The 144,179-nt window shown below is 36.9% G+C and overlaps 1 protein-coding gene and 2 long non-coding RNA genes across 5 annotated transcripts; 2 read left to right on the top strand and 1 right to left on the bottom strand.

The window, feature by feature from the left end:
* Positions 1-40,920: 40,920 nt before the first annotated feature.
* LOC134732730 (uncharacterized) lies at positions 40,921-49,241 on the top strand. The gene is made up of 3 exons (XR_010116213.1): positions 40,921-41,186; positions 41,857-41,939; positions 49,035-49,241. It is a non-coding gene; the product is annotated as an uncharacterized lncRNA (long non-coding RNA).
* Positions 49,242-64,278: 15,037 nt separating this feature from the next.
* Positions 64,279-114,157, top strand: LOC134732733 (uncharacterized). Its single transcript, XR_010116216.1, has 3 exons — positions 64,279-64,440; positions 110,971-111,131; positions 113,993-114,157. It is a non-coding gene; the product is annotated as an uncharacterized lncRNA (long non-coding RNA).
* DTHD1 (death domain containing 1) lies at positions 75,809-143,963 on the bottom strand. Of its 3 annotated transcripts, XM_055246076.2 has the most exons (10): positions 143,550-143,963; positions 140,992-141,607; positions 133,876-134,206; positions 130,867-131,046; positions 129,547-129,791; positions 119,411-119,575; positions 117,268-117,557; positions 108,995-109,239; positions 85,681-85,738; positions 75,809-81,335 (listed from the first exon to the last, which is right to left on the bottom strand). In XM_055246076.2, exons 1-10 carry the CDS (start codon positions 143,818-143,820, stop codon positions 81,013-81,015), a joined length of 2,724 nt encoding a protein of 907 aa, XP_055102051.1. In that variant the 5' UTR covers positions 143,821-143,963; the 3' UTR covers positions 75,809-81,012. The 3 variants fall into 3 exon arrangements, with proteins under 3 accessions (XP_055102051.1, XP_055102052.1, XP_055102053.1); XM_055246077.2 differs by lacking the exon at positions 140,992-141,607; XM_055246078.2 differs by lacking the exons at positions 85,681-85,738; positions 140,992-141,607 and having other exon boundaries at positions 130,867-130,983.
* Between the last annotated feature and the right edge of the window lie 216 nt (positions 143,964-144,179).

Raw genomic sequence — 144,179 nt, 5'->3', positions numbered from 1 at the left:
ATCCAGGAGACAACTCCAGCTATTCCTGTGAACCTCTAGAGGATCTGCATCTGCTTTTCAAGCAACAAGCAAGAGGAAAGTAACTAGAGTCATAGATCCCAATGGCCCTCCCTTGTCATATTTTTCTTTTTACTGTTCTCTTACCCCCTTTCACACTCACTGCACCCCCTCCATGCCATTGTACTACCAGTAGCTCCCCTTACGAAGAGCTTCTATGGAGAATGCAGCTTCCAGGAAATAATGATGCCCCATCATATGGAATTTTTCTAAAGGAAACCCCACTTTCACCAGCCACACCAATACGCCCCTGCACTTCAGGCCATACATTTCAATCCCTGTATCTTTAACCTCCTTGTTAAGTTTGTCTCTTCCAGAATCAAAGGTGTAAAACTACAAATCCTTCCTCAAATGGAGCCCCAGATGCAATCCATGACTAAGGTCTACTGCAGACCCCTGGAGTGGCCTGCTAGCCCATGCTCCAATGTTGATGACATTGAAGGCACCCCTCCAGAGGAAATCTCAACTGCACAAACCCTACTATGCCCCAATTCAGCAGGAATCAGTTACAGCAATCATCAGCCAACCTCCCCAACTGCACTTGGGTTTTTTTTTTTCAGAGGGGACACTGAGAAAGGACTAGCTGGATTTCCTAGGCCAACTAATAATTCCTAAGCCTAGCTGGAGAGGGTGACGGCATCTACCTTTAAACACAGGGCTTGTAACTCAGCTCAAACCTGACCAATCAGGTAGTAAAGAGGGCTCACTAAAATACAAATTAGGCTAAAAGTAGGAAGTAAAGAAATAGTCAAATCATATATCACCTGAGAGCACGGGGGAGCAACAATGATTGAAATATAAACCCAGGCATTCAAGCAGGGAGTGGCAACCCCCTTTGGGTCACCTCCCCTTGTATGGGAGCTCTGTTTTCACTCTATTAAATCTTGCAACTGCAAAAAAAAAAAAAAAAAAAAAAAAAAAAAAAAAAATTAACTGTTTTAAAGACAGAATTTTTTTTTCTTAAAAAAGCATCTACTTTGACTAACAGCCATTAATAAAATTGAAATGCCTCATAGGAACGCATCACCTGAAAAAGGTAAATTAAATTAATACTGAAAACACCCTTACTTTATGAAACATTTTGAACATACGGATATTTTCAAAGTCACAAATAAAAAGAAAGCAAAGAGATGTGCTATACAACATTGTGCTTAATTAAAAATGCTCCATTTTACACTTAAAACTTTGTTAGGTCACCAACATCAAAGAACAAAGGTAGATAAAACCACAGAGATGGGGAGAAACCAGAGCAGAAAAGCTGAAAATTCCAAAAAACAGAATGCTTCTTCTCTTCCAAAGGATCACAGCTCCTCGCCAGGAAGGGAACAAAATTGGATGGAGAATGAGTTTGATGAGTTGACAGAAGTAGGCGTAAGAAAGTTGGTAATAACAAACTTCTCTGAGCAAAAGGAGCATGTTCTCACCCATCGCAAGGAAGCTAAAAACCTTGAAAAAGGTTAGACGAATGGCTAACTAGAATAAACAGTGTAGAGAAGACCTTAAATGACCTGATAGAGCTGAAAACCATGGCACAAGAACTTTGTGATACATGCACAAGCTTCAATGGCCAATTTGATCAAGTAGAAGAAAGGATATCTGTGATTGAAGATCAAATTAATGAAATAAAGTGAGAAGACAAGATTAGAGAAAAAGGAGTGAAAAGAAATGAACAAAGCCTCCAAGAAATGTGGGACTATGCGAAAAGATGAAATATATGTTTGATTGCTGTCTGGAGAGTGATAGGGAGACTGGAACCATGTTAGAAAACACTCTTCACAATATTATCCAGGAGAACTTCCCCAATCTAGCAAGGCAGGCCAACATGCAAATTCAGGAAATACAGAGAACACCACAAAGATACTCCTTGAGAAGAGCATCCCCAAGACACACAATTGTGAGATTCACAAAGGTTGAAATGAAGGAAAAAATATTAAGGGCAGCCAGAGATAAGGTCGGGTTACCCACAAAGGGAAGCCCATCAGACTAACAGTGGATCTCTCAGCAGAAACCCTACAAGACAGAAGAGAGTGGGGGCCAATATTCAACATTCTTAAAGAAAAGAATTTTCAACCCAGAATCTCATATCCAGCCAAACTCAGCTTAATAAGTGAAGGAGAAATAAAATCCTTTACAGACAAGCAAATGCTGAGAGATTTTGTTACCACCAGGTGACACCACTGCCTTACAAGTGCTCTCGAAGGAAGCACTAAACATGGAAAGGAACAACTGGTACCAGCCACTGCAAAAACATGCCAAATGGTAATGACCATCGACGCTATGAAGAAACTGGATTATTAACAGGCAAAATAAACAGCTAAAATTATAATGACAGGATCAAATTCAAACATAATGATATTAACCTTAAATGTAAATGGGTGAAATGCCCCAATTAAAAGACACTGACTGACAAATTGGATAAAGAGTCAAGACCCATCGGTGTGTTGTATTCAGGAGACCCATCTCACATGCAACGATGCACATAGGCTGAAAATAAAGGGATGGAGGAAGATCTAGCAAGGAAATGGAAAGCAAAAAAAAAAAAAAAAAGCAGAGATTGTAATCCTAGTCTCTGATAAAACAGACATTAAACCAATGAAGATCAAAAGAGACAAAGAAGATCACTACATAAGGGTAAAGGGATCAATTCAATAAGAAGAGCTAACTATCCTAAATATATATTCATCCTATACAGGAGCACACAGATTCATAAAGCAAGTCCTTAAAGACCTACAAAGAGACTTAGACTCTCACACAATAATAATGGGAAAATTTAGCACCCCACTGTCAATATTAGACAGATCAATGAGACAGAAGATTAGCAAGGATATCCAGGAGTTGGACTCAGCTCTGCACCAAGCAGACCTAAAAGACATCTACAGAACTCTACACCCCAAATCAACAGAATATACATTCTTCTCAGCACCACATTGCACTTATTCTAAAATTGACCACATAATTGGTAGTAAAACACTCTTTGGCAAATGTAAAAGAAAAGAAATCACAAGAAACTGTCTCTCAGACCACAGTGGAATCAAACTAAAACTCAGGATTAAGAAACTCCTTCAAAACCACACAACTACATGGAAACTGAACAATCTGCTCCGGAATGACTACTGGGTAAACAGCTAAATGAAGGCAGAAATAAAGATGTTCTTTGAAACCAATGGGAACAAAGACACAATGTACCAGAATCTCTGGACACATTTAAAGCAGTGTGTAGAGGGAAATTTATAGCACTAAATGCCCACAAGAGAAAGCAGGAAAGAGCTAAAATTGACACCCTGACATCACAATTAAAAGAACTAGAGAAGAAGGAGCAAACAAATTCAAAAGCTAGCAGAAGGCAAAAAATAACTAAGATCAGAGCAGAACTGAAGGAGATAAGACACAAAAAACCCTTCAAAAAAATCAGTGAATCCAGGAGCTGGTTTTTCAAAAGAGATCAACAAAAGCAAGACTAATAAAGAAAAGAGAGAACAATCAAATAGACTCCATAAAAAATGGTAAAGGGGATATCACCACCAATCCCACAGAAATACAAACGACCATCAGGGAATACTATAAACACCTCTATGCAAATAAACTAGAAAATCTAGAAGAAATGGATAAATTCCTGGACACATATACCCTCCCAAGACTAAACTAGGAAGAAGTTGAGTCTTTAGATAGACTAATAACAGGTTCTGAAATAGAGACAATAATTAATAGCCTACCAACCAAAAAAGCCCAGGACCAGATGGACTCACAGCCAAATTCAACCAGAGGTACAAAGAGGAGCTGGTACCATTCCTTCTGAAACTATTTCAATCAATAGAAAAAGAGGGAATCCTCCCTAACTCATTTTATGAGGCCAGCATCATCCTGTTACCAAAGCCTGGTAGAGTCACAACGAAAAAAGAGAATTTTAGGCCAATATCCCTGATGAACATCAATATGAAAATCCTCAATAAAATACTGGCAAACCAAATCCAGCAGCATATCAAAAAGCTTATCCACCACAATCAAGTTGGCTTCCTCCCTGGAATGCAAGGCTGGTTCAACATACACAAATCAATAAACATAATCCATCACATAAACAGAACCAATGACAAAAACCACATGATTATCTCAATAGATGCAGAAAAGGCCTTTGGCAAAATTCAACACCCCTTCATGCTAAAAGCTCTCAATAAACTAGGTATTGATGGAACATACCTCAAAATAATAAGAGCTATTTATGACAAACCCACAGCCAATATCATACTGAATGGGCAAAAACTAGAAGCATTCCCTTTGAAAATTGGCACAAGACAAGGATGCCCTCTCTCACCACTCCTATTCAAGACAGTGTTGGAAGTTCTGGCTAAGACAATCAGTCAAGAGAAAGAAATAAAGTGTATTCAATTAGGAAAAGAGGAAGTCAAATTATCTCTGTTTGCAGATGACATGATTGTATATTTAGAAAACCCCATCGTCTCAGTCCAAAATCTCCTTAAGCTGATAAGCAACTTCAGCAAAGTCTCAGGATACAAAATCAACGTGCAGAAATCACAAGAATTCCTATACACCAATAATAGACAAACAGAGAGCCAAATCATGAGTGAATTCCCATTCACAATTACTGCAAAGAGAATAAAATACCTAGGAATCCAACTTACAAGGGATATGAAGGACCTCTTCAAGGAGAACTACAAACCACTGCTCAATGAGATAAAAGAGGACACAAACAAATGGAAGAACATTCCATGCTCATGGATAGGAAGAACCAATATCATGAAAATGGCCATACTACCCAAAGTAATTTATAGATTGAATGCTATCCCCATCAGGCTACCACTGACTTTCTTCACAGAATTGGAAAAAAACTACTTTAAAGTTCATATGGAACCAAAAAAGAGCCCGCATAGCCAAGACAATCCTAAGCAAAAAGAACATGAGGCCTCATGCTCCCTGACTTCAAACTCTACTACAAGCCTGCAGTAACCAAAACAGCATGGTACTGATACCAAAACAGATATATAGACCAATGGAACAGAACAGAGGCCTCAGAAATAACACCAGACATCTACAACCATCTGATCTTTGACAAAACTGACAAGAAGAAGCAATGGGGAAAGGATTCCCTATTTAATAAATGGTGCTGGGAAAACTGGCTAGCCATATGTAGAAAGCTGAAACTGGATCACTTCCTTATATACCATATACAAAAATTAACTCAAGATACATTAAAGACTTAAATGTAAGACCTAACACCATAAAAACCCCAGAAGAAAACCCAGGCAATACCATTCAGGACATAGGCATGGGCAAAGACTTCATGACTAAAACACCATAGGCAATGGCAACAAAAGCCAAAATAGACAAATGGGATCTAATTAAAGTAAAGAGCCTCTGCACAGCTAAAGAAACTATCATCAGAGTGAACAGGCAACCCACAGAATGGGAGAAAATATTTACAATCTACCCATCTGACAAAGCGCTAATATCCAGAATCTACAAAGAAGTTAAACAAATTTACAAGAAAAAAAACAAACAATCCTATCAAGAAGTGGTCATAGGGTATGAACAGGCACTTCTCAAAAGAAGACATTTATGCAACCAACAGACATGAAAAAATGCTCCTCCTCGCTGGTCGTCAGAGAAATGCAAACCAAAACCGCAATGAGATACCATCTCACACCAGTTAGAATGGTGATCATTAAAAATTCTGAAACAACAGATGCTGGAGAGGATGTGGAGAAATAGGAATGCTTTTACACTGTTGGTGGGAATGTAAATTAGTTCAACCATTGTGGAAGACAGTGTGGTGATTCCTCAAGGATCTAGAACTAGAAGTAGCATTTGACCCAGCGATTCTATTACTGGGTATATACCCAAAGGATTATAAATCATGCTACTGTAAAGACACATGCACAGGTATGTTTACTGCGGCACTATTCACAATAGCAAAGACTTGAAACCAACCCAAATGTCCATCAATGATATACTTGATTAAGAAAATGTCACACATGTACACCATGGAATACTATGTGGCCATAAAAAAGGATGATTTCATGTCCTTTGCAGGGACATGGATGAAGCTGGAAACTATCATTCTAAGCAAATTACCACAAGGACAGAAAACCAAACACCTCACGTTCTCACTCATAAGTGGGAGTTGAGCAACGAGAACACATGGACACAGGGTGGGGAACATCACACACTGGGGCCTGTCGGGGTGGGTGGCTGGGGGATGGATAGCATTAGGAGAAATACCTAATGTAAATGACGAGTTGATGGGTGCAGCAAACCAACATGGCACACGTATACCTATGTAACAAACCTGCACGTTGTGCACATGTACCCTAGAACTTAGAGTATAATAAAAAATTAAACTTTGTTAAAAGGTAGATCTCATTTTGTTTTTTAACACAATAAAAAAGTAAGTTTTAAATTCAAAGTCAAGATGAGAAATTTTCTCACAGTCTTTTTGACACAACAATTCCACATTGACCTCTCCCTTACAGAATGTATTTACCATCCCTCTAATGCAGCATAATAGGCATGTAGTCTATGTTGTATTGCAGCCCATGTACTGGAAGAACGTTTAAATTCAGCCAAACATTGGCATAATAATCAATGAATACTAATCAGTTGCCTAAAAAATAAAATTCAAGCTTCGCGAAATCTGCCACCAGTTCCTCTCTCTTTACATGTCAATCCTCTTCACCAAGAATATTCTGCTTCAGCCAAAATTCAGCATCTAACTCCCTACCACATATGTCACATCCTTTCTTAATTACTCACACCATTCTGTTTGCATCTTCAAGAACAGAGATGGTGCCCAAAAAACCAGGCTTCGGAAAAAGACAAACCTGGCCCTGGCTCCCATCTTGAATTCATTACTCGCTATTTATCTCTGGACAGTCTTTCTTCAACTTTTCTGATCATCAAATTTCTTCACTTTCAAGTCAAAGATACTGATTACTTCTTTGTCTTAAGTAAAACTACTCATTTTAAGAACAATGAGCAGCGCCTGAACTACAGGAAGAACTCTGTGAGTCTTCATTTCATTTCCAGTTTGTCTTGCCAATGACAGGAATGTCTGCTGAATGGTGTTGACTCTTGCACTTCAAAGTACAGATGACGAGAAATTTTCTCACAGCCTTTTTGATGGAACAATTCCACAGCAATCTCTCTTTTATAGAACTTATTTACCATGATGGTTAATATTGAGTGTCAACTTGATTGGATTGAAGGATGCAAAGTATTGTTCCTAAGTAAATCTGTTAAGGTGTTGCTGAAATTAACATTTGAGTCAGTGGACTGGAAGAGGCAGACCCATTCTCAGTCTGGGTGGGCACTATCTAATCAGCTGCCAGTGCAGCTAAGATAAATGCAGGCAGGGGAACGTGGAAAGACTAGACTGGCTGAGTCTTCTGGCCTCCATCTTTCTCCCATGCTGGATGCTTCCTGCCCTCAAACATTAGACTCCAAGTTCTTCAGCTTTAAGACGCTTCTGATTTGCCAGGAGCTCTCTGGCCTTCAGCCACAGATTGAAGGCTGTACTGTCGGCGTCCCTACTTTTGAAGTTTTGGGACTCAGACTGGCTTCCTGGCTCCTCGGCTTACAGACAGCCAATTCTTGTCATCGTGTGAGTCAATTCTCCTAATAAACTCTTCATGTATTCATCTATCCTATTAGTTCTGTCCTTTTAGAGAACCCTGACTAATACACTTACCGTCTCCCTAATACAGCATCATGGGCATGTAGCCCATGTTATGCTGTGTATGACTTTTTCGGTATGTCCTATTACAGAGTATACTCTTTTTGCAAGTGGTTATTATTCATCCTCTTGGTATCTCTATTATTTTGCACAAATAATTTAAATATTTTTTACAAATGTGTTTGGTTGTAGAGACAGATCTCATAGTTCTAAATACAGACATACCTCATTTTATGGCACTTTGTTTCATTACACCTCACAGATACTCTGTTTTTTACAAACTGAAGGTCTGTGGCAAAGCTGCTTCTACCAAGCCTGTTGGTCCCATTTTTCTAACAGCATATTCTCACTTTGTGTCTGCATGTCACATGTCGGTAATTCTCACACTTCAAACTTTATTATTATTATTATTATTATTATATCTGTCATAGAGAGGTTTAATCAGTGATCTTTGATTTTCCTATTGTAATTTTGAGGGGACACCATGAAAGATGCCTGCAGCAAACTTAATTGATGCATGCTGTGTGTTTTCTGACTGCTCCATGAACCAGCCATTTCCCAATCTATCTCTTTGTTCTCAGGCTTCCCTATTCCTGAGACACAACAATATTAAAATTAGGCCAATTAATAATCCTACAATGGCAGAGAAAGTGAGAAAGAGTTGCACGTCTCTCACTTTAAATCAAAAGCTAGAAGGACATGTCAAATTTGAGATAAGCCAAAAGCTAGGCCTCTGGCTTTTGTCTTTGCTATTGTGAATAGTACTGCAAGGAACATATGCGTGCATGTATCTTTTTGGTGGAATAATTTATATTCCTCTGGGTATATACTCAATAATGTGGTTGCTAGGTAGAATGGTATTTGTTTCGAGTTCTTTGAGGAATTGCCATACTGCTTTCCACAATGTTTGAACTAATTCACATTCTCACAAGCAGTGTATAAATGTTCCCTTTTCTTTGTAAGGTTGACACCATCTGTTACTTTTTGACTTTAGTATAGCCTTTCTGACTGATGTGAGATAGCATCTCATGGTGGTTTTGATTTGCATTTCCTTAATGACTATGATGCTGAGCGTTTTTTCATATGCTTGTTGGCCACATATATGTCTTCTTTTGGAAAGAGTATGTTCAAGCCCTTTGCCCACTATTTAAAGGGGTTGTTTGTGTTTTGCTTGTAAATTTGTTTCTTTATAAATTCTGGTTATTGAACCTTTGTCAGATTGCAGTATTTGCAATTTGAAAATATTTCCCCCATTCTGTAGGCTGCCTGTTTATTCTGTTGATAGTTTATTCTGCTGTGAAACAGCTCTTAAGCTTAATTAGATCCCATTTGTCAATTTTTGTTGTTGTTGTTGTTGTTTCAATTGCTTTTGGAGTCTTTGTCATGAAATCTTTACCAAGTCTTGTGTCCAGCATGTTATTTCCTAGGTTATCTTTCAAGGTTTTTATATTTACACATTTTACATTTAAGTCTTTAATCTATCTTGAATTGATTTTTGTAAGGAAGGGGTTCAGGATTAACCTTCCATGTGGGTAGCCAGTTATCCCAGCACCACTTATTGACTTATTGAATAAGGAATTATTTATTTCTTCATTGCTTGTTTTTTGTTTGTTTGTTTGTTTTCTGAGACAGTCTCACTCTGTCACCCAGGCTGGAGTGCAGTGGTGCTATATCTGCAATCTCCACCTCCCAGGTTCAAGCGATTCTCTTGCCTCAGCCTCCCGAGTAGCTGGGACCACAGGCGCGCATCACCACACCCAGCTGATTTTTTATATTTTTAGTAGAGATGGGGTTTCTTCTTGTTAGCCAGGAAGGTCTCGATCTCCTGATCTCATGATCCACCTGCCTCTGCCTCCCAAAGTGCTGGGATTACACATGTAAGCCACCGCGCCCGGCCCCCCTTGCTTGTTTTTGTCAGCTTTGTCAAAGATCAGATGGTTGTAGGTGTGCAGTATAATTTCTGGACTCTATTATGTTCCATTGGTGCATATGTTTGTTTTGGTACTAGTATCATGCTGTTTGGGTTACTGTAGCTTTGTAGTAGTAGGGTTTGAAGTTGTGTAATGGGTTGCCTCCAGCTTTGTTCTTTTTTCTCTGGATTGCCTTGGCTATTCAAGCTCTTTTTTGGTTCCATATGAATTTGAAAATAGTTTTTCTAGTTCTATGAAAAACATAATTGGTAGTTTGATAGGAATGGCATTTTATGCATAAATTGCTTTGGGCAGTATGGCCATGTTAACGACATTTATTCTTCCTATCCATGATCATGGAATGTTTTTCCATTTGTGTGAACATCTCTAATTTCTTTGAGCAGTGTTTTGTAATTCTCATTGCAGAGAATTCATACCTTCCTGGTTAGCTGTACTCTTAGGTATTTTATTCTTTCTGTGGCAATTGTGAATGCGATTGCATTCCTGATTTGTCCCTCAGCTTGGATGTTGTTTGTGAATAGGAATTCTACTAATTCTCATACATTGATTTTGTATCCAGAAACTTTGCTGAAGTTGCTTCTTAGCTCACAGAGCTTTTGGACAGAGACTATGGGGTTTTCTAGATACAGAATCATACTGTCTGCAAACAGGGATAGCTTGACTTCCTCTCTTCCTATCTGGATGCCTTTTATTTCTTTCTCTTGACTGATTGCTCTGGCCAGGACTTCCAATACTATATTGAATAGGAGTGGCGAGAGAGGACATCCTTGTTTTGTGCCTGGTTTCAAGAGGAATTCTTGAAGATTTTGCCTGTTCAGTATGATACTGGCTGTGAGTTTGTCATTGGTGGCTTTTATTATTTTGATGTATGTTCATTCCCTAGTTTTTAACATGAAGGAATGTTAAATTTTATCAAAAGCCTTTTCTGCATCTGTCGAGATGCTCATGTGTTTTTTGATTTTAGTTATGTTTATGTGATGAATCACACTTATTGATTAGTGTATGTTGTGCCTCAACCTTGCATCCCAGGGATAATGCCTACTAGAGTGTGGTAGATTAGCTTTTTGAAGTGCTGCTGGATTTGGTTTACTAGTATTTTGTGGAGGATTTTTGTAGCTATGTTCACCAAGGATATTGGCCTTAAGTTTTTTTTGTTGTTGTTGTTGTTATTGTTTTTGTGTGTCTGCCAGGTTGTTATATCAGGGTGATGCTGGCACCTTAGAATGAGCTGAGGAGAGAGGAGTCCCTCCTTCTCAAACTTTTGGAATAATTTCAGTAGGAATGATACGATCTCCTCTTCTTATATCTGGTAGAATTCAACTGTGAATGTGTCTAATCCTGGACTTTTTTTTGTTGGTGGTGGTAGGCTTTTTATTACTGATTCAATTTTGGAACTCGTTATTGGTCTGTTCAGGGACTCAATTTTTTCCTGGTTCAATCTTGGGAGGTTGTATGTGTCCAGAAATTTACCCATTTCTTATAGGTTTTATAGTTTGTGTGGATAGAGCTTTTCATAGTGGTCTCTGGCAGTTTTTTGTATTTCTATGAAGTCAGTGGTAACATCTCCTTTATCATTTCTAATTGTGTTTATTTGGATCTTCTCTGTTTTTTACCTTATTAGTCTAGCCAGAAGTCTATCTCCCTTATGAATTTTTTCAAAGAACCAGCTCCTGGATTTGTTGATCTGTTGTATGGTTTCTGTATCTCAATTTCCTTCAGTTCAGCTCTGATGTTGATTATTTCTTGTCTTTCAATAGATTGAAGTTGATTTGCTCTGGCTACTCTAGTTTTTCTAGTTGTGATGTTAGGTTGTTCATTTGAGATCTTTTTGATGTGCGTGTTTAGTGCTATAAGCTTCCCTCCTAACATGGCATTAGGTGTGTCCCAGAGATTTTGGTATGTTGTATCTTTATTCTCATCACTTTTGAAGATTTCTTGATTTCTGCCTTAATTTCATTGTTTACCCCAAAGGTCATTCAGGAGCAGGTTGTTTAATTTTTATATAATTATATGATTTTGAATGACTTTCTAGTATTGATTTCTATTTTTATTGTACTATGTTCCCAGAGTGTGGTTAGTTGATTTCAGTTTTTTTGAAATTGCCAAGGATTGTGTTATATGTGGTTGATTTTGGAGTATGTACCATGTGGTGATGAGAAGAATGTACATTCCATTGTTTTGGGGTGGAGCATTCTGTAGATGTCTATTAGCTCCATTTGATCAAGTATAGCATTCAGGTCCTGAATACCTTTGTTAATTTTCTGCCTCAATGATCTGTCTAGTACTGTCAGTGAAGTGTTGAAGTCTCCCACTATTATTATGTGAGAGTCCAAGTCTCTTTGAAAGTTTCTAATAACTTGCTTTATAAATTTGGGTGCTCCTGTGTTGGATGCATGTATATTTGGGCTACAAGAGGCTAGGGGTGAGTGGAGTTACCCACCCTGTCACCTTGGGGCAGAAGTAGGCCCCTGGGCTGGAAGCTCTAGCAGGCATGGCTCACTTGGCTACCAGTGAAGGGGGTGGTGGGATCACTTGCTCTGCCATCCGGGTGTTTCCTGGGAAAACAAGAAGCTGCATCCTCTCGATGAGTTTACATAGAAGTGGACCGCTGGACCAGAAACCTTAACAGGCCATTGTTCAGCTGGCTAGCAGTGGCAGAGATGAGTGGGGTCACCTGATCTGTTGTCCTGTTGTTTTCCAAGACAACAAGTGACTGTGCCCTCCAACTGAGTTCTCACAGAAGCTGGACCAGTGGGCCACAAGCTCTTGCAAGCATTGCCTATCAGCTACATTGGTGGGGGTGGGTGGGGTTGCCTGCCCTGCTGTCTAGGTGCCTGCAGGGACATTAGGAGGCTGTACCCTCTGGCTGAGCTCACACAGAAGTGGAGCCACTGGGCAGGAAGCTCTAGCAGACGTTGCCCACAAAGTTTTCAGTGGCAGGGTGGGTGAGGTCACAGGCCCCACCATCTGGGTGTTTTCCAGGACAACAGGAGGCTGCGCCCTCTGGCTGAGTTCACACAGAAGCAGGGCTGCTGGGCAAGAAGCTCAAGTAAGCATTGCCTGCCTGGCTACCCATGGCAGGGGTGGGTGAGGTCATGTGCTGTCCTGTACAGGTGTTTCCCAGGTCAACAGGAAGCTGTGCCCTCCAGCTGAATTCACACAGAAGCAGGACCCCTGGGCCAGAAGCTCTAGCAAGCGTTGTCCTCTGGGCAATCAGTGGCAGGGGTGGGTGAGTCTACAGGCCCTGCCATCTAGGTGTTTCCCAGGATATCTGGAGGCTGTGCCCTCCAGATGAGCTCACAAAAAAGTGGAACCGCTGGGCCGGAAGCTCAAGCAAGCATTGCCCACCCAGTTACCAGTGGTGGGAGTGAGTGGACTGGATGGTTGAGTTCAGGCCAAAGCGAACTCCTGGACTGAAAGCTGGTGCCAAGCTCTGTCCAGCAAACGGGGGTGGAGCAATCTTACTGCTCCCAGACACCACAACTATGGCTTCTATTGGGGCTAAGGTGATGATGCACTGGCATATTGGTCTGCTCTGGGGCCCAAGGATTGTAGAGGTCCCCTTTGACTGGAGAGTTGCTCCTGCGAAGTGTCTAGGTAGCTCTCTGCCTCAGTCTAGAAGCGTGGTGGAGAGATGTGGGGTGGAGGCATGAGTCTCCCATTCCCAGTCTTGCTCAGATCGCTGTGAAGATCCTGAATCCCCCCAGGGGCTCTCACTCATTCACCCTTTCTCATGTTGGAGAGATTTTCCTGGCTCTATGCTGAGCTCAGACAGGCTAGTGTCCAGCTTCACTCTTCTCTGCTCTCCATGGTCCCTTGCTGCCTTGTGGATCTTGATGTGGTTTCTCAGATGGTCGGCCCTCAGGGGCAGTGTTCACTAACCCTTTTGTTTCCTCTCCATGAGGGCAGTGCACATGATGTGCTTACAGTCCAACATCTTGGTCTAAACTGCTCAGGATATTCATTTTGTTTTTGTGTCTGCTAACACAACGTCTATTCTGCAGCCCACAGATCAAGGAGTATTTTTCCACTTTCAAGCCTTATTATTTAGTAACTACACTGCATAAGGCTATGGCTTCTAGAGATAGTGATTCCTCTGATGGGTCTGGGCAAAGTAAGTTGAAAATTCTTCTGCAAAGTTTTCACCATTCCATACGAAATTAGGGAACATTTGTAATTTATGGGAGGAGGTCAAATTATCACAATTACCAGGAATTTGGAAGAAGCGGAGTCCAACACTCTTAGATAACTTTGAGGTATTAAAGACTTCAGTGGAGAAAATAACTGAAGATGTGGTAGAAATGGCAAAAGAATTAGAATAAGGGGCCTGAGGATGTGACTGAACTGCTGCAATCTCATGATAAAAGTTTAAGGGATGAGAAGTTGTTTCTTATGGATGAGCAAAGAAAGTGGTTTCTTAAAATGGAATCTACTCCTTGTGAAGATGCTGTGAACATTGTTGAAATGACACCAAAGAACTTGGAATATTACATAAACTTAGCTGATAAAGCAGCAATAGGGTTTGAGAGGGCTGACTCCCATTTAGAAAGAAGCTCTACTCTGGGTCAACTGCTGTCAAACAGCGTTGTGTGCTACAGAGAAATATTTTGTGAAAGTGTCCATCGATGTCGTAAGCTTCACTGTTATTTTACTTTAAGAAATTGCTACAGCCACATCAACCTTCAGCAACCACCACCATGATCAGTCAGCAGCCATCAACACTGAGGCAAGATTGTGCATCAGCAGAAAGATTACTACTTACTGAAGGCTCGCATGATCATTAGCAATTTATAGCAACACAGTATTTTTAACTAAGCTGTGTGCATTTTTAGACATGATGCTATTGCACACTTAATAAGACTATAGTGTATAAATTAACTTGTATATACACTGGGAAACTGACAAAAAATTGTGTGACTTCCTTTTTATTGTGATATTCCCTTGTTTTGTGTTGGTCTGAAACTAAGCCTGAAATATCTTCAAGGTATGCCTGTTTATCAAAGTCACCTACCTATCTGCTTGAAATAGAGAAGATATTTCAATTGAAACAACATATTAAAAGCCAAGTGCATCCCTAAATCTCAGGAGAAAACTACAGCCTGTTTGTAAATTGGATAACCTGTTTTTCTCCTGCATTAATAAATCCGTGTCTCTGTCATGAAACCTTTGTATAATAAGGTTTCAACCTGAACTCTTTTTTGAAGAATTGTCACCTAGAAACAAATTTTAAATTATTTGCAAATGGAAAATCTCCCAAAAAGGACTTACAATTTTGAATTTCATACATCTTCAAACACATAATCTCAAAAGAGGATTCTTTCACTGACATGGCAAAAATTAATTGGATGAAGTGATACTTAAGTTTTTCATTTTTCTGAAAAATGCTCACAGAAAGCACTAATAAAAGAGTTTTTTTAATTAACTAATTTTCTACAAAATTTTCTCATTACTTGTGTCAATTCCAATGTCATTTGAAGATGGAATTTTTACAGCCCAATTGGCAAAATTAGCAACATTTTAGGAATGTGGCAAGATTATCATGTCTTTTGACATGTAATATAATGGCCATTATTTCTTTAGGAAAGAATTTAGCAAAAGTCAAACAAAGCATAAGAACACAATTCTTTCCAAAATTAAGCAGCATAATTCTAAAAGGAAGTAAGGGGAAAAACAATAAAAAGAAAAATTATTGAGATTGCATGTCACGTATAAAATATACAGGAAATTAATATTGAACTAGAAACTAATGTGTACTAATGCCTACTTATGCAATATATACTTCGTATGCTTGTATAGAATCAGTTAGGTCCTACTATTATTAGTTTGTGAAAGCTGATAACATTTTCCCTGATGATTTTGTCAACTGGTATTTTTCTTCACTCTACTGGATGACTGTCTTAAGTTATTCATCACTTAGCATTTTTCAAAAGTATTAAATAACAATGATATTAATACTAATAGTACTATTTAAAAAGGTCATCATTATCTCTGCTGTTTTTTACTTTTTTTAAAGTGGGTATCATCTAAAACAGTGGAAGCCCATATCCAGGCATGCATTCTAGAACAGGTTCCATTTGTGAGGACATGAGTAAACTGAATGACCAATCTAGATATGATTTTTAACAGTAAAATGATTAATTGACAATTATTGCAATCACACTACAGAATAAACCACATTCAGTTTAGGAAATAAAGTTGATAAAACCCATAGCCATGAGTAACTAAGCAATTGTTTCTGTTCTGGGTCTATGCACTTTCTTGTTATCATCTTTCTTTCGTGCATGTGTTTGTTCTCTGTTTGTCTTCAGTTCTAATGATTGTCCCTGTGTCAGGCTCATACAGCTTGGTCTCCTATAATTTCTTCTGTTGGTAAAATAAAGTGCATATTTTCATCAAATACTTCTTTTTAACCTTTAACTATTTCTATTTCTATTTGCTGTTTGCACAATCTGTGTGAATGCTGGAAGTGTAGCTCTTTTCTAAATTCTTAAAAGTTCTGGGAATGTCTGCCTCTGAAATGCCTTCTTCACTGTGGGGATGGATGTTTCAAGAATTCTTGTGTTTCAGAGGGGAAAGGAAATTGTTGAGTGTATTCCCACTGTTCCTTTTCTGTAATCCACTATGATTTCAACTAAATTAATTTCTTCTCTCACCAAATATTTACTGAACATTCCTGTATATGAGACACTGCATCCAATTCTAAAAATATAGCAATAAGTTATACATAAATCTTTGCCTTCATGAAGCTTTACTTCTAGTGGTAAAGATAGACAATAATAGTAATTAAATAAGTAAAATATGTAGGACAGCAGAGAATGATGAGTGCTATAGGAAAAGGTAGAGAAAGTCATTGAGTAGGGTCAGGGTGGAAATTGTTGCAAATATTAACCAGGTGGTAAGGGCAATGCCCCGATCTTGCAGAAGCAGACAAGTTTGTTTGTTTGTTTTTGTTGCCAATTACTGCCCTGAATGTTTTCTCCATATGCTTTATGTATTAAGCAATAAGCAATATGTTCCTCCCTGACTTGAGGGAGGGAAAACAGACAAAAAGGGCTCTTAGCTCCTTTTATATCCTAATATATTCTATATTTAGAGTATGTTTAGTACAGTGAACAATTGCTCAAATTGAATCTACCTGCATCAAAATCATCTGGGATATTTGTTCAAATTCATTATGTGTATCTCAGCTGCATTCCAAACCTATAAATCAGGGTCTCTGGGAGGTGGCCTCATGGTGTCCACATAATGAAGCACCTTACCAGGTGATTCTCATGCATGCTCTTTAAAATGAGGTAAATGGCTTCAATAGAATACTGGGAAGAAGCAAGAAAGGCCCTGCCCTGGCCCTGCACTTTCAGATGCCTTGCCCTGCTGGGTAAGGCAGCTGAGTTCTCTGGGAAACAATCTCTGAGACAGAGCTTAGTGTGCAGAAGGTTTATTAGGGAGAGCCCTTATGATAAATAACTGTGTAAGAAAGGGAAGGAAAGCAAGTTTGGATAGAAGGGAATTCAGGTTCCATCACGGCCTTGGCCCACTGCAAAGGAAGCACTGGAGCTTAAATCAGTGTTACTCCACATAGGGACAAAATAAGCAAGACTTTACATGTCCACCTATATCAGTCATTGGATGTGGGCTGCCAAGGAAGAATGAAATCTTGGGCTAGGTGGCTCTCTCTCGCTGAGGCAATTCCTGCAAGTGCTCAAGACCACACTCCAGGTACCCAAGACCCTGGAATTCCCTGCTTAAATAACTCTCAAACCCACATGCAAGGCCTATGTTGGCCTCTTCCCTAGAGCTAACAGCACCACCAGTGGATGCATTCCAAGCCCAGAGGAGTTGTCAAGGTGCAGCTGTTTGTAGATATAGACAGAGCTCACAAGTGCAACCTAACATTGCTACATGCTTATGTTCAAGGCCACTCACACAGCTGAAGTGGGATGGAAAGACCATTGAACGGGCTGCCAGCCCAGGAGTCCACAACTTCTCTATTCAGATATGGACTTTCAGGTTGTCATGTAGAGTTAAATAACAAGGAAGCATGCCAGAATATATTTTATTGGACAGTTTACTAACTTGACTTATAGTTTTGATTATTCACACATAGCTTATGGCTTCCACTTGTACTTGTTTCTAGGCCATGCAAATATTTTCAGTGCTGTGCAATAGCATTTCCTATGATGAGAGGAAAATAAAATATTGGGAATTCTTTCTTTTATTTGCACCCTTTAAGTTATTGCTGTTCAGGAAAGTAAGGAACTATAGTAATGGATTATTTAATTTGAAGGAGTAATTTATTAAGTGGAACCGTGATAGTAGACTTCTGGCTTTGCCTACTAAAGCAAAGAGATGTTTGTCTTCTCAATATTAATTATGATGATTTAATTTACATTATGAGCTTTACTGTCTGGTAGATTGGAGAATTGAGAGAATCCTATTAGTACATATTTCCAGGTACTTTCTAAGTAATTGTCCACAGAAGCTCCCCTAAAATGTGGGCTTAGTATAATATTGCAGGGGTCACATTTATGTTGAAATGAGAAGAGTTGAAACAGCAAGCATATATTTCCCGGTCAATGCCCAAGATTTGGGGTTGTAAAGACAATGCTGCCTCTGCAGTGGGATGCTCTCTTGAAGAAGGGTGACCTCTTTTTATTTCTTAATGATGATGATTTGAAGTTTGTTTACTTAAACCTCAATTTTTAGGATAAACCTTGTCACTTTTTGGACATTTAAAAACACTACATCAACCAAATACAGAAAAGGATAAAAAAAAAATTTAAATTCCCTAAAACCAATTCTATTGCCCAGTCTATTCACAATTAATATTTTAGTGACTGCTCTTACAAACAAGAATACACAAGTAAAAATATAAAAATATATTCATTTTAGAAAAGTAAGATGGTACTATATATATTCTTGTGATCTTTTCTTTGCTCAAAATGTTATAGATATCTTTTCATGCAGACATGTATAAACATACATTATTATTTTTAACCACCACTTAGTATTCCATTATGTAGCTATAGCTGTAGCTGGTCTTGATCATTTTCCAAATACTTTAGAAAATATATTTTGTCTGATCCCAAGTAACATTTTTTTATCAATTTCAAGTTAACTGCAAAGAAGGGAATAAAACAGCTAAAATTTGGTTTTCAACATGTCTTAATTGGTAAGATGCTAGATATTTTTAACATATTTTATTTACTTGTACATGCTTTAATATGAGAATTCAGAAATTGATTTTTATTTATAGGCTGGTAGTTTTTATATTCATTTTTAGAATTACTCTACTGACTTGAAAATGTGAATCTTTTTTTTTTTTTAAGAGCCAAACTTACTTCTGAGCATAAATCTTAGGCTAAAAGGCATTGCTGCTAACTCATCATATTGAATTCTAAAATGAAGAAGCCACTTAAACTTGAATAAACTGAGTAATTTTTTAGTGCACAGACACTTAGCCGAGCTAAGGAGTATAAAGTCCTGTATCAGTATTACAAATTATCATAATGTAATGTTACTATGGAATATGCAAGGAAAAATTTTAATATGATAGATAAAAATAGAACAAAGCAACAGAAAAATCAATTGAAAAAGAGAAAACGAGAAAATACTAACCAGGGAGAATAAAATAACAAAAAATTAAAAAAAGGAAAACAAAGAAACTATACATACTATTCCTATCCTGAGAGAAATAAGAGGTGTTACATCCATGAAAAGAACAAAGTAAAGTAAAAAGAATAGATACAGAGAACAAAAGAAGTCTTGAATGCCGAAAATACAATGGTACACAAGAAAGATTCAATAAGAGATTGAAGGATAAAGTTGGGGAAAACTGTCAGAAAGTAGAACCAAAGATGATAGAAAAGAAAAGGGAAGATCATTAGAGAAAAAATTGAGAAAATCTCTCATGGGGTTACCAGAAATAAAGAACAGAAAAAAGAGAGAGCATGAATCATCAAAAAAGTTTCAGGATTATTTCTGAGGACCGAAGAATATGAATTTTCTGTTTTAAAGCACTCATAAAATCACTATAAAAATGGAAGACAAGCAGACTTAACCCAAGCCACTTGTAAAAACATAAGAAAAATGAGAGTCAAGAGGAGATTCCATAAACTTGGATAGAGAGAGCAGAAAGTATCAGATGAAAAGGGGAAGAAACAGAAGCTACAGGGAGACCTTAAGCATCTCAGGACAAATTAAAGGAGTTTTTCAGACATGCAAGTCCAGAAAAGTCAACCTCCCATGCACCCTCGTGTGGGAAGCTTTGTTTGAGGAAACCAAACAAAAACAAAGGAGGAAATAAAGTAAGTGGAAGACATGAGATTTGGAAAAGAGGGGATACATCAGAGAAGCAAAGAAAATGTTCAGGATGGTGATAAATGTGACATCCCATGTTGAAATTGTACTTCTAGCATCGAGGCTCCCAGTCTAGATTCAGACAAGTCAATAAATAGTCTCCAAGAGTGATTTCTAAACTATATAAAATCTAAAGAATACTTGACACATCTAAATGTATTTAAAATGTTTTGGTGAACTACAGAGAATTTCTAATGAATCAGGATAATAGTCCTTGTGTTCAAGTGTTTGCTACTGGTAGGGAAGTAGAAAAGTTAGATTAAAAATAAAAATGATTTTAATATATAGCATTATATTGAAATATGATGAAAAGAAATAATAAAAACAAATAAAAGAAAAATAACCTGAGAAGAGAAAAAAATGTTACAAAGAATAAGAAATTAAAGAATTCATAAATTCTGTTTGCCATATTTGGCTCTGAAGGAATATGATGCCTTTTAAAAATTAAATTTATTCTCAGAGATCTTTCATGTCAAATTTTCCAAAACAATTTCCTCTAGTTTTTAATAAATTTTAAGAGTGTTAGGCATGCTTTGAATAGTATGAGCATTATTGGAATAAATATATAGAAGACTGTTCCAATGAAGAAAAAGCATCTGGATAAATTAGAAGAAGTATGTTTGTTTAAGAAATTGTCTTACTAATTCATAGTAAGTAATAGAAAAATTATGGAATCCCCAAATTTTTGAGTCAGTATTTAATAGATTAATTTTCTCATTTTGTTGAAGGTGAACATGTTTCCACAACTTTTGTAATTCATTCAACACTCTGAAGAATGTACATGTAAGATGCTAAATTAAGATACAATCTCTCTCATTTCTTCTGTTTTCCTACCTCCACATTTAAGAGCAAGGAGGGATGAAGTGGGACTATATCTTAGAAAAAATAAAAGGTTTATATGTTACATTTAAAAGATTACCTTTTACAATTAAAAGGACAGAACAGATTACTAAGTTGTACAAATCACAGTAGGTATTTCTGCAAGTAATTAGACATCAATTATTCAGTAACAATTTAATACAACTGATATTTACCGAATCAGAGATGTAGCAGAATAATGACTAAGACATAGTCTGCCTCTAGAACTGATGATATGATCATGAAGATTTTTTGTATCAGTAAGGTAAGTGATAATAATTTTTTTGCTCCATATTATGGCTAGAAATGAGTACATAAATACATTTAATGAAAGCAACTATTGATGATATGTTTCCTTTTATAGAGACAGCCCATAATTGTGCCAGTCTAAGGATAGTGTTCCTTCCATCTAAGTTGAAATTCAAGTTAGAGAATTCTTCGTATTTGCCCAAGAAAACACTCAAACTTCTCATATTTTCCTCAAGAGGTATCTACTAACTAAAACATTTTAGATCATGTGGGAAATTCAAGTGCTTATATGAATATTAGCTCTTAGCTGCCCTTCTAGATTTGCTAAGTAATTGAAGAATAAATGGAAAAGAAAAAAAAAACTGAACTCGGGCCAAATTTCTTCTTTGTACAATATTTCTTGAGCTAGCAGAAGAAAAATAGAAAGGGAGAGACTATGTGTTTTCAAAAGATAGCATTTCTGCCCCCTAACAATAAGAAAAAAATGTGCTAGTTATTTGTCTTTCTTTCTCCAAAAATATTTTTTTAAATACTGGGGATTAATACATACATCCACAATCATTTCATTCCCAAATAAAAAATTAAGATTTGAGCAATTACAGAGAACTGTTTCTGAGTTTACAAGTGCCCCCGTGTGGAAATGAGTAATTATTACTCTTTCACAATTTCATTCTATTAGCTTACTATCACGCCTACTACCTTGAGATTTATGAAGATTTCTGATGAAAGTCGTTGAATTAATAATTCCAACAAGGTAATTGTGAATTTTTTAGCCACTCAGATATATTTGATGGCACCATTGATAAATGCAAGCCAAAGATACAAACAAGCATCATTTTATTTCTCGTATCTCTAATGCTTATTATAGTTCCTGGCACAAAACAGAAGAGAAAGACATATTTTTTGAACTAATAAAATTATGATTGTGCAGTCACATAAGCAAGAAATCTAAAGGCACATTCATTCTTCTTCATACCCAGACAGATGGTGAGTATGAAGTAACCAAGTTGCATTGATGTACTTCTGAAATTTTGCTCTAATTCAGACCTACTCCATTTTGCTTATCCAAGTTTAAGTCCAAAAAGTTTCTTCTCTGATCATTGGTAAAGCCCAGTTTGACCCAACATTCACTACTAGCAGAGGTATTCTACAATAGAAAACTGATTAACTGTCCTTCTGGCCTTTAAGAAAACTGAAGTAGAACTTCTAGTTTGTTTGAGTGAAAAGATTGGCACATTTCATCCTAAAAAAAAAAAAAAAATAGCTGTAAAACTGAATAAAATATTTAAAAAGAAACTTTTTCAAAGCCCTAGAAATTGATGCATGGTAAGAAGCAGAAATAATGTCTTTTCTGTAGTGGTCAATATTTAATGCTCTAGTTATCCATATGGATAATCATCCTTTGAATTCATTAAAAGAATAATGCATGATCGAATTAAAATTAAAATTTCAGGTTCCAATTCACATTTCTAAAAAGCTTGCTAATCTCAATATATTTGCCCATGTTTTCATTAGATATTTTGATTTTTTTAAAGATATAAATACTTTGTTGGGTTTTTTTAATATTCAAGATCCAAATTATCAACAATGCATTTAAGTTAATAAAATTGTTTGGTAGTAGAATAATTCTAATAATAAAATAACGTTAGATTTTTTACTAAACTAATACTTTTATGTACCTTTGTGTAGCCCATTGTAATTAAAACAAACAAAAGCAAGAATAATTTTGAGCTAAAATTCTATTAGAATTAATCATATTTATTCAGATTTTATTCATGAAGAAAAGAAGGAGGCATAGGTATTTGACACTGAGAATTCAGAGTGCATTATCTTATAAGAGATTCTTTTTAAACTTCTCATTTTATTAAAATTATGAATAATTAGTTTTAAATATGAGTCGTGAGGATTGACAATTGAGTAAAGAGGAATAAAACTTGGATCATTGCAATAATATAAAAAATTATTTTACTTATCTCTTGTCTGATCCCTCTTTCTCAGTTAATTTATAATTATTATACAAAGGTTGAAATAAAATGATTTCCAGCATATTAGGGCCATGGTCTATGCTGTCATTAATATGACATTTAGCAAAAATTAGTTCGAAGGGTTTTCATATGAATATGCCAGTGCTGCATTACAGATATGCATGCTGTGCAGTGGCAGCATGCTGCTAGCTGGCGGGTTTTTTTTTTCTCCCCATTTCAATAGAATTCCAAAAATTAACTCAATTCTAAGTGGACTTTTTACCTTTTGAATATAGGAATAATTTTCTTTTTTTTTTAATGATTAAACAATATATATTTAAATTTGCTAGCCAATGTCATTCTTTTTTTTATACATTAAGTTTTAGGTACATGTGCACAACGTGCAGGTTACATATGTATACATGTGCCATGTTGGTGTGCTGCACCCATTAACTCGTCATTTAACATTAGGTATATCTCCTAATGCTATCCCTCCCCCCTCCCCCCACCCCACAACAGGCCCCAGTGTGTGTGATGTTCCCCTTCCTATGTCTATGTGTTCTCATTGTTCAGTTCCCACCTATGAGTGAGAACATGCGGTGTTTGGTTTTTTGTCCTTGCGATAGTTTGCTGAGAATGATGGTTTCCAGCTTCATCCATGTCCCTGCAAAGGACATGAACTCGTCATTTTTTATGGCTGCATAGTATTCCATGGTGTATATGTGCCACATTTTCTTAATCCAGTCTATCATTGTTGGACATTTGCCTTGGTTCCAAGTCTTTGCTATTGTGAATAGTGCCACAATAAACATACGTGTGCATGTGTCTTTATAGCAGCATGATTTATAATTCTTTGGGTATATACCCAGTAATGGGATTGCTGGGTCAAATGGTATTTCTAGTTCTAGATCCCTGAGGAATCGCCACACTGACTTCCACAATGGTTGAACTAGTTTACAGTCCCACCAACAGTGTAAAAGTGTTCCTATTTCTCTATATCCTCTCCAGCACCTGTTGTTTCCTGACTTTTTAATGATCGCCATTCTAACTGGTGTGAGATGGCATTTCACTGTGGTTTTGATTTGCATATCTCTGATGGCCAGTGATGATGAGCATTTTTTCATGTGTCTTTTGGCTGCATAAATGTCTTCTTTTGAGAAGTGTCTGTTCATATCCTTCGCCCACTTTTTGATGGGGTTGTTTAGTTGTTTCGTGTTTTCTCAGGAAAAAACATGTTGATGTAGTCCCAGCTACGCGGGAGGCTGAGACAGGAGAATGGCGTGAACCCCAGGGGGCGGAGCCTGCAGTGAGCCCAGATCGCCCACTGCACTCCAGTCTGGGCGACAGCGAGACTCCATCTCAAAAAAAAAAAAAAAAAAAATGTTGATAATTCAGAACTTTTCACTCTAAGTAAATGTTTACTACATATGTTTATAATGTACATTTCATAAAATCCTAATTGTATCAATCAATACAGAAATCTAATTCCTTGTCTTATATCCTCCAAAATATTGATATAAATAAGAACCACGTATGTTGAAATCTTAAAATTACTAAGTGTTACAACTCCAATCAAAGAGGTAACTTCAGTGAAAATACATTTTATAAACCTCATGACACACATTATTTTACAATGATCCCATTTTTTGTAAGGCTCTAACCCTCATTCTGATGCCCAAATCATCTTTTCTTGTTTCCCCAACATGTCCTTGGATACTACAAATGTGATTATGTCATTGCTCTGTTTAAATCCCATCAGGGGTTCTCTGTGGACTGCAGAGAATAGTCAGAGCTCTTTGTTTACCTTCATAATCGCACTTCTGTTTCTCTCTAGCCAGATTAATCTATTATTCCTTTCGCTCAATTATTATATCAGTAGTAATTGATTCTTTCTAGTTACCCAACCAAATCATGATGCTTCATGTCTCTTCCCATTTACTCAAGCTGTTCTCTCTCCCAAGAATTCCCTCCTTTAAATATCATTAGACTTTCTCCACCTTCTTTCTGCCAAACTTGTCGGATTATTATTTATCAGTCCCTAGATTCTCACCCCCAAGAGAAGGTTAATCATATCTACACTGTGCTGCTTGCATTTCTTGCCCATGATTCTATGTTGGTATTTGTAACTAATGCAATTTGCTCATTTCTCTATCTCATCAAACAGGCTGTGTGCATCTCAAAATCGAGTACTACACTGCCAACATTTAATAATGTTGAATCTACACAGTGCATTCCAAATAAATGTTTGCTCAAAGTGTAAAAGAGCAAAACTGGGGAACCAGAGAACCACACAGGAGCTTGAGCACAAGAACCAAGCAGGAACTCTGTTCTTGTGGAAACAGAATCTATGATCAGAGATTGAACCAATGAGAATGACTTACTGTTAGGGGAGGTGCACATCTCTGAGCACCACAGCCTTGGAAGCCATGCTACCAGTCATTTAATATCAACTATTTCATTTTTGTGTTTTCCAGACTTCAGTCAACAGCGTATTCTTTAATGCCTTTTGCTGTTTTTGCCTAACTTGTATACATAATGTTTACTTAATATCTTTGTTTAAATTGACTCACATTTTACTCACTAAATTTATTTTAATGAAAATGTTGCATCGTCACTATAAATAGAAAATTCAGTTTTATGCTCCAAATTCACAAATTACACTTAAAAATAAATGTAAAAGGAATTTGGCTTTGGCTAATGGCACAGTAGGTAATTAGGACAAATCCTCCCACTAAAAACAACTAAAAAAGCTAAACAAGATATTTTTTAAAGTTTGTTTCAATGTACTGGAGGTCGACCAAGGCAAGGAAGAATTTCTTTAGAATATAAAAGCAAGATCTGGGAGAATATAGGAAACCAGAGGGTGGAGTTTCACACTTTAGAGTCACCTTTTTTCCTACAGGTACTTGTTCTGTGATTCTTAGGAATCAATCAGAGCTTTCAAAATATTTGCATGTCTAAAGAGGAAAAAATATTAATTTCAGGGCTCAAAAAAGAGGGAGGCTAGTAAAACTGCAGGCTTTTATAACTGAAATCTCTGCCCCTAGAGAAATGGCACAGTTCTGATCATTTTAAAGCATAAAATGTTGTCTGGCCGTGGTACTTTCTTCTCTTGCCTGTATTTGTTCATCCTCATCTAAGCCTCGTCCACCCCAGAAAAGACTCCCACTTTCCATTTTTCTCACAGTATACCCGCAGTGCCTGTGTCTAACTTGTTAAGTGGCAGTCCTTCACTAAAGATAGTTTAGCATTGCAGTGGTCATGTTAGGGAAGTTTTGATTCTAACAAAGTTTTTTCATGGCTCTGCAGAGCTCTAGGACAAAAGCGAAACAATGATCTATAGTACAATGATCAGCCTTTTGAGTTGTTATGAAATCCGTCATGATGTGCGCACTCTGGAAATATCTCACCTAGATAAATAGATCCCAAGGAGACTCAGCTGTGTTTTGTGAGACAGCTAACTGAGGGGAGTCCACTGAGGTTTCCTTAGGTAAAAGAGGGCTAACCTTCTCAGGCAGGGATATAAGTATTGTTTTTCTGGCACAGAAGACTTGGTAGAACTTAAACAGTTCAGTATCCCCAGCTATAACAGAAACTGTCTAAACATCCTATTTCAATTTTTAGGATCCCATTTTCTCCCAATCATTGCCCTGACTTTAATAGAAGGCAACCGGAGAGGTCAATTCAATTTGTCTTGTAATTAAGCCACTTGCAGGATGGAACTCTGGATTTAGTTTTCAGAAATCTTGGCTCTATAACTGTAGTAAACAATGAATTTCTTTCAGGGAAGATATAGAAACTTTCTAATAGCTTATGCAGAACTTAACTTGGGGATTTCAAGCCCTGAGTTCATCAATTTATTTCTCCATTTTTTCCAGCACAGTTAGAAGCAACCAGCCAATTCCATTGAATTACTTAGTTCGACTAAAATGTTGTAAGGTAGCAAATACATAGTCACCCAGAACCTCGCCTGCTATAGATATTTGACTAGGAGAATCCAATAGCAATCAATACTTTCCTTATCTCAGCCAGGCGCGGTGGCTGACGCCTGTAATCCCAGCACTTTGGGAGGCCGAGGCAGGTGGATCACGAGGTCAGGAGATCGAGACCATCCTGGCTAACACAGTGAAATTCCGTCTCTACTAAAAATACAAAAAAAAAAAAAAAAAACTAGGCATGATGGCGGGCGCCTGTAGTCCCAGCTACTCCAGAGGCTGAGGCAGGAGAATGTCATGAACCCGGGAGGCGGAACTTGCAGTGAGCCGAGATCGCGCCACTGCACTCCAGCCCGGGCGACGGAGGGAGACTCCGTCTCAAAAAACAAACAAACAAAATACTTTCCTTATCTCTATTGCCACATCATGCCATGAACTATCAGCGCTACTGAAAACAGAGCCTTAAGTGCCTTTAAATCTAATCAGATTTGGTCTACTCAATTCCAGAAAACCCAGAGTCAATTCATAACGCTCATCCTTCAGCTTCTGTTCCTCTAATATACCAAAATTTGTATCAGTCAGAGTTCAACCAAAGAAGCAGAACCAGTGGAAATTATATAAGAAAAGATTTATTGTAAAGAATTGGCTTTTGAGATTTTTGGGGCTGGCTAGGCAAGTCTCAAAAACCATAGGACATTCAGTCAGAAAGGGACAACTGGAATTCTTGGGCACATGCTGAAGTTGCTGTCCATAGGTGGAATTTCTTCTTCAAGGAAGCCTCAGTTCTGATTTTAAAGACCTTTTGACAGATTGAATTGGGCTCACTCATATTATCTAGAATACTCTATCTTACTAAAAATCAATTGGTTATAACTTTAATCACTTATATAAAATACCATCAGAGCAATACCTAGATTCCTATTTGATGAGTAATGGAATTGTAGCCTAGCCAAGCTGACATATTAAAAGATGATCACACCAGGCGTGGTGTCTCATGCCTGTAATCCCAGCACTTTGGGAGGCCAAGGCGGGTGGATCACCTGAAGTTGGGAGTTTGAGACCAGCCTGACCATCATGGAGAAACCCCATCTCTACTAAGAATACAAAATTAGCCTGGCATGGTGGCACATGCTTGTAATCCCTGCTACTCGGGAGGCTGAGGCAAGAGAATCGCTTGAACCCAGGAGGCGGAGGTTGCAGTGAGCAGAGAATGTGCCATTGCACTCCAGCCTTGGCAACAAGAGTGAAACTCCATCTCAAAAAAAAAAAAAAAAAAAAAAAAAGATGATCACTTGCTTCTATATGTTGTTTAATATTTAACAGGAATTATTTCTGAAATTTAAAAATAATAAAATACATGATTGAAAGTTTTTTCAGTGAAATGGAAGGGGATGTGTTTTGAAGGTTGTTTTCTTCTTTGTACTTCACTTAGGCAACCACATCCTTGGGATCCATTTCCCTTCCCTCACTGACCTTCCTTCAGTCTTGGCCCACACTCCCTGTGTTTGAACTATCAAAGACTGGTGACATGGCACATATGATAGTTCTTGGGTGGTAGTCCAAATGAATACAGCTTCCAGATAGCTTTCTTTCCTTGAAATGATAGGTTACATCCTAAGAGAATTTTACTTTTAAGTCCCAGGAGCTCTATCATCTCTTATTACATCAAAGCTACCAGTTATTCTTTATAACAGACTAAATTCTGAACTTCAGACGAATAAAAATGCACAATGACTATTAATCAATTTTAAAAGTCACATTAACTTGAAAAAATAAAGAGGAGACACTTTGCCATAGTGTCTATAACAGCACAAGGAGAATCCAACCCCACAGAGTTTGATATTCAGGCTCTTGGCTGACATGGGCTATTTTCACAGCAGATTTAATTATGTTAAAGACAAAATATGACATTCTTTTAACACATTTTATATCGATTCATTTTGTTCTGTAATCTAGTTTGGTCTCTGTCATGTTCTGAACAGTTCAGCAGAAAGATGTTACAAACCACTATCCCCATTTACACTGATTCATTTTCCGGGAAATCTCCATGCTGTCTCTTTTCATTAGAAAAGAAATGACTAACCATGCAACCAGCAATTTTTAGTGCCCTTGGCAACAAAACAGGGTGACTTCTTTTTAATAAAGTCCTGTGGAAAAGTCATCTGTGTTCTGAAAACATTTATCTCAATTTTTTTTAAGAAATAAAAAAAAAGTCATCTCCTAATTAAAACACACTAGACAGAAACCTGTTAAACTATGATGAGAACAAAATCACATTTATAAGTGATTTAAAAATAGAAGAAAGATGCTGCATAGAAAGTAACATAGAGGACCCACTTATTTGTTAGTCATGAATTATTAAACAGATGACATTTTTCTCCTTATCTCAACTTTTCAGAGTAATCCTCTAATTTGTTCTTTATCATCTTCATCAAGAACGGAATGAGAGAAAACCAAAAAAAAGGAAGAAGAACTGAATGAGAAAGTTGTCCCTAAATAGCGTTAGTTCCAAAGAATTACTGGTTTATAAGGAAAGTGTTTCATACATGTGACCTCTAAGCAGTTGTGGAATAAAATTGTTTATATTCAGTTGAAGTATTTGTCTTTTCAGTTTGAAAGACTTCGGTGGCCTTTCCCACCCAAGAAATAGACTGATGATATCTGAGCTGGTGTCAGTAAAGAGATACTGTATTTGTCTCTCTGAAACAGAAGATTCCCAGGTTGGGTGGGGTGAACCAGGATGTTTATGTAATTCTTTACCATTAAGACATCTTTTCTTTAAATTGTCTTAATCATTTAATCTTCACAATTATCTCATAAACTAGGAGCTATTGCCTCTGTTTTTAAAAAGAGTAACTTGAGTCTGAAAGATTGAGTTCCTTTCCCAACTTCACAAAGCATTTAGCTGACTGAATCCCATTGATCTTTCTATTAGAATACCCTTCTATCTCAGAGGATGTATCTTAGGCTACGCTTCCTTCCAGAGCAATAAGAATCTGTATGTTTCATATAGGCTCAAAGATCTTAACAGTATGAAGGAAATTAATTTTATAGAAAAATAGAGTCCCAGAAGGATAAATTAACATATTAATAAAAGCTACCAAATAATGGTAGAATTAGGACCGGAACTTCATCTTCTGATTTTCACAGCAGTGCTCTTACCACTGACAAAACAACTTTACGTCTTATGATTTTATTGTTCATAGACAGTCCTGCTATGGTACCTACAAGGCAGAAGGTAGAGTCAAAGTTATCAATTTGGAAGGGACTTCCAAGAAAACCAGTGAAATTGATCCAACTTGTAAAATAGTCTGAGCCAAAATGGCCCCTCAAAATTACTGGCTTCATTTTAGTATCATAGCAGCCAATCTTCACAGGCAAGTGAGCATTGACTCTCTTCTAGACACCTACTGCCAGGTATCAAAGCAATCATTAGAGTGAATTCCATACACATACAAATGTTTATAACAAACAGGAGTTAAGCAAGTCATGCAACCTGTTCCCTAAGCTCAGTGAAATCCCAGCTCTCTGTCATTTAAAATGATTTGATCATGCTCTGCACAAAATCTTTCCTAGACACAAATGTGACAATATGCTAAAGACAGAAATCTGCTTATCTACTTGTAAGCTACAGACAACCAGATTCTTCCAAATTAGTGACTGAGTGTCAGACTCCTTGGGAGTAAAAACCCAGGAACCACCGGAAACATAGATTGCAGGGCTTAGGGTTCCTGTAACGAACAGTGTCTCTACAGTATTTCTAGTCAAGTCACAATCTTGTTTACTACTCATTTTATCAATAGAGTTCTTTTTGCAACATGAGTTATCCTAGTTAAATATCCTCTAATGTTGATAAGAGATAAATAAAACTGAAGCCCTGTTGTAGTCATTTCTGATGTATGAGCAGGGTCTTCCAAATGGTATCTAGGTCGCCTGTAGAGTATGTTACTTGTGATGGTAATTAACCATATCTCCTGAGAGAGAATTAACACATACATCACAATGTCTCTAATGAAATATTTTACAGTAAACTACATAGCAAAGGGATAAAACATTATTCTAGGTGGAAACATACATACTCTGATTTGTGAAATCCAATACGTTGCCCCCCATCTGAGTCGTTCTGTATTGCTTTTCCTCACCCTCCTAAAAATTATTCTCAGAAAGTTCTACAGTCTAAATTTTCAGACATGCAAAAATCTGTTCAAAATGTGTTTAAAATTATTTTTAAAGATTTATTTAGTCATACAGCATTCATTTATTATCATTCTAATAAAAACTTACGTGGGAGTCTAAACTATGATGGTAATCCATGTGGCAATATATCATTTGTTATAAAAAGACTGCTTATGTTAAATAGTTATCACTTTATTCACCATTATCATTAGACTTTATAGAAGAAGGCAGTACTGATGAGGCTAGGTTATTTTTAACATCACAGACACAGTGTAAAAATCAGCAGCTGGGAACTTGGGAGGCAGGTTGGATCCCAGAGCTACTTATAATCAGGATTCCTTAGATGAGGGCCATGAATTCATATATTTATGTAGCTGATTTCAATATGTAGCCCAAGTATGGAGACTACTATTAAAAATATTTCTGCTTCTTGGATAATTTTCCCTAGATGCCAGTATCTTAAATACAAGTATAAGAAGAAAGCTGTTCAATACACACTGATAATACTTTCAGTGCCCCTTTATTATGTTTTATTTCAGAATGGAAACATTTTTACACCAACAGAAGGAAACAATTGATAATAAATAAATGCACCATGTAAAATGAATTATATAGATTTAACCAAAGAGTTAGGAAGAGGTCCTAACTGGTTGTATTCTGAACACATGAGTGTTTTATTTGAACTACAGAGTGTTTTGTCTTAGTTTTTAAGTTAAAATAGTTGCAAACATTTCAGGGTAACACACAAAGTATGTACTTCCATTTTCCTTTGAACAGAACTTGACATAATTCCACCAGGTCCACTATCTCACATGGCAACAGCAGATATGTCTGAGCTGCAGCTGTCCCACTGAGAATGGCATATTCATGCTATATTCCAAGAGTTTCTAGTCCTTCCCAAGTCTATGTTCAGTGCTGCCCATGGGGGTTTGATTTTATCACCTATGAGTTCGTGAATCACAGACATACAATCAGTTAGCTAATTCATAATATGAAGCTATTAGGGCTATGCATAGCAACATATTAAAGTCTCAGAAGCATAATCATCAGAGAAAAACAAAACTACCTGCAAATGAGTATATAATGATAGCATTTATGCAAATTTTAGAACAAAAAAAGCAATATTTTACTTTTTAAAAATATGTAACAGTTGTATTGTTTGTAGATATAGGCATAAGTAATAAAAAAATTTAAAAAGTGGAAAAAACACACACTAGTGGCAGGATCATAAATACTTCTAGTTAGAGAGAAAGAGGATACAGAAGAGTGACCGCATTCTATTGCTATCTGTTTATTTTCTTTAAAAGATAGAGACAGAAAGGGAGAGAATCAAACAAATGCAATAAAATGCTATCATTTGATAAATCTAGGAGAGAGTATTTTTCATTACATTTTCTGTAATGTTCTGTATATTTGAGATATTTAATAGTTACAATTAAGGTATGTAGAGTTATAATTCTAGAATAAATTCATTCTTCTTCACACACAAAAAAAGTAAAATCCATTTCCAGTGGTGAGTAAACAAGTGTCAAGATCCCTTCTGTTTCCAAGTGGGTACTGTGCCATCACAGATTCTGTCTGTGGTCTGTGTCCCTGTCATTTGTGACCCAAGCTAAGTTGTGCTGAAAGATGTATTTTTTTTCCTATTCTAGAGTTATTTTGTGAAGTTTTCATTTGGAAACTCAAATTAAAAGTGCATGCTCCAGAGAAGACATCAACTCATAAGCCTCATCTATTTTTAGCTTTTATCAACACCAGAATTTTGGTCGATTAACATAATGGATATTAGAAATGACTAGCTGTAGTGGGTTGTTCTGTTTCTGGAAGGAATAATGAGCTTGTGGATTTTAGGTTGCTGATGAACTAAGATGTTATATGTTTTACTAAATAATAATAAATTACAACTTTTAGTTGTTAGTCTGGCATGTAAGGAACTTAGAGGTCACCACTCTGTCATAACAGCAAGTAAAAAAGCTGAAAAATCTGAAAAATCATACATTCTTCTTAAATCCATAAGAGAAGTGAGGTCACAGGGAAAATCACTATCCCCAAAATAAGAGAGACACAAAGGCAAATACAGAGACTCACAAGCTATTGGAGCAGAAACCTGAGTGGGAACCAGTACTGAAGTAGGAAAACTTAAAATGTAATCGACTGATGGGAAGCTAAGAATGGGTAAGACTGGGAGTAAATACTCCAGCAGGGTCCCATCATAGGGGACAGTACTAGGCCATTTTCACACTGCTGATAAAGACATACCCAAGACTGGGCAATTTACAAAAAAAAAAAAAAAAAAAAAGAGGTTTATTGGACTCACAGTTCCACGTGTGTGGAGAGGCCTCACAATCATGGCAGAAGGTGAAAGGCACATCTCACATGGTGGCAGACAAGGGAAGAGAGCTTGTGCAGGGGAACTCCCCTTTTTTAAAACCATCAGATCTTGTGAGACTTATTTGCTATCATGAGAACAGCATGGGAAACACCTGCCCCTATGATTCAATTACCTCCCACTGGGTCTCTCCCACAACATGTGGGAATTCCAGATGAGATTTGGGTGAGGACACAGCCAAACCATATGAGGTACCCCCACACTTTTGTGGCTTTATCTACAGGAGATGAAGTAGATTCTCACAGTAAACATTAGAGATAAGTCTCCAGCTTCCAGCAGAAGAAGGATTCTGATTTTAACAAAGCCTGCCCCTGAGAGAAACTATTTTATCAGATCCTGATCTGAAGGGGTTTTATAGGAGCCTAACATACCTGGGAAAGGGAAAACCCAACCCTAACCCTCTCTAGTTTTTCATATGGGGGATGAAAAATACTTGACTCCATCACCCGGTAGCCATCCTGTACTGGTGGATAAAACTGAGAGACACCTGTGAAGTTCGCAGTCCAGGGACATAAGCTCACTAAAAGACTGAGACATAATCATAGGACTCTACAATGCTAGCTAACCCCCCACACCTTACCAGCACATCACTAAAGGCCTATTTACTAGAGTTCCTTTTACTCACTACATCATGTCCAGCTTTCAACAAGAAATTACAAGGCATACTCATTAAAAAGCATGAAATCCTTTGCAGCAACATGGACGCAGCTAGAGGCCATTATGCCAAGCAAATTAATGCAAGAATAGAAAACCAAATACCACGTCTTCTCACTTATAAGTGGGAGCTAAACACTGAGTACACAGAGAAAAATAGACATCAGGGAATATTTGAGTGTGGAGGGTAGGAGAAGAATGAGGGTCAGAAAACTACCTACCAAGTGCTATGCTTACCACATGACTGATAAAATCATTTGTACACCAAACCTCAGTGACACGCAGCTTACCCATGTAACAAGCTTGCACATGTACCCTGTGGACCTAAAATAAAAAGGTGATGAAAAGGAAAGTAAAATTGCTCTACTGCTAAAAAAAAATAATAATAATTACAAGGCATACTAAAAGGCAAAAAAACACAGTATAAACAAGGAAGTCATCAGAATCACTCTCAGACATGGCAGAGACATTGGAATCATAACACTGGGAATTTAAAATGATAGTGATTAATGCGCTAAGGTGTCTAATGGACAAAGTACACAACATGTAAGAAAAGATAGGTCAGGTAAACAGAAAGATGGAAATACTAAGAAAGAATCAAAAGGAAATGCTAGAGATCAAGAATACTTTAACAGAATGAAGAATTCTTTGATGGGTTCATTAGAAGACTGGACATGGCTGAGGAAAGAATCTCTGAGCATGAGAATAAGTCAACAGAAAATTATAAAACCAAAATGTGAAGAGAAAAATGATTGAATAAATGGAACAGAGTAGCTAATGAGGCAATGACAAAAGATGTAACACACGTGTAATAAGAATGCTAGAAAGAAAAGAGTCATGAACAGAAGAAACATTTGAAGTAATAACAACTGATAATTTCCCTCAAATTAATGTCAGCCACCAAACCACAGATACAGGAAGCACAGAGAAAACCAAGCAGGATAAATACCCAATAATTTGCACCTAGCCTGAAAATAAAAGGTAAAGAAAAATCTTGAAATGAGTCAGAGGGAAAAAAAAACAACTTACCTATGGAGAAGCAAGATAAAAATGATATCTGACATCTCAAAAATCATGCGGCCAAGAAGAGAGTGGAGGGAAATATTTAAAGTGTTGGAAGAAAAAAGATATCAACATAGAATTCACTATCCTGCAAAGTTACCTTTGAAAGCCAAGGAGAAACGAAGTCTTTCTCAGACAAACAAAATTGAGGGAATTTGTTAACAGTAGATCAGCCTTACAATAAGTTATTTAGAGAGAAAAAACGTGATACAGCTCAGGAACTCAGATCTGCGTGAAAAACGGAAGAGGATTAAAGAAGGAATAAGGGAAGATAACAAAATTTTCATTTTTCTTATTCTCAATTGATCTAACAGATAACGATTTGTTTAAAATAGTAATAGCAGCGATGTATTTCATGATTATAGCTTACGCATTAGTGAAATAAATGACATCAATGATACAAGGGATGGGAGGGAGGAATTAGGAATATTTTGTTATTATAAAATACTTGCACCACACACAAAGTAAAATAATTTTATTTGAAAATAATAATGAATTACTCTTACCACTCTTGTTCAACCTCTTCCCTCTGCTCAGAATGTCCTCCCAGCCTCTGGTCTAAATAGAAAACATCTCCTCTTCCCTTAAAACCCTAAGAAACATTACCTCTTCTATAAAATCTTTCCTGGTCTTCCTTCCCAGCCATCTATTATGTGGAAATACTTTGATTTCTTTCTTTCCATTGACTTTTCCACATTGTATGTAGATGTCTACATTAGTGCATATTTCTCTGTGTTGCGTTTTTCTGTTAGGAATAAGGTCTACATATTACTAATATTTATACCCCAAGACTTTAGAAAACTGTAAAGTCACATACATATAGAAGTTATTACTCATATACTGCTAAGACTGCACTAGGGTTTCTTGAGTGTATCTCTTTGGGACAGCCCCCACTTACATTTTCCTATGAAATGCTAGACACAAAAAAGAATCTCAAAGTCCAATTGCCTGAATTAAGAAAAGTGCTGCGATGATGACTTTTGTCACCAGAGGGCATCACTGGCTCAGCAGCTGCTTCTCTAATGCTAAGACAGTTTAAAACTTTGTATTTAAGTTTCCTTGACTAAGTCAAAAAAGTATTTATTGAACACATACCTTGTGCCAAGCAATGTTCTAGGTCTTGGGAAATACAGCAATAAATAATAGTGACAAGGTTTCTCTCTTTGACCTTGTTTAGATTTCACTCAAAACTGATGGTTGGAAACAGCCTAAATTCTGTCAGCCTTAAGAATCTAAACTTGTCTAGATTTTGTTTCCAGTGTGGGAAACCGGGTTAGTTTTGAGTTCTCCTTCGGTCACTCAGTCAATAAATACTTACTAAAAGCCTACTATGTGCTATATTTGGATTGAGTATTCAACAGACAAGACAAGGTGGCCTTGGCTTTCATGGAAGTTACGATATAGTAGAGAACACAAAAATTAATTTTAAAATGTCCAATTGTGGCCAGTGATAAAAATGTAAATAAATTACAAGGTGACTTCACAGTATACGAGAGGGTAAGCCAATTGTTTTTTAGAGTTTAGGGAAAGCTTTTTTGAGGAAAGAGAACGTAACTCCACCACCATCACCACGATGAAGGATGAGTAGAAATAACTTGGTGAAGAAATTCTATGAGGATGTTCTAGAGAGAAGTAACTAGAAAGACTCTAATAAAACATGGCATGATGCCAGAATGAGGGAAGAACTGTCTAGTCACAAAGAGAGTTTGGCATAGCATAGTAGCTACATAGGAAGCTGTACTAACTTTTCTTTGTGATGATCTGGGATATGTCTGCTAATCTGGCGCTTTACCTAATGTAATCTCAGCCGTACAACAGCCTCACGATACATCTAGGGCCGTAAGAGTTTGGGACAAGACTGAGAGTGTCGCTGAATGAAATACAGTAAATCTCATTGAGTTTAAATAGAAGACTAGCTTCTATAGTAACAAGATATGGAATAAACAGCCAATAAAATAAAGAATATACAAAAAATTTACAACAAAAAATGCATTATAGCACCAGATAATTCAAACTAGTTCCACTTTAAGTAAGAATGGTCATTAATCATCTCAAAAAGTACTGGAAATTGAGGATAAGGCCCACAAGAAACCAAAGTACTCTCATGTATATGAAGAATGAGACATGACATTTTAGGTATATTTAGCTAGCTTCAAGAATGAAAAAAATAAATTTGCTACATTTTGTGTGAAGTATTCTTACCCTACTTCCAAGTGAAAATAATTCTTACTTATACAGAATATATTACAATCTATTCTTGTTATATACATTTAAAAAAATCTTGAATTTCAAACATGAAAATGTTTTTAAAGATAAATTCATAATTTCTGCATTAATAGGCCATTGAATCCTGATATTTTGCATCGTTCATTAAGCAAATCTAAAATAGTTCAAAAATATAAAAAAGCAAAGCAAGTTTATGAGATATTAGACTACGAGACTTCTGGGATTACACAAACACCACATGGCTTATGTCGGATTCTGAGGTCATGAATTTCTCATGCAGATAAAAATACATGTAGGAAATGAGGTGGATTAGTGAGTGAGCGTAGAGAAAGAGTCTAATTTAAAACCCATTATAAAATTTACCTACTAACAATGTAGGATGCTACACATGCAGTTATAAATGTATCTTAACAGGCTACAAAATGAAACAGAATTTTTGAAGTGTTTAGCTCCAAGCATAAAGCTGCTGGAGTTGACAAGTTCATTTTTAATATTTGATTTGAAAATCTTGGGCACAGCAGTAACAACTTAAGATGCAAATTACATTTTTCAGGAAACAGGAGAGACAGACATTTTAATTGCATTTCCCACGAATAAAATGTTATAAAGTCCCCCATTGGAAGGGAAGCAGCTTTGTTTCACAGTCTAAATTTCACTTTGGATGGTTTGGGAGGAACTCTTAATGTTACTCTATTTTTTTTCTTATTTTCTTCTCCAGTTCGTACTAAGAATCCTCCTATACCCTGATGTCTTAGGATGTTGTCAGAAGAACTATCAGGATACAAGCTTTATTTTAAAAGGAGTTAGTTACAAATGAGACCAAGTGAATGGGCTACATGTGACCTAGGATTAGAAGTGAATGCCTTGGAAAGGCAGTTCCCTCCAGGTCTACCTGCCCAGCTAACAATGAACTTGGGTTTGCATTTCAACACAACCTGCAATGTTTTTGCTTTCAGAGATATCAGTGAGCCTAAACTAAAAATTAAGTCCCTTGTTCGTTGACCAACCAAGGGTAACCTGCCTTTTCTCCAGATGTACATGTAGCTTGTCACAGCTTCATGTTCAACTCTTAAGACTAATGATATGGTCTGAGGGTGGAGTCCACACGAATGAGATTATTGTCCTTATGAAAGAGGGCCTTGAGAGGTCCCTTGCCCCTTCCAACATGTGAGGTTACAGTGAGAATATGGCCATCTATAAACCAGAAAGTGGGCCCTCTTTAGACGCTGAATCTGCTGGCACCTAGATCTTAGACTTTCCAGGCTCTAGAACTGTGAGAAATAAATTTCTGTCGTTTATATCTAGTCTATTTTGTTATAGCAGCCTGAACAGATAAATAAAGGTTAAAAAATGTTATTACTAACTCTATTAGTGCTGTAATGAATTACTCTATTATCTCCCTATAGATAATACTCTATCGATTCAGAGGCTCACACGTGGGAGACTGCCATTTGATGTTCAATGCTTTCCCCATAACACAATAAACATGGAGATACATAAGGGCTTACAAAGAAAAGAGCAGTAGAAGAAAAAAAATAACCTTAGGAATTACATTTTCAAAGGCAGTAAATTGTCATGTTCCTGTATTGACTGACAGTGATCAGATTGCAGACTTCAGGACCCAAAGCAATATCAACAGAGGAAGTTACAGGATCAGAGGTGAGAGCATGTGGCTTTAGCTCAGGGCCTGGGACTGTCATGTGACACTTTTGTAAAGTCAGTTCAAGCCCATGCTGAGCTGGTCATCACAGTGGCAGCTGGGATAAGAGACAGGTGAGGCTGAGAGGCTCTGACATGGTGCATAAGAGGTGTCTAATATACAGGGATTGATTGAAAATTTAGTTCCAAATTTGGATACAACCACTGACCAGTGCAGAGAGTTTACACATGCATTTTGTGTATTAGCTCCATTTCTTTTGGACATTTCCAAAACTTATTCAAATATTTTTGTCTTGAAGCAAACAAGACTCTGCAATGTTAACCAAATGTATAACCAAAAGGAAAAGGCGCTATTGATAATACTGCACTATATAAAATATACAAAGGGAAGGCAAGATTCAATGTCACATATGATAGAGAAAATTTTATATTTTGATATGTTTGGGATAGTTGGAACCTTACCAATACAAATCTGGTTTCAGGGGCTTCTTTTCCCTCTCATGATCAAAGACATTTAGTATATTGAAAATATCTTTCAGCTTTATTTTTATATCTATTTGATACAATTGTAACTCAATGATTACTTCACAATTTTTTAAATGTTCATAATGAAGTTTTTATTGTGTATTTATAACTGTATGTAGAGTATATATGTACATATCTATAATTTATGTATATAGATAACATATATATGCAGATATATATGCACATGTATGTTATGTTTATGTATGTTATCTATATACATAAATTATAGACATATACTATGTAATGCATATATGTGTTATTTATATACATAAGTTATAGATATATACAGATATATATACACACAGAGAAAGAGAGGGAAAAAGAGCAAAAAGAGTATGTAAACTTTATAATTTGCTACTCTGGGGAAATCATGAAGCTGATGTTTGTATCATTTATTCTAATTGGTCTAATGCATATCTTTACATATTATATTCAACAGAAAGTCAATTGCACTTCACTAATGACACTGTCCTCATTAACAATGATCCAAAGAAGAAATTATACTTCAATTTAGTTTACAGCTATTCTTGGGAAATGTAAACTATTACTCTGGAATTTTTGCATATTTAAATATTTATGATTGGTTTATACATATTTATACTTTAATAATTCCGTATATTAAAAGTAAATGAAAACTGCTCTCAATGTGTAGTGGAATTGAGTAAACAGATGACAGATGGTAGGTGCCAGGTATGACTGGCGTCTAAAAAAAGGGAAATTTGAACACAGACACAAACACAGTAAGAACACCATGTGAGCCTGAAGGTAGAAATAGAGATGACACATCTACAAACCCAAGAACTTCAAAGGTTGCCAGCAAACTACCAGAAGCTAGGAGGAAGACATGAAACAGATTCTCCTCACTGACCTCAGAAGGAACCAACCCTGCCAGTGCTTGATCTTGGACTTCTAGCCTCCAGAACTATGAGACAATACATTGTTGTTTAAGCCACTCAGCTTATGGTACTTTGTTATGTCAGCCCTAGCAAACTAATACAGTGACTTGGTTCCAAAGAGTGCAGAATGGAAAGAGAGAGAGAAAAATAATAACTTTAAAGTAGAGAAAATTTACAGTTATCTCAGCTGGATGATCAAGGTAACATCAACATTGATGAGTCATAATGATAGGAACCTTTGGCATGATGTGATGACAAAGGCACTTTACCTCTGTGGTCTTCCTTGCAAAACCCCTGGCCCGAGTCTGGTCATGAGAGAAAGTATCAGGCAAATCCCAACTAAGCAAGATTCTACAAAATGCTGACCAATGCTCCCCCAAACTGTCAAGGTCATCTAAATCAAGGAAAGTCTAAGGAACTGTCACAGCCAAGAGGAGAAAAGGAGACATGATGACTAAATAGAATGTGGAATTTTGAAAGGGATTAAGGAATAGAACATTGTCTTAAAAGGAAGAAAATCTAAAAAACATTATGAACTTGAATTAATAATAATTTGTCAATATTGGTAAGTTAATCATAACAGATGTATAATATTAACATAAGTTACTAATAATAGGGAAAATGAGTATGGAATATATGGAAATTCTCTGTACTATCTAGTACATTTTTATGTAAATCTAAAACTTAGTTCTAAAATGAAAAGCTAATTAAAAAATAAATGAAAATTTGATCAGTTGTGTGTTTTGTGATGTATTTAGAGTACATAAGACAAACAACGGTGAAATAGAGATACATTTAACATAAAATACAGTTTGCAGTAACCCCCATGTGCTCATAAAAGTTAATGTACACATTAAATAAAATATAGTATGATCATAAGTTATTTATATAAATAATGTAGTTCAGTGAGGCAGAATACAAATTTCAAACATGATCTACAACACTTTTTTAACCTTTTAAAAGTATAATTAATAAATTATTTTCCCCTATCAGGTTGCTAGGAATCATAATACTTTTTGACATATTATCCTTAGACAGTTACATAAACAACATGTGGTTCATTTATTTTTAGTGAAACAATAATTTTTGGTTCTACAATAATGACTTAAAAGAAAGTAAGGGAACAGATTGAAAGATTTATCGGTAGATTTTATCTTCTGTATTATGTGCAAAATCAAATGTGTCTGGGGATTCCTACAGAATTGTTCTGTTGTTCTTAGCCTTGTCAATTTCAGGCCACTGCTTCTTAACATCAACACAAGACAAGATAGACCATTTACAGAGATATCTGAGGCACTAAGATACCAACTCATGTATGGTATATTAACTTTCCCAATAGAATAACACTTCTTAAGAAGACATTAGAATGTTATTACTGAGAATTCTGTATCTGGGAATAATTAACGAATGTCTTGCTTTCTATTTGACTAATGATTAGCATTTATCATTTCTTCAGGAATCAACATAGTTTTATCTGGTGAAGAACTGTGAGTCTGAGAGTCTTCATATCAGGGATTATTATAGAAAATAGACCTTACACAATTGTAGGAAACACAGTTCCAGATGAGGGATTGAATCAGAGATTGAGTCACCAAGCAGTCAGTTAGAGAAGCCATGTCCTTCCAGCTAGAGATATGAAGGGGAGTTTGTGGAGAAACCTATGAAAAGCTATTGCTTCTGAGTAGCTACTGCCTCAATTGGTCAGTAGGACCAGGCATAGGAAGAATGACTGAACACAGAAGAGGCATCTCCGTGAACGTCTGTCACTGCATAGAGTTGGGAAAAGACCTTTGGAGAATCATGGCCACTGCCTTATTTCTGCCTTCAAAGTTCACAGAAGTACTTTTTAACAACTCTAATTTGAAAACATACAGGGAAATGTAGCTCTTAGTATAATCAATTTAACCACAGTGGGTGTCATATGTACACTCTGTCCTTCTAAAAATCAGATAAAGCTATGAAATGTGTCTGTGCTTGAAATACTTTAGTCTACACTTATGCAGGACTTTATTAGAACACTGCTTTGGCCGTTTGATTACCAGAGTATACCCCTTATATATATTAGACAACTTAATAGACTTAGATAATGACCTTTTAGTGAGGATCCCATAAGTTGGGGTTTCACAATGATGCTGCTGGTAAATGCTTTCTTGAGAAATGTAAGAAAGAAAATAAGAGATACTAATGGTACAGCTGTGATTACATCTATGTCTGGATACAGTCACCAAATATATTATACCTAGAGACCAAATCTATTTTGGAGTGAACTTCTGCTGCAAGAGACGGGGAGACAAAGCCAAACTGGTAGCTTGGGGTTAGTGGGAGAGGGTCAAAGAATTCACAGAACAAAAGGCGTGCAATAGGAGACAGCACAAATAGTATTTGAAAGCAAGCATTAGGCCATTAAACTTCTGAGTCAGACTCAGACAAGCCTGGGTCTGAGGCTCAGCTCCCTCACTTACTAGTCACTGGACCCTGACCAGTGATTCACTCCCTCTAAGCCTCACTCTTCTCATTCTATGCTTGTATAATCCTTGCCAAAAGAGAATCTGCTTCAAAATTTTATCATGAAGAATAACAGTAATAACTACCTATGAAAACTCAGCTGTACATAGTGCTTGACACATGTAGGTACTCCATAAATAGTTCCAGGAAGGCAGAGATTTTATCTATTTTGTTATCACTAGATCATCAGCTCTTGGCACTGCTTACTAGCCTCTCAGATAAATTAATTAATTGAGTAACTAATGGCAGCTGTTTCTATTGCTATTCTTGCATTTGTTGGTGTCATATACTGAAGTGTACAGTATTCATAAGGAGATATATTGTGATTGGTTTTTTTGTCTATCTCGACACCACATAAGCATGTGCTGCTTTCAAAATGTTTAAAGAAGAGAGATTTGCCATTGGGTTTCCAGTATACCAGGAGTCTGTACGTTCTGAGTGTAGCCATGATAATCAGTCTTTTCTAACATCACCATTGCTCAACAGCATTTTTCCACATAAAATTCTTCACATGAATGCTTTTTTAAAAGCTGGTGGTGATCCCTTTTGATTTTTACTTCTGGCCTCAGGCACTGTAGCGTATTTTTGCTGAACAAAATGCTGTTATTTCCCAGAACTACTTTCTAGCATTTGAAGTCATATGTCATGCTGTCTCTCTTTTTTTCTTCTTAGCTCCTAGGAGTAGCAAATGCCATTGTTGTTTCATGTAATCTTTGCAGTGTCCTGCATATAAAGTGGGGAACAAAATGTGCCATTTTAAAGGCTACAGCCATTTCTAAACTTCAGGGTAAATGCCAACGTTTTCTCTTTGTACCTACTGGGGACATTTGGGTGACTCTATTAACCACGCAAATGTAAGGCAGTGTAGAAATGAAAATGAATGTGCTTCAAACCAAGCTTTTGAGAATTCTGTTTAATCATTTAATCATGTAAAAGGCTGTGTTTACTTTGAGTTCACTTAGTCTTTGCAGATATAATTATGTTGTTAGGATATATAAGTTTCCTCTGGCTGGGTCAGGTAGGCAGAGTGAATAAAAAGCTGAGAAAGGATGAATTTGTCCCCAGTAAGAGAATTTGATTATATTCCAATAATATGTATATAATTTTTATTATACTATTGGAATATAATTATTTTCAATAATATGGAAATAAGCCAGCAGCTTAGAAGACATGTCCATGTCCAGAGAACTTGAATCAAAGAGAATATCCCAAAATAGAGAAAGTTATGAGATAGTCAGTTTTAACGTTTTCATTTTTACATTGTAATTCCTTTCCCTTTAAGAGAATACACTATACAGCCAGACTGCGTGGGCTTAAATCCTGAGTTAATCGCATATTAGAAACATGTCCTTGGGAAATTTATATGCCCTCTCAGTGCTTTAGACTTTTATCTATAAAATTGAGAAAATTATACTTCTATCCTAGGATTGGTAGGATAATTAAATGAATATATAAGTATACATAGTAGAAATGATATTGTTAAAGCAGTGTGGAGTTCATAGAAAGTACTGAATAGGTGATTGTTATTTTACCAACCATATTATTGTCCCCAAAGGTAAGTAAAATCTTGATCTTGAGAACATTGCAATAGCTGTGTTTAGGAACTTATGGCCATGCTTTGGGACGTTCAGGAATAAGATATGGTCATGAGACAGCTGGAGATAACCTGTAAGGGCAGAAAACAGGTAATGTGGAAAACAGGATGGATTTCTAGGACTTGCTAGGAGTGATCACAGAAATCCTTGGGAAGAGAACTAGACTTCCAGCAATTATCCAGTAGGGGGCTTAGATTATTGGAGCGTGTACATTAAAAATACAGCTTGAGTATCCCTTATCTGAAATGCTTGAGACCACAAGTGTTTTGGAGTTTTGATTTTTTGGGATTTTAAAATATTTATATATACATAATGAGAGATCTTGGAAATGAAACCCAAGTCTGAACATAAAAATTCATTTATGTTTTATATAGTCATCTATGTATCTTTATATATATATATATTTACACATAGACTGAAGGTAATTTTATACAACATTTTAAATAATTTTGAGCATGAAACAAAGTTTGTGTATATTGAGCCATTAGAAATTGTCACTGCTTATTGTAATACCCCCTGGAAATTCTTTACTCATTGGCTTCCAGGATGCTACATTCTCCTAGTGTGGCTCCTGTTTTTCTGGACAATTCTCAGTCCCTCAGTGGCTCCTCATCTCAATCGCTGCTGGTTGGCATATACTGGCCTTCATCTCTATCCTACCTATACTTCCTAGATGATTTTCTCTGGTCTCGTGGCTTTAAATATCATCTATATTAAAAAGTCCCTCAAATGTATATCTTCATCTTGTACATCTACACTAAATTTCAGATCCACATATACAGCTATCTGGTGACACCACAGATGTCTAAGAGCTATCTGAGTTTACCATGTTGAAAACATAGCTCCTGGTGTTCATTTCTCACCACCTCGCCCTGCCAAAGAAACAGCCTCACTCTTTTAGCAGCAGCTTCATTAGTCCAATTATACAACAAAACCTTGAGGTCATTTTGACTCATTTCCTCTTCTTTCATCCTAGATCTAATTTATTGGCAAGCCTGGTTGATTCCAACATTAAAGTATGATAGAACTACTTAATATTATTTCCACTGCTAATACCCCAGAAAACCATCATATTTGGCTTGGATGGGTGCAATTGGCTCCTAATTGGTTTCTCCATTTTTACTTCTATTTCCCTAAATGTATTCTACATGTAGCAGCCACTAGTGCTACTTAAAAAAAAATAAACCTATCATCTTCCAGCCTCCGGAACTGTGAGAAAACTTTTCATCACATTTCTCTTGAAACTGTTCAATGGTTTCTCTTTGCAGTTGAAATGAAAGACAAATCTTTCTCTGTAATTTATCGGGCCCTGCTACCTTTTTGACATTATTTTCAAATACTTGCTTCTCATTCACTTTGTATCAACCACATTGCCCCCCTAGCTGTTTCTCAAATAGTGCTCTGGACTCGTTCTTCCCATTTCCTGGACAATTCTTCATCTAGACATTCACAAGGCTACTTCACTAATGCCCAACAGGCTATCAGCCAGGACACAGAAACTACATTAGGTATTTCAGTGGAGAAGATTGGATGTGGAATTGCTTAAGCAGGTACTGAAGGACAGGAGCAGCCAAAGGCAACATTAAGGCTAACACGACATAGTAAATGCAGGCAGCAGCTACCACTGCTCCAACTGGGACAAACAAAGTGGAGGGTTTTAGGTTATCAGAGCCTTGTCACTCAGAGGAGTGTCCATGGAGTTGTGACTCAGATATCTATCTGATACTGGACTGGCCATCTGGCATTGGGAGCTTGGGAAATCAAAGGAGGAGTTCCATGAGATTTGGTCTCATACCTCAGAGGAAAAAAATGGAATGGTGTCCCTCCTCCCACCCCGAATCTATATATTGCAGCCTTAAACCTCAATGTGACTGTATGTGGAGGTAGGATCTTTAAAGAGCCAGTCAAGGCTAAATATGATTATAAGAGTTGGGGGCCCTAATGCAATATGGCTGATGTCCTTACAAGAAGAGGAAGAGGCACCAGGGATGCGTGCACACAGGGGAAAGCCGTGTAAAGACACACAGCCAGAAGGCAGCTGTCTGCAAGCCAAGTAGAGAGTCCTCAGGAGAAACTTTGATCTTGGAATTTCTGCCTCAAGAACTGTGAGAAAAAAATGCCACAGACCCAGCCTGCAGTATTTTATTATGGCAGCCAGAGCAAACTGATACAGACCACTACCTGTGTGTACTGATGCTCAGGGGATCGAATGGGGAGTGAGGATTCTGAGTCAGGGACTCTAAGGAGTCAGAATGTGACTAGTTCAGAAAGTGCCTGAAAACTAGGATCATCTGTTTCTTCCAGGGTGAAAGGATCATTTCTAGAGTGATGCTGTCAGGAACAGAATAGGAAGGAAGAAATCCTTTCTTCCTTCTGCACTCCAGTCTTCCTCTAGCGAATTCTATTGGAAAAACTTACGAAATCATCTGACAATGGAGAAACAATTTGCAGAGTCGCAACCACCAGCAAGCAGAATACAGCATCAGAATCACATGATCTCTGGCTCTATTCATAGGGAGAAAATATGGTCCCATAACTCTCAAGTGAGCACTGAAAATCTGCGTTTTTAAGGTGTCCAGTTGATTTTGAAGTTCAGCTTCATTTGAAAACTCCTGACCTAAAACAAACCTCTCATTTTTGTGGTGAGGAAACTAAACAAAGGGCAGTGAGGTGTCTTACGGTCTGTAACTCTGAGGTTCTGGCTACATGTAAGGAAAAAATTAACTCTGAACATCCTAAGCATTTGCCATTAACAACCACTGCCTGCTTAGCTTGGTTGATTTGTTTTTGCATAATTGGTTTATTCATCCACTGGGTGTAAATGGTGTGTTTTGCATTAGCTTGAATTAAAAGAGAATCCCATATATTAGATTATAATAATGTATTTTTTCTAAATAGTTAGGAGATCACCAGTAGGGTACCATAAAACACAGCACTTAGTCCAGTGATGTCTAACAAATTGTTAGACATTTAGAAAAGAAATATAATAGCAAATCAGTAAAACGTATAGGATGGTGGATAAGAGTATAAATGATATAGCTGACAATAAAGATGAAAACGGACTTAGTAGATCTGCAGGTGTTTTTGTTTATATAGAAAGAACAAAGTGGGAATTCATATGACAAAATTCTCATATCAATGTAGCATGAAATGAAAAAATATTCTAGTAAGGCATGAGCAGTGTTAGACTAGAGTGTAGCTATCCTTTTTGTGTAAGTGGAGAAACAACTCTTTTTGTCTTTAATAAGCAGATTTGGTGGTGAAAAATGTCATTTCCTCAGTCTAGGGCACTGAATCATAAATCTTTATAATTTAGTTTTTTTTAAAAAAATCCAGATCATTTATCAAAGGAACAAAATCAACATCAGTGGAAGGCACTGTAAAATGTATCCTGTCCTCCATACATTTTAAAACGGCACTATTATTAAACAGTACAATGCAAGAATCCAATGAAGAATAATTATAGGATTTTATGTTTAAGATTAAAATACTAACCTGGCAATATCTGATTACTTGGCTTGTCTTTTCCTAATTGTATGAAAATATAAAATGATTTTTATTAAACTTGCTGCTTCTCAAAGACAAAGGAGATAGTTCTTGGTGTTAGAATCCTGTGAGAATTTTTTTCCCTGAATTTCGTACACTGTTCTTCCACTGACAACAATAAGCAGAGAAACACATGTACAGGACTTTGCATGACATCTACTGGTTAAGTGTGTACATGATACAAAAGCTCATTTTCCTTTGTTCCAAATATATCAGTGGATAACCTCCCCAAGGCTCCCCGTGGAAGGACAATGTCCACAGGGCTGAAAGACTTCCTTTCCCCCAAAGGGTTCCATAGATCCATTCTGTAACCCATGGGATTTCATTTTACACAAATAAACACGAATAAATTAGAGAATAAAAGATAATCTAGTTGCAACATCTGGGCTTCCTCATCTATATCTGATTATTTCCTTAAACTCTAGAGTTTTCCCCCTGAAATACATTAACTTGATAAATCAGCAAATGGAACTGGCTTAGAAGTTTGTGAATGACTGAAAGCAGCAGCATGTTCTAGTAACACAGCAAGCGTGTGGTAGGGTTGGTAACTTGTCACACATTGGTAGTGATCTGAGGGTCAGGCGGAAGTCTTCAGCATCCAAAAATACTTTTTTAACATCACCTTAAATTTCACTATTAGAAGGTTAGATATTTAAACCACAAACAGGTATATCCCTTTATTAACATGCAAATAATGCAGTGTGTCCATTTGCAACTTAATCTATTTTTGTGCTGACAACTCCCCACTGTATTTGCCTCCTATCCAGATCCTTCCTCTGACCTTCTCTATGCCCCAGGTGTCGACCACAGCGGACTGAACCGCCCAGGTTCCCTTCTTGGCTGGCTTCTAGTTGAGATGGCTAATGAAAAGCACTAGCAGGAGATCAAAAGGCAGAAGGAGTGAGATCCTGTGTTGTGGTGTTTTTCTCTCACTTCCTCATCGCTTTGGTGCTGTGTCTCTTGCAAGAGCTGTGACTCTCCATGAACGTAGTTCCTGTATATGGCCCTTCCTTCAGAGTACAGGAACTTAGTATTGTCAATTTCTAAGTGCCTCACCGCCCTCCATATCCTGTGTTTGTTTCGTAGCTCTGCCTATGACTCTTTAAAAGTAGTGACTTCAATAGAGACTCTATCTGAACCTTCTTATTTGCCAGAAACTTTAACAATGCCTTTCTAGATAAGACTCAGTTTACATAAAAGGGTACATAAAAGGGAAGAAATGGAAGAAGGAGAGGAGTAGCATGCGAAGAAAGAAGAGCAATGAAAGGCCAGGAGGCTAAAAAAAGGGACCTGAAACTCTCTTATTTGGCTAAGGACTTTTCCAAAGTGACACACGTATTTATATGAAAGTGTCTACCTCCCCATCCCCAAATTGACATTCTGTGCCTAGGGGTAATTTTGTGTTTTGTTCCATCAGAACTTAAGCTCGATGAGAGAATGGTAGTTTTGGGGTTTTGTTGTTGCTTTCTGCCTGCATCTATGGATAACCAAGTATCTAGAATTGATTAAACTTCCTTGTTATTGCAAAGATTAAAAACATGTTTATATATTAATTACAACGAATATTTTTATAAAGACAATTGAATATTCTGTCCTTTGGAGAAGTTATTTAACCTTTTCATGCTTGCACTTTCTCATCTATTTAATAGGATACAGCGTAATATAATGGTTAAGAACAGTGATGTACTGGTGTTTACCAACTGTCTCTCCAGGAAAAAAAAAAAAAAAAATATATATATATAACATTTGCTAATCTCTTTGGAGTAAATACTCCCACTAAACTCCTTAGTTTTCTATTGCTGCCATAACAATTTCCTTCTCATGCTGCATCTCTCTGACCCTACTTCTGTTTTCACATCGTTTTCTCTGACCACAGGTGGGACAGGATCTTTACTTCTAAGGAGTCATGTGATTATATTGAGTCCACCTGGGTAATCCAGGTTTCCCATCTTAAGGTCCTTAACCTTAACCACATCTACAAAGTTTCTTCTGCCATGTAAAGTAATGTCTTCACAAGTTCCAGGGATTCAAACATGCATAACTTTGTTCATGGGGACCATCATTCTGACTACCACACCCACCATGGACAATTTCAAGCAACCAATGTAACATCTGTTGGCTCACAAGGTAACATCCAATGTAACATCAACTGGCTCACGAAATCCCTGATAATCAGTTCTGTGAGCCAGATGAAATCACTCCTCCTACCAGAATTCAGAGTATACGTTTCAGAATTAAAAAGTCTGAGTTTGAATTTTGATTTGCAATGTGACTTTGACAAAGTTGCTTCTTTCCTATATCTCAATCCTTATCTGTTTAATGGTGATAAAAATAGTACAATTTCACTGGGTTTTTAATGAGAATTGATAACAGATAATACATGTAATTAGAAAATGTGAGTATTCAATATACATTAAGAATTACTTTTGGCCAGGCGCGGTGGCTCATGCTTGTAATCCCAGCACTTTGGGAGGCCGAGGCGGGCAGATCACGAGGTCAGGAGATCGAGACCACGGTGAAACCCCGTCTCTACTAAAAATACAAAAAAAAAAAAATTAGCCAGGCGTGGTGGCGGGTGCCTGTAGTCCCAGCTACTCAGAGAGGCTGAGGCAGGAGAATGGCGTGAACCCGGGAGGCAGAGCTTGCAGTGAGCCGAGATTGCGCCACTGCACTCCAGCCTGGGTGACAGAGCGAGACTCCGTCTCAAGAAAAAAAAAAAAAAAAGAATTACTTTTATGTTTCCATCATCTTTTCAAACATTTTTATGTCTGATAGTAGGAGTACAAATGTTTCTTATCCCAGTAAGCTGAAATATTAAATATGAATGTATACAGTGATTACGTAATTAGAAAGCTCAGAGCACTTCTTTTCTTCCTAAGGCACAGGTAATTTATGTTTTCACATAATATTTAGAATATTGATTCTGAATATTAGAATAAAATTTAGAATAATGATTATTCTAAATGGATCGAGAGGCTCAAGGGCCTTCTGAAACTTCAAAGAAAGACACAGTCAATTTGGCAGTATTAGTGTTACTTCAATTTTGAACTAGCCAAATTCTTAGTTGCTGTTATTAAAATTTTCAAGCAACTACAATATCAAGGCTTAAGAACAAAGCACCCTAAGCTAGGTAGGATTAAAGCTGGAGTAAAATGGCCTTGCAGTATAGTCTTGGAAGAAAAAACATTGTTGTGAATATACTTTTCTCAGTAAAGATATGAATGAAACAGGAGCATGGGGCTGAAGGAGGCGGGAAGACTGACGACGTTATCTTGAGTGAAGTCTAGGTTACACCATCTCATGCATTTGATACATGGGGTTGGAGATGTCACCTTACATCCCTCTTAAGACTTCTGACCAAATAAGTGTTCTTTCATGATTTTTCTCATCTCAAGTATCTAAAATATTCTATAACTTTGGAGCCACAACAAGACTGCCAGATGGGACACAATTTACTTGTTCATGTTTTTAATAGCTAAATATTTATTGTGAAGATTCAGAAATTATTCATGAAAGAAAAAAAAGTGGACAAAAGATATGTGAGGTTCAGACGTGATCTGCAGGTTTGCTTATGGCTCCAGCCACTTGTTCCAAATATAGAGAGTAGTTTCTGAGTTACCTCGGGTCATGAAGTATTTCAGGTATTGATTCTCTGTCTAGTTCATTTAAATAATATAGAAATATGTGAGGGGAATATCCCTGATCTCAAAAACTTTAAGATTGAAGTAAGGAAAAAATGAGATTATGTGTACCAGCAAGCGCTAAGTAATAAATGAATAGTCAAAAGAAACAAACAAACAAACAAACAAAAAAACCATAAGAAGCATATGGCTAAACAGAAAAGGGTAATAGGGGTGAGGTGTACAATGAGTTCAGAGATCACTGTGAGTTGGAAGAGCCACGAAGAAGAGAAGACTAGAGAACCACATCAATTGATTAGAGGCTTGAAGAGAAGAGTATATTCCAGGTAGAAAAAATTAGCATGTGCAACAGGCCAGTTCTGTATGTGACATGTTTGTGGGACAGTGAGGAGAGTGATTGCACTGACTGCTCCACTTATTTAGAATTTTCTCCTTCATATCCCAAATAATGAATTTGTATTTCAGCCATCTCACACCAAACTTTCTAGCTTTTCTTATGAAAAACAAACCGGAAAAGCTATAAAAGCAACCTCAGTTTTGTGTAATTTTTTTTCTTCATTTTTCTCATGCAACTTTTTTGGCATGGCCTCTACTTAAAACTATTCATCTGTTTATTTTTTTAAAATCTCTAGCCTCTACTAGCAGGTGTAAGATCAAAGAAACCTGAATGCTAACCACCTGGTCAGATTTTTAGGGATGTCAAATGTCAGAGGACAAGATAGCCTGATGGAGAGAAGGTTGCATATCAAAAACCACAGCCGTGACACTCTCCTATTCTCTTTCAGGCTCTTGTTCCATTTCATGTCATTTCCATGTGAAAATCAAAGTATCTTGAAAACAATATACTGATAAAAGAATACTAAATAAAATCAAGGAAGAATAATTATTACTGTTTCTCTAAGTTTTTCATCAGTTTTTTATCTATAATCATACTTCCCAAAATTTATTTTGCATTGACCCTAATCCATGTTTCAGCACAATACACTGATATGACAAATATATATCAGATTAAACAGTTTATTTCACAACCTTTATTTCCAAGGCAAAGATTAAGTGTGACTCCTCCCCCATGAGGTAAATAGAAGAATCTCCCTTCTCTTTCTTTCCCTGATTCTACAGCTAGAAGAGGGTACTCTACTGGAACTACTTAGTCTGCAACCCCAATCTCAGGCCACAGAGAACCTAGTAAATTTTATCAGAATTCTGTGAATAATTAAAATGAAAACTCGAAAAGAATGAGAGCAGAAACTTAGCCATGCCTGGTTTTGTTTACTGTTATGTCCTCAGAAACTATCAGAGTATATGGCACATAGACATTCAGATAGCATATGCTGAATGAAAGAATTGGTGAATGAAAGCTTCTTAAAGAAAGAAACTTTTACAAGTCCTTGAAGTCACAATTCTAGCATTGTATCTGACCCTAAGTTTGATGGTATTCAATAATTTGTGTTTAATGAAAAAACTGTTATAAATAATTAAATAAAAGAATAAAATCATCTCCACTGAAAAAAATGCACATCTTTTCAAAAGGGATGGCCTCTACCTCACATTTTCTTCTGATGTTTTCTTTAATCATGAAGATACACAAAATTTTAACTTACCTGCTGACTCTACCATCTTGTCATCTTAAATAACAGAGAGAGGCTCTTTAATGGAAAAGGTATTTATTTGGAAATAAGAGCATTGAAATGGGAATAAGCATGTATAAACTGTATGCGTATTCCCATTGCAAAGCCCAGTTCCCAAATAAGCAACTTTTCCATTAGAGAGCTTCTCTCTGTTTGTTATTTAGATTTAAACATATGGTGACAGAACTGAGATCTGAAAAGTGTCACTTGGAAAGAATCAGTGATGCTTGGAACCTGTGTGCGGTACCCATCCGAGCCCTTTGAGCTCTCCACTTCAATGGCCAGGCTTTTCCACCCTGGTGAATCTTCTCTCAGGTTGAGCCTCCCTCCTTTTGTCAGTGGCTTTAAATGGATCTGGTTTGGAAAAAGCCACCTCCATAAAGGACCATACATTCCTCCCGGGATAATAAAAGCTTTTCTGTCTTTTCTTGTAAGTCCTTTCTGATATAAACACAAGTATCTTTTTGGATTGAGTACTTATGATTTCTATGGAATGTACATTCTGTCTGTGAAGCGTATCTTATCAGATTTGATCACCAAGTTTAATATTTTATCTGAACTGTATGCCTATGTTAATATCTTGTGAACATTTTTATCTTGGTTTCTTTTGATTTGGTTTGATCTCCTTGCTTGTTTATGAAAACCTGAGCACAGTGGCTCACGCCTGTAATCCCAGCACTTTGGGAGGCCGAGGCAGGCGGATCACGAGGTCAGGAGATCGAGACCATCCTGGCCAACACGGTGAAACCCCGTCTCTACTAAAAATACAAAAAAATTAGCTGGGCATGGTGGTGGCGGGCGCCTGTAGTCCCAGCTACTCGGGAGGCTGAGGGAGGAGAATGGCATGAACCTGGGAGGCAGAGCTTGCAGTGAGTAGAGATCGCACCACTGCACTCCAGGCTGGGTGACAGAGGGAGACTCCATTTCAAAAATAAACAAACAAACAAACATTCAAGGGGATGGGTGTAAGATGGCTAACTAAAAGCCACTATGGTGGTTGCAGCCATCTAAAACATGAGTTTAAACTCCTGACATTTCCCGATTGCATTTAGAGGATTTTCTTTGCTCCTGGGAGATTATTAAGGAATGGAATGGGATTCTCAAATACTGACATGCCAGGTTTTCTGGGAGTCTAGCCAGCTACATATTAGGGTCTGTTCTTGTGTACATGTTAAACTGATAGACAAATTACATCAAGGAAAATTCAGAACTCAAATCGTCATTAGTGGAGAAAACTACAACTGTAGAGTTAATATGCAGAGTCTTCTAATTTCTGTCTCTATATATTTTTTTCTGCTTTTTTTCAATCTGTTGACTTTTCTACTGGTGTTAAGATAAAAGTCACTGCTTGTAGCGTTCCAGCTAAGATATGACTATAAATAGATATTCCAGATAGATAGATAATAGATGATGGAGATGTCTTAAAGGGCTTTCAAATTAATGACTTTGCGAACTAAAATACCTCCCTGGTTTCCAAAAACCTAGACACCTTTTAGAAAAATAAGTTTAGGTGTGCTTGACTAGCAATTGCCTATGGTGGTATAAAATTCATTGAAAAATTAATAATCCAAAAAAAGAATTAGATAAGTGTTTATAAGTTAGGCTCTCAGATCAAACAGGTCAAAATCTTGAGCTCAAGGTAATATATGATGTATGTCCAGCATAAAAATTATGCTTTTCCTTTCACACAGAGGGCAAGAAGAAAAAGCCAAAAACCAAAAATTTAACACTTGCTAAAATTCTTTCCCATCTGCATTTTGCTAATCAAACACATCTTACTAAAAAACAAAAGACAGATTTTTTATGAGTTCAAGGCTACTTGAAGACTTTGATTTTCTTCTGCAATTCATCCAGTCCTAGCGAAAATGTAAACATTGAAAATTTAACCCTAAAGTTATTTGAAAAGGAAAACAAAATGGTAAAAGGGGCTTTAAAAAAACCATATTGCCATACAAACTGCCTTACCCAAATTTTGATCCACAGCATTTATTAGATTATCTATCAGGGAAAATGAAGTTTAGCCATATGAACAGATTCTAATTTTGTCAGAAATATCGTCTTATACAGACTAGTGAGTTGGTATTACTACCTCAGTACTAAAATTCTAAAATGAAAGTTGTAAGATATTGTGTGTGTGTGTACGTGTGTTTAGATTTGTTTACCTGTATGTACATCTATTATGTGTTTTATCTACATGGTATAATGTAGCATAGTTGACCAGAAACCCCTTAAAGTTAAATGAGTCCTCACATAAAATATAAAATTATTAATTAAACCAAATGTCTCCTAGTTCACATGAGTTAAATAAATCTTTAATAAATATGGTGGTTCTAAAAATATGAGTAAAATAGAAATTGAAAAGTCTTAAAATAGTCAGCATATATTCTTGCCTGGGTTTACTGGTTAGATAGTTTTTATATTTGCCTTTACCAAATACTTTAAAGTGTCAGGTTTTGACATGAAGGTTATAAAACTATAAACCCAGCCTAAAACGGGGAGATCTTTGTGTAATTTTTGATAAGTAAGACTAATTTAATATTGTTAGTTTAATGAAACAGCTGTATCTTCTGAGTTATCAGAAAAATATCCATACATTTAAATTTTAGGGTCTTTCTTAGGCGATCATATAATATTCACAGCCTATAAATATAGTTAACAAAGAAATAACTTGAAAGCATGACTAGCTTTGTCTGATATCTCAGTTCTCATAAATAATGTAGGTGAACTGTTAAAAAATTAAGTAAGTCTTTTCATGTAATTTGAAAACTTAAAGTCAGTTAAGTTAAATAATAGATACTTATTCAATGTCAGAGTCATTTCCAAGTAAGATTAAAAAATTATGTTATAAGGAAAACATGTTTCTAAAAATTATAAGATAATTATTAATAAAACACTGATGTGTTACAGTTAATTCAAAATTTTGCCTTCTAGTTTAGTTTTCACTAAAATTTAAGGCTACTGAGTTAAAACTGTTAACTAATATATAGTTCTGTCTACAAAGTGTGCCCTAAAATATATAAGATGTGCTTTTAATTAAAAAATAGTATAAAAATTATTAAAATATTCTTTATTAAGAGAAATAATAATTTTGCTTAATTTGGAGGTCATTTCAAGATTGCTTCAAAATATGAATTAAAAATAGAAATGAGATAGAAAGAAACCAATAAGTAGAAGAGAGATGTGAAGAGAGTCATGAATATGAAGAGGTATTTTAGGTAAGCAAAGATAAAAAGAAAAGAAAGTAATTCTGTATGAGAAAAAATCTCATATGGTGAATTTTTGTCCTGAAGTAAAATGACTGATTATTTAAGAAATATAGGACAAAGTAGAAAGTACAAGCTTGTCATCAATTATCTGAGTAAAGCTGTGATAAGATTCATGAAAAGAGAATTTATGAAAGGAATTTTGCGTGTGATTGACTAAAATTAAAGAGGAATTATTTGTGATAGTCTTTCTAAAGATTCAAATTTGATATTAAAAATACACAAATACAACACTAAAAAATTGTGGTCTTCTATTTTAGAGGGAGATTTTTCTTACAACATGGATTTACTCATTCTACTTGCAAGAGGTTTTGATTTTTGATTCTGAAACCTGCTTGTCTTTGAAACACTCAGATTTAGATCTCAGGAGTTCAAGTTTTGCTTACCTCAGTGCATATGATTTGCAGGTCATCCATCATTGCCTTCTGGTTTTTCTCCCTTTGAAAAAGCATATCTTTTTACTTAGGTAGGGTGACAACTCTTTCCTTCAACCTTTTTATCAAATTTGATATGTTTTTTTTTTTAATTCTGTATGTTGTAATGACCTGACACTGAAATGTTTATATGAATATCTAGAAAAATAATATTTTCCTTCAATATAACTTGATTCTATACTCTTGGCTTTTGTTGATATGTCTGAGTTGTTCCATGTAACCAAGTAACTTCTCATACCATTCCTAAGAGCCATGTATCCCCCTGCTGAAGGTACTAGTTTTCTTGTTTATGTTTCTCTATAATGTAGTGTACACTTACAATCTCAGATACACTCTTCCTATATTTGATTAAATTCAAGAACCTTTTATCAGGTTTGACTTCCAGTTTATCAAAATGGGCTTCCCATAAAGAGGAGCAATCACACTACAGGGGTTTTTCTTTATCTTTTAGGTAACTAGACATGGAAAATGATTTTGTTTTCTCAAAATAATTTCTGGATTGTCTTTATTAGATTTTTTATTGGAAAACTGAGCTTTCAAAGGGTTAAAGTTTTTACATCCGTATATATTTCTGTATCACTTTTGAAGTATTTTCATTATTACTCTGGTTAAATAAATAATTATTATTTAGCAATGACCTGTAATTCTGTTTTGATCAAGTGTTTTGAACCTTTTGATATTTTTGGCAGCTTTCTCCAAGATCAAAATACCAAATTAAGTCTTTCTGACCTAAAATTAACTTTATGGTTTTACAGTTGTATTCCTGGAGAGAGATATGTATATTAAATTAGATAATTATGTAATATCTCTAATTATAAATAATTATATTTAATATATAATAATATTTAATATTTATATAGATATTAAATAATTAGACTTATTTAGCAAATTGTATGAAAGGCATTTGGAAATAATAAATGATACTAGATCTTTTTTCGGTTACATGTATGGTATGTTATTGATATAAATTATCTAAAATGAAAATAAATTTATAAAAATCTAATGTTATCAATCACAATTTTGATTATATTAAATCTTTTCAATGGTTATATTTTTATGTTACTAATGTGAGTACTCTAAAGATTATATGAAATTTATAAAGTTCGATGGTATTAATGCGACACTGTCAGTAATGATTCTGGTTGTTACGTGCTGCATGTAATAGAAATAATTAAATTTCCTTGTCAATTGGGAACGTTCATCAGATTTTAACCATGGCTATCTTAAGTTTTTGTTATCCACAATTGTTAAGTTCTTCTTTAAAAGAATTTGCAATCAGCTACAGTCCAAAATTGCTTTTCATGGGAAAACTCTAACAAACACTTTTGAACACAAATTTTCTATAAGATTAAGATGAATAGGCTAAATATAAATTTCCAAAACTCTAGTAAAGAAACCAATGGGTTTATAAAACTGTTAATTAAGATAAAGCAAACAAATATTAATTGCATAAAATTAAATAATTAATAAAGATTATTTTTATGACTTTTATTTAAAACAGTGTTAGTCCTTTACTTAAATGTTTTGTTTTCTAGATTTAAGAAAATTTTCTCTCATAAGCTATCTATAGTTTTACAACAATTTGGTCAAATATACTTTCATGAGTGAGGTGTGGGTTGGTTGCCCTCTCTGCTTAGGCTGGGAACTCTCCAGGGCAAAGCCCAGAGACTCCAGGGTCATCAGTTCTCACCCTACCCTGAAAGTGATCCTCATTGGGTCAGAAGCCAAAGTCAGTCCCCTTTTTCTGTGTGCTTTGGGAATACTGGACCTAGGGAAGAACAGAAATTAATCATCCCTGAATTTTTGCTTAATCCTCATTTCAGTCCTTCAAGGTGCTTACTATTTTCTCCTTTGGTCGACTGAAAAAGCCACATGAAGGGCCAGGAATCCAATGTGCAACGGTCTTTTTAAAAAACCTGTGTCCATTATTTCTACATTGAGATACCTCCTTCCAAGGCTTATAGAGGAAGCTTCAGGGAAGGAAACACTCTACCAAGGCTCCCCACACCTGTGACTGTTTTCACTATTACCAACATTCTACTCCTCTCAAACTAGTTGGCTCTCAAACCCAGTCCTACAAATGCCTCTCACCTTCACCCCCTTGATTTCATGTATTCTCTCAGCAAACATTGAACAGGCTTTCTGCTTAATGCTGAAAATACAGCAATGGACAAGACAGGCAGGGCCCTGTTGTCTTGGAGTTTACAATCTGGTAGGAAAAAGAACAAAATAAATAGGCCTTTGTCATTTTGCCTTTACCCTATCACTTAATGATAGACTTTTAATTCACCACTCAATTCTCAGCTCTGCCCCTTCAACTGCCAAATGATCTTTTAAAAATACCATACTGACTGTGGGCTATTCTTGCTTAAATCCTTTACTGATCATTCAGACCTAAAAGACTCTATGGTAAGTTCCTTATGCGTAACAGTCAAGGTTCTCCAGAAGCTGCCCTTATCCTTCAGCCATTACCTGCTATTTCTCCCCCATCATAAACAGCCCAGTTCAATTGGATGACTCCTTATCCTCCCAATATACCACCTCCAATATTTCCAAATGGTTTGACTTACTTGCCAACATTTTTTTTAAATGAGAGATCTCTATGTGAACAGAAATCTGTATCTCTGCCTCATCTGTCAACACTGTCCACATTTCACTGTGGCAACAATTGGCTAAAGTCAAGGAGTGACTGCCTACTCTAGATTGGGTGTGGATTTTCTGAAGTGCCAGGTTCCTCCTGATCTGGGTCCTTTCATCGTTTATGTTGTCTGCCACATAGGCATTTGTGCCAGTGATCCCTATACTGCACTACCTTTTAAGTAGAACAAGAATGAGAGAGCATGTGTTGTATAATGTTAACAACATAGATATGTGTCAAAACCACCAGATTTTGAATCATGGAGAGGTTTCCTCGGGCAAAAACTTTCCCATGAGGATTATCTTTGGCAGACCAAAGACCAATAACCCAGAGACTACTGAGTTTGAAGTAAGCTTTAATATGACACGACTGTGCTTTACACCCCCATCCAGAAAATAGTGTAATAGGTCAAGGGGCTCATTAAAAAGAGACAAGTTTTTAAAGTATACTTTTATGAACAAAAGTAGAGACATTTTCTTTTTATCCCTACATGATTCCTTCAAAATTCGGAAATTATTTATAAGTATTCTTATTTTTATTTATATAAGCTCAGTAGAAATCTGCCTTATAAGCAAGATACAATTGGAAATATTGTTTATATGACCAAGGCTTTGACTGAAAGTCAAAGAATGCACATTCTTAACTATGGTTAAGAATGTGCATAAAATTCCTGGCTTCAAAAGATCCTAGACATACAATGAATGAATAAAAATTGTCACTTCCTAGCAGGTCCCAGAACTTAAGACAATTGAAGTAGATCTTGAATTCTCTTGATTTCCTCTAATATTTGGCTACAGCTCTCCAATTCAAAACAAAATCTGCCCTGTTTCTAAAGCCCCATGAGCTGAAATTAATAGATTGTAAAGAATAAACCTCATGAATGATATATGGACCACATAAAAAGTTTATAAAGCTGCCTGATGTCATGACCTCAGACATTAAAATTACAAACCAACAGTTAATGTTTTCATGTTGTAGACAGCTTTCCCAAGATGATGGAACAAGACTTTATATTATAATGAGACTTTTACCTCCCTTAATGCTACCTTTTTACTTGCAGAATAATGGTGTAATTGAAACTTCACACTTAATAGCTTCTTCTGGTAATTTAAACTTTAAAAAAAATCCTTTAGTATCCATTACTTATATAAGAAAATGGTCATGCTATTGCTAATACCACTTGCTACACTTGAATAATTTCCTAGGGAATGTTGAGACCCAGAAACACAAAATAAGTAAACAGGCCACATGGTTGCAATAGATCTCACCTAATTCCTTTCGGTCATTGGAATAATTCAATTGTTTGTCTTTAAGCCTAGGTTCGTGGCTCAAAGCCATTGTGTAAACTGGAATTGTCATATTACTGTTAATTTTACTTTATATTTTTCCTTTTAAAACTTTGTGTCTATCACTTGTTAAGGTTTTGCAGATGCACAAGTCCTAAAAAAATAATGCTGGACCAGCATTTTAAGATGATAACTAAAGACACTGAAACAGACAAAATTGAACTTAATATGTACTCCAGTCACTTCCTTCAAACTTCCTTTGTCGCTCAAATGTGACTGAAAAGGTTTTGACACTGATTCCTAATCATCAGTCACTCCCTGTGTTATGGGACAAGACCAGCAGCTGAATCCATCCCAACATGAGGGCACATCAAAACCTATCTACAGGATTATTCATCAGTGATGCTTTTGGAGAAAGATCTTGGTCAAAATGGGGAACTGTGAAAGTTGGCAAAATCAAGATGGCGTCAATAATATTAAGAAAACTCTGGGCCGGGCACAGTGGCTCACGCCTATAATCCCAGCACTTTGGGAGGCCAAGGCGGGAGGATCAGGAGGGCAGGTGATCGAGACCCTCTTGGCTAACACGGTGAAACCCCATCTCTACTAAAAATACAAAAAAAATTAGCCAGGTGTGGTGTCTGGTGCCTGTAGTCCCAGCTACTCAGGAGGGAGGCTAAGGCAGGAGAATGGCGTGAACCCAGGAGGCAGAGCTTGCAGTGAGCCAAGATTGCGCCACTGCATTCCAGCCTAGGCAACAGAGCGAGACTCTGTCTCAAAAAAAAAAAAACAAAACAAAACAAAAAAAAACCCTGAAAAATAGAATTAAGGGAGGCCATGAAGAGAGGGTTCTCACATCTGTATGCCTGATAATGAAAAAGACTCCACAAAACCACAACCTTGCACAAACGCCATCTCAACCTCACATAAAGAAAATACTTCTGCAAGTGTATCTCTTCAGTAACTACACGTCTAACCTTGAACTGGCGTCACTCACCCTTGTTATTGATTTTTGCAGCCAAAGATAATTATTTAAAAACAATTATCTAATTCTTCTTATTATTTTCTTTTAAAAATTTTTGTCTTCCTTTACCTCCTTGGATATGCACATAGTGTACTACAGCATGCATATCCATATTTTAATACTCTATTGCCAAATGAACATCTTTCTCTTGGAAAACCTCTCTCTGTTATTTAGGTTGACAGCCCTAATATAGCCAAATAAATACATTCCCAGTTTGGCTAGCAAACAGAGCACTATGGAAGCCCCAGGCTTCAAACTGATGAATAGAGACTTTCCCACTGATGCTTCCAAATGGTTGCATGGAAGGTTTAAATTTTCATCTGTTACTGTCACTCATGATACAAATGTCACTGCAGGTAGACTTCTGACTTTTCACCTGCCAAGGAAAGTATCTTTGCAGAGTCCAGGAAGAGATGGATGTGTTTTCAAGCAAGTCTCCTGTGTTCAATTGTCAGATTAATGAACAAAGCAGATATTTCAACTAACAAAAGAGTAGGCATCCTTCTCTGAAGCAAGGACCACAATCCATCAGTCTAATGCTTCTGCCAGGGCTCAGGGACAGGCTTCCTCCTGTTCTTATTTACTTGGCTTCAGCATCTATCCAGGTGCTTTCTATTGGATAGAAATAATTCAATTGTAATGCTCTTTAGAGTCAGCCTTAAGTTCCCTGTACTTTAACTCCCAATTTGTATGAAAAGCTTATCCGGAGATGACATTTCTTATAAAAGCATTAACATTTAGTTTTTCTGCTCTTCAAAATTTTTTTTCTTGAAACCTTGGCAGACACTAATTGCACTTCTGATCTATTTTCAGAAAACTGAAATAGAGAGAGAGCTATGCTCTTATTTGATGCCCATGCTTTGTAGAGGCCCTTCTCTACCTTTTCTGCCTGGTAGACTTATGATGCTTGACTCACATTCATTCCATGTACGTGATCTACTTGATGCAAAAAGCAACACTATCTTCATTTTTACCCACAGCACACCTTGTACCTATCTCTGTCCTAGCACTTGACACTTGGAGCATATAATTCTCCTACACGAGTATGATCTTCTTGAGAACAAAAACTACTTATTTATCTCTGTATGCTTGATAACAGTAGATGCTCAATAAAATGTTTGCTGATTAGTGTGATGAATGGATAAAGAGATAAATGGGCAGAAGGAAGGAAACTGCATGTATCAGAGTCAAATCGCTCTCAGCATGAAGACAGAGGATAAGAATTCTGATTTATTTGCCCCAGGCCCCAGAGAAGCAAAATTAATTAAACATTTATCTAATTCTCAACGTAGCTGATTAGCGATGAAATGCAGGGGTACCTACTAATTAGTCTTCTAGAAACACTCCTTATAAGTAGAAATTCTGAAAACCTTCTGACTAGTTGTAACTGGTTGATAATCACAGTACCATCTTTCTCAGCCAGGAATAATCAGGGTGGCACATAAGGTGAGATGGGGAGGTAATTGACTGACTTTCTTCCCACTCGGTCTGAGTTGGAGTAAACTCAGTTGGGGAGACTTATATTGGCATATATGAGAAGTCAAAAGTGATTCAGAGATTTCCCAGAAATCAGGATAACTAGGAAGCCTTTTTGAAAATTTGAGGGATTGCCTTTTGGCCTCTCTGCTTCCAATAAATTCTAAGCTATAAAATGAAACTTTTTACTTCTCTATGTTATCTGAATTTATTTTCTTTTTTCCTTATAAATGACAATAATGATTTTTTACTCATAATTTTTACCTAAAAACTGAGTTTCAGCTAGTCTCAAAAAGGGTTTTGCTGAAAATATATGAAAAACTACCCAAAAGAGCAACCTCACAAATAGGAAATTTGACGAACCTTCTTATGGTTGGAACTGAGAGAGGCCAGGAAGGTCCCATGCCCACCTCACCACCTATCACATGTCAAAATGTTTACATTTGCACATGGAAGTGTATACATTTCCATATTACATTTTTCAAGCTTTTGGAGGCCCTTCATGGGAGTGATAACACTTGCTAGTGTCAAATAGTCTTCAAATTGAGTTTGCCAGGTATGTGACACATGGGCTGTCATGCCACCTTCATTCTCCCTCTTTCTCCTACAAGCTGGTCTTGGCATTCAAAGCCTCAGATTCCTCAGGACAGATTTCCAGGCAGCTGTCACCAAGGGATTGAAATTGGCCTGCAAAATGATACCTATTTGCTCTCCCAGCTCTAAGGAGACTTACTGACAGCTGGCAAATATCAAGAAATTCACCTGTCTTGATCTCAATATAAGGTGATGTAAGTGATCATGGAAAAAGTCCCCGTGGTAATTCTGTGATTATCAGTAATCAAAATGTTAGAATGACTCTAAAGGAAAAGATAATAATCTGGATGGCTCAACACTTGAGGGAAATGAGTGACATAAGGTTTTTTTTTAAATGTACAAGGAAGACTCCATATTCATCCTAATTGACTTTGTGTATAATTACTCCATATCCATTTTGAATATTGTCAAGCAGGACCCCAAGAGAAAGAAAGAAAGAAAGGCATTTGGTTTTCCCTCAGGAAGTGTTCAATCTGAGGGTGAGTTATGTTGTTGAGCTATGAAAGCATACAGAATCATCAAGGAATTGAGTGAGAGTATAAACCCAGGACACAGAAATCACAATTTTGTCTGTCAGATAAGCTTGGAAATAGCATGGTATAGTATAGTCACTTAACTGTTTTAATTCGGTGTTTCCCAAATCTCACTTATTCTCAAACCATCTTTACAATTTTTTAGCCATTTCCACATACTACTGGTATAATTATTTAAATGATATTTAAAAATCAACTTGTTGACTTTTAAATAATCTTTTTATTTTAGAGTATTTTTAGTCTTAAAGAAAAATTGTGAAGATAGTACAGAGAGTTCCCACATATCTCACACTCAGTTTTTCTTATTATTAACATCTGGTGTCAGGAGAGTGCCTTTACCATGATTAATGACTCAAGACTGATACATTATTATTAACTAAAGGCCATAGTTTACTTATAATTCCTTAGTTTTTTATTAAACTAATAAAAACATTACTTTTGCCATTACTTTTAATGGCAAAAACCACAATTACTTTTGCACCAACTAGTATTTTATATCCTTTTTATCTTCTAGGATCCCATCCAGAATACACATTACATTTAGTCATCATGTCTGCCTAAGATCCTCTTAGCTATGACTAAATCTTTCTTTGTTTTTGATGACCTTGACAGTTTGGGAGAGTATGGGCCAGGTATTTTGTGGAGTGTTTCTTAACTGGAATTTGTCTAATGTTTTTCTCATGATTAGACGGGGTTATAGGTTTCGTGAGGAAGACCACCGAGGTAAAGTTCCCTTCTCGTCACAGCCTATCAGGATTACACACTGTCCAGATGAGTTATCTCTGTTGATGTTAGCTTATTTATTTTTCACTTCAGCCTCACTTCAGAAGTCAGGATCAGATGACAGTTTAGATGTGCTGTTTGTATTTTCTAATACATTTTTCACAGTCTTTTATCTTTGTGTTTCAGTTTAGGCAATTTCTGTCAACCAATCTTGAAGTTCACTGATTCTTTTCTCAGCTGTGTCAAGTCCACTGATGAGTTCACAGAAGCTATCATCTCTGTTCTCTACTTTTATTTCCAGTATTTTCATTTGACATCTTCCTGTAGTTTCCGTCTCTCCACTGAATTATCCATCTGTTCATCCATATTGTCCAACTTTTCCACTAGAGCTTTTAACATATCAGTCATGGTCATGTGAAACTGTGGTCAGATAGCTCCAATATCTGGGTCATATCTGAGTATATCTTTATTTATTGCTTTGCCCATTGACAGTGTAACATATGTTGCTTACTTCTGTGTGTGTTTCGTAATTGTACTGAAAGTTTAACGTTGTGTGTAGGACAGCAGAGACTGAAGTAAATAGCATTCCTGCCTGGAAATGGGGATAGCTCTTCAGCTAGGCTTTTAGTGTATGGGAATGCAGGGAAAGAGTGGAGTCAATATAGATAAGAGTTGAGCTGCATTTGAGTTTAGCTGTTGTGGTGATACCTTCAGTGCTCACTGGCTTCCATTTCCTCTACTGTCACCTTGTGCTTAGGGGTTGGTTCTCTGGAAGGCTTCTCACCATGTTCCTGCTCTACTCTCAGCTCTAGGTTTTCCCTGTACTCTTGCCCTTCAAAGAGGCTTTCTCTGCAAGGTTTTGGCCCTCCCCAGTCAAAGACAGCTATTGCTTGTTAGGTGGTGCTTGCTAGCCTGCTGATGGTGGGCAGCAGGATTTTCTGTTGCCCTGATTCAGCCTCGTATCACTGCATCTCAGGGCTCTCACAATGATCCTTCTCCCTCAGTGGCAGAAAATCTCTGTGGTCTGGCCCAGTAGGTTTTGTGCCCCTACCAAGGTGTACAGAACATTTTCCTTTCACAAGCTACAGTGGGTCCTGACCTGTGACCTGGGCGTGGTAGGGTTTGCTGTTCTTCTTCTCAGTGACATAGGCATTTTTTCCCAGAGGGAGAAGCATCCAAATGGAACGTTCTTTCTTTCTCCCAGGTTGTGATCTCTCCCTTTCTCCAGGCCTGAACCACAAGCGAAACTTTCTCTCTTTTCCCACCTGCCCCCAGTCTGTCTTGTGAACACCCAGTGGAGAGCTGCGAAGAGCCTGCACGCAGATACAAATTCCCCTTGTGTTATCAGTTCCCAGGGCTTCTATATTCTCACACTTTTCCACACTCCACTTTTAGCTACTCTTTTTAAATTTTAGCTGAACTCTTCCTAAAACTTGCTTGGAAGCCCCATCTTTCATCTGTGATCTTTCAGGTGAGTCAGAATATGTGGCTTATATTTCCCTCCACAGAAGTACCTATTTTCCTTCAACTTTGGGTTAGTTGATAGACCTGTGATCTCAGCTCTCTAACGCATTCAGGAAACTGTATCATCTTGCAGAATACCTTGCTATTTCTGGCTTTTAGAGTGTAAGCAATGGTTTCCTCAGTTTTTATATCCTATGCAAAAGCCAGAAGTCCCTGTTACATTTTCAAATAAACATATAATAACTTTTCAATGTTCATCCTCATCTACCTGGAATTATCTAGTTTACTACCCTATTATACATATCAGACTTTGGGAGATTTTGCTGTACTAAAAGAAAAATGGACTGGATATCAAGAACCCTGGATTGTACCCCTGCTGTACTACTAACTAGGTGGGTAGCCTGTCGAAAGTTATGTATACATTTTGGATTTCAGTTTTCTCATCTGCAAAATGAAGGTGTCACATCTCATTGACCCTGAAGATTCCTTTCTAGCTCTAACTAGAAAGGAATCTAAACATCAGAGGCATCTTACTATAAGCGTCATCTGGAGTAGCAAAAATGGCATGTAGAGTTTCATCATGAAAATGTAAAAAAAAACACAAACACAGAGTTTTATTTGTCCAACCATGTAGCTTGATATTTACCTGCTCAGATGGGAAGGCAACAGGAGAGAGACATCACCCAGCACCTCCAGTTCTGTGGCTGCCAGATTTTCTGATGGTGTGGGCATAACCACGAAGGTCCTGGTGTACGGCACATGACTTGGCCTTAACATCTTTATTATTCTCATCATTTAGAAAGAGAGTTTATGTCTCCTGCCTTGAACCCTTCTAACAAACTGATGAAGCCTATAAATTCTATTCAGAATAATGTTAAAAACAAAATGCATAAAATTAAAAAGAAAAATTTATATTAAAATAAGTTACCAACATGTTTTATTGAGACATAATAAGAAATGGCCTTTTTAATAACTCATAAAATAATCAAATCTAATGACAGATGAATAACTAATATTATGTCAGAGTGGTGATGTGCACAAACCATATTTCAAGATATCTGAAACTATTGTAGGATGATAGGAAAATATGTCTTATTTGTATTGGGACAAAGTCAGGTACAACTAATATTTCTGTGATTTGTTACGTACATTCATAGTAGGTTAGTAAAATATAAATGTGATTGTTTAAACCATCTTTTTCTTTTTTATACTCTCCCTGAAATCTATCCATAGATGATTGGAGAGCTACTAACTCTAGGTTCAGTAATGTTTTAGAGAGAAATGTTTCTGAAAATGTTATTCTTGGAGCAGCAGCATCACAATCACCTAGAAACTTGCTGGAATTGCAAATTCAAGGGTCTCACTCCAGACCTCCTGGATCAACAACTGAAGTGGGGTCCAGAAATCTGTGTTTCTCCAGATGATGATGCACACGAATATGTGGGCACTAATGTTCTAATAGTTCATTTACTGTACTCATGAGCAAAGTGTGTCCTGCGTTAAGGAAAAGGCAGTCAACCAAGGCACATAGTCAAGAACTGAAGCAAAAGGGATCCCTTTTAGAGGTTATGCAAAATTTCTTTCACAGAAGGATCCATGCAAGATCACAGAATACTAGGAAAATAGAAGAGGTCTTGGAGACCATCTGCTCCAGGAGTAATATTCGTGTTAAATGACAATTCAGTTATGTTCATACGTGTGTTGAAAACTACAAAGTTTTAGAATGAGGGTTTTGGTCAAATTTTAATAAATGAATGAATGAATAGGGTCAGGCTTAACTATCTATATAGATGAATGTGGAGATGGCAGAAAGTTAACAACCCTCAAGCAGTATATTTGCTACCTTAAATATTTCCAACTCTTTTACCTGTAACTAGAAAAAGATTTTGAAGAAAATATGTAGGAATTTGCCAAAAGTCAACAAAAAATTAGTTCCAGAGCCTAAACTAGGAACTTGGGACCTCTAACCCATAATCTAATACTGATGCTCTCTTATATGTCATAGGGCAGTAACTTCACAGCCTGTACAATTTTATATGCTCAGACCTCAGAGTCTCCTCCAGAAGATAGATTGTTTCTTTCCAAGATTTTATAAACTAGGTAAATAACTCCGTTATATATATCACATTCTGGCCAGGCATGGTCACGCCTGTAGTCCCAGCACTTCAGGGAGGCCGAGGTGGGTAGATCGCGACCAGCCTGGCCACAGCAAAACCCCATCTCTGCTAAAAGCACACATGCACACACACACATACACACACACACACACACACACAAACAGCTGGGTGTGGTGATGGGCGCCTGTAATCCCAGCTACTCAGAAGAATCACTTGAACCTGGAAGGCAGAGGTTGCAGTGAGCCAAGATCGTGCTACTGCACTCCAGCCTGGTTGACAGAGCGAGACCCTGTCTCAAAAACAAAACAAAACAAAAAAAAAGAGAGAGAGAGAGAGAAACAGAGAGAGAGAAACGGAGAGAGAGAGAGATCACATTCCATTAAATGGAGTGGCAGTTTAAGTTGTTTACATGCTATTCAAAACATTGGAAACCACAAGCCAAGCCAAGCCAAGGGAAGCCAACCCAAGTCATTGCTTCTAGAATTCTAGACAATTTAAGACATCAATTGGAACAATGTTACTGAACAAAGAGAAAGTAGGGTTGTTTTCTTGAATGAAGACATATAATTCAATGTAACACGTTAAAATGAAAGAAAAAAGAAAGAAAGAAAATCAGACTTGGAGATAGGGCATTCTAATTGTAAATACCAATGAATAGTGGAGCACACTTCAAGTGAAACACTAGGAGATTCATTGCTGAAGAATGGATCTGAGAATAATAATTTCTCATTTCAAGATTTCATTTCATGGAGCTGTAGGTTAGATGAGCAATTTGCTGCTGCTGTGCCTTATTTTTCTATTTGTAAACTCAGTAAACTTTCAAGACCGTGTTGTTTACGCTCTCTTATAGAATGTTGCTGAACCCCTCTAATAATACCAGTAATATTTACCATAGACCTTGAAATTGGAAAGGAATTCCCTAAAAACTAAAGTCATTTATTTTCCATGTAGTTTAGCTAAGTGACATTTTATTGTAGATACATTTTATGTATAGGAAAAATTAAAACTATTCGTGAAGTTTTTACTACAGAAGAATACCAAGGTTAAATAAAAAATAATCTTACACAAAAATCATGGAACGTGCCCCCCAAAATTCAACGGTTAATATTTAACCTATGCTACATAAATAACAACAGAGGAAAAACAACTGGAGAGAGTTCAAGGTTATTGTAGGAAATATATGCATATAAATAAAAGACTATAGCAATGAAAGTGCCCTTTTACATGTTCATACTGTCACCATGGGGAAATCTTTTGAACAGGCTTCTGAGTCCACATAAAAAAAAGAATTAAGAATGCTAGTCTCACTGCTACAGAGAATTGTGCAGTCATGCCAAAGTTTCAAACAGGGAAATATTTAAATTAAATGACTCATGGCTCTGGAAACTGTTTCTTGTTTAAAGTCGTATAATATGCGTGGACCACAACAATTCAGAAACCTTCACCCAGATTCAACAAAAATCTCAATTAGTGTATATGATGAAATAATAAAATTCATAGGATTACTTTAAAAAGGGACTTGAGAGGTCATAAAATCAGAAAATAAGATCACAAGCTCTACAATGTAGAAGGCAACTTAGCAATCTTATAGTATAATTATTTCTCATCACTTTTTTGTCTTACTCTTTATTGATCAAGCATATTTCTGAACTCCCCTTTCCTACCTTCTATGCAGATATATTTAATATTTGTATTAATGACTTAAAGTCAGCAGTCTAAGCACTTTGGGAGGCCGAGGTGGGCGGATCACGAGGTCAGGAGATCGAGACCACGGTGAAATCCCGTCTCTACTAAAAATACAAAAAATTAGCCGGGCGTAGTGGCGGACGCCTGTAGTCCCAGCTACTCGGGAGGCTGAGGCAGGAGAATGGTGTGAACCCGGGAGGCGGAGCTTGCAGTGAGCCTAGATTGCGCCACTGTGCTCCAGCCTGGGCGACAGAGCGAGACTCCGTCTCAAAAAAAAAAAAAAAGAAAAGAAAAGAAAAAAGAAAAGAGGGCATTAGTTTTCTATCGTTTTATAGTTAGTTATCACATACTTAGTGACTTGAAACAGCACCTATTTATATGCTTACTGTTTCTATACTTGGAGTCTAGCACATTCTAGCTAGTCCTTTGATAAGGGTCCATCTCAGAAGGCTGAACTCAAGGTGCAGCTGGCTGTGTCCCCATCTGGAGCTGTGGCTAGGGAAAGATACACATGCAAGCTCCATCAGGTTGTTGTCAAAATTCATTTCCTTGTAATTGTAAAACTGATGTCCCTATGGTATTGCTAGCTGTCCGTGAGGATTTCTCTCTTCTTCTTGAGGCTGTCTTTGGGCCGGGTGCAGTGGCTGACACCTGTAATCCCAGCACTTTGGGAGGTCGAGGTGGGAGCATTACTTAAGGCCAGGAGTTCAAGACCAGACTGAGCAAGAGCAACATAGAAAGAGTCCATCACTACAAAAAAAAATTTTTGAACTAAGAAAAAAAAATAGAGGCTACACTTGGAGCTTCACCAGGTGGCCCCTTCTACTTCAGGAATGGAGAACCTTCTTCAACTGGAAATTCATTCATGCTGCTCTTGACTTCCCCTGCTGAGACCACCCAAAAAAGGGCTCAGGTGACTAGATCAGGCCCAGTTGAATACTTTCCTAATTCCATTTAACATTACCAAATCCTATGAGTTAAATCCATTTCTGTTCATAATGTGGGGAATTATTGAGTGTATATGACAAGAGGATGGGAAACCTGGGGGAGTCACCCTACAATTCTGTGTGCTATAGAATTCCATGCAATGGAGAAGACATGGACTTTGAAATCAGAAAGGGAGGAATTAAAAACCTAACTTTGTCACCTGATTTATTTATAATAGGTGCTTAAGAAATACTTGTTGATTGAATTATGAGTGAAAACGTGAACAAGGGAATATGTAAATGAATGAACTTAACATTTCAAGCCTGTTTCATCATTGGGAAAGAAAAATAATAGCATTGAATTGAAGGATGCTTATGAGAATAAAGTGAGATTATACACAAAAAGTTAATATTCAATAAATTGGTACCTAGTATTAATCTTTCTACAGTGGCGTAATATCTGGGCTTACCACTTTTATAAGGACTTCTAATGTCTCTGGTTTGCTGCAGCAGTCTGCTGCTAACATCAGCCATAATTCCAGTCTTTGCATTTTTCTTCTCTTTCCCTTGCTTGTAGAGCCCCTGGTTCTGCTACTTCTTTGATCAACATTAAAGTCAGATATCTTTAATAGTCATATAGTGTTTTCTTCCTTATGCTTAGTAAATTAGTTGTATCAGTCAGGATAATAGGAGTTTACAACAATAAAAAATGCATTTTTCCATTTTTGCATACCACTTATCACAAGTAGGCTATGGATCTCTCCCATGCTTCAGGACCTAGGCCAATGAAAAACCCCTCCCTAAACCACTGATAGTCTCAAGGCAGAGAGGAAAGGAACATGGTGGAACCACCCCATGGCTCTTAAAGCTTCTGCTTAAATATGGCACTCATATTTAATTGGGTACTCTAAATCATATCACCAAGCATAACATCCATGGGGCAGAATGCATAATTCCCCCACAGAAAAGCAGCAAATATTTTAATACAATCAGTCTCATTTTAGTGGTCATCATTATATAGTTAATGGTTTTCAATTATGCTGCTCATTTTTGTTTTATGTTCAGGGACTCTTTTATTGACACCACATTGTTGGTTTATGTGCTTAAAGATGTAATGTGGAAAGAGTCATAATATTCAGCTTTGTTTAGAATTTATGCCACAAAATACATTACTTTAAAATTATAACTAAAAATATTCTGGAAAATATCAGCTAATTATTTGTTTAAAAATCATCCTAATTAGATATTCACTTTTAATGTATGCTAGCCACTTTTTGTAAACCAACAAATCACAGAAACACCCTTGTTCAGAACATTTCAAAATCGAGAAGGTAATTCTTTAGAATGTCAGTCAGTAGCATTTATTGGAGAGTGAATTGAATCAAAGGTACATTTATTTCATGGTACTATCCATAGTTTATACTTTCAGTTTCCATTTCCCAGTAGTTCAGAGAAATTACAGTCAGTTCTAATGATCAATAATATATGTCATCATTACAGTTGCTTTGATTAAGGAAACAGAAGATACACTGTAATGTAAAGACCTCTATAATGCACCAATTCTTGTAGATAGTACTTTGTTTCTTCATAGCGAATGGAAATTAGACATTTCAGAACATTAGAACACTACATTAGCCACAAAATAATGTACTATTGCATTGACAGTATATTGACCATAGGTCAAATTATTCCCTCTAACTCTACGATAACTTCATAATTTTAAAAAAAGTATCCTGCAGAGCAGATCTTTCACTACATAAAGGAATTTGTGAGGTCTTGAATATTTCCTTAATTTTATCTGTGACACAGAGGCCCCCTCGTGGTGGCATCTAGGCATTTGCAGTGACTATTTCTAAAGAAGAATTTCAGGCTGACTGGCATATAAACAGGGCCTTTCAGGTGGAGTGAGGCTTGGATCAGTTCAAATTTTTGAGGCTCTTGGCATATGTAAAAATTACCAAAAATAAGTCTAATAAAGATAGAATATATTGCGGTTTATTTTAAATTTTTTAGCATACACAAATGCAATGGAATATAATTTTATCCTTTAAAAAGACAGAAAAGGTCAAAAATATTAATTCAAAGTTTATAGATGGAAGTGACATGTATTCATAGAACCAAGTTTAAGGGTGCACTCTGAGCAGCTTCCAGGGAAGTCAGTTAATCTTTGTGATAGTGGTGGACTCTTCTCATTAACTACAATTTTAAATTTGAGTTCTTCTGTTGATGGGGGATTAAGCCAAGTGTTCCTCCTTCCCAACCAGTCCAATTCCGTGCCTCAGCTCCTCGGCTCCCCACCCCACCCTGCTTATTCTTGTGAACAGATAAATCATCTCAAATGAGGACCCTAAGAGGAAAAAAATGGATATTCAGCATAGGACAGAGCTTGCACTGTTTCCTTTTTTTCCCTCCTGTGTTACCCTTGGTTCAGTAATAATCATGAAAAATAAAAATAAAAATTGAGAAAGTGTTTTGGACAGGCAGTGGAATGTGATAGGCAATGTCTTTAAACTTCCAAGGTGAGAGTGTGACTTGAGGTCTTCATTAACCTTACAGAATACTCAGGTACATAGCCAAAGATTCTGAGTTAGAAGGCTGTTTTGGTCCTGTGAAACTGAATTTGAATATCCATTCCAGGGTATCCTGTATCCTGGGTCAGTTTGGCATATATCACCTTGGCTACAAATTAGAATCAACTGGGGAACTTTGTAATTCTGATTCCCAGAACACGCCTCTGACTAATTCAATCAGAATTTCTCAGAAAGGCTCAGGAATCTCCTACAAATTCTAATATGCTGCTGCTTTGAGAAACACTGGGCTGGAAAACAGAAAGGTCACAGGAGTGTCCCCATCAGGCTAAGGCAACCAGGGACACACCTGAAATTGCACAAAGTTAGATTTCTTAATTCATTGCGATGAAGGACTTGCACACAGAGGAACTGTGAGTGCCTCAGTAAATAAAAGCAAAGATGGAGTTATTTGAGTACACAGGAGGAGGGTGGACGCTAGTGTTTTGAGAGGCTGAAAGCAAAGCAGAGCTGTGTGTAAAGGGGTCAACATCAGGTCTGCAATGCAAAGTGGACCCAGAGTTTTCCTTCCTTGGCAGCAGGAATGTTGAGACAGATATGCAATGTTGTATCCAGAAACCCTTTATCTGAAGCTCTGCAACTGGGTAGAAATCAATAATGCTTTTCTGTGTCATTGATTTAGATCTTCCAGGCAAGAAAAGAATACGTCTTTCTCACAGATATGATTTCAGGCAGTAAGGTTTCTGATAATCCATGATTTGGGAGAACAAAAATTTCTCAGTGTATAAGAAAGCAGCAGTCCCTCAAAGAAGGGGACACATAGCTGCAATATGTGCTTGGAGGAAACACTGATTCCTGTTAACTTTGCAGGTGGCTTCGTCGGTGTCTGTTATTCCAGCTAAATGAATGGTGGGGCAGATTTTTACAGTCTGAGCTAATTGTTTTACCTTCTATCGGGATCCTCTTTTTGTGCCCTATATTTCTTATTGGAAGCAACTTTGTGGGGAGCTATCCCCACAAAGTTGCTTCCAATAAGAAATATAGGGCACAAAAAGAGGATCCCGATAACATGTCAGTGTGTAGATGTTATTCATGAATTAATTCAGTGAAGATGTATTGAGTGCCTACTATGTGCTGGGCTCTGTGCAGGGAACTGAAAATTCACTGATGAACACTACTCAATCCTCAGCTCTCAAGAAGCTTACAAACTGGTTGGAGAAAAGTACAAATAAATAGGCAATTACAACGGTGTATAGAAATGTTAGAGCTGGATTTAAAATAGAGTTCCACGGACAATTAATCCAGTCCGGGGTATTCAGAAACTGAAAAAATATTATCAGACATTATGGAAGAGAGAGAAACGGTGGGGAGTTGGGTGTAGGGAAAGGGGTAGAAATGTGGAAGTAAAAGAAAAAGGACTTTGAAAATATAATCATCTGGCTTCTAATCCAGGCTCTACTCCTGTAACTCAGAGTTTCCTCGCCTGTAAAGTAAGGAAAACAAAATAGAAACATTCATTGAGTACCAGACAGAGTTCTAAGTAATAGGAATGTATCAATTAAAAAAAGAGACAAGCACCCTGGAAATTAAAGCAGGTGTTTATTTGCAGAAAGTAAATAAAAACGATAACTAGTAAGTAAATTATTTACTATGTTAGGTAATCAATGTCGAGAGGTGGTGGGGAGAGAATTGCTAGCAGAGGAGTCTTGGGAGAGGAGGAGGGAATTGAGGACTCGTGACGTCTGTCAAAATGTGTAGGCAGCATGAGGCATTCTGGTGAGGTTAGATCACAGAAGTCATGCTTAGCTAAGCTAAGAGGGAATCCCCTGGCCTGTGGTCAGCCACAATTTTGACCTCACTCAATATTTCCCTGTTCTTCTGACTTCAGAAAGCCTGACTTTGTACCTTAGATAAACTTTGTATTCTATAGCACAGTTTTGGACTTCTCATTGAGAACATTTCTGAAAAAGCCATCAGACAGCAGTTGACATTTCTTGCAAATACTGGTAGCAGTTGAAGAGTTTAAGGGAAAGCCCCGGTTTGCTTGTAATGTTCTAAATTTCCGTTAGATGTTCTTTCCCTTTCTTTCATGCCCTACTTCAACCAAAAGCTGATTAAAACATGGTCCTCAACACCCACTCTTTCACCCCTATCCCTCATAACCAGAACAATGTATAAGATATTTGGCTTGTCACATTCACTAGGATGAAGAGGCATTTTGTTCATTTGGTGGACAAGGTCAGGGATGCTGAATGATCTGCAATTTATGAGCCAGTGCATGTTAATTTTTTGAAAACGGATTTCTTTCACAATGCCAATAACATCTCATTAAGAAACACTGGGTTAGAAAAACAAAACTTTGTCCAAAAGATTTAGCTGTTTTGAAAATTAGATTATAATGTGCTCAAAGCCTACCTACCTCATTCGTTAAGGTATTTCTATTTTAGTCTAAAATACTTCAGAAGGGTGAGGCGTGGTAATGCCTGTAATCCCAGAACTCTGAGAGGCCAAGGAAGGTGGATTGCTTGAGCCCATGAGTTCGAGACTAGCCTGAGAAACATGGTGAAACTCCATCTCTATAAAAAATACAAAAATTAGCCAGGTGTAAAGGCCTGCACCTGTAGTCCCAGCTACTTAGAAGGCTGAAGTGGGAGGATCACTTGAGCCTGGGAGGCCAAAGCTGCAGTGAGCCGTGACATCATGTGACTGAGCTCCAGTCTGGGCAACAGAGTGAAACCCTGTGTGAAAATAATTAATTAATTAATTAATAATAATAAAATACTTCAGAATATACAAGGAAATATGTATGTGTTCATTTAAGCTACATTTTAGCGATAGTCAATTTCTGTAGTCAAGAATTTACACTACAGATATAGTAAGTATCTAATCAAGATGACTATGGACACAGGTTTTGGTAATTTGAATAATAAATGTTACAAGATTTTATTTATAAAATTTGATGCTTAATAATTAGCAAAATGGTGACTGTAATGGTTTTTTCAGTAGTGAAATTGGTGTTATTAAAAATGTATAGATTCTAAATGGTAGAGCATTCTTGCACCTCCATGGTATGAAATAAACACATGAATAATCATGTTCAAAGCTTAATTGCTAAATGGTCCTGAATATAGAACACGATTGAATGAACTATGGTAAACTATCATTTTGCTCTTAGGTATATACTGGGACTACAGTCTAATCGATATGAAAATTTTAATATATGCATATAATAGAATATTATACATTAATGAGAATGAACCATTGCCACACACAGCAACATGGATGAATTTCAGCAACATAAAGTTGAATAAAAAGTCAAACATAAAAGAATATATACTGCAAAATTTCATTTTAACCAATTTCAGAAATTATACTAAAATTTATTTTGCTATGGTTATGAAATAGGATATTATACAGTTATTAAAACATTCATACATTAAAAACTCATAATTTAATAAGACAGTAATTTTAAAAACTGTATATATAATATATGACTCCCATTCTGGGAAATAAAATATGTGTATAAGTTGCTAGGAGTATAAGAAAGGTGTGCAGAGAGGTATCAATCAGGGTCTTAATAAGAAATATAGTGATATACTTAAATTAGTATAATAAAAGGAGGCTTTATTTTTAAAAGGGGAGAGCAGGATATAGGGGAACTGCAAGGAAAAACACAGTTACTCCAAACAACGAGACCTATTACCACCCCTAGACTTGAAGAGGCAAGAAGAAGACCAGTTACCAAAGCACAGGAGAGAGTTGGCTAGAGGTGGCCTTCTTGAGAGGAGCAGCAGTTGCAGGCGAGGGACACAGCCAGGCCAAGATGAGCGCAGGGAGGAAAAGGAAAAGGGGAATAGTATAATTCACTCTCCTTCTTCCTCTCTGTGTTCTGCTGGGGCTTTCCATTAGCAAAAGCCAACAAGGCATCTCTGATGTGGTCCATACAGGTTGGCTCACCAGACAGAGAAATGGGTACACAAGGGTATGGGTGAGGTTATCAATACTGAGGGTGTTCAGGGGCAGGTCTCAATCCAAGTGGCACAGATTACACATGGGATTGATTTCCTGGATTATCTTAAGAGAGGAGATGCTGCAGGGATGATCAATTGTTTTCTTTATATACCTTTATATTGCTTTACTGTAACAACAATAAGTGCAGTACTTTTTTTAATTCTAGGGGAAAATGTATCTGTGTGTGTGAAGAGATGTGTATATGTGCCTGTGAGTGAATGTATGTGAGTGTATGTGTGAGAGAGAGAAAGAGAGGTGGGAGGGGTGTGAGAGGGAGTGTTTTAATGAGATTGTATGTATGCAGGTGAAGTGGTATAGGTGAAGTGAGATGTTGTGTATGTGTGTGCATGTGTCTGTGGGAGAGGCATATTAATGAGTGTATGCGTATATGAAATGTGGAGGTGGGGCATATGTGAACGAGGACATTTGTGAGAGTGTACAAGTGGATCTGAAACTATATGTGTGTGAGGGGTGTGTGTGTGTGCACATGTATTTATGTATGTGAATAGGTGTGTTTCTGTGAGATAGTTGGGAGCTGGGTGTGCAGGAGGGGTGTGTTTGTGGCGGCATATGTGAGGCGCACAGGTGGACGCGAAACTGTGCTGATAAAGGGTAGGCCTGTGTGTTTGAGGGTGCATTTGTGAGAGGTGTGTGGCAGGGATGTGTGTGAGGGGACATACATATTAGCATGTGTGCATGCAGGTGAACACATATGTGAGTGTCCTTAGATACATCTATACCGATAGAAATATTTTCTTCCAGAAAAAAAGAAAAACTAGAAGAAATTATGCCAAAAATGTTAATAATAGTAATCTCTAATGACAGGATAAGAAGCAACTTTCATTTTCTTTACTTTTTTGTTAGATTGTAATCAGGAAAACAATGAGCATTTTAGTCTGTTTTCTTTGCTCCAAGAATACATGAAAATACATATTGTATCTTTCTGGCAGCATGTAAAAAGTCTTGACTAATAAAATATTCCTTTATGGGACTATGTTTGAAAATTGGAATCGCCTTTTTCAATATATAACTGAATAGTTATCTAAATCCCTGGTTAATCTGTAGAAGGAAATCTTGCGTTTAAATTTGAGAGCCATTAAAACATTTAATTTTGTAATATAACTTAATTAATTCCTAGGTATTCAATAACTGAAACTAATTGCTACCGATGTTTTCAAGCCAACGACCTAATAGTTTTTGCATTAATGAGTCAGTGAAACTAGTTCAATGTCCCATTTATAGCAAACTGCTTCAGAGAGCTAAAGGGCTTCAGGCTTTCCAAAAACTCAAAGCTCATACTAAGCACTAATAGGGATTATCAATAGAAAGAGGGGTTTAGATAAGTTTTCATCTTTTCTTTCACTTTAATATTCTATTTACAGATGTCTTGTTTGTTTTTAATAATGTATATGTAGGGCTTATGTAATAAGGCTTCTGTTAACTAATTTTAAAGCAGGTTTTCTTCCTAAGTAGAAGAAATAGGCCTTGAATTCTTTCACTGTATAACTTATTTTCTCTGCACTGCCTCATTTCACTAATAACAAAATATGGAATTTTCCCTCTTCCAAGTTATATTTTTATAAAAGAAAAGTTTGTGGCAGTAAATGGCTGAAGTGTTATTCTATTTTTAATTTATTTTGAGCTTAGAAAAGTGTTTTAAAGTGAATTACTACCACCGACATCAGGTCTTTCAGCCCAATTTATTTTGTATTGTTTACTGTAGGCTCTATTGTATCTATGTAACTTGAATTGGTTGCCTGAGTCGACCAAAAATAAAATTCTCAGTCCCCCAACTATCTGAACAAGCCCCTTCTCTCAGCCAAGGGTATTTCAAAGTTATCCTGAAAAACTAGTTCAGGCCATGATGGGAAGGGGAGGTTGGACATGCCTCATAATACCCCCCTCTCTTTTGGAATTCAGGAAAAGCTGACCAGCATAAACATCAACAGACCTTAGGACTGATAAGAAATATTTACAATCTATTCCCTCTAAAGTCTGCTACCTGGAGGCTTCATCTGCATTATAAAACTTTGGTCTCCATAACTTCTTATCATAACCCAGACGTTTACTTCCTATTGATTCCAGGTCTTTAGATAATAACTGTCTCAATCAATGCCAATCAAGAATCTTTAAATCTACCTATGATCTGGAAGCCCCCACTTTGAGTTGTCCTACCTTTCCAGATTGAGCCAATGTACATCTTACATGTATTGATTGATATATTATAACTCCCTAAAATGCATGAAAGCAAGATCTACCCCAAACACCTTGGGCATATGTCATCAGGATCTTCGGAGGCTGTGTTATTGTTATGGGCCTGTCCTTAACCTTGGCAAAATAATCTTTCTAAATTGATTGAGAACTGTCTCAGATATTTTTGGGCTCACACTTGAAGTCACAGAAAACTAGTTTAATTTTGTGTAGATAGCAATTAATAAGTAATTACACTTATCAGATCTTTTCTTCATACTTAGCTTTTAAAATGTGAACAAGTCAAACTCAATTGCAAACGCTGTTAAGTGAGGCCAAACTCAAGACAGTCATGGTTGCAAAACATAATCACTCAACCAGAGAGGAGCGCTCACACCCACGAATGCTTCCTATTGTCTGATCCACGCTTCTCCCTTTGTCTCACATCATTAAATAGCACATCGTTAAACAGACTGACTTCAAATAATATCATTCGGAAACTGCCAGGAAAATGTTAACAGAAACAATCTTAAAAACCCACCATGTGCCTTTTCCTAGGGGTAAAGGAAGAATGATCAGGCTTTTACTCAGGGGCTACATCAAACCACTGCTGTGGTTCAGTGAACACTTTATTTTCCCACTTGAATTTGAGCTCTTCTGCAAGGTCACTCCTGCCAATCTTGCGGAGATGTCGAGCCAGGAGGCGAAATTTGTCGGTGAAAGTTGGAAGCGATTTTTTCCAGAAGCAAAGAAACTCATGGATCTGTTCTGTGAGATCATCAGGGTTCTTGAGTTTGATGAGCTGAATGGTGCTACGGCGCAGAGGGAGAGTTGAGGAAAGAGACTCAGCATTTTCTTCTGAGAGCTCCTCAGCCAGCCAATGGAGCAAGTTATCCCAAAGGGCTTCTGTCAGGCACAGGACGAACACTCACAGTTAGGGCCCTTTCCTGGGGAAGGCATTGGGTCTAACCCTCCACACCTGTTTATAGGAAGTCTCCCTGCTCTTTTGTTTGGCCTTGGAGCAGTGCAGAGATATGAGACTACCTGGAGCAACAATCAAAAGCCTCTGAATCCCTGGTGTTCTGGGATCATCTCCTGAGGGTACTAGCTATTGCAGAGAGTTTTAAATGCTTATGAAATTTTAATGTACCTGAGAACCAAGAGGGCGTGTTAAAATGGTTTTTACGCTCTGCTCTACATAATCTAATTGAGCATCACTAGGGTGGGAGCAAACTTGGCATTTTTAACAAGCTCCCAGAAGATGCTGGTGCGGAGGTCCCCAACCACGCTTTGAGTAGCCCTGTTTGTTTGTTGAGATGGAGTCTTGCTCTGTCTCCAGGCTGGAGTGCAGTGGTGTGAGCTCGACTCACTGCAACCTCCGCCTTCTGGGTTCAAGCGATTCTAGCGCCTCAGACTTCCCAGTAGCTGAGATTACAGGCACATGCCACCACGTGCCGCTATTTTTTTGTTGTTGTTGTATGTTTAGTAGAGACGGGATTTTACATGTTGGCCAGGATGGTCTCGATCTTGTGACCTTGTGATCCACCCGCCTCGGCCTCCCAAAGTGCTGGGATTACAGGTGTGAGCCACTGCGCCCGGCCGAGTAGCACTGTTTTTGAAGGGTCATTTTAGGTTCAAAACCTATTTCTCCTTATTAGTACTAATCTGATGCATAAATTATACCAGCAGCTAGCCAATCCTCACACACATCCTAACTACACACACACTCACACACACACGAAAACACACACACGAAAACACACACACGACACGATCTACCACCACCCAAAAACAATTCTGTGGAGGATCCTTTACACCAACACTTTTCACTGGGCCGTCCTCTGTTGACTCCTGTTCACCTGTTGTTATGGTTGTTACTGATGTGTAACTTAGATCCATAACTCTGAATAAAACCTCTGTCCCCTACTCTCTCTCTCCTTTCACATTCCAGCCCTCCTCTGCGTCATAGCCACCTTCTCCCACTCTCATGCTCACCCCTGCACCAGTTTCCCTGGTCTGGTGTTAAGAAAGCATTCTACCTGCCTTCCATTACTCAACTATTCCTTCTTCCTACACACTCCTGTAAATTGCACCCTGATTTTACAATACAAAGCCACCTTTCTGTGAAAACAAGGAAAAGGGGCCAGCACTTTCTTATTCTCCATCATCACTTTCAACTCAGTGTTCTGCTACCTCCATGCAATGCATTCATTTTGAAGTCCATGCTATCTGGGCAGGCTTTTCTCATCCCATCCACGTCATCAGCAACACTCTACAGGCAACTTCATCAGCAGCCCTGTGGATCATCATTCACACCTCTGACCCCAGATCATGTGGTTCCTTAATTTTGTCAACTCCAATGACATGTCTCGTGGCTCCAAACTAGAAACTGATTTTCAAGGCCAATCTCCATGTTTCATGCTCAGCCAGAATTATTCTACCTCCATGGCTTCAGCCCCTTAATATTACTGCTGACCTCTACCTCCTAAACTTATTCCATGGCCTCTATTCCTTTGCTTCTGCTCAATATGCTCTTTGCTGTCATCATTACTATAGTGATCCCTCGGTGTCCCCCAGTCATTCAGTCACCTCTGCAGGGTCTCATATATCTCTGTACCTGCACTGCTCCTAGTGATCAACTACGCACATCAGTGATGGTCTTGTGTCCGCCTTAGAATATGTTGTCTTTTTTAGTTTTCATTTTTCTCACTTTGTCAATCTGAATCTTGCATTATTCAGATTGCATTCAGTTACCTGGGCTGCCTGAGGTTAGGAAAATATGTTGAATGTGATCAACAAACTGTAAGCTATTGTATACCATTTGAGTCCTTAGTTGCTTGAAAATCCATTAAAATATTTTTTCTAAACTCAATATAAATTTGTTCTTAACAATGACATAAATCTTTTCTCCTATCCTTTACCCCAATCTCACTCTGATTCTGTTTCACTCAGCCCATGTCTGTTTCTCCTGCTTTACCCAAAGCCATTTGACTTGAGTTCTCCTAAATTTGTTTTCATCTCAAAATTACTTTCTTACAAAATCTCACTCCTCTGTGTTTGCTGGATTCCATCCCTCACACTGTTTTTCATCACGTATTTTCCCTTCACACCTGTCCCTGAATCTCCTCCTCACCAAGGCTCCTTCCTTGCTTCCTACAAACACTGTCAGGCTTCCTCTTCCCTTGCTGCTGCTACTGTGTCAAGCTATTATGCTGTTTCTTTCCTTCTCTTTATCACATACTCTTTTAATGTCTAATGTAAACTAGAGGCCTTAAGTTCCTCACTGTCGACTCACTACTTAAACCTCTGCTTTAGGCATTCTTTGCCCTTCTTCAAAACTCTATTGAAGCCTTTCTTTCCAATCTTCTGAGAGGCCTCCTAATTATTACTCACTGCACTGATTCCTGGCCTGCGTCTTCTCTGACTTCCATGGAGCATTTTATTCCTCTCCTTGGAATTCCTGGCCTCCCCTGCTTCTCTTCTTGCCTCTCTTGCCCTTTGCCAGCTGTCTTCCTTCCCATATTCTTTTCCCTCTGCTTACTCTCTTCCTCCTAATACTGCTGCATTACTGCATCCTATCTCAGGCCTCTTCTATTTCTGCCCTCTCCCCTCAATGAATGCATCAACTCTTACTGATGTTACCATCACCATTAACTATGAGAAATATCCTAGATCTACCCAATCTTTATCTTTTGGCATTGTTTTCCTAAATCCTGGTATAGCACTCACAATATTCATCTCCTAATTATCTCTATCAGTATATACTACAGCCAATACAAATGTCATATTTCTAAAATCAAAATAATCAATGATGGTCTTTCCTTCTCACTACTTGATCTTCCTTCACTCTATTCACTTTCTTAGTTAATGCAACCACTCAGCTGAGCAAGCTGAGACATGTGATGTTATTCACATTTTTCATAGCCTATTTCTTATCCCCTGCACCCAAGTCCTAATGTTCCTAACTCCAAGCATCTCAAATATTTGCTTTACTTTCCTGCCTTGCTGACTCTATCTTAACCATGTCTTACCTAGCTTCTTCCTCACCTATTGCGGGAACCAGGGTTCTAACTTGTATCCCTGCTGTCAGTTTTGGTTCACCTGAAAGTCTAATCTGATTTTGCCAGTCCCCTGTTAACAAATTTCTTGTAGGGTCTTCCTATTGTCTAAACGTCTTTACTTGGCATTTAAAACTTTTCATAGTTTTCTCCCACTCAAAATGTCTAACCTCATCTACTGTCACCCTTCCTACAGCAGTTCTGATGGCATTGGTCATGTGGGAGGATTCATGTGAGGACAAATATGTCCCAACCTGTGTAATAAACTAGAACTTCCTAGTACCCAAAAGAAGGTTCCTTCTTCTACCTTTGTATTCCCCAGTGACTGTTAATGATGGCAGTGATTATGCTTTTATCTGGACATCAAATTCTTCAAAGGTTAACAGCATTATTAAACTTGCAAAGCTTTTATCTATTGCTGTTGTTGTTTTCTATATCATCTGCTCTCTTTTTAAACACAGTTTATTTATCCCTGAAAGGGTTTATAATGTGGTGTTTATTCTATCCTATTCCTAATGGAATTTAATAAGACCTGAACATTTTCTGTACCAATCCATACGGGCAACCTCATATTCACAGTGGACCTGAAGCACTAGTAAGAACATCCTCGTTGATGTCTTTTGAAGACCAATAAATTATCACATTAGTAGCCACTGATATCACAAAATAAAATGTTTCAAGAGCTAAAATAGAATAAAAGTTTCCAATTCTACCCTGAAATCTGTAGCATTATTATGTAATTGAATTATGCCTAATGACAACCAAATATTAAATGTTTCTTATGGTTTCATATCAATATATACCTCAATTTCAAATAGATTGACTTCAAATGTTGATTTGAATTGAACGTACTTTAAGATTTACAACTTAAGAGTCAACATTTGAGCTCAAAGTATAGTCATCTGTCAGCAAACTAAGCAATTGCTAGTCATACAAATAAAATAAAACTCAGTAACATTTATATTTCTTGTTGATTTCAACTCAGCTTTAACTACATGCAGATTTAAGAATGCTAGTTTGGTTTATTTGTATATGACTTCCCAGGAAATAAGTATTTATTAGGCCAATAAAGTTAATGATTGTTTAATTGTAAAGTCACTTTCTCCATTCCTTTTTATGAAATGATTCACATATATATAACATGTAAGGGAGTGGGGAAGCACTATAATGATGACAAAGCAAATATTCCTCACCTACAGGATCCTTAGAAACTCTTTTGGTACTCTGTGGACGATTGATTAATTTCTTATGCTATTGGGGGAAAGGAACACAAAATAAACAGAAGAAGTAATTAATTTGTGAATAAGCTACAACAAAAATTCATCTGAACCTCATCTCTATTTGGAAGAAGTACTGAATTGCATACCTCGCAAAATTAAATACTGTATTTGTGCATGCATGCTCAGCAATTGTTTTCCTAAGATAAAGCAAAGTATACTAACCCAAATATTTCAGCACATTTAAATTTAAGAATACACATTTAAATATTATTATACCACTCAGATTAACTCTAAATGAACATTTTTCCAACTAAAATTTAAAACTGTTAAACCAACTAGCATAGGGCAAACTACCAGCACGCTATAAAGATGGTATTTTGTGTTTTGTAAAATCCCTTGTGGGGCAGGCACTTTGCCTCAATACTCAGCACAGAACCTGGCACCTAACAGGTTAAAAACAATCAAATCAGTATGCATATATTATTTGAAAATCAACATTGTCAAGAAGTAAATATATTTATTTCGCTAGCTTTCTACACAGTCTGCAGAACAGTTTTTTCTCAGGTAATATGAGATAGTGGAGACAGCATATGAGATAAAATAAAATTATCTGGGTTCAGATACTTAGCCAGTGGTTGAGTAGCGTTGCACTTTGGAGAATTTATTTAAATGCTCAGCCTCAGCCCTGAAATGTCTTTATGGATGCCTACATCACAAAGCCTTGCACACAAATGTTCATAGCATCTTTATTTGAATTAGCCAAAAACTGGAAGCAACTAAAATGTTCTTTAGTGGAAAAATAGTTGAACAAACTGTAGAATATCCACACTGCAGGAACTAAAGTAATAAAACAAAACAAAACATTGATACTTGGGACAATTTGCAAGGGCCTCGGGGCATGATGCTAAGAGAAATATTCTAGTCTCAAAAGGTTATGTATTCTGATTATATCACATTCTTGAAATTACAAGATTATAAAGATGTAGAACAGATTAGTGATTGCCAAGGGTTACTGATGAAGGGGGAAGGGGTGAGGGAGCACAAAAGGCATCTTTTTGGTAATAGAATAGTTCTATATCTTGAATATGGTAGTTGCATAAATCTACACCTGATAAAATGCCAGAGAACTATACATACACGTTGTATCGATGTCAACTTCCTGGTTTTGATATCTTGCCATAGTTATCTAAAATGCAACCACTAAGGAAATCTGGGTAAAGAATACATTGAACTTCTCTGTACTATATTTTGCAACTTCTTGTGAATCTATAATTACTGTATGTCAAAACGTTTTTTAAAGCTTATTTCACAGCAGTGATACAAGGATGATGTAAGTGTTACATGTTAATGAGTAGCATACCGCTTCCCACTGAGCACTCTAATACAAGTTAGTTGAATCTGAATATCATATTTTATAGGCATTCTTGTCACAAATATTACAGAAACATGGAAGCATATAAAACTTCCATTAAGAAGTTTTAATGGGAAAAAACTAAGAAACATAGCATGAGTTGAAGTATGTTATTATACTGTAGCACTGCAAAATAAATGCATATAATTTTCAAGGCATCAACTATGTGTTTGAACCCCTGAAAATATTGAGAGAGAAATACTAATTTAAATAATGCAGCAGATTGTATCATTCCCATCAAAGGGCCCATGGCCTTGGACAAGAGATACATATTGAGACTTTTCTTTATATCAGTAGTTTTCCCCTCCATAACTCTTTGTTCACAGATGTCTCATCGCATTTTGATGCACAGAGAATGGTTCCAGTGTTTAAATTTTTTTCACGTACATGAAATTGCAATTCAAATACCTCACCTGATGCACAACCATAGAAGCAGTGAATTGGGGTAGCTCAGGCTCTTTTTAGACTTCCACGCACTGTGTTGGTCTCCTATGTGGCCCCTTCATAAAGGATTTTCAACGTTGCCTTCTTTTCCCTTCACTTTCATTTTCCTCCTCTCCATGCTCCCAAGCCTTTTTTGCATGATTTTGGTCTGTGCCCTTCTTCGCTTTGCACACTACCTTTTCAACCTCCCTGGTGCTCAGGGTCAGCTACAAGATGAACAGTCAGCCAACATTTGGCCTCATGCAGTCTCCCCTCTCACAGGTTCCCAGCATCCCTGTGTGGCTCGCTGGATGCCTTCCTTAGCAGAAACAGCTCTCATTTCCCCCCACTTTCCTCTCTTGCCTCCTTGCAATCAAAAGATGCTTTTAAAGGCACTTCTCTGGTTATTATTTAGTTTTTACTTGGAGGTTCTATTCCACAGTTTTCCAAGTCTAACTCTGTAACTGAGTATCCCAACCTCAAAATGCATTTTAAAACTTTTATTTTTATTTTCTTGCTTTTAGCCTTGAAATATACTTTGAAACTGTTTCTCCCTTTGCCACCAGGCACTTCTGTGAACCATGCTTGCTTATCTAAGGATGTGCTTGCTTAGAAATTCCAGGGGCCAATCTTGAAACAAACCAGGCAGAGAGACCGAGCTGTGGAATCCTCCCTATTAGGGGGAGTTACAAACAGCCTACCACTACCAGGCTGAAGTCAGGATCACACATACTAGACCTCCAGATGGGTCATTACTCCAGCTCGCCATTACAACAAGACACTCAGACCTGCACTCTCCTGCATGACTCCTGCATGCTTTCCACACCTTTTCCTTCTTAAACTCCTTCACTCTGCCCAAAATGTTGAAATGGTCATTTGAAGGCATTAGCTTGGCCATTCCCCCAAGTGCTAGCATTTGGTTAGCAAAACTGCTTTCCCTTCAAAACAACAACAACAACAACAACAAAAGGTGCCATTCGATTACATTTTCTCAGGTTCTTTTTGTGAAAGTAATATTTCTTATTCCTCTCAAGTAATCTGTTTTATGTTAATGTTGCATATTTTAATTTGCCACCTACCATATCTTAAATGCCACTTGCAACATGTCACTGCTCTGGAGAAATGCTGGACATATTTAAACGTGACTCTCCAGCTCTCTATAAACTGTTTCCTTGCTGCACAATCCACATTTAAATGGGTATAGTGGGGCTTATGTGGCAGTTTTCCCTGAATTATAAGCCTCTTGAGGGCATCAGTATAAAAATATAAGCAATTCAGATATGTGCAGATGTGTCTTATTTATGCTGCTAAGCACAAGGCAAGCCTTATCTATTTAGAAGTCATTGAAAAAGTTGAAACAAAAGACAGGCACCTACACCGGAAAGAGGTATGAGTGTCTTGAGTTTTATAGCCACTATCGTTAGGATGCCTTTGATTACGGACTACTCTTTCCATGCTCCCTAATTATAGCCCTGTATTGAATTCTTAAAGCTAAGTAAACCATTGTTTACTTGAACTCATCGGTGAGAAAGTTTGATCTTTTGTGTGCAACTCAACAAACTGGACTTGGTTACATCTACTCTATTACCCAGTGTTATTTCCCAAGGAACTTCCAAAAGTTTTTTACCCTCCTTGGGGCTTTTCAGTGCTCCAAGATCCAGCCTCATCGTCTTCCTTTAATCGACAGACTTAACAATTTTGAGGGCCAGGAAAGTATATCTCATTCCTGTATATGTTAGACATCATAGTAGATAAGGTGTTATACACACAAAGTGGTAAAAAATATTTTATTGGCTGGGGGCAGTAGCTCATGCTTCTAATCCCAGCACATTGGGAGGCTGAGGCAGGAGAATATCTTTAGCTCAGGAGTTTGACACCAGCCTGGACAACACAGCAAGACCTCATCTCTACAAAAAAAATACAAAAAAATAGCCAGGTGTAGTGGCTCACTCCTGTGGTCTCAGCTACTTGGGAGGCTGAGGTAGGAGGATCACCTGAACCTGGGAGGCTGAGGTTGCACTTAGCTGAAATCAGGCCACTGCACTCCAGCCTTCATGACAGAGTGACACCCCCACTCTCAAAAAACTTAAAAAAAATTTGTATTCACATAATGATACCGTCTCTCGATTTAAATGATACGCCCCTTCAAATCCTGCCATATTTTCAAGGAACTGGTCAAATTCTACCTCTTTTATAAATTAGTTTCTTATTTGGGAATTTATGCACTATACTATCACACAATTTATCTAACAGCTTAATATTATATTGTTGTTAATGCCATTCATATGTGTGGTTTTCTCTCCCCAATTAGACACTCAGTGATTTATCGTGTCCTCTTCTGCATCTTCTTTTATATCAGTACTTACATTTGCCACATGTTCAGCACATCATACCTTTAATAAATACTTCATAGCCAGAATGGCCCTCCATGGACAGTCACAAGGATTGTTATCATCATACATTTAAGGTCAGCAATTTCAGCTGTTCACACAATCTGCACAGCAAGGTTTTTATGTATCCGTGAAGATTTCTTCCACCATTTCCTACAGAACACATTTCAGATCTCTGCTGCTTTTTGAGAAACACATGCCTTATACCCTGTCTACCACTCTTTCACGAGGCGTTTAGTTTTCTGTTCGCTAAGAAAATTAAGCAGTGGGCTGAGCATGGTGGCTCACGCCTGTAATCCCAGCACTTTGGGAGGCTGAGGCGGGTGGATCACCTGAGGTCAGGAATTCAAGATCAGCCTGGCCAACATGGTGAAACCCTGTCTCCACTAAAAATGCAAAAATTAGCCAGGTCTGGTAGTGCACACCTGTAGTCCCAGCTACTCAGGAGTCTGAGGCAAGAGAATCGCTTGATCCTGGGAGGCCAAGGTTGCAGTGAGCCGAGATCGTGCCACTGCACTCCAGCCTGGGTGACAGAGTGAGACTCTGTCTGAAAGAAAAAAAAAAAAAAAAAACCCAAAAAAAAGAAAAGTAGGCAGTGGTTCTCAAACCTGAGTGTTCCTGACAATGAACCTTGAGAAAAGGGCAAAAAAGGGAAGCTCACACTTGGATTCAACTGGTCTCAGATAAGGCCACATTTGGAATAAGCAACTGGGTGATTCTGATGCCGAGGCTGAGTGCACATAGAAAAAGCTAATCAAGTATCAAACCCTACATGAATTCTCAACTAGCACCCCTATAAATGTGTCCCAATGAATGCATGGAAGAATGAAAGAAATATCTTTATCCAAAAAGTGATGAAGATTTCTAATGTGAAGATTTCTAATGTCACATCAGGACAAAAGTAAACTTCAGATTGCTTCACCTTACCTAAATCTATAGGGATGTTGTAATAAAAATATTAATTTATATTAAATAATTTCATAAATTACCTCACAGGAATCACGCAGATGACCTAGCTCTGGGGCCCGTCTTCTCATGCAGAAATTTCAGCTTCTGGCAAAGTTTTCTCAAGTATTTCTGGCAGTTCCATGGGCTTTACTCTCGTGGTATCCACACTGTTCCACTAGGTGCCCCCCAGTGCTCAGCTGGACCATGCAGCCCTCTACACTCCTTCTGTGGGCACAGCAGCTTCTCCCCATGCATCTGTCACCACGTAGCATGCCATGATGGTTTCTACCTGTCTTTCAGTTTTGCTCTCATGGTGCCACATAGGTCCAGCTGACATCTGTGGTTTCCGCAGGTTCGCACAGCTGCTGCCCTACTACTGCTGTCCTGGGTCCCACCAGCAGTGATCCCGCTGCACCTGCTTTATATGGAGCTCTTGGTCTCTCCTGCTTCTCTCCCAAGGGAAGCAATTCTCTGTTAGTGGCCACCCTAAGCTCTCCTAGTATGTGAGCTGTGTGGTAAAACATGATAGGATAAAGGAAGTGGCTTCCTACCCCTCATGTCACATGACATTAAAGTAATATTGACTGTGTCTTGGTATGCCACAGAACTAAATAAAATAGGCCTTCTGTTTTTCAATTAAAACTTTTTCCTTCAGACATAATCATGCATCTAAGGAGTGGAACTGGAAGATAGATTTTACCAATAGCTGCAGTGTTCGCCTCTAAACACTTGCTGGCCCCCGATGACTAAAGCTTTCAGTGTGTGATATGATATGTATTTGTGTATTTCACATATATGTAACATATACTATATATAATTATGGTATACAATAATGTATATTTATATTACATATTATATACTTAACATGCAATATTTAATACATTCATATGTATTTAATGAATTTATATGCTAAATTTTTAAAATATGTGCATGCATTTTTAGGTAAAACCATCCTAACTCCCCTGCATACAGAATTCTGTCAAGTCATATCTCATATACGCAGTTATTTCTGAAACTCAGGTCCATTTCTTACCCCAGGAACACCTCAGCTTTTACGCAAATAACTTTCTAGGCTGCTTCCTTCTCTGCACACTTATGAGGCATGTCTGGAACTCTCAGCATTGACCCTGAGCTCAAATCTGAGTTATATAAAAATTGCTTTCTCCTTGGTTACCTCATCTGCCTTTCATTAAAAAAAAATGAAAATTAAAAAACATTGTGTGGAAGATGGGGAGCTCTTACTGTTTTCCTCTGTGATAGATGCAATATCAAGAATCAAGTGTGATCGGGTCTCCTGGTTGAGGGCGAACCACACTAGTGTCTGACAGTGCTTGGGACTGGAAAGAAGCTCAATACTTCAGCCTGGCCGGGACTCACCCTCATTGTAATGTGCTTTCAGGGAGCTTTGGGGTGGTACTGGCATTGACTAAGCTGATGTCACTGTAGAAACATGTGCATGAAAACAAGAGTGAAAGACAATGCAGCGGAAAGACAATTGCCATTGTGGACCAGCTTTAGGGCTGATTTGTTTGGTGATATCTCGTCATCATTGTGCCTTCCCAGCCGCAAAGAATGAACACAGGTCACCATAGGGAGCACAGCAAACATAATGGGGCTCCGCACGATACCCACCCAGTAAAACCTAAGGTGAAAGTTAGAAAGGGGACAGTCAGGAAAATGGTAAATCCTTCCCGCCATTTTACACATAGTTTGAAGGGCTAAGCAGAAAAAATAAAATGCTACCTTTGAATACTAGAGCAATATTATTATTTTATTTTATTTTATTTTATTTTATTTTATTATTTTTTGAGACAGAGTCTTACTCTTGTAGCCAAGGCTGGAGTGCAATGACGTGATCTCGGTTCACTGTGACCTCTGCCTCCCAGGTTCAAGTGTTTCTCCTGCCTCAGCCTTGAACTCCTGACCTCAGGTGAGCAGCCCACCTTGGCCTCCCAAAGTGCTTAGGTTACAGGCGTGAGCCACTGCGCCTGGCCAGAATGCCCTATTTTTAATTGTTCCTTGTGTGGTCACTAATTTCAAGGGCAACCGAAACAATACTATTGCCATTTGGCATAAGAAGTTGTAGAGTTTGTCCTCTGCAATTTCTACTGCTTCCCAGTTCCTGGGGACTCTAGCACAGAGCAAATTTTTCTGTAAAGGAACACGGTAAGGATTTTCTGATACTTTTAGCAACATTTGGCATGGATGCCACATAGCCTTGTAGCTAAGCATCAATTTTATACAATCAATGAAAGAAAATGACACGCTGTTTTTATTAATTTTAAATAAAATGAAGACATTCTAATAGGTTATTATTGTGATATCTGTGGCAATAGCTCTTTCATCCAGCTGCCCTAACCTCACACTCCTGTCATTCCCATGTACTTACTGTAGGATTTTCTGGAAATAAGTCTTTTCTTACTAAAAGACATACAGGTAAAAGTGATAGGATTAACAATAGACTAAGAAAGTATATATAATTAGTACTTTTCTGTGTACCTTGAGTATGGATTTTTACCAGAATCATTTAGGGTATTATAAGTCCTGACTTTTCCTGCTTACTGTACTTTGTATTTATTTTGCATATAGACCTCTTCAACTAAGTAAGCGTCGCCATAAGCAAATGGCAATGCTTACTTAGTTTATAATGTAAAATCATAACTTGTTTATCATGTAAAATCATTAAGAATTATATGAGTCATACATTATAAAATTCAGCATACCCTTTACTATTATGCAATAAATGAGCTCAAGTTTTGCTTAATTTGAGCTCATTTATTGCATAATAGTAAAGGATTATTTACTTTATTATAATCTTATCACTTTTACCTGTATGTATTTTAGTAACAAAATAAAAGATTTATTTATCAGAAAAATCCTACACAGACATCACAATAATCACCTATTAGAATGTCTTCATGCATAAGTGCTCTAGGATAAACAATAATAACAGTAAAGGGTATGCCAAATTTTATGATGCATGACCTCAAGTTTTGCTTAACTTGAGCTGATTTATTGCATAACAGTAAAGGGTATGCTGAATTTTATAATGTATGACTCATACAATTCTTAGTGATTTTACATTATAAACAAGCTAGACATTATATTGATCAAGAAAGTAATCTGGTACAAAAATTAATGCTACCATAAAAGCTTTGTGCTGTAGTTATGTGTTCAACATGATCACAAATCAAATAAAAGCTTATGTAAGTATTGAGTGAGGATGAACTTGTAACTATATCATTGCAAACCCATAACAATGGTTTGTGGTGTTATTATCCCCATTTCACAGATGTAACTTCTCCAAGGTAATATGGCTAGGATATGGCAAAACTAGTCATGAAACTGAGGTCTATCTGAAGCTCTAACAATAAATAATACTTCCTCCAGATAATAATACCAGCTACTATAATTGCCATGTACCAGGGATTACTCTAAAAACTTAAAGTATGTTATAGAACCTTGACAGTATAATATGGTATATAGTCCAGCATAAACATACCCACCCATCCTTGTGAGGTTATTATGCTTATTGTACAAAGGAGGAAACAAGTTTAGAAAGATAAAATTATTTGACTAAAACATATATGCTAAATGACAAATACAACATTTAAACTGACATCAGTAAGAATCCAGATCCTGTATTTGTAACTTTAACATTTGTATGTAACATGAAGGTGGTAATGTGGAAATTTCTACTCAGTCACTTCAGTACCTCTGGCACTACGCTTGCTGTTTACATATATCAATTTTACTGACTTGGTAGTAGTATTAGATGGAGATAAAGAGCTCAACTGCTAACATATTATTCATTAAACTTGAAACCTTAAGCAAAGTAATCCCTTGTGCCTCAGCCTCCTCCTTTTAAAAGTAAGGCTATACAATGCCATTAGAAAGAGACACTGAGTTATATCATGTATCTGAAATTAGGGTATCATATGTAATAAGTGCTCAAAATAGTACTGGTTATTAATATATTTTTAAAACATATTTGTTGCCTACATAAATACATTTTAAAAGAAACACTTCTATTTAAATGGTAAGTGGGAAAACAATTTCATCTATATAAACACAAGAAAACCTTAAAAATACAACTAAAACATAACAATATTATTAAATTCGGTTGCCAGCAAAGATCTCTGAACCCAAGAGCTATTCTCTGTCAAAAAGAAAGCTTTGCAATTGTTAAGGAGATGTGAAAACATGTTAACAACAACCTGCGTTCTACTCAGATTAGAGAAAAGTTTAAAAAGAGAACATTGTTTCACTGTTTCTATTTCTTTTTATTTAAAACTGGTGTGTATATTGTACTAAAACAGCACCTGCAATTCCAAAATTTGGGAAACAGCAGTATAACCAAGCAACCCTTTTATTTGCTGTGAGTCATATCATTCAGTGTAAACTTATGTGAGAAGTATTTTTGTCTTTCAAAACTGTACAGATAACGTTTTGGGGGTATGGATGATAAGTCATAAACAAAATGCAAGGAGCATGAACTCGTAACTTAAGCCGGAAAAAACTGGAGCTGTCCTGCTCATGAACGGGTGTCATCTCTGCTCTGACAATGAACTAAGAGCTGATGTCACCATATGGATAGAACAGAAAAACACTAAACTGTTCAGAAGTGGCAAAGCATTCAAAATCAAGATGGCTGAGGAAGCCAGCTTCTGACTCAGGAGCTGAAAATTTTAAGTAAAGAGAAAAACCACTATCCAAGGCTACAGAAGTTCTATTCCAAAGCTTAGTTTCGGCAAAAGGTACGACCCTCCCTCCTAACTGGCTCTTCGAAAGATCTAGATTTGCCAAACACTCTAAAGGTACAAAGGAAATGACAGGCAGGATGACATAGTGGTAAAAGTGGTGGACATAAGGAAAACAAGGATCTGGCTTGCCCAAGGAGTAGAAGGAAGCTGGTAAAGCATAAAAGAAAAACGATCTTGTAGTCTGGGTCCTCATGCGGGCTCTGCTCCTGTGAAGTCCTGCAAGCTGAGCCAATAAACTAAACTCTCTTACTGAAGTCTCTAACTCATTGAGATAATGTCTACAAATGACAGGGCCTACATCAGTAATTCAACAAATGAACCCACATGCAATGTGTAGGCCCTGATTGGACATTGTTTTTGAACAAATCAACTGCAAAAGGAAAAAAAATATTGAGTCAGTAGGAAAATAGGGAATAGGGGCTGGGCAGCAGCTGATATAGTGTAGTAATTACTAATTTTATTGGGTGTAGCAATAGTAATGTGGTCATGTGTCTTTTTTTAAAGTTTTTACCTCTTACAGAAGCATTGTGAAGTATTTACACATAAAATGATATTGTACCTGTCATTTGCTTTAAAATACTCCAGCAAAACAAACCCACAAACCAGGGTACTAGACAAAATAAGTATGGCAGAAAGTGATGGGAGGTGGGTCCATGTAGGTTCATTGTATATTTTCTCTGTTTCTGTGTGTATTTAAGTATTTGCGCGTGCTTACGTGCATGCCCACAGGCATGCACACGTGGACACACACACGCACAAAGTTTTTTTCTAAATAAATACATTAAAAGATCCCAGTACCAGCATCCACCAAAAATCTGTTGTTGTCTTTGTGAACTTTCTTATAATTGCACAGTGTAGAACTTCCTGAAAACCTAGGCAGAAATGTTTGGCCCTCAAAATGAAAGGAAGTACCTCCACATAGAGAGGTCTGGAAATCAGCACAAATCCACAGAGAAGTAAGATTGCTGTGGAACAAAATAAGAACAGAGTTAAGAGCAAGAAGTGCTGACCAATAGTGGTCTCACTTGGAGGTAAATACAGAAATTAGATTTGGAAACAAAATCGGGCTACTACCAATCACGGAAGCAGTGTAGATCTGTAGCTTTGTTTAGCTCAGATCTTTGCTTCAAACCCATGAACATTTTTTTATGCAGCCAGCTTTATATTTTGCTTCTTCATTATTTTTTCAGTTGCTTGCTTCTTAGAAAATCACTCTTTTATAACATCAATCTCTTTATGGTTTTTTCAAGGGGAGGGGGGATTGATAAATTTCTCAGTCCTTGATTGGACAAAAGAAGACAGCTTTAGGCCCCTGGTAACCAGATGGATGACTTCAAATAACTCCAAAGAATCTAAGGAGTGGAGACAGATAGAAGGAAGGGGCATCCAGGAATGTGTACAGATATAAAGTGGGCAAAGATCTAGATATTTCAGGAAATATAAATGGAATATATATGGAAGCAGTGAAGAAAAATTATCAAAAGCAGCCTGGAATAGATAAATCTGATTTCTAAATGCATGTCTCTATTTTTGTTTTTTACCTACTAAATGGGCAAAGTAGGTGCACCACATGAGGTTGCCATGAGGATTAAATGATGTAATGCACATAAAGCACTTCAAACGTGCAAGTGCTCCATAAATCTAAATAATTGTTAAAATGCATAAGATTTTGCTCAGTATTCCAAGTAATTTTGTCAAGAGCAGATGTCCTTGACCCATAAATGCAGCTACGTGGAAGACGCTATTACTTCTTAAAGCAGCTCAACAAATCAAAGAAAGATATACAGCATTGCCAGAACTTGCATTAATATTGACCTCCTCTCTTTATTGTTCCACTTTTAGATTATAATACCCATAGGTTTTGTCACTCCACTTTAATCCTGTCCCTATTTATTCCTGTGCCTATTTAACTCTTAGCATAATTCTTTCTAGGTTATTATAGCAGATTTAAAAAAGATCCTGGCCCAGGCGCGGTGGCTCACACCTGTAATCCCCGCACTTTGGGAGGCCAAGGCAGGTGGATCACCTGAAGTCAGGAGTTCGAGACCAGTCTGACCAATATGGTGAAATCCTGTCTCTACTAAAAATACAAAAATTAGCCAGGTGACGTGGCAGGCACCTGTAATCCCAGCTACTCGGGAGGCTCAGACAGGAGAATTGCTTAAACCCAGTAGGCAGAGATTGCAGTGAGATGAGATCATGTCACTGCACTCCAGTCTGGGCAACAGAGCGAGACTCTGTCTGAAGAATGAAAAAAAAAAAAAAGAAAAAAAACCTGATATTTTGTTTTGGTTTGGCTTTTCGGATCATAGCTAGAAATAGTTTTATAGAAAGAGTAATCTGAATGTTTCTGGGAAAGGCCTGCACAGCCGCACACCAAATGTCTCCCTCCCAGGTCTTGCCACAGTGTGTGAAATCCTATTAGTCATTCCTTTAAAGTCAAGAAAGGCTTCTGCTAAATGGAACTGCTAGCTGGGAAGAAAACAGGTAAGGCTTCTGTCAGCTATTAAAACTCCACCTTCAATTGCTTTTTCAATTTCCCCAGCATGCTTTCATTTATTCATTAAAGAGTTCAGCAAAACATTATTGAATGCATCCTCGGGGAAGGGATTACAAAATTGAATGAGCAGTGCTCTCAGCCCTGAGAAACTCAGTCTCAAAAGCAGACAGTAGAGTATAATGTTAGGAGTGTCGCCACTGAAATCAGACAAACTTGGTTTCAAACAGTAGCTTTGCCATTTCCCCTTGGGGAAAACCTCTCTGTGCTTCAGTTTCTTAAATGAAGAAACCTTTATTTAAGGTTTTTTTTTTTCAATAAATAAGTTAATGTGTAAATGCTTTGTCAAGTTACTAGCAGGGAATAATTTAGTAGGTATTCGTCATTATTATCATTACCATGATTTTTATATAAATAAAAATTATAATGGACCATATGTTTATATTTATAATATATATATATGTTATATATATATTCAAAGTGCTTTAGTTACAGATACAGTGCAGTGTCTAATACTGCCTGGAAAATTTAAAGACTTCTCCTAAAGAGGGGATAATAGGGTTAAGTGTGGAGTCATTGCTGTCACAATGGCAGCCCGTGGGAAGAGTCTTGAAGAGAAGTGAGGCTTTAAGTAGAACTGGAGCAAAATTTGTTAGTTGGGGAAATGTAATATTAAAAGGTTATGATGATGAGCTGTGGGAGTTTGTAATGGGCCCTATATGCCATGGTAACTGGCTTGGACTTTTAATCAATAGACATCCAATGAGAAGTTTTGGAAGAGTGATAAAATCATATTTGTTTTTGTGAAAAATCAAGCTGTCAATTGTGAGGAAGACAGCCTAAAGCAGATAAGGGAACTAGTGATAGGCCTCCAAGGAAAATGTTGGTATTGTCTGTGTGTTAGGGCAATATTAGAGGGATTGAACATGAAATGCAAGTTTAAACAACACTTCCAAAGTAAAATCAACAAACACTGTATTATATCACAGGACAGTAGCTCAAACCAGTGTACTGAGAGCAACCTTGGAAATCCCCTTCACAACTTCCTCTATCTGCCAATATTCTCCTGCCACCCAGTCCCACACGCATTCACTCTATCACCAAGACCTGTTGATCTCAAATCCTGAATCTCTCTCTAACTCTGTTCTTTTCTTGCTGTCTTTACTGTCATGATCTTACATAGGCTATCACACTCTCTTCTGTGGACTATTTCGTTAGCTCTTTATTTTACTATTGCTAAGCTCATGCATTTCTAGTTTATCCTTATAGGCTGTCGTAGTAATGTTGCTAACAAAACTTGATCATATCACTCTCCTAGTTAGAATTTTCCAATGGCTTTCCAATAGCTTGAGCCGTTACTCAAAAGATAAAAGATCAACTTAATTATAAACAAACCAGATACCTATTTCTCCATCCTCAATTATGGCCATACCAGTTTCAAGAGTACCAGTAGATGAGAGATTTTGTTGTTTACTCAAAAACTAAGGGTCTCTGGTTTGCATGTGTTCTCTATGTCATGAAATCAATCAGTTTTTTGGTGAATTTTGACAGAAAGCTTGCTTACCACAACTACAGAGTCATTTAGTTAAACTAAGTAAGGAATTAAAGGCCCTCCATAATCTTTCCCCAACTTATTTCCAACACAACGTTTCCAAATCTTCCCCTGAAGAAACACAGGTGCATTCATCATCCTTTCTTGGAACACATCTCGTGCTTGACCACTTCAAAGTTTCTACTCATGCCATCTCTCTTGTGTGAAACTCATTGCCCCTTTCTCTCTTCCTCTCCAGACCATAAATATTCTCTGCAATCATTTTGCTCCCTGAAGCACCCGCAAGTCACCTCAGTCCACAGGGATCACCTCCTTCTCTGAAATGCCCTAGCATTTAACATCTTACTATTCATTTGCAATTAACAATCAGTTGCTGTCTTTTGCTACTGCTGTATTGTTGTATTCAATTATTATTTATCTCTTGCTTTGTTTTATAACTTTTAAAGTATTTATACTTTATTTCCTAAACTGGATTGTAATCTCCTTGAAAGCTAAAATTTTGGCTTCTATTATTATTATTTTTTTTTTTTTTAGGCCTTACAGAATATCTTGTATATATTAGGCATTTTGTTGTTGCTAATTAACATGTTGACTGATATAATACATCTACAGAAGAAAAAATAAAAACAAAAACAGTTGAAGTTCATAAACTAAAATCTGTTTGACTTAATGAGCATAACTTTTTACTTATTAAATGTTATAATTTTAAGAGAATAAATGCAAACACATCAATGACTTTTTAATTATCAAATGTATTTAGATAGGCAGGAATATCTGTGCTTCCTTTGTAAAAGAAATATCAAAAGCCCTATGACAATATAGCGCCCAATTCCTGTTTAGTTATACTGCCCTCTAAGCAGAGAAAACCTTATCTTTTAAAGCCAAGGGTTGAAGGAGGAAGAAGGAGGGAGGGGTTGAGAGGGGCCAGAGAAGGAGAAAGGGGAGAAGGGAGGGAAAAAAGAAGGTGCAGAGGAAAAGATAAGGGGAGGGGACTGGAGGGGAAAGGAGAAAGAAAAGGGAAAGGGAACAAGAGAAAGGAATGGGGGGAGGAGAAGGGAAATAATCTCATTAAACTGGTGGTCAAAGTACTTTCCAAAAAAGAACACAGGATCCTATTTCTGACTAAACCAGCTTTGTTCATTTTCCCCTCATGTTCCTCTTAGTGACATGGTCAAAATTGTGGCTTTGAAGGTCATTCTGGTTGCCTTTGGGAAAGTGGAACTGCAGACATGAGGAGAACATGTAAGGGAGACACATGGAGTGCCAGAGTTCTCCCTTCTCCATCCATCCTTCTCACTGGAAAGAGTGAGAAGATTTTGGAAACGTTTAGAGGTTAAAAATTAACATAATATTTCTACTTACCAAGAGCCTAGTGGCTTTCTTCTATAATTGATAGGGGAAGAGACATGATGCACCAAACATGTTACTGGAATTAACTCTAGTATAGAAAGCATGACACTAAGTTATGGAAAACTTAACAATCAGAATGTGGCCACTATTCCCTCAAAAACCACAGCAAGAACAAAACAAAACAAAACAAAATCCTGATGTTTCTTATAGGACTTTCTTCTAATGTGCTCTTTCAATCTGCTTTTTAAAATATCTAGCAATAACATAGTAAGTTCCATTTTATCCTTGAACCCTAATATAATTTTGTAAAATTACTGCAACTGAGAAGTCTGAGTAGAATGAAAATGCTTGTGTATGTAAATATTTTTAATGGTTCAGAATCATCTCATTTATCTAGTCAAAATTGCTCTGGTATTTCATATTGTTGGAAAAAATAATATAGGAACAACATTATCCCTAGCAGAGCAGTGAGATGGTAATGAAATCCAAAGTGGTGAAAGTGGCGATTCTGACGAACTGCTTCCTGCACTGCCATCTGCCTGCTTCTTCCCTTTGACACAGCAAGTTATTTAATGTGCTGAGAAAGAAAGTGTTGAAGAAGTATCATTATTTACTAGAAATCACATGTCACGAGTTCAGTTTAAAAAAATAATAATCCAGGAAGTTCAGGCTAAGCAAAACTCGGGTCAACAGATGGCTTACGTAAATGTGTGGGTTAGGTTTTACTGGGAAACTCCAGCCTCGAATAGGTGACAGCAATCAGATCTGGAGCCCTTCTTTCCTTCAAAGCAAAACCTCCAAGTAGGAGGAAGGAGTCAAAAGCAGTCACAACCCAAGCTAGCATCAATAAGCAAAATCTGGTGTGACTTCAGATGCACGCACACATGCAAAAAATACTCTCTCCACTCCCTTGCACCTAAAAAACCTTTGAGAGTTTTTTTGAAACTTGTCTTGTTTCTGCCAAAGTACAATTATGTACAGCGTGAACTGAATTTACTTGAATATTTTGTGAAAGGAGAAAGGCTGAGGCACAACTTAAGAAAGATTTAGTGGTGAATCATTATTCTTTTCAGCCACACATTTTCAAATATAGTGTTCATTTTCAGATCATTTTCAGAAGATTATATGGAATAAGAGGTATCACCAGGACCTTTCCTATCTTACAAACCTCATCATCTTTCTGTGCCCTCACATGCGCGCTGACCATCGCAGCCTTCCTTCAAGTCCTTGACTTGAAATGCGTGCCCATCTCGGAGTCTTGGAACTTGCTGTGTCTCCCACTTGGATGCTCTCTTGGCCATACAGGAAGGTTCTGGCCTCTGGTTGCTCCTCAGCCCAGTAGTCCCCTCCACAGTGAGGTCTTCCCTAGCTATCCCACCTACCAACTCACACCACCAATTCTGTCCATCTTCTAATGCTAATTTATTTTCTTCCTTGGCACTTCTCACTTTCCTCCTCACATTTTTGGTCCATAAAATGCAAGTTCTATTTATATATACGCATTCACTCATGTTTATTGAGCATCTAACTTATGCCTGACACCATTCTAGGTACTTGTGATTTGGCAGTGAACAAAAAATGTTCCCCATCTTCACAGAGCTTACCTTCTAGTTATGGAAGAGAGGGTTTTTCTGCAAGAAATGTACAAATGAAGAAATACATGTAAAAAGGGAGAAATGATTTAGAGGAGAAAAATAGGGCAGATTAAAGAGGATTAGGAATGTCAGGTTGTAGGGGTAAGAGTAGATTGCAACGTTAGAGTCAGGGTAAACCACAGAGAGAAGGTGAAGTTTCAGCAAAGAAGTGAAGGAGGTAAGGGTAACAGACATGCATGTATCTGATGGCAGAACATTCCAGCAAGGGGAATCACTAACACAAAGACCTAAAGCAGAAGCAGGTGTGGCATATTCCAAAAACTCAAGAGGGTCACTGCGATTGAATAAGTGAGGAGGAGAGTAGAACAGAGAACGCCTTGGAGTCAGTGAGGGCCAAGTTCACACAGAGCCTTTATTCTGATGGAAGGTGGGAGCCACTGAAGGGTTTGGAGCAGAGGCATGAGATGATTTGACTGATGCTTTAAGGCAGTAGTTCCCAACTATTTTGCCACCAGGAACCAGTTTCATAGAAGACCATTTTTCCATGTTGGAAGGATGGTTTTGGGATGATTCAGGCAAGTTACATTTATTGTGCTCTTTATTTCTATTATTATTATATTGTAATATATAATCAAATAATTATATACCATAATGTAGAATCAGTGGGAGCCTTGAGCTTGTTTTCCTGCAACTAGAAGGTCCCATCTGGGGGTGATGGGAGACAGTAACAGATCATCAGGCATTAGATTCTTGTAAGAAGCACACAACCTAGATCCCTGGCAGGTGCATTTCACAATAGGGTTTGCACTCCTACAAGGATCAAATGCCGCCACTGATCTGAAAGGAAGCAGAGCTCAGGCAGTAATGCAAGCAGTGCAGAGTGGCTGTAAATACAGATGAAGCATTGCTCACTTGCCCAACGTTCACCTCCTGGTTCCTAACAGGCCACGAACTGGTACCATTTCATGGCCGGGGGATTGGGGACCCCTGCTTTAAGGGATAACTCTGCCTCTCAGTTGAAAACATGCTATAAAGAAGAAAGGGAAGAATAAGACCCTACATACCAGGACACCACTATACATTGAGCCTTTGGGATACACTGTTTGTTGAATTAATTAATATATGAATGAATGAACTACAGAGGCTGAAGAATAAGAGACACAGAGATCCTCACAAGTATGAAGTAAAAAGTGATATGTCTTCTCATCTTTATGAATCAGACACAGTATATTAACATCACACTTTATAATTATGTGTGTGGTTCTGTGCCTATATACATATATGAAAATATTTACTGCTTGTTCTCTGCGAAGCACTTTTAATTTTGACAAATACCTTCACCTATTTTATGCTACATGTATAAATATCCACATAGTGTCATGTCCATTAATGCCAAGCTACTGCTATATTAGGCTACTTCCATTTCCTGAAAAATAGCACATTCTAATACTGCTTAGTTGAGGTGAATTTTTTAAATTCTGATGAAATAAGTCTCATCTTCAAAAATAAACGTCATAGTTTCAATTCCCATTTAGTTATACTAGTTTGAAAAGAAAAAAGTTTCCACAGCCACAGATTCTTCTTCAACCTGACAAACTTATTTCTGAAGACTTTGGGCACAAGAAAGGGCTCAGAGAGTGAATCTGGAAAGCCCTATACGAACCCATCTGGGATAAAAAGAAAGCACAGATGGTCTATTGGCAGTAGATTCATCTATGAAAGACAGCAGACGTTTAAATGTACTATTTTTAAACATGCCAATATAGTTTCAGGATTATCAATTTCAAGGTTGAGTAACTGTAAGGTTTGCAGAAATTATCTTGTTCATCTAGTTAGTCACAAATATTTATCAAGCATGTACTATCTGTCCGCACTAGCAACAGAGAGTTGAGCTGGACAGTGTCTGCGCCTGCGCAGTTTGTTGCATGCTTTCTCAATTTTGATAATGTCACCCTTGGGGAGAGAAAATTCGTCCTTGGGTGAGACACAAAAAGGCTTACTCTTTTAGATGTATAAAACACAGATAAATATATAGTACATAAACAGACACACAGTATATCTGTGGTCATAAAACTTCACGAGGAGGGGTGATTAGAAAAAAAAATATTTCAGAAAAAAGACTCCCTGAAAAGCCATTACAGCAATAACGGAAGGAAACAAGCAAGTAGTTGTCATGAAATATGGTAACTACAGTGATAAGGAAAGTACAAAATGCTGTAGCTCCATATACCAGGAACACTTAACCTGGTACAAAGGAGGAGTGAGGGAAGGCTTCCTTGGAGAGGTTGCACTTAAGCACCGATGTGAAAGAGGTTCAGTAAGAATTACTCAGGCATGGCCGGGCGCGGTGGCTCACGCTTGTAATCCCAGCACTTTGGGAGGCCGAGGCGGGCGGATCACGAGGTCAGGAGATCGAGACCACGGTGAAACCCCGTCTCTACTAAAAATACAAAAAAATTAGCCGGGCGTGGTGGCGGGTGCCTGTAGTCCCAGCTACTCGGAGAGGCTGAGGCAGGAGAATGGCGTGAACCTGGGAGGCGGAGCTTGCAGTGAGCCGAGATCGCACCACTGCACTCCAGCCTGGGCAACAGAGCGAGACTCTGTCTCAAAAAAAAAACCAAAAACAAAAAGAATTACTCAGGCACATAGGTAAGCAATGATGTGTTAGAAGCAAAACAGAGAAGAAGCTGATGCAAAAGTACTGGACAATCGTAAACACAGAATTTTACTGAGGAAAATCTATACAAACCCCTAAATTATCTATGTTGGCTAATTCGGCTTGACTAATTTGGCTACTTTTATAAAGTCAGGCAACAGAGAAAACACTAATAAGTGAAAGCTGAATTCCTATCATATTTTTGGACTTCATGTCTGTCCTCTCTGACATAAGGGCCTTTCTTTCCATGGTTCTGCCGTCATCTCCGTAAGGCCCTTACCACCTCTTGCCAGAGAATTCCAACCAGCCCTGGCTTGTCTCCCTTTCATCTTCTCACGGCAGCAGAGTAGCATGGGGCTCTCTGGAAGTAATGTGCCACCTGATCTGCCTGGAGAGCAGCCCTTATGTACCTCTCTCCACTCCAGATCTTCATGTTGATCCACATCGATGCCTTAGCCTGCCAGTTAAGAGTTTGTAGAATCAGGCTCTAAACTACAGAACAGAGAGAAATTGAGTATTCCTTCAAGTCAATAGTTCTTAAACTTTTAGAGTCTGGAGAAAGCCATAAACCTCCCCTTATTCACCAAGTCATAGATATTTAGGGTGCCTACTATGTCCCAGGCACTGTTCTAATCACAGAAGAAGGAACCTGGACAGAATAGGCAGGATCCTTCATTCATGGAGTTTGCTTTTTAAAGAAGCAAAGGAAAATAGAAAATATATGAACAAATAAATCTAAAAATATCAATGATGAGTGTTAGGAAGTAAATCGAGAAAGGGTAACAAGTTTAAAAAGTGACTTCAGATTAGGAGATAAGGGAATAAGAATAACAAGTGACATCTGAGCTGAGCCCTGAATGATAAAGCAGCAGCTATGGGACTATCTCGGAAAAGTACCACATGCATAGGTAACGGCCGTATGGTGCGAAGTCTTATGGTGGAAATGAAAATGCACAGAAAAGGCTGGGCATAGTGGCTCACGCCTGTAATCCCGCCACTTTGGGAGGCCGAGGCAGGCGGATCACGAGGTCAGGAGATCGAGACCATCCTGGCTAAGGTGGTGAAACCCTGTCTCTACTAAAAATACAAAACATTAGCCAGGTGTGGGGGCGGACACCTGTAGCCCCAGCTACTCGGGAGGCTGAGGCAGGAGAATGGCGTGAACCCGGGAGGCGTAGCTTGCAGTGAGCCAAGATCACGCCACTGCACTCCAGCCTGGGCAACAGAGCAAGACTCCATCTCAAAAAAAAAAAAAAGAAGAAGAAGAGGAAGAAAATGCACAGAAGCAAAACTGATAGTCAATGTACACCAGATTAGCTATACTGTCATCAAAGTATCATTTTCAGTATCAATGGCTTAATAAATTCCTCTACTTATGCATGCTTCCCAGGGACCCCGGGATCTCCCCAAAAACAGCAAGTAAAGTTAATATCGCCAGGAGCCTATTCCTCTCTACTGAGGTCTGCTTTCAAGTTCACTGGTTGGTGTCTAGGTCATATCATTTGTTAAATATTTCTTTTTTTTTTTTTTTTTTTTTTTTTTTTGAGACGGAGTTTCGCTCTATCGCCCAGACTGGAGTGCAGTGGCGCCATCTCGGCTCACTGCAAGCTCCGCCTCCCGGGTTCACGCCATTCTCCTGCCTCAGCCTCTCCGAGTAGCTGGGATTACAGGCGCCCGCCACCGCGCCCGGCTAATTTTTTGTATTTTTAGTAGAGACGGGGGTTTCACCGTGTTAGCCAGGATGGTCTCGATCTCCTGACCTCGTGATCCACCCGCCTCGGCCTCCCAAAGTGCTGGGATTACAGGCGTGAGCCACCGCGCCCGGCCTAAATATTTCTAATATTATCTCTGTACTAAAGCATAGCACAGACATCATACAACATCAAAGGTGAACCTGGATGCCCTAAAATCCATCTTGTATCTTTGACTAATAATCCTAGCTTTATGTGCTAACAAAGTGACAGCATAATAGCCATTCAACACACAGGAAGCAGATTTCTTGGGTCTGGATTTTAGCTCTGCCATCTACTTAGCCATGAGAACCTGGGCAAGTTGCCTAAAATTTCTGTGCCTCAGTCTCCCATAAAATAAGAACAATTATGTATTGTAGGATTTTTGTGAGAGCGTAGTGATACAATGCATGCAAAGTATTTGAAAGGCCTTTGGCATATTAGACATTATTACAATGGTTATTACACAACTTGTGAATTCCTGCTAAGCTATGCTTACCACCCCAGTCAAATGCATTATATTTTCTCCCCCTAACGCGCCTTTTTTCTTCATTTCCACTGGCTGAATTTCCACCAACTTACAAAGCTCAGATAAAATGCCACAAACACCACAAAACTTCTACTAGTTACAGATTGTAGACAAGCCATTTCCCTTCTCTGAATAATTATTAGTACCATCTAGTACCAACTATTAGTACCACTGTTTATATCACCTAAATATAACTTCAATCAGTTACTATCTTACAGTGTAATTTTGTGTATTGTTTTGTGTACTTATTCACTGGATTATAAATTCGTTTAAAGAAGCACTATTCCATAGACATTTGAGATACATATGTAATTTAAAATATTCTATTAATAGTAACTATATAAAATGTTAAAAAAATAAAAGAGGAAGTTAATTTTTATATATTTTATATAACCTAATAAAACTAAAATATAAATTTACCATGTAGTCTATATAAACAAATTATTAATGAGATAGTTTATGTATTATTTGTACTGAGTCTTTGAAATGCAGTGTGTATCTTAAACTTACTGCCCATCTCAGTTTAGATTAGCCATATTTCAAGTGCTCCATAGCCACATATGGGCAGTAGTGACCATTCAGAACAACACAGCTTTAGGGCATGTATTATCCTTTACAGCTCCGTATTTATCACAAAGCCTAGCACAGCACATCCCCTATTTCAGAAGTTTAATATTAATATTTGCTAAATTACTTTAATGATTTATTTTAAATCAGTACAAAATCTAACCGCATGGAAAACACATTTCTGCTAGTCATAGACAAAAAATATAAACCTGGGAAAATGATTTTAGCTTTCTTTAAAGAATAAGAAGTTTGTTTTTACCTCAAGATTAATGAAGTAAAATTTTCAGTTATATTTCTTATTAAAAAGGTAGTTTAGATTCACCAAGTCCTGTTTCACTGAAAGAAACTGTAATATACAGCAATAAAATGTATTTATTTGTGTGTTTGACATGTTCAAAGAAATAATTTAATCATACTTTCTGACATGAGTAAGAATTTTAGGCAAACATAACTCATGAAACAAACATGCAGAATCTGGTAAGTTTCAGTGTAAATATTTTGAGGTCATTTTTCTCTTCACCATGACTTTTCCTTAAAATGATGTGCTCTGAAACGTATTTTTTTCATAAATGATTTTCCAGTGACTCAGAGGCAGTTACAGAAAATGAATGACATTATTTTCATAGTTAGCAACAACATGCTGTGGGGACCAGACCAATCTGAAGCATTCTTGTTAGAAAGGCTGATATGAACAAAAGGAGAAATCCTAACATGTTTTCTAATACTCTAAAATTGGACCTACCTACTCCTTCTTTATTACCTTTATTCTTACCTTTTCTTTTAACTGTATGTGTCTCTATGACTGCAAAACTGATTGTGTTACAGAATTATAAATAATTAACAAAATGTAGTAATTAGAAAAGTAAAATAACTCACCTTTGGCAATTTCAATGGTAATTTGCAAATTGGCAACTGAGAATGGGTTTCATTAATTACAAGAGATTGATTCAAGTTGGGGACTATCTTTCCTTTAGGTACTTTATAAACGACAATGGTGCCTTTGTAATGAGGGCAGCTATAGTTTCCAAATTCGTCCACTTCTTTGATTTGGAGTTCCAGCCTAGGTTTTCTTTGCAAGTGAAAAATAAGTGTGTAGTCTTTTCCATAATCCTTCCCGTTGCCTAAATAGAAGTAAATGTATTTATTACCATTAAGTTATCTCACTTTGGGAGGCCAAGGCGGATGGATCACGAGGTCAGGAGATCGAGACCATCCTGGCTAACACGGTGAAACTCCGTCTCTACTAAAAATACAAAAAATTAGCCGGGCGTGGTGGCAGGCGCCTGTGGTCCCAGCTACTCGGGAGGCTGAGACAGGAGAATGGCGTGAACCTGGGAGGCGGTGCTTACAGTGAGCGGAGATCGCGCCACTGCACTCCAGCCTGGGCGCTAGAAGGAGACTCCGTCTCAAACAAACAAACAAAACAAGTGTCACTTTGTGTTACTTAATTTTAAAAAATCCAAATAATTATTTTATTTTAAAAATACGATTAAAACTTTTGTGTATCATTATCTTTTGTCAAAACATAACCTGACAAAGGAGCAATAGGCAGAGACCATGTAGATTACTCAAAAGATTTCTCATCGGTTGTTGGGCCAGGTGCTCTCTGGCTGCTTCTAGATCAAATAATCTTTAGCTTTTCTTTCTCTATTCCATTTTGATATAACCAGAAACTACTTGAAATATTCAGCTTTTGCAGCATTTAGAAAATTATTTTCACCCGTTGAGAATTATCTTTTTCCTTTCCCCTAACTATTCATACGGTGACCTCACAATAGACATTCCAGAACTGCACTCTCCTATAACATGTGGCAATTTAAGTTTAAATGAAAATTAATGAACAGTAAATAAAACTAAGTTTAACTCCTCAGTCAGTCTACCAACATTTAAAAGTCTCAATGACAGCATAGGCATAATGGCTGCCGTAATGAACAGCACAGATATAAAACATTTCCACAAGTGTGGAATTGGACAGTGTTGATCTAGAACTTTCAGGTGTAATAGTTATTGAATTTGTGTTACTGAAATTTCTATGAAAACCTGACAGATTCTCCTAAAATCATAATACATAAATGTTTTATCAACTCCTTACTGAAAATTCTAGAGCTTTTGTGAACATAACCTTTCACTTATTGGGGTTTTATCATGACAATCAGGATATTTCACCTTGTTATTTCAACAGTAGAATAAACACTACCATGTTTCCTAAGGCAATACATGTCTACATCAAAATTTGTAAAATTTGTAGGAAGCTATAATGTAGCACTTGAGATAATATGTCTTGAATGTATAGATCTAGGTTCAAGTGCAGCCTTTATGATTTGTGTATTCTGTAATATTTATCTGTTAATGTTTTTCCATTGCTTTTCATATCTCTGAGCTTCTTAGAGCCTGAGCTTCCCTCAGCTTCCTTACCCTTAAAACAGGAGAAATAAAGCTTAACTCCTAGGATTGTTTAGGAAATGAAATGAGAAAATATGGATAAAATAATTGTCATAGGACCTGGCACACAGTAAGTGCTCAATAAATCACAGCAATGATAGCAACTGATAAGAGGCAGGATTCTTCCACTATTTGGAATTTGCATGCAAAAAAAAAAAAAACTCAGATTGTTTAAAGAAATGTCAAGATGAAGCTTTTTTTTTTTTCCTTTTTTTTTTGAGACTGAGCCTCACTCTGTCACCTGGGCTGGAATGACACAGCTCCACAGTGGCACAATCTCAGCTCACTAAAACCTCCACCTCTCAAGCTCAAGCTATCCTCCCACCTTAGCCTCCCAGCAGCTGGGACTATAGATGTGGGCCACTGCGCCAGGCTAATTTCTTTTCTCTTCTTTTTTTTTTTTTTTGTAGAGACGTGGTTTCACCATGTTGCCCAGGCTGGTCTCGAACTCTCCTGAAGGCAAGCAATCCACCCTCCTCGGCCTCCCAAAGTGCTGGGATTACAGGCATGAGCCACCACACCTGGCCAAGATTTAGCTTTCATGTCTACATGGAAACTTCCTTCGGCTACTGTAAGCCAGCATACAGTTGACTGCCCAGAGTTCTCCCTCATGGAAAACTTTCCATTTTGCCCAGTGAACAAAGACTTCAGTGAGAGATGTAGATGGTACCATGACCCTTCTCCCGGTCCTGACTGCTTGAGGTCATTTTGGTGATTTTTCTAAAGCTCAGTTAAATCTAGAAATAGAGTAACTTCAGATTACAGATGGTGTAGGAGTAGATCCCTTTGCAAAAGTTTGTATTTGAGAGGCAACCTGGCTACATGGAAAAAAAAAAACAAAAACAGATTCCTAGGACCGAATGACTAGCCAGGGTTTGTCTTCTTTTTTTTTCTTTGAGACGGAGTCTCGCTCTGTCGCCCAGGCTGGAGTGCAGTGGCGCAATCTCGGCTCACTCCAAGCTCCACCTCCCGGGTTCACACCATTCTCCTGCCTCAGCCTCCTGGGTAGCTAGGACTACAGGCACCCGCCACCACACCCAGCTAATTTTTTGTATTTTTAGTAAAGATGGGGTTTCACCCTGTTAGCCAGTATGGTCTCGCTCTCCTGACCTCATGAGTCACCCGCCTCAGCCTCCCAAGGGTTTGTCTTCTTAAGAGTATCTCACTTTGGTTAAAAAAAAAAAAAAAAAGTAGATTTGGGGTCATTTAAATGTTATCTAAATAGTAAATTAGGTAAATTGGGGTTTCCAGATCACTGGAGTAACATCTGGCTAACTTCTGTTTCCATACTACTAGAGTGCTACCAAGAAAAATTTTACTACTTTGGTCCCTGTGGAATACCCATTAGTAAATTTCCCCTTCTATCCCTTGAAAGACATTAAACTCTCTGCCGGGGGCACAATTATTCATAAGAAATGATTTATACGGAAGATATAAGGGTTGAGGGTGAGGCATAGCCACATTGGTTCAATTGAGACCTAAAATGTGTACCAATTTTTAAAACTAAAGATCTCTAGGGCAACTCTCTAAAGATCACATTTATATATGAAGTAGGGATGAAATTATTGAAGATTTACTATTAGTAAATAGCATAATCTTCATTTTGTAAACAGAAACCATTATGTAATTGTTTAAAGTTGGAGTTTCATTGTTGTTAAGGCATAATAATATATTTTAAAGACTCCTGGTCCCTGAACAAAAAATAAATCCAAAAAAAGAGAAGCAGCATGGGCGACAGCGAGACTCTTGTCTCAAAAAAAAAAAAAAAAAAAAGAGAGAAGCAGCATGAAGAAACTGCACTACTCTGATTTTTTTTTTCCTCCCTCACTGGCATATTTAAAGGAGAAATAAAAGAAAAACTCATTCATTCCATACCCAAAGTGTAAAATCAACCACTAGTTGACCTTTTGAGAATCTTTTTCTTCTTCTCAATATCTTACGTATATAGTCTCCTAGAAGTGTCTTGAGATAGTAGCTATTTAGTAAACACTTGTCATGTAAAAAGTTCCAGAATTTACTTATATTTTGTGGATTACTTGCTGTCCCTTATAGCAATATATTTTCTTCTCAATAATGGGCATTAAATATTTTTCATTGATGACATAGAAAATACAAATGTAAGAATAAATGTTTTTGCTTAGAAAAGTCAGATAAAAAAAAATTGAAAGGGCTAGAAGTCCGGGAAACCAGAAAAACCCTGTGAGAACCAATGGCTCAGTGTATTTCTATATTCTAACCCATTCCCCACCAGCTCTACCTCTAAGCCATGCCATCTTTTACCTGGTTTACTGCAATTAAACAGTAACTGGTCTCCCTGCTTCTGCTCTTGCTCTAAAGCCTATTCTCAACGCAGTTATGATCTAACTCAGATCACTTCTCTGTTGAAAACCCTTCATGTTTCCCCAAATCACTCAGCAGAAAAGGCAGTCTTTCCAATGGCCTACAAGGCATGATCAGTTCTCACCTCATCTCCCACAACCTGTGCTCACTCCCTCTGATCCAGCCATCTCAGGCTCCCCCTGTTCCTCACATACACACACGGCAAGTTTCCACCTAGTTCACTGGCACTGGCAATCCCTCTGCCTGGGATAAACTCCCCTGAGATACGATTATGGCTTGCTTCCTCACCCTCTTAGAGACTTTGTTTTTTAATGTCACCTTTCCAGAAAGGTCTTCCCTGAGATAAAACTGCAAGCCTGCTACACCCTTTAAGATTCCCCATCCTTTCCCTGCTTTATTCTTCTATAATTCACTTTTCAGTCCAAATTAAGCTATGCATTTTATTTACTTATTTGCTTATTCTCTGTCTTTCTTCATTAGACTTTAATATACATAAGGTCAACAAATTTTTGTTAAGCAAATTAAAGAATGGTTATTATATAAGTGTAGAGATACATCCTATAGAATATCTAGAAAAATCCCTTCCCTGGGCCAAATGGCATTCAGGGCAACTTTAAAAGACAGACCTCACAGGGCATTACTACATGTTATGGATGATGCCATGGTGTCATTATATAAAATCATATTAAAACACTTTCTGGCACTTTCTGGATTTTGTGTGCAGTGGGGGCTTGGATATCATGCAATAATCCAAGTGCTAAACTGACAACTCTAACCTAGGGAATGAAAGCTTGCTGTAGCTTGTTTCCAGAAGAATGCCAAAAACCATCATAAAAACCAAAAGACGCACCTATCCATCTTCCTTCCTATTAGAGATAGACCTATGACCTTCACTGAAAAATCATTCATATTCTCTATAAGTGAATAGAGAGATTTTGGCATTTCTCAAAGGTCAGTAATCTAAATTTATTAATTAAAGTTTTAAATACTTTTAATTGCACTTAATACCATAATTTTTTTTTTTTCTAAACTTTAGTCTTCATTTCTTTCAACGAATACTGAGTTTATTCTAACTGTCAGGCTCTGCTCTAGGTGCTGGGTACTGAATGCTGCCCTCCAATAGGACGGAGACTGAATGCTGCCCACCAACAGGACAGCATCTCCATGGATGGGACTGTGGTAGGAGAAACTGGCATTGATCAAACAATTAAATGAAAAAAATAGAAAATTGCATGTGACAAAGGCCACAAAAGAGAAAAGGAGGATCTGCAAAAGTATAATACAACTATTAAAAAATAAAATATGGTCTGACATAATCAGGAAGGAGAGAGAAAGCTTCTCAGAACATGATCGTTGAGGTGAGATCTGAAGATACAGCAGGAGAGAACTGGGGGTGAGGGTGGGGGTGGGGAGGGCGAGGAGAACCCTCCATGCAGAGAATCTCTAGCTTTATCTCTTTGAGATTCACAGAGACTGCTCTAGGCCCTGATAAAAGGATGGATCAATGCTTTTACCAGGATAAGGTACCAATTGTTTACTGAGTATCTTGTCCCTCTTAGGCAGAGAAAAACCCAGTGAGGCTCCAGATCTGAGCCTGTGTCCCTAGGAAAAGCAAACCCAGGATCTGGGTATCCTGCCTGCTCATTTTCCTTGAATGAAGATGAACTCCTCCCCATCCCTTATAGGGAGGAATTGCACAGGTGCCGGCTGCCTTGGACGCTCTTGGTTTAGCACGTGCTCCCCAGTCTCCACAACAGGCAGTGGAATATTCAGTACCACTGCGTGTGAGTAGAACAGTAATGCACTCCTATTTAGGGTAGTTGGTAAACACAGCTGCTGTCCACAGTATTACAAGAAAATCATTTGCATCATTCGTTTGGGTGGGACCCTTCTGGTTAGTACTATGTCTCATTAGAGAGATTTCTCCAGGGTGGATGCTGTGGTTTCTGCTCCGGAAGCCAAGTAGGAAGGGGCCTCTTCCACCCTTCCTTCCTCTCCCTCCTCTCTCTTCCCTGCCCCCTTCTCTGCCATCTTTGTCACTTGCTCACTAAGCCCCATCAGCTGGCTCAGATGCTGAGATCCTGTATGTGAGAGTAGAATAGACACTTAAAATTGGGACACTTTAGGTCTCACTTATTCCTGAGATATCAAAAAAGCGGGGAGGGCAGCATCAGCTTCAAGCCTTGTCCCTTTTTTGAAGCAAAAAAGAACCAATGAAGCTTAGAGCTATTTCCTGAATCAGAGAGAAAATAGGCATAATAAAATTAAATGGGATCATATTAATTTATAAATAAACGGAGCACATCCCCTCAAGTAAAGTACATAGAAAGCCTCCTGGAACAGAAATCTTCATAAAACCTGTCCTGAATTTTCCCTCTCACCTCATTTTCACACACAAACCTGTTAGATTCTATTCCACCACAGGGCAAGCAGTTAGAAAGAGGAAGGTGTTGGCTTAATGAAAAAGAAATTGTTGTGATGGCAACTCTTTCAAAGACGTTTGCTCTCTATTCCCACACAGCTCTTTTCTCTTCTTGTTCTTTTTCTTCCTTTTCTCTTTCTCTTCATCTCTTTCCTTTGACCCCTTTGGTCTCAACTATTCTTTCACTTCTCTAATCTCTCCTGCCACCTTTCGTATTCATCCTGCTTGCCTTCCTCATCACTGTCATGTAATCATTCATTCACTACACACTTATCAAAAGCACTTGCATGTTCATTGCAGCACTATTTACAATAGCAAAGTCATGGAATCAACTTAGGTGCCCATCAATGGTGGACTGGATAAAGAAAATGTGGTACATATACACCATGGAATACCATGCAGCCACAAAAAAGGACAAAATCATGTCCTTTGCAACAAAATGGATGCAACTAGAAGCCATTATCCTAAGCAAATTAATGCAGAAACAGAAAACCTAATACTGCATGTTCTTATAAGTGGGAGTTAAACCTTAGGTGTACATGGACATGAAGATGGCAACAATAGAAACTGGAGACTACAAGGGCTGAAAAACTCATTGTTGAAATCATTTTGTAGATATAAATCTATCAAACATTGTACAGAAAAAATGAAGATTATAGTTTATCAGTCAATGATATTTCTTCAGTGTATTTGATTAAAGTGTACAATAACTGGTAATATATTACTGGTATCAGTGCTTAGTTGGGTTGACATAAAAAATAAAGCATTTTGTGAAGAAATAAAAAGCTTTGGATATACCAGTTCCTATGTTAGGCTCAGAGGATGTATTAATAAGGAAGACATGGTCATTGCCCTCATGAAGTTTTCATTCCAGTGAAGGGTAAAGGACATAGCATAACTATACGAACAAAAAGTAAATAAATTAATTAAATAATTTCAAATTGTGGTAAGATTTAGAGTGAAAAGAAAAATAGCACTAGAGAAATATGAGAAAAGAAGTAAGCAAGGTATGACATTTAGGTGATCTTGGCTCACTGCAACCTGCAACCTCCGCCTCCCGGGTTCAAGCGATTCTCCTGCCACAGCCTCCCAGTAGCTGGGATTACAGGCACCTGCCACCACACCCGACTAATATTTTTTGTGTGTGTGCTGTGTGTATTTTGAATAGAGACGAGGTTTCACCATGTTGGCCAGGCTGGTCTCAAACACCTGACCTCAAGTGATTTGCCTGCCTCAGCCTCCCAAAGTGCTGGGATTACAGGCATGAGCCACACACCCAGCCTAGATCAATTATTCTTAATTTCTTTTTTTGCCACAGACTCCTTTAGAGTTTAGTGAAAACTGTCCATTGATTCTCAGAGTAGTCTTTGAAAAATATAAAATAAAATACATGCAATTAAAAATATGGCAATTATACTGAAATATAGATCTATTCACACATCTTTTGGGAGTCCACTGACCCCCAGGTTAGATTCTTTGTAAAACATCTTAAAGAGTTTGGATATTATTTTAGATAGAATAGGAGGTAAAAATCCGGTTGTAATCACTGGTATAATATAGTATGATTTATGTTTTTAAATGATCACTCTTATTGCCACGTGGTAATTGATTTCATATGGCCAATAATGGAAGCACTTAGAAGGCAACTTTACTGCTGTAGGAGAGAGATAATCCTAGCTTGGACTCAGACAGTAACTGTGGAGAAGGCTATTTCTAAAAAGTGTCACTTAGAATCTTCCCATAAAGGAACGTGCATTCCCTAAGTAGAGAATAAAGAAATGGGAACGGGAAAAGTATAATAAATAAGTCTTTTTCTCTTCCTACTTCCTAAAGTCTCTCATCAATCCTCTGAAGGTTTCCTTAGTAACACAAGTTTAGCAAACTCTTCTGAAGAGCTTGTGGCTTATAGCCCATAAAATATATAAAAAGATTTCTTTATACTTACTTGAAGCAAATATGTTTCCAGTAAACCTTAAAAGAAGTTGTTCTCCTTCTCGAACTTGGAAATGACGAGATGGCTCTGGAGGTCCCCCAAACCCTTCCAAGTGCAGGTCCTTAAGCACCTGGCTTAAATCTTTGGAAGGCACCACTAAAATAGCTATTCTATGTGGATTGTCCTTCTGGTGAGACAGTACTATGCAGGCAGTGGTGCTGAGCATGGCTTCCTCTAAAGATTTCACAAAAGTAACCAAATGACTATTGTCCATGGTGGAAGAGAGGTGAAGTACAATAAACCTGCATGGAAGAAAGAGGTGAGACCCGAGGGAAAAATGCAGCATCAAGAACATCACTGATATCGAATAACACCCAAAAAAAGAGCCATATCAAACAGATGTCTTTTAAAATCAAGTATTCTCAAAGACGACAGGTTAGATTCATTAATGATTGTAAAGAAACTCTTGGCCATCAAGAAACCGGCTCAGGCTGGGCACAGTGGCTCACGCCACTTGGGAGGCGTCCCAGCACTTTGGGAGGCCGTGGAGGGTGGATCGCTTGAGCCCTGAAGTTCAACACCAGCCTGGGCAACATGGCAAAACTCAATCTCTATAAAAAAAGAAAGAAATAAAAAAGAAACCAGCTCAAATCAAAATAAATTCTAAAACATGTTCTTAAACGAAGAAGTCATACAGTCTCAGCTCAGCTCTAAACATGGCAGCATATTTTAAGTGATATTTTAATTAGAATTACAAAAGAGCATATTTAAAATATAGAAGAGAAAGATGAGCACAATAATTTATTGACTTTCCATAGGATGCAGAATATATACCATAATTAAATGGGGATTAAAATATGCATCTCTGTGTAGGTGGGAAGGATTGTTAGGACAGACCTTGGTAGGAATTGCACTGTGTCTCACCCTCCCCGCACACATACACATTCATATGTTGAAGTACTATCCCCTAGTACCTCAGAATGGGACCGTATTTGGAGATAGGGACTTTACAGAAGTAATCAGGTTAAGGTGAGGTCATTAGGGTCTTCTCTAATCCAGTATGACTGATGTCATAAAAGAGGGAAATTTCAACACATAGAGATGCACACAGAGAAAACACCCTGAGACCATGAAGATGGCCATCTACAAGCCAAGAAGAGAGGCCTGGGCAGATGCTTCCCTCACAGTCCTTGGAAGGAACAAACCCTGCTAGCACCTTGATTTTGTACTTCTGGACTCCAGAACTGTGAAACAATAAGTTTCTGTTGTTTAAGCCACCAGTGTGTCATACATTGTTAGAGCATGCTTAACAAACTAATACAGACCTCTTTCCCTGGACTGGGCTACCCATTCTCAAATTCTTCTTCAGTGATTTGGCCTAAAAAAAGCCCTCACCCAGAGCAGCCCTACATCCATAGACAAGGACTGACCAATGTAGGAATGTAAGGCCAGCCGCCTTGGTACTCGCACTGCAGAGCTCCACGGAGGGTGTCAGGCTACAGAAATACTTCATCTGAAACCATGGTTTTTTCCATCTCTCTCCTTTGCCCTACAGGATTCACCCAAGAGCTCTCTTTCAATAAATCACTTGCTTTTCATCTCAGACTCTATTCCTAGGAAACCGGATTCAAGACAATCATAAATGTAAAACTTCCCATTATGAAATAAAAGCTATCTTTAGATATATGATCACCTGTCTCTATGAGTGGCTACTCTTAATGAACCTTAAATCTGTCTAAAATTCTTCTCATAATGGGCTGTCTAGAAAACATGGAAATGAGAAAGCAAAATGAGGGCACTGAAGTAACAAATTCCGCTTGTCTATACATAGTTATGAGATATGCATAATATGAACAGTTAATTACTATCTCCATGGTATTTCAGAAATGAAGGTGCTATTTTAAAACTATTTTGGAGTTAGCAGAAACCTGTAGTTATGAGTGCTTTCCAAAAGTACTTGTTTAACTATCATAAATGAAATTACAGATAGCATATCCATGTCAATTCTGGTTTGCATTTTAAGTATCCTTTAAAGAATGGTTAATATTTCTATTTGAAGAATAAAAATTTAATCTTACTATTCCATTTCTATAAACACCAATTATGACCATCAAGAAAGAGTATCATCAACTTTGATTGTTTTTTATTGTATTACCTCTCCAAATGTTCATACAATTCAACTGATACCAAGCCGCTCTGTATGGTTTTCACAACAACATCATCAAGCCCACACCAACCACTGTCTTGGCTTCTGAATCCCAGTAATTTCAAACATTCACTGGCATTTTTCCCAGGTTTTCTTACGGAGGTACTTTTTGTCCTATATAATGGTAACAGAAGAGATATTGGTACAATTTACGTGGTATAAATCTTATTTAATGCATGCATTCTTTCATTGTGAATGATCTAATAACAATTCATTAAGTACATACTATGTGCCAGGAATTATGCTTTGCACCAGGAATACAGAGATCAAACTATATAACCCTTGTCCTACAGAAGCACGTAGTAACACAGTAGTATCTGATTACAGCACAAGGTGACCTTTGTGATAATTAAGAAACATACAGGGTGGTTTAGGAGCAGAAGCAAGAGGTTCAGGAAGCTTGCAAAGTGAAAATGCTAATATTTGAGATGAGCTTTGGAGAATGACAAGCTTTTTACAACTGGCAAAATAGATTTAAGAGAGTACCCAAAAACATTAATAAACTCGCTGATGTAAACCCAGATGCTCTAGAATAGCAGAGTGGTTGTGTAGCAAAAAAGGGAAGAGCACAAACCCAGGAGCAAAACTGCCCAGTTTCAAAGCCTGGGTGACTCTGCCTCTTATGAACTGTATGACCATGGGCAAATTATTTGATTTCTCTGAATCTGTTTTCTTACCTATCATATGATAATCATAATAGTACTGATATGGTTTGGCTGTGCCCCCATCCAAATCTCATTTTGAACTGTAGCTTCCATAATTCCCACGTGTTGTGAGAGGGACCTGATAGGAGATCATTGAATCATGGGGGCAGTTTCCCCCCATACTGTTCTCGTGGTAGTGAATAAGTCTCATGAGATATGATGGTTTTATAAGGGGTCTCTCCTTTCGCTTGGCTCTCATCCTCTCTTGCCTTCTGCCATGTAAGACATGCCTTTCACCTTCCACCAGGATTGTGAGGCTTCTCCAGCCACATGGAACTGTGAGTCCATTAAACCTCTTTTTCTTTATAAATTATCCAGTCTTGGGTATGTCTTTATCAGTGGCATGAAAATGGACTAATACAAGTACCAACATCATGGGATTAAAGGAATTAATATTTGTAAAGCACTTGTAATTGTAGTAAGCGTAAGTAGTATTAATATTCTAACCCTGCTTTCTACTGTAGACACAGCTAATTTGCTTTCTTGTACAATTTTCCTTCTTGTGTAGCCTGCCCCACCCAAAGGCCCTGAAGAAATTGGCTGTATGTACCATGTGATATTTTTCCCCAACCACAGTTCATGTGACTAACAGTATACCAATTTCCAACAGCCAGCCAATTTGATTCTCTTTCTTTGGAATTTGACTAAGTGGCCCATGGACTGTAACTTGTCACAGTCCTGTTTCTGTGTACCTTGGTCAATAAAAATTAATAAGCAGAAAGATTATTCAGAAAGGAAAAATACATGCTAAAAGAGAAATGGAGAAAAATCAAGAGAAGAGGAGCCATATAGTCCTAGAGATGGAGAAAGCAGAGGTTCACTATTGTAGCCTCACAATAAACTCTTTTCTTGAATTCGTTTAGGTGAACATCTGTTCCCTACAACTAAAGGAAGAAAACTCCCTGATACTGAAACACCTTTGGGGAAAAATACTTAGTCTAATGATGCTACCTACACTCCACAAAGAAACAGAGCCATGGTATATGAATGGAGACCAGAATGTGAATTTCATATCTTCATTTGTGAAGTGAACTAGAGTTACAGGCTTAAAAACCAACTTACTTTCACAGGTTGACCTGTCCTATGACCCATAGATTCAGATTAGAAACTGAACTTGATTTAAAATGTCTACTCTGAAAACTTCTTACTCTGTATTGGTTACTTCACGGGATCAGCTAGATTAAAATTAGGAGCTTAGGGGGAAAATAGCATTTACTTTTATGCTGTTGGGTTATAACCACAGATATGGTAAATTCTGTAACCCTTGGAAGTTAATAATTTATTCACACAAGAAGTTACACTCTTACTGAATCCAGAATATTGGTCATTTACTAGAAATTGACTTCAATGTAATTTTTTGCTGATAGCATTCATTCACTTTTTTTTCTGTCAAAAACCTAAATTATCTGTGAAGACCGACAGGCTCCCAAGGGTAGTGGGGCTGTCCCTACTCCCAGGACCACTGGGTATATAACCTAAACCAAATAGTGCATTGGTCATTCATTAATGCTGCTCACCAGAATATCCAATTTCACCCTGATCTGAATACATGACAGGGTAACACTTCCTGGCCTCTGTGGTTGAGTGGGGCCAAGTGACTAGTTCCAGTAAATGATGTAAATGAAAAAAATATGTGTCACTTTGAGGCCAAGCACTTAATTGCTAATATGGGTCTATCCAAAGTTCTTTCTTCTGCCACTTTGATAGCAACCGAACAGTGGCTGTTCTATCTAGAATGAGGATGACCAAGAAGCAGCCTACCTTTGATGGCCATGCCAGATGCAAAGATTGTCATTTAAGCCCTTGGGATTTGAGAGTTTTGCTATCATGCCATAACCCAGGCTAATCTGCGCTATATCTGTCTTCTGGTTCCAGTGATCCATTCAGTGATGGGTTTGTGACAGATCTGGAGTGAGAATCAGGCCCTGGGCTTTTATGCATATTCATAGGGAAAAAGCTTCCTCTTTTCCACTGAACTTGGACTTATAAAGATGTAGCTATGTTGCCAGAATGAGGAACAAACATGTCAGAGAATGGAATTGGCACAGAGGAAAGCAGATAGAGATGAAGAAGAGAGACTAGGTTCTTCCTGGTTGAGGAATAAATATATAGATAGATACATCCTCAGATTTTTAATTTACATATATCAAAAATTCTTTTTTGCTTAAACACTTTGAATTGGCTTTCCTATCACTTAAATCAAAAGAGTCCTTAATGATATAAAGATTAAACTTAACCTTTAATAGGCACAGTCCACATTCAAATTAAATAATCTGATCGTATACTTGTGTTTCTCAGCTGGTAACAGCTCTGCAACTAAACTATTTCCTTAATATATGCTATTAGCAAAGTTTGACAACTAGTATTGTCTGACAGTGAATAGCACTTGATCAAACTCTATAAAAGGCAACATGCTAACACAGTGATAGTTCCAAAAATATTAAAGATTTATTTTTTAAATGTGTTTATTTTAAAATGACCAATTTTGCTTGGGACTCACCCAGACAGTACTAATCTCTCTGAGGCTACTGATTAAAATGTCATGCTACTGTATCTGTGGAAAAAAAAATATATGATACAGAATTTGACAAACATTCAAACCATCAAAATTCTCATTCTATATTGTATTTTACTTTCAGGATATTTTCTTTGTGATATTCATGATGCATAGATCTTTAAACATGAATGTCACCAATGTTTTGAGGTTAACTTTTTCTCAGAAAAGTATAATTTAGTCATTAAAGTATCAATTTTAAATAGTGTGCTGTATTCAAAAAACTTCAAATATTTTCCCACTTTAAGTTATTCACGTTGATTATAAAATTCATTTAAAATGGAAAAGTAAAGGGAAGAAGAAAGTCCACATAGCCACATTGCCTGAAGTCGAATATTGTAATATATTGATAAATTTCTGGTAGTTTTTATTTCTACATGGATGGTTATTTGTCTTTAAAGTGGTGAAATATTTGACATATTTTAAAACGTCATATTTATGTTAATATTATGTCATAAATATTGCCATATTTATGTCAATATTTGACATATTTTATGACAAACTGTGTACCTTAATTTTACCATTTGTAATCGGTGTAATCATTGTTGGATATCAATTCAAATGACCTGAGTGCCTACCACACAGCTGAGAGAAACGTTCTCTCCTGATGTGACTGTACATTCTGACTGTAGGTCCATCTACCCTTGGAGCTTTACCCAGTTCAAGGTGTCACAGTTACAATTATTGTACAGAGAAAAAGACCCTACATAATCTAAGTAGTCCTCAGTCTTCATGTATGGTCCCATTCTCTTTTGCTTTGCTGATGTTGCTGCCTCACTGCTATTGAAAATGGGAGATCCTCCATGATCTGATGCAATGCCCTCATTTGGTGTATTTACCTACATGTGCCACTATTCTGGCAATAGTTTTTAAGGTGAGGAAAAACAAGAAAACTCTCTCTCCACTGTTACGCTATGTGTGATTCACCCTGAGCTTGAGCTCCCAATGACACTGTACCTTAGTGGACCCACGCACCCTGGCCCCCAACATGCCCACACAGTAATTTTTTCAAAGAAATTTTCACAGTGCTAGAACTGTCTTATATTTTATTCAGTTTCTGGACAAAAATGAGCCTAGGTCATCCTAGGATGAAATTTAGTCATCCATTCAAATTTCTTTCTCTATTATGCTATATTTTCTTGCCAGCTGAGAGCAGAATATCCACTTAAACCCAACAGAAACGTTTCAATAATGTTGCGCCTCAGGAAAAAAAAAAAAGGAGTGATGACTTCAATCTCTTTCATCTCAGGAGGTTCTGTTCACTCTGTAGATTTGCCTGTCTATCCCTAGGGACGATAAGATTCACATACCAAGGAGTATACAGATAAGTAGATGCATTGGCTAAGACTCTTTGGGGTACAGGTAACAGAAACCCGAATCCATTTTACTTAGTTATAAGTGAATTATTATAGTAATCCTTGATTGTTAATGGGGCAAACAAACAAATGTGGAGAGTCTCAGATAAAAACTCTGTCTGGAATTGGAACATCATCTTTATCTAATTACTTCTCTGCATCTTTCCTTTTTTATCTAGTACTATTAATGATCATTTTTTTTCCAGCAGCAGAAATCATGGCTGTTGACAACTCCTGAGTTTTATATCCTAAGATACGAGCTACCCCCCAAATTACCCCTTTTATTAGGCATCAGGGAATTATGATCAGCCTCTTGTAGGTCAAGTGTTTAATTATATGTAGGGATATTAATGAACATAGAAGCTCCCATTGCATCTGCATGGATAGAAAGGGCAATTTGCAGAAATTATAGTACAGTTCCCAAAATACAAGGTATCTAGCAGGGAAAGCAATATACCCTCCAGCCTGCATTTTCTCAAGCCTAACAGTGCACAATTACATCTTTCCCAGTTAAATGGCCTAAATACCACATAAACAATATTCAAAAGATTTTTCACAAGATTAAAAAATCTGCTCCAATGCACCTTAATATTTTGTTTCTGTAACTGGGAAATAGACACTATTGGGAATTTTTCAAGGATAGTTTCTTTTTTATTTAAAAACTAAATTATTTCTCACTTGGCATTCCAATTCACAGGGAACCTTATTTTCTTAAGGAAAACAGTATATATGAATTAAAAATACTTCTAAGTACACTACCTCCAAGTTTAACACATGAAACAAATCTTATTTTCTCAGTAAACATTTACTTCAATGTTTCACTGAAACAATTTTACTCTATTAAATGAGATTTGCCTGTGTTGACAATACAGGACTCATTGAGAAGCACAAAGGAAAATGTAGTATATGTGATTTCATTATCTATAAAATTATCATTTCCTTCTTAGGTAGACTCTAAAATATTATAAATTTAATACACAAAATCCAGAAGTATAGATAACAAATTTAGAATAACAAATTTGGAATAATCTCTAGTGTAAAACAACTAGATCTTGATAAATGTGCTTTTGGATACGTATTTTTTTGGCTTGCATACTTTTAAAAGAATTTTTTGATACAAATTCTTTTGAAATTTTCCAACCTCCTCTCCAAATAAAATGTGTGAAGTCAGGGTTGCAGCTAAGGGAGCAACCAGGCAGGAATGAGGGGATTACTAAGATGGCAAACACCTTTCCTGTAATGTAGATGCAGGAGCATCAAACTGTAAGCAATAATCAAGTGAGCAGAACATGACACTGTCAGTCCTTGGGATCACAGCCATGTGGGAAAGGTGAACTTGAGACCTTCACCAAGACTCTCAAGAAGGCTAATGTAGCCCCAGGTAAGTAGCAGATGGTTCTCAGCAGAGGTGCGAACAAATGCCACCTTGAGGAAAGCAACTCCATTATGCCTGAAGAAACCCCATGTCTGCATGCTCACAAGCAAAAGTTCTCAAACAAATTAGAAGCTAAATACCATGGATGACAGAAATAAACACTCCCAAAGACTTCAGATGTTAGAATTAGCAGATTTAAGATGAAAACAACTATATATGAAAAGTTTAATGAAGGACAGTATCCCAAAAATAAGCAGGCAGGAAGAAGGAAGAAACTCTAAAGATAATTAGGGAGATTTAAATAAGGGCCAAGTAGATTTTTTTTTTTTTTTGGACAGGGTCTCACACTGTCACCCAGGCTGGAGTGTAGTGGCATGATCTCAGCTCACTGCAGCCTCAATCTCCTGGGCTCCCACCTCAGCCTCCCCAGTAGCTGGGAAAATATAACTTTAAGAAATAAAAAATAAAATTGTCTAAAAACAAAACTCAAATAACAGATTAAAAGTACATTTTTAAGGTATGCGTTATTTTTGCCATTTCAAACTGGAATGTGAATAAATTGCACAGAATATGGCACATAGAGACAGGGAGATGGAAAACACAAGGGAAGTAAAACAATACGGAATTTAAAAAGAGGTAGTCATATATACATCTATTTGGAAACTCAGAAGGACAGTGCATACAATGGAAAGGTGCCAGCATTTGATTAGAAAGCACATAAGAACTTTTCAGAACTGTGAAAAGGCATACATCCACTTATTCAGGAAGCACAATATATTGTATTCAGAAAAGTTTAAAATTTGTATCTAGACACATCATAGATAGATGCAAAACACCAAATGCAAAGAAAAGATCTTGAAAGCAGCAGGAAAATAAAGCAGATCACCCATATAGTTATGAAAATTACATCCACTGCAGTCTTCAGAACAGCAATAGTGACATAATATCTCCAAAGAAGTGGAAAAAGATCATTTTCACTTTAGCATCTTATAGCAAATGTGGTAGGTGGTCTCCAAAGATGACCCCTAGTGAACTGTGCTCTCTCCCAAACAAACCAGAGTGACTCAACTTTAATCTATAGAGTGCTGCCAGAGAAGAAGAAGAAAACGTATCAGGACAAATATAAATATATGTGATCAAACAGAGAATTAAATAAAAGCAAAGGAATGATTGAAAATTTCAGAATAGTGGTTAAATTTGGTGGGGATGAATGACTGTCATGAGGACAAAGGGGATGGAATGAAGTGGGGCAAGTAAGGAGATGCATAATTTTATCGATAATGATCAATTTACTGTTTGATATTAGCTTTACCAGTTGTCCATTTCATTATGTGGTATGACTTACATATATTTTATAAATATTCTCGGGTATAAATCGTATATTACATTTGAACAACTTAATCTTAAAAACAATTGCATCGTGTAGGAAATGTCGTTTTTCACGGACAAAAACCATTTTCCTGTCTAACTCTCTAAAATATTGATTGCATAGTAAGGAATAAGCTCCTATTTATTAAAGTATTTTCCCAATTTACTGCTGTGAGAAATCTTTTCTGGCTCATAATTAAATGATTCTCATCTTTTCCCTAGAAATCATTCAGACATAAAGGAATATAACACAATAAAGACCTTTCGTTCTTAATATTCAGACTATGCTTTGGCCTCGAGTAGTTTTTATCTTTTTCATTACTTGGGGTATGGATTGCGTTTTGTGTTTCTGTTTCCATAGAAAATGTCCAGCTGGCTTTCATTCTTTGATTAAAGAATGTTAAATAAACAGTTGAGATGGAGTCTTATTTGCTTGTTTTATGCTCCACTAGGGGGAAAAAAATGCACCTACTATGTCTGAGGCTACTAACAACATAGCACATTGTAACATATCAATTTAACATTGTCAAAAAGTGCAGATGAATTTGCAATACAATTTACATTTCCATGAGTTTACTCACTAATTTATTTAATTTACCTAATGTTTTTAGCACTTACTATGTTGCAATCGTGCTAAATCATGACATGTAAAAGAGAATATATATTATTGTTACAGTAGAATGTGGGATGTGTACAAAGGATGGATTTGGCACAAAAAAAGAGCACTTGATTCGTCCTAGAGAGCTTAGGATAGCTGGACAGAAAAAGAAAGTTGAACTGGAACTTATAGAATGGGCAAGAGTATATCAGTTAAATGTGGCAGAAGAAAGATTTTCTAGAAGACAGATTATGTACAAAGGCAAAAAAAAAAAAAGTGGCTTATTCTAGCAACTTGGCCAATTTAACTGATGACGAATAGCCATTTTCCCACTCCACAGGAATTCTGGACAAAATGTCACATAAACACACACACACACATGCACACACACACACACAGAATTATATGAACTCAAAAGCTGAAAAAGAAATCCCCCCTACATCTGGACTCAAGAATCTAAAAAGCAAGAATTCTCTTTCTTCCCTAGGGAACTCGAGGAATTGATTCTGTGGGTGCTCCTTCCCCTATCAGCCTCTTCTTCTCAACCCAACCACGCACACATGCCAGGGGCTCGAGGTACAGTTTAATATCTATTCCCAGACATAAGATACAACCTCCAGCTGCACAGGGAGGGAGCTTGAACTAAGTCATGAAGCTGGAATCTCAGAAGGGCATCACTGGCCATGAGAGAGGCATAACCCTCTCCGGTTATTTGGTTATTGGTAGCAATAACCAAAACCCTTTTGCTTGTTGGCTCAAGAAAGTAGTCAAGAAGCACATACACAAAAATTAATTGCTTCGGCTTGGGGGAAAAGGGAGAAGATGAGCTGTTATTTATATCTGATCAAAAATTAAAATCAACACTTTGAAATGAATGTCTAAGGGTAAGAGCCACAGAACAGAATCAGTATGAAATTCTGCAGGATTACACTATGCTCCTAGATAGATGATATAGTGTTATACATCATGTTAATAGATGATAGAATAATCTAAAAAAGACCAAAAAATAAGTATGCTTAAATAATTCAAGGAATAAAGGAAGAAATACAGTTGACCCTTGAACAACATAGGTTTGAATTCTGTGGGTCTGCTTGTACACAGATTTTCTTGCTCCTCTGCCACTCCTGAGACAGCAAGACCAACCCGTCCTCTTCCTTCTCCTCCTCAGCCTACTCAACATGAAGATGACAAGGATGAAAACCTTTATGATTATCCACTTCCACTTAATGAATAGTAAATATATTTTCTCTTCCTTATGATTTTCTTAATAACATTTTCTTTTCTCTAGCTGATTTTATTATAAGAAGCAGTATATAGTACATATACCTTACAAAATATGTGTTAATAGACAGTTTATATCATTGGTAAGGCTTTTCTCCTGGTCAATCGTAGGCTATAAGCAGTTCAGTTTTTGAGGAGTCAAAAGTTATACACACATGTTCAACTGTTAGTGGTTGGCACCCCTAATCCCCCTGCATTGTTCAAGGATCAACTATATAAAGCATAGTAAAACAGTGAAGTAGATTGGAAAAAGCACTAAGCTTTTAGAAATGTTAATTATAGTGAATAAAATGAACAATTTTTTTATATATATTCTTTAGAAATCTTGGTATTGATTTGTTTTTCTTAAAACACCATGTAGGATTTTGGTTTTTTTCTTACCCTTGAATGAATGCTCATCCACCTTTTATAGTTTGGTAGCTATTTGAATCTCTTTCTTGAATCTAGAGACGAGATCCCTTTGCATAATATCTGATTCAATTGTCAGCATCTAGCTATTTTTACTGAGTATAATTCCTCTGGACTAAGGTATGTCTTTCTCCTACCTGTGCTGACTAAATTTCCAGTGCTTTGAATAGATTGAAGTTTTTAAAATGCGCCACCCCAGCATGCATTTCTGCTAGAGTTCTTATTGTCTCCATCTTTATCTTTATACTTGTAGGAATTTTGGGATCCATAACAGCTAAAATTATTACCTTTTGTGGATCCACAATATCTTCTTTTGAGATGAAAGATATTTCATAATATTTTAATACAGAATTTAAATACAAGACATTTGACTGCAAGTTTTAATCATCTAAGCTTCTTTGTTTGACATTAAGCCAGTTTACAATGTTAGAAACTTACTCACCGGTTGAAATATGAAGGTGTAATCCTATTTATTGTGGCACTTGCTCTTCTTTTATGATCTATCTCAGAACCAAGATTGCTTTTATCAAGGTATGGAGAACAAGGTAAAAATAAAGTGACTGGCTTCTGAAAAGGATAAGTTGATGGGTGCTGAATGTGAATCAGAGGGCTTGTGGATTGGACTGAGTAGAAAGTATCTTGCTGTGCTTTTAAATGTACCACCAGAGCTGGGTCAACTGGTTGGATCTAAACAAAAAATATATTTTTTCTTATATTTTAATAGAAAAGATGCAAACTGTTAGTCATTTCTAATCCAGTTTTTTGAAAATTCTATGGATCATAGTTTTATACATTTCTCTATACATTGTTAGCTGTAATCAACAATGCATTTTATAAAATATTTATAATGTATAAAAAAGCACAGTATTTGGGCCCTTTTTACAAAGTCTTTCTGAAATCTGGGTTCCCTGTCTTATGTTATAAATAACTAAGAAACAGACTTAATTGCAGGCAACAAAATGACCTAGAAAACAAAATAGATGTTTTATAATGATTTCTAATTAGAACTATTGTTAGATCGAGTGATCTTTAGAAACCAGAAAAACATGACTTGTTTCTTTTCACATAAGAATGGTTAAAAATAAAAAATAGCTAAGATGATTCCAACATTTCAAAGTTCATGGAAAATTTCTACAAATAAGGTATTTATTATATGTTTTCCTCCTAATCGTTCTTACACTAACAACTGGGAGAAATAGAGAGGAGAGCATGGGAGAGGAATGAGGCTAGATGAACAGGGAATATTATTTGAGGAAATAAGTCTTGTAAAATATACATTTACATGCCTTTTGCAAATAGTGTTTGCATATATTAAATCCTTACTCCCAGAAAATGGCTGTTTCATAATTAAATATAACCAAATATTTATTATAATAAATATTTTAATTGATTGTCCTTTTTTTTGCCATCCTCTCTGATCAAAATCTTTGAATTATATGAATGTTCCAAAGTCTGTTGTCAATTCTTTCGTAGCCATGCAACATAAATTTTCCCAATAAATATCATAAACAAAACAACACAACACAAAATACTAACTGGGAAAATCTTTCAAATAAAGAGAAGATTTATTTTTAATGAGATTTAATATGCTCAAAATCATTACATTATCACTGATATGACTATATATTAGGCCATTACAACTACAAGAAAATAATCCATTTATTGTTGTATTAAACATTGGTACCTTCTTTGTTATTTAGAACCATGCTTGATGACCCACAAAATCTATGAGCAGGAACTCACCTATTTTTAATATGTTTACCTTTAACTGCACAAGTACTGGAGAGGTGAAAACCCCTGGAGGGTAATTTAAGGATATTCGGGAATCCATGCTTGACTTAAGAGTGAGGCCTTTCTTTGTTACTGTGAACGACTCTTTCTTTAAACAAGACACAACAGAAAAGATACCCAATTTGTAAACTTTTACTGAAGCGCAGGTCCCCTGTATAGAATAAAGAGCATTAAAATAAGCTATAGCACCGATTGGAAAAATATTTACTGTATAGACTCTATGGATTGTCCAAAAATCTATACACTCTTTATTTAATCACCTACAGTTTAAAATGATTCCAATAACCTAAAATGGATGGTCACTTTATGAGATTAAGTAGAAATAGGTAAGAGTTTCTCAAATTTAGATTACACAATAAAAAACAGAAAAAAACATACTTCTTTAAATTAAATCTTCCCCCCAAATTGTGTGAATAATGGGCAATTATTTTCAGTGTTTTCACAAATATGATTGGTCCTTGAATTCTAGCCTCCATTAGCGAGAATCGATTTTAAATATTGACCTTTATCCAAAACATTCAACACTGTTCTAGGGACTCCTAAGGACTAGAATTCCATTATTTGTGTAGTTTGTTCAAACACTGTAACACCTGTGCAGTCAGCAAATTCTTTCTTCTAATAGCTCGCAATACCTTAGGTTGCCCAAATAAAGTCATTTTCTCTTTGCCTCTCCTCTGTGCAGTGGGAGCAAATGACTAAGATATTTGTGTTTCTTTTTATACAATGACATTCAAATTTGTAATGCATGCGTACAGACACATACTCCAGGTTTTTTATTGCACAAAAGGGAACTGCGTACATAAATGAAAACAAAATGATCTTCTCCTATAATCACCAAAGCTTAAAACGAGGAGGCAGACTTAGAAGTAATTTGGTCTATTCATACTTCCCCAAACAGCAGCCGGGCTCTGCCCCAGCATGAGTGGATAATCATGCTCACATACACGAATAAACATTTCAGGGACAATCACAATGGAAAATAGTCTACCATTTGAAAGCTGACTAGGGAAGAGATTTCACAATATCACTGAATGAATCTGTCTCTGGGAAAATTCAGGGCATGGTGAATATTGTTAACTGGCCAGAGGGAAAATTGTGAGAGATGAAAAAGAAAGATCTTCTAGAAACCAACGGTGGTTGCTGTGCACTTCGATCATATTTGATAGATACTGAAAGGCCAAAAGGGTTTTTAAATAATTAGAATTTTAAAATGTCATACAATCCACATAAAAATTTGGAAGTAATCCAGAGTTTAAAATCTTTTTCTTACTGTAAATAGAAAAATTCATGCCTATATTTGTTATGATAGACAATGATTCCCTCTCTCTCTCTCTTTCTCTTCCTCTCTTTCTCTCTCCCTTTTTTGCTTTAATTATCCATTTACTAACCATCTTCCAAACCCATTTTGTGACAAGTGGGCTACAAGCAGTTTTTGCTTGTATTGTGATAGTTACACAGACTGGCCAAAATTTAAGAGCCCCAATCAAGGGTAATGCTGACTAGACTATCATACCTGTAAACTTCTGATACTAAATATAAAATGTATTAGTTGCAGGAATTGGAGTAAGTAAATGTAATAGGCTTAGATTTCACACTCAACTATAAAACCTTATTTAAAACCCAGAAAAAAATCAAAATCACAAAATAAATATATAATAAATAATTCCATGTATATATGAATTTTTTTACATTTATTCCCTGCCCGCCTCATCAAATGACAACTTACATAAAGCTGAAAGAGATAAATATTTTAATTGCTTAAAAAGAAGTTCAGTGGCCCAAAGAAAAACTTTAAATATTAGTCTCCATAAACTCCATACTAAATTTATTATTTTTATTTTTTTATTTTTTTGAGACAGAGTTTCACTCTTGTTGCCCAGGCTGGAGTACACGGGTGCGATCTTGGCTCACCGCACCCTTCGCTTCCCGGGTTCAAACGATTCTTCTGCCTCAGCCTCCTGAGTAGCTGGGATTATAGACATGCACTACCAAGCCCGGCTAATTTTGTATTTTTAGTAGAGACGGGGTTTCTCCATGTTGGTCAGGCTGGTCTCGAACTCCCAGCCTCAGGTGATTCGCCCACCTTGGCCTCCCAAAGTGCTGGGATTACAGGCCTAAGCCACCACGCCTGGCCTCCATACTAAATTTAATAGTTGTTATATTCTCTCTTCACAGCATATGAATTTGTGATCATACAGAGCCTCAGAGTTATTACAATTAAAATCTGACATGAAAATGATAATTTATTAACAACTAACATGTGTTTATAGGTTTCCGTCTCTCTTCATAAGTTTATTATCTATTTAATTCTTACAACCATACCAGGTAGACACTATTATCATGTTTATCTCTCAGATGGAGTAACTGAGTCACAGCAAGGCTACCTGATTTTCCCAAGTTCACACAGCAAAAAAGTGTAGAAACCATATTTCAAACCTAACCAATCTTCTTCCACAGTCCACTTCTTAACTACCACATATACTTTCTCCCATGTATAGACCAAATTTCATTTCTAGACTTACTGACAATCTCAAGGCATACACACACACACACACACACAAATTTTTACATTTTTATATATTTTCCCAACTCACGAATAATAAAAATTAAAGCTACTATCATCTGGAGATTCTAACATTCTTAAATTTAGACAAGGGTCCATCATATTAGAAATGTTGGTCTGAAGTTAGTCTAAAGCACAAAAGTAATTAAGCCATGATTTTGGTTTTGTTTCCTAGGTAAAAAAAATAACATTTGGTAGGTGATCGACCCAAGCTCTCCATTCCTAACTTTGGCTAATCATTTCCATTCTTTGATCTTTATGGATGGCAATAAATTGTGAAAGCACTGGAACAAATCCAAAAATCCTTTCATTTATTACTAGTAGAGCAATTATATCTACACTACAATATATTAGTCTGAGTAATATTTATAAGAGAAGCCAAACAGCAAATGTAGATATAGCCAAGAATTTACTAACCTTATAACCTCCCTTCATTCCTTCTAGTGAATTTGGGTTTAGGTAACTTGATTGAAGGTTTATGTCACACACTTTCACCATGATATCTCTGTAATTTCCTCTGTAACGTGCAGTAAATGGAATTGCAATGCCTATTGGAAATGGAACTCTCTTTTCCTTATCTGAGCATTCAATAGTTATGACGTTGCTAACTAACTCTTCATTATCACCCACTATTAAAGAACTCATGTGATTTATTATCCGGCATTCTAGTTGTTGTAAAACATATGATGGTGCTGTAATATAACAAGACACTTGAGGGCCAGTCTCATCACTCAGCACATCAAGATACCTGGAAGGGGAAAAAGAATGTCATATTTCCAATTATTTGATTTATGTACTTTACAGCTAAATGCAGAAAAGCACAGACTCTAGATCTACACTGTCTTGGTGTGAATTCCAGTTCTGATCAACCCTGTGATCTTGGGCAAGATCCTCAGCCTCTCTGTGCCTCAGTTTCCTCAATGGTAACATGGTGATAACATAATACCTATCTTATGGGAGTATGAATTTAATTAAATGAACCATTACATATTAAGTAATTAGAGCTATGTCTGGTACACCATAGTTGTGATATATATATATATATATATATATATATATGTATTAGCTATAATTACTTTTGTTACTGTTGTTATTTAAGCAATTGATTCATTCCACAATAAGAAGCTGAAGATTGCTGAAGTTTCTTGGTAAAATCAGTACTAGTACTTAAATATTCATTTCCTCAATTGTGAGGGGAGGGAGTAAACATATATGAAGTACTGGAATTGTCTAAACACACTAGATCAAATGATGATGATTATTATATATTTTTAGAAAAGCCGAGAAAGATAAAAAAGAACTGTAAATTCATTATTAGTCATAGTAATTAGGCAAAGATTACTTACAATCCCCAAAAAATTAATCCAAAATTTTATTTTGATCATTTATTTTACTCTTTTTTAACTGTCAAATTTGCCAAGGATTATAGAGTCATAGATTTGAATTCAGATTTGAGATCAGTCACTATTTACTTGACCTTACATGTTAATAATTAATATTAAAATAGCTAATACTTTGCTGCTTTCTATTAAGTATTTTTTAGGCTACACACTATTCTCACAACTATTGTAGCAGGCAGGTGCTACTAACATAATTATTTTACAGATTAAAACACTGAGGCTCAGATAATTTAGCTTTCTTTTAAAGATCCCACAGATGGTATGTTTTAGAACAGATATTTCGCTCCATTTATCTTTAATGTGAAAGTCCAAACTCTTGAATATAATACCATAATTCCTCAAATCGTTCAAAAGTGCTGGTTACTTTATTCATTGCAAATTGAAACTAATATCTAATTCATAACAGTGTGAAGACTGAATGTGATAAAACGTTTAAACTTATAATAATGTGTTGGCCTAAGATGTGTGCTCAATAAATGCTGATTTTCTACATTAAAATTATCAATTTGAGTTCCTCTTTTTTTACTACTTCTCATTTATACCAGTGAAATGATTGAAATACTGGCAATGTTGAGGAGAAATAAGAGGATCTATATATAACATAGCATAAAGGTCCAGCTGTAGAATAATCAGATTTTAGACGTTTTTCAATTACTGGTAAATAGAATTTTAAAGTACAATTTAACATAGAAATCCAAAAAATATGCAGAAATTGCAGAGAGGGTCATTGATTTATGTTTATAATTCTAAACTCATAGTTAGAAGGAATAGAAAGTGACTCAGCACATTGTTCTGCTTGAGTATTCTTTGGTGATGGTGATAAAAGTAATTCAGAAAATGAGAAACATTGTTTAATAGAGGACACAGTGACCCAGCATTGTATAACTTTAGGAATGACTCTCCTCTGTGCCTTGGAAACCATCTGAATACACTTTTCTTCCAGGAGTTATGTTTCTCAACTGACAGATGAAATAGGACAAGGAGACTTTTAAACGGTTCCATTCTCTCTAGCCCTCGTCAAATAGATCTAGGCTAGACACTAAAATAGAGTTATGTGGCATGGCACTGGTATACAAATAGACCAATGGAACAGAATAGAGAACCCTGAAATAAAGCCAAATACATACAGCCAACTGGTCTTCAGCAAAGCATACAAAAACATAAACTGGGGAAAGGACACCCTATTCAACAAATGGTGATGGGATAATTGGCAAGCTACATGTGGAAGAATGAAACTGCATCCTCATTTCTCACCTTATACAAAAATCAACCCAAGATGTATCAAGGCCTTAAATCAGACCTGAAACCATAAAAAGTTCTAGAAGATAACATCAGAGGCCCAGCACAGTGGCTCACACCTGTAATCTCAGCACTTCGGGAGACCGAAGCGGAAGGATCACCTGAGGTCAGGAATTCAAGACCAGCCTGAACAATATGGTGAAATCCCGTCTCTATTAAAGATACAAAAATTAGCTGGCGTGCTGGCGGGCGCCTGTAGTCCCAGCTACTTAGGAGACTGAAACAGGATAATTACTTCAACCTGGGAGGTGGAGGTTGCAGTGAGCGGAGATCGTGTCACTGCACTCCAGCCTGGATGAAAGAGCAAGACTCCGTCTCAAAATAAAATAAAATAAAAAGATAACATCAGAAAAACCTTTCTAGACATTGGCTTAAGCAAAGACTTCATGACCAAGAACCCACAAGCAAATGCAACAAAAACAAAAATGTATAGGACTTAACTAAACTAAAAAGCTTCTACACGGCAAAATAAACAATCAGCAGAGTAAACAGACTACCCACAGAGTGGGAGAAAGTCTTCTCAATCTATATATCCGACAAAGGACTAATATCCATAATCTATAAGGAACTCAAACAAATCCAGAAGAAAAAACAAACAATCCCCTCAAAAAGTGGACTAACGACATGTATAAACAATTATCAAAAGAAGATGTACAAATGGCCAACAAACATATGAAAAAATGCTCAACATCACTAATTATCAGGGAAATGCAAATCAAAATCACCGTGCAATACCACCTTACTCCTGCAAGAATGGCCATAATCAAAAAACAAACAAACAAAAAAGATGTTGATGTGGATGTGGTAAAAAAGGAACACTTTTACAATGCAGGTGGGAATGTAAACTAGTAAAGCCATTATGGAAAACAGTGTGGAGAATCCTTAAAGAACTAAAAGTAAAACTACCATTCAATCCAGCAATCCCACTACTGGGTATCTACTCAGAGGAAAAGAAGTCATTATGTGAAAAAGATATATTGATACTTATGTTTATAGCAGCACAATTCACAATTGCAAAATATGAAACCAGCCCAAATGCCCATCAATCAGGTGGATAAAGAAATTGTTACATATATTATATTATATATATAATATATATAATATAATATATATATTATATATTATGTAATATATAAATATATATTTATAATTATATATTTTATATATTTATATATTATATATTTATATATTTAATATATAATATATATTTATATTATATATTTTATATATATTTATATATTATATATTTAATATATAATGTATATTTATATTTATATATTTAATATATAATATATATTTATATATTTAATATATAATATTTATATATATTTATATATATATTAATATATTATATATATTAATATATAATATATAAATATATTATATATTAATATATAATATATTTATATTATATATTAATATAAATATATATTTCTATATTATATATTTAATATATATAATATATATTAATATATTTATATATATTATATTATATATTATATAATATATAATTATATAATATATAATATATAATATTATATATATAATTATATATATAATATTATATATTGTATATATAATATAAAATTATATATATTTAATATATGTATTTAATATATATATAAATAATATATATTAATATATATTTAATATATAAATATATATTTATATATTTAATATATATAACATATAAATATGTATTATATATTTAATATACATAAATATATATTTATATATTATATATTTAATACATAATTATTATATATTTAATATATTAATATATAATTATTAGATATATTTAATATACATAAATATATATTTATATATAATATATAATATATGTAATATATAATAATAAATAATATATTATATATTATATATTATATATGCAATATATATTATATTTATATATATTTATATATAATATATATTATATATAATATATGTTATATATTATATATATTTATATAACATATATTATATATATATTTATATATATATTTATATATTATATATTTTATATATATATTTATATATATATAAAATATGTATACACACACACACACATATGCATGCCCTGGAATACTATTCAGCCATAAAGAGGAATGAAATAATGGCATTCACAGCAACCTGGATGGAATTGGAGAACATTATTCTAACTGAAGTTACTCAGGAAATGGAAAAAACAAACATTTTATTTTCTCACTTATAAGTGGGAGCTGAGCTCTGAGGATGCAAAGGAATAAAAATGATACAATAGACTTTGGGGACTCTGGGGAAAGGGTGGGAGGAGGGTGAGGGATAAAAGACTACACATAGGGTACAGTGTACACTGCTCAGGTGATGGGTGCACCAAAATCTCAGAAATCACCACTAAAGAACTTATTCATGTAACCAAACACTACCTCTTCCCATAAAACCTATTGAAATAAAAAAATAAGAAAATTTTTTAAATTAAAACTTTTAAAAATAAAATACAGGTATGTAGAACATAAAGACATACCAGTCAACAATGGACAGCACATATAATAGTGGTCCTAAAAATTATAATACTGTATTATTGTGGTACCATTTCTATGTTTAGATATGTTTAAATACACAAAAACTTACCACGGTATTATAGCTGCCTAAAGTATTCCGTATAGTAATGTACTTTACAGGTCTGTGGCCTGGGAGCAATATGCTATACCATATAGACTAAGTGTGCAGTAGGCTATACCATCTAGATTTGTGTATGCACATTCTGCAGTGTTTGCACAATTGACAAAATCACCCAACCGTGCATTTCTGTGAACATGTCCCCATCATTAAGTAACCAATTACTGTAATCACATTGGTTTATTCTAGCCTTATTTTCCCTTTTTGTATACACTAGGGCAGCTAGGAAGAGATAGGTTTCTTTCAGAAAGCTATAGGGGGAAATTGACAACAGATTCTGAGTGAGATTTTATCACACACATCTTTTATGTGGCATAATGGCTTCCTAGGCCGAGGGATTGCAATGAGTACTCAACTTCTCAAATACACAAGCCAGGCACAATTGGTTTGGGTGCTGCAAAGAGGAAGTCACTAACCAGGAAACACCTAAAGGAGGTGTTAGAGGGAGTAGTTCAGGCAATGACTCATTAACTGATGCTTTGAGTCATTTCTGAATGTGAGAATATGAAGCTTCAATGTTTTTCTCAAGTGAAACAGGTAACCACATATAGACTACTTTAGCAGTTGTTTTGTTGGAGCAGTAATTCTTACAGATCATGTAGATCTATCATGCACTGAATATCCTGAACCATAGAATTCATCAGACTCTGATCTGTAGAAACATTACAGCCAAATTAGAACCACCTCTTCATTTTATAGGCAAGATAACTAAGGTCAAGATGAGCAAAATGACTTGCCTAAGATCATAGTCCTCAAAATGATATCATACACCTGAAAGAGCATCAGCACATCACAGCAGAGATGGGGGTAATGGAACAATGGTAGTGAGTGGCAGGTGAAGAAAGTGAGAGTTTTCGGAGCTAAAATAAACGAATAGACTAACATTTACCTGGTGTGAATATCTGAAAAAGTGACCTCGTGTTAGGTCGTTTAAGTGACTTTCTCATTTGACCTTACCAAATAATCCCAGGATGTATATATTATTTCTACAAACAAGTAAATGAGGCTAAGAAATGAAGCAAGTTGCCCAGGGTCACAGAATTAGTATGTAATAAAACAGAAAGTGCAATTTAAGTTTGTCTGATTCCCAAAACAAATAATTTTTTTCACTTCTAAGCGTGTTATATTTGTCTGGGAAAATATGGTCTGTGAATATCTTATTTTATATGGACAAATAGGGCGTTATTACCTCCTTGCACAGGACAGAATTTATAAAATAGATTGGTCTTTCTCACTTTTTTGAAGTCATGGTCTGCTAGAGAATCTGATGACAGTTCTAGACCATATCCAAGGAAATGAAATAGGTCTGAACATACACATTGAATTTTAAGTACCTCCTAAAGCTCATCCATAAAATCCCTAGAGTTCTACAGACACAGGTTTAAAACTCATAATGATTTTCTTGAGAATATAAATAAGGTGAATCTGAAGCCAAAACATTCTCTCCAAATCTTCTAACACCCTACAGTCTTCTAGTTTTTCTTATTATAATTGAAATCGTAGTAATTTGCAAAGTCTTCATGATCTGGATAATTGCTCATTTTAACTACTTTCCTATCTACTCAATTCCTTCCTCTTTAAAAAAATGTAATGTGTTTGTTTCTTAAAGCTGTAAGAAACAAATGATATTAATAATAGTGGCCATATAAATTTTTATAGGAGTGATTTAAGCTGAATTACTGATTTACAATATCTTTGGGAGGTATGAAATGGAAATTTTATTCATGTATAAATACTATGCCTGTTGCTATAGTCTAAATGTTTGTGTCTCCTCAAAATTCATGCATTGAGATCCTGGCCCCCAAGGTGATGGTATTAGGAGGTGGGTCCTTTTGAGATATAATTAGGTCATGAGGGTGGAGCCCTCATGAATGAGATGAATGTCTTTATAAAATAGGCCCAAGGGAGCTCGTTCACTTTTTCCACCATGTGAGGACGCAGCAAGAAGGCACCTTCTATGAACCAGAAAGCCCTCACCAGACACCAAATCTGCCAGCACCTTGATCTCGGATTTCCAAGCCTTCAGAACTGTGAGAGATAAATATCTGTTGTTTAAAAGCTACTCACTTTATGATGTTTTGTTACAGCAGCCTGAATGAACTAAGACATGTACTAACTATAGAAACACACATATAAGTAGGCATACTTAAGCACTTCCCACATTGCATTTACTTACTCCTTTTCCATTATGTTATTCTTGTGCTTTATATTCTCTGAATCATTGGGAAGAGTACTATTTATATATTTCTTGGAGATATCACATATTATTGAGGATGAGATCATCTCTTCTCTTGGGCTTTCTGAAGTCTCTTGAATTTCTCTCTCTCTTGTCTGAATTATGCCATGAATCTCTTCCCTGTTGCCATTTATGTTCTCAACAATCATGTGTTCCATTTGTTTATCATCTTCATTTTCTGCATTATCTGGGAACATTTTGTTCTGTGACTCTTCTCGTCCCAGTACACGTCCATTCAGTGATGCATTGTTTTCTTTTTCCACTAATGCTGAACTCATATGTGTTTTATTTTTTTCTAACTGGACCTGGTTTGTGTAATGACTTTCCTCTCCATTTGTGGGAGAAACAGTAGCTGTTTCTATGACATTTAGTTCCTCTCTTGCAGCAATGTCTGCTGCTTTGGTATCTTGAATGGAGGACATTGTCTGCTGTGGAGTACATTCATCATGCATGCCGCATAAATTACACATCTCCTTTTCTTCTTTCTTTAGAAGTGCAGCAGTGCTCCCCAAATGTTCAGTTATTTTTATGAGGCAGTCTATGAAAGTAATGAATTCTACACACACATACATAGACACACAAAGAATAAATACAAAACTAAACCAAATTATGTTTCTGCACTGACATCTAATGAAACACGGCAAGATAATTTTAGAAACCTACGAAGACCTTTAGTGGGCATTTAAGCCAACCTCCTGAAGGAGAAGTAATTGTAAAACTGTCACACTTTTAACAATTGTAGGATTGACAACAAACCACTTTTAACATGGTAGTAAAGAGTAAATCTAATCCCTCTTGCTTATAAAGATACTTTGAATATTTAAAGACAAATGTAATAACCTCTCGCTCCCCCAATAAGAACTGAAGTCAACATCTCCCTCAATTGTTTTTCATTTGGTATGATTTTGAGAACTCTTCTTTACACTGGTTGTACAATAGTTTGTCAATGCTCCATTTAAAATGCTGGGCTGGAAATTAGGTGAACACTCCAGATGAGGCTTGGGTGGCAGAAACACCATACTTCCATTATTTCTGCCAATGTAGATGCTGTGTTTTGGAGCCTAGTTTACTGCTATAAGAATTGGATTAGGTTTATACTATCCCTCCTGATGAATTTGTGATCATTGGAAATTTTCAAATTAGTCCTTCAAAGAATAACTCTGACCATACCAATTCTATGATTGGAACCTGAAGTGGCTACTCAAAGCCTACTAACTCAGGTCAACCTTCTTCACTCTGGAGTAAACTCTCAGCATAGTCAAATCTGATATAATCTCTCACTCTGTCATCATTCTTCCTACTCTCCTATTTGTTCATCCTGCTTCTCCTCACTACTGAGGTCACCTGATGACTTCTTGCAGGCTTAGTACCTCTCTAGTCTTTAGAATTCAGTTCTGAACTAAAGAATATGTAATTTAAGGCCTCATAGCTTAGTGTTTTTAAAACCATCACCAAATCATCCCTTCACCAGTCAGGGCTTTTCTTTGGGATCCGGTTTGACAATTTGTTTTTGTTTTGTTTTTGTCTTATACCTGAGAACTTGTCTTTATTTTTAACTCCTATTCTGGTAGCCAAGTCCTTATTTTTTTCTTAATATATATTTGTCTTGTTATGTTGCCGAGGACCATGTTCCACTCCCTCCAGGGGCTAAAGGTCTCATCATGGGCTGCAGCTGATGGCTTCTCAGTCATGCTGCCTTTGGACAGATTTCCCTGATGCCCACTATTTGCCCTTTAGATTGAATTTCTTAATATCATCAACCCTGGATTCCCTCATAGATGGAACCTGCCCACTTATCTTGATACTGTATTATTTAGAGCTGAATTTCATGACGCCACCTATATGCTTATCTGGAGTAACTGCTGTTATCCAGGATTATATTCATGATATTCCACATTCTTCCTGCCTTACTGTACTTTTCCACATCCATAACTGGACCTATTCCCAAGAATCCTTCTCCAGCCCCAGTGCGTGGGGATCCCATTCCCTATCCCAACCCACTCCAGTCTTCCCAGTAATTTTTCAATTAATAAGGCTAAGCTCAAATGACCCTAGAGATAGAATATTATATTCTGATATAAAAAAAAAAAACTACTAGCTCTGCCTCAAACTAGGCCTGTATTTTCCTGTCTCTAGTCTTGGATCCTACTGAAAATACCGACTCTCTATTTCCTGCTGCATAAATCCAATTCACTCTTTAAGCTTCAGCTTAAATACTACATTTTTCTAGCGAACTTCTCAATTCCCCATCCTACAGATGGGATTTAAACTGCTTCTGAAGTCCAAAAGCACTTCATTGATGTGTTTCTGATGGGACCGGCCCCAATGTCCCTGACATTATTGTGCATTTGTCTCAACTTATTTCCCCTTTGAAATTGTTAGTCTCTTGTGGACAGAAACTCTATCTTAGCCTATCTGGTATACTCATAGCCCCTCTCAGATCTTGCCCTAATCAATATTTCTTAGAGAAAGAATAAACTAAAAAAAAGAATACTTGCCTTTTCTCGAGACACATTGATTCTCCTTGTCAAGCAGCACATGCAGCTGCTGGCAGGTGGAATGCAGGGTGCCTGTGGTGTGCTCCAGCAGCTGGTGAAGGGCCCTGCTGAGTTCCTGACCCAGAAAGACCACAGTGGCCATCCAAGTGGCTCCACCAGCCCCCTCACAAAGGTCATCACCCAAGAGTGCCTGCTTTAGCATCTGGTTTTGTCTCCAAATCTGCTTCAATATTTGGCCCAGTTTACCTGAGCCCATGTATTCCGTATCCATTTTATGATCCAAAAGTGGTATTTTCTCTCCTGCCAGCAAAGCCTAAAGGTTTTGCAAATTCAAACTTGATGATGGTTATTTCTCCTAAACTCTAGGAGATGATCCAAGTCAGCTAGCCCAGCACTTTCTCACAACATAGTGGTTTATTCAGTTTGGTGTTGACTAGTGAAAAGTTACTAGGTGACCGAAGAAGGGGCGTTCCTGTACCATGGGTGCTATTGTGTACAGAATACATTAATCACTGGGGTAGAGCTAACTCACATGATCCAACTCTCTGTGTAAGTTTTACAAATTCAATATACTGTGGAAGTCCCAAATACTTTTCAAGTTTTGAGGCAATAAAATATGGATTCCAGGTA

Source organism: Symphalangus syndactylus, chromosome 16 (assembly GCF_028878055.3).
Source record: "Symphalangus syndactylus isolate Jambi chromosome 16, NHGRI_mSymSyn1-v2.1_pri, whole genome shotgun sequence".
NCBI classification, from domain to species: Eukaryota; Metazoa; Chordata; class Mammalia; order Primates; family Hylobatidae; genus Symphalangus; species Symphalangus syndactylus.
The sequence above is the reverse complement of the archived record's forward strand: the minus strand, read 5'-3'. Positions and strand labels throughout refer to the sequence as shown.

Excerpts from the sequence above, each read along its gene's own strand:
- DTHD1 (XM_055246076.2), bottom strand. The coding sequence starts at position 143,820 with ATGGATACGGAATACATGGGCTCAGGTAAACTGGGCCAAATATTGAAG. Across the intron at positions 131,047-133,875 it reads GAATGAAGGGAGGTTATAAG|GGGACCTGCGCTTCAGTAAA; the intron begins GTTAGTAAATTC and ends TATTCTATACAG. Across the intron at positions 119,576-129,546 it reads ACACCTTCATATTTCAACCG|GACAAAAAGTACCTCCGTAA; the intron begins GTGAGTAAGTTT and ends ACCATTATATAG.